Below are 144,179 nucleotides of genomic sequence, written 5' to 3'. Positions count from 1 at the left end.
CAGTCCTTCAGAAAGTATCACTGTCCTCATGCTTCATGTCACCACATCAATATACACCAAGCAGTAGTGGTTGGACACTGAGCAGGCAGATTGCTTTGGACTAATTATTGTTTGTCAGGCAATGGAAGGATATTGGACAAAGATTTTAGTTTGAGATACATTACAAATGTGTTTTCAGAAAACAACAAGATTAAGGAAGAACTGAACTCTAACTGGCATAATTTTATAAATAGCTGGAGGACGTCAATAAAACTAACCCACAAAATCAGTGTCTTATACGTGAACTGATTGAATATTGAACAAGTGATTCCTTCGCCTAAGCCAGTTATGGAAAAAATAAAATAAAGTCCATTCATGAGTATCTCTAGTCTTTTGTCCTGTTGTTTCTATTGCAACTGTGGTAAAATTCCAAAGACATATGTTTATCATTTTAAACATTGATGTGCTTGTAAAACCACTCATGAAGAAATCAAATGGGTAAAGTATCAATTTGGAGAAAGTTGTTATAATTGCCTGCCCTTCTTGGCATCTTCACCCTTTAACTATGACCTTGAAGCACCTCCTCATACAAGATTCAATTGTATTTCTTTGTTCTCACATCTAAGTTTGGCTTGTGGCTTGCTTTTGTCAATAAGATTTAAGCAGGGCACAGCTATGCTGGTTCTGAGGGTAGGTCTCCAGGGATTTTGTGTTAGACCATTTCTCTCCTGCTCCTCAACCTGATCCAGCTTTCTAGTGTAGGCAAACCGAGTGCAAAAAAATTAACCCAGCCAGAGCATCCTAGACTGAGCACTTACATTTCCTCTATTGACTTGAGGGACCAGAGTAGAAGAAGTTATGTAGGTGAAATTTAATCTTCCAAGAGTCACAGGCCACAAAAATGGGCAGATTAGAAAGTGACAAGTTCAAGTACTCCTGTCATAGTGACTGAAGTCTTTCTTTGCAGATTCTGTTCTTAAATGTGGAAGTCAAATCTTCCCTACCTGAGAAAATATTGTTTTAAAAGAAAAGATGTTTGTTATATTTTCAACGTACCTATACAGTGATCCTTGCTCTGAATTTATTCTTCTACCATTTTGACATATTTGGAAAATATATGACTAAAGACATTTTGTAGCATTTTTAAATATGGAGTATAATTTTAGTACACATATTGACACGGTATTCTGTTCTGACTATACATTGGAGACACCTGTTATTTTCATGGATCTGTTATTTACAGTGGAAACATTGATCTCTGATGGTACACTGGAAGTGAATAACACAAGTTGAGCACAAACTCAGACTTGACCAATCACACTATTGCAAAGCTCCAGTTAGTTTAGTTGAAGCCATATAAAACAGATCCTCAGTGGGAATTCCTCCATGCTGAGAGAGAGAGAGAGAGAGAGAGAGAGAGAGAGAGAGAGAGAGAGAGAGAGAGAGAGAGAGAGACAGAGAGACAGAGAGAGAAAGAGAGAGAGAGAGTCCTTTCTCCCACTGGGTTCCTACTCCAGGTAAGCATAGGTCTAAGCCATCTGGGAACCTTTAATATAATGTTTTAAGTCTGTGAATTGAATCCTATTGAAAATTACATATCACTTGACTTTCTAGATGTGTAATCTAAAAATTTCCCATGAATCCTGGATGCAATCTTAACTATGTTTTCATTCACTGCAACAGATATATTGTAGCTTTAAGATATGGGCAAACACTACAACCACTTTTTGGACATTAACTTGTTGGATCAAGCAATAACTCCTTGAAGGTACAAGACTCTGGGTCTACCCAGGGAGAGCACAGCACTCAGGGGCAATGCTTTAAAATGGATGCCCAGGTATGTACAAGCATGGTGTATGCCAGAAAGGACTCAATAAAGGAGAAAAATAAACACCAAGGGGGAAACAGGAAGAAAGCAATCATCTCACTGCATTAAAACACAGACTAATTTAAGACAGGACTTGAGCAGACACCAGGGTTGAATTATGTGTCTTCCCTGAAAACACGGACTTTGAGGAGAGCTAGACAACAAGCAGGACCCTGCCTAGTCTGACAATTCCATGGATGTGGGGACATGAAGAGGAAAGTGTTTCCCCATGAAAGAACACTAGATGTGTTTTGCCTCATCCACTGGCGATGTTTCTCTTACTGGAGGGTGTTGTTCGTGTGGTCAAGCTAGGATGTTCCCTGTCTGCAAGGGGTTGTGCAGGGTTCTGTTCTTGCCTCTTTAACTGGCACTAGAGAACAGGAGCATTAGGAATGCAGGTGCATCCCTTACCAGTCTTCTCACTAAAACACTTCATGAGACAATCTAAAGAAATCATTCTCATTTTCTTATGTCATATTGCTTCCATGCAAAGCCAGAGAGAATCACTGAAGTATCACTTGGCCACAAAATCTGTAGCCCTGTGTCTTTATTCTCTAGTGCTGGCTTCCTTAGGGCGAGAGGAACAATGTTGTGTTCCTAGCTAAGGTCTCTTTCTATGAAATTTTCTGGATAATGAATCTATTTTCCTATCCCAGGAGCTCAAAAAAGCCCAATCCCTCCCACAACAAAGTACTACAGTTTTAAAGTGTTCAAATAGTGATCAATTCCTAAAGGAAACAGCTGCTTATTCACTGTTTTTATGTCAATAAAGAGAACGGAGCCCTTAACAAGAAGAGCCCTACAATCACTTTGTACTTTCAGATTTTAAAAGGACCATTGGGAATATTAAACTTCAAACTATCCTCAGAGGTAGACAGGGAAAAAAGATGCTTTATCCGTGTTATGTGAGTGGAAACTGAAATATAGATGGGGCATACTTACTCACTCTAGTCATGCACCAACTAAGTAACCGAGAGAGGTTTTAACTACATTTTCAGGAGGTGGCTATGTAGCCATTTACTAATAAACCACTGATGACCAGTTATTTAGTTCTCGCAGGATTTATAAAAAAAAAATTACTCAATACCAATAAATTTCTGGTGTGTGTGTGTGTGTGTGTGTGTGTGTATGTGTGTGTGTGTGTGTGTGTGTGTGTGTGTGTGAGAGAGAGAGAGAGAGAGAGAGAGAGAGAGAGAGAGAGAGAGAGAGAGAGAGAGAATTAATGAAAAAAGAAGCTATGAATTTGAAAAAAGGAGCAAGGAAGGTGACATAGGACGTTTTGGAGGGAGGAAAGGGAAGAGGAAATGATGTAATTACTATTCAATCTCAAAAAATAAGAGAAATATAATTTTAAAATCAAAGCAGTGTGAATTAGACAACAGGATCACTGGGGTGTGATGCCCAGTCAGTCTAGATATATCGTAGGTTTCAAGCTCAGCGAGAGACCCTGTCTCAAAAAAGAAGGACAGAGAAGTGACTGGAGATACTTGACCTCTATCCTCCACAAGTATGCGCACACTCATGAACACTCTAACATACAATAATGCACAGCCTTGTACACACAAGCACACACTCATGCTCATATACACTTATGCTCACACACACACTCTCACACACACACTCTCACACACAGACACAAACTCATACACACACACTGGCATATACACATTCTGAAACACACACCCTCACACACCAGGAGGCAATGAATGTGTAACAAATTAGTCAACATGGAGGAGCCAAAATCCTAATGGACACATGTTCACTTCCACTCTGTAGAATTTAGAGAATCCAAACTTTTCAAAAGGCTTCGAGGAAGGGGATGTAGCTCATTTGTTGGAATATTTGTCCAGCATGCAAAAAGCCCTGGTCCAATCCCCAGCACCACATACACCTGGTGTTGTGATGCATGCCTATAATCATATCTCATGGGAGGTGACAGTAAGAGAATCAGAAGTTCAAGACCATCCTCAGCTACAAAGTGAATGTGAGGCCAGCACGGAACACATGATATAGTCTCAGAAAATATATAATGAAATAAAACAAACCGATTTTCTAGTATATGATCTATTTGAATGAGTCTTTGACCTACCACCCAGGCAAAATGTACAGGTGAGAGACAGAACCTAGTGGTAGGAGGAACAAGAGTGAGAAGAGGCAATGTGATAACATCTGAATTCATCAGACGTTCATGAAGAACCCACAAGACGCTAAACTAAGGTTAGGGCTCAAGATAATTACAAATTGAAGGGACTCTGGCCAGATCAGCTGTGGCAGAACTGCTCTGGCAGGCCTTGTCCTTTCCCTGTTCCCTCTGCCTTGCTAAAAACCATTAGAATACATTCCTAAAGTTAGCCACCAAGGTCTATTCCTTTATTTGGCCACTTCCTTCTGAGGCTGACTACCAAGGTCCAGCTGTTAAAGTACTGAAGTCCAGCAATCAAAAGCCCCCTTTGGTTCATCTTATTAACATGCCCAATCAAAATATATCACCACATCCTAGCCCATTCTTAACACAGAACTCCCTTTTATCTCTCCTTAAAAAGTATACTTGTGAGGTCGTTTGCTGCTGTTTTTCTGTCTGAGTCAGAAAGCACCCACTTTAACTTTTCTTCCTGGCTTAAAAAGGATCTCTCTGTGGAAACAGGTGTTTGAGTGTGGTTTGTGCCTAAGGGGGGGGGCGGGGTGGAAAGCCCCGGTGTGTGGGGGTCTCCTTGACAATGGAGAGGTATTAAAGACATGGTGTTTGTAGGAGAACATGCAGGCATGACAGAGCAGTCAGCCTACTTGGCACACTTCTAAATAAGAAGCATGGCACACCACACTCCTGAGTCAGAACACTGAATTCTGAAGTAGCATGAGTAGCAGGCCTGCAGACCGGTCTGCACTCTCCTCATGTCTTTAATGTGCTTCTTCCACTTAGAGACCCTGGTGGTTTGAGTCTTCACTATCCAATCCTAGGTAATGTGCTAACCAATCACAGCCCGTAGGCTTCCACTATGTAAGCAGTTGCCCACGTGCAATAAAGCAGATGCTCTTCCCTGAAACTGTCTCCAGAGTGGCTCATCCCCGTGCCCTTTACTGACCCATTGCCGTCTTGTCGGGGGATCTTCTGGTAACATGACAATTTGGTACCCAAATGTGGGGCACATGAGTACATAGGATAAAGGGACCTGGTTAAAAATAGGAAGGGGGCAGAATGGGTAATCTGCCATTGAGTCAAAGAGCAGCTCAACTGCAGGTGGTAAAAAGAGAAGTATTAAAGTATAAATGTTTGAGTTCAAAAAGTTTTGGTCTGAGTTTCTACAGAAAGAAAAATCCTCAATCCTTGGTATTCTACAGAGGGGATTTTTTTATCTAGAGTTATGGCAGAGAGCTTTGAATAATGCAAAGAGAGAGATAGTTAGGGCTGGACATTCCTTGTCAAAATGTTTCTATTTCATTGTTATGGCTATAATCCAGTGCTTACCTGGGGAATAGTTAGAGCATCATAAGGTTTCCCAGTAGCAGACAGAGATAAGGACAGTGGAAAAGAACAAGGAGGAAATCAAGATGGCACTGATAGAAATTCTTGCAGCATTTGAAAAGAAGATGCATCTGACGAGGAGGAAGTCACTGTAAGGCACCAGAAGGGTGGTCTGGGTGAAGGCCTCTCGGTGTGTTGTACCCATTTCACAAAACCTCCAGAGACCACCAAGGAGTCCATTTCCATGCAAGCACATAAGGGTCCTTTTATTGTTAGGCTTGAACTTGGACCACTGCATGGCAGATGAAGGGAAACACAGCAGTGGCAGCAGGTCCAGGGGTACAGAGTTTTTATAAGGAAAAACTGCAAGCCAGAAATTACATGCTTCGGCATCTTGGAATGGGGTAGAAGGGATATGGGCAAGGTGATTTTTTGAAACTAATGGTCTAGACTTTTGGAGCAATACCATATTTGAAACTATTGCATTGGAGATCACAACTTGCTGAGCAGGATTATCCGGGTTGCTCAGCAGGATTATCTGGATATCGTCAAGGGCCATGAATCGCAGGAGCATACTGCCCTGTATCCTTTTGAGTTATCATGGCACATTTCTGAGGTCTTTTCTGGAACTGAATACAGCAGATGGTCTAAGATAGTGGCCCTTCCCTAAGATGGAGTCTGTATTGCCTTCATAGTTGCTTTCTTCTTTACATTCTTCCTTGAATGCATTGCTTAACAACTGTAGCTAAGAAATTAAAGAAATTCAGCTGCTACTACATTTAGATCCTTTTTCATGGCTTTGTGCTAGTCCTGATGATTGCCGGCCAAATGAGCAACCCAAAGTCTCTGCTTTTCCAATGACTGTAAATTCTACCCGGCAGAGACTTTAGCATGTTATCCACATGACCTTAAAACCATCCAGCACCTGTTGATTGCTTGTCAAAATTAAGGGTGTAGGTCTCCATATGTAAAGCAATTATTAGAATCCATAAGCATGAATTTAAACACACCAGAGCATTATAAACAGCTAGTCTGAGTGTGGACCTTTTGGTTTGAAAAGCACATTAATTATTATGATCAATGTGGATTGCAGGCTAAGAGAAATCAAAACACAAGTGGAGCATTAAATATGGAGATGTTATAGATGATGCATCCATATCATCTGATGAACAGGCTCCTGGACCTCAGTATTTTAGTCAAGTTCATCTGTGTGCCCTAAGAGCTTGGAAGACTACGTTCTTCAGGAAACACAGCAAATTTCGAAGATTTAAGAAATGGACCTACTAAGCCTTTTAATAAATTTTTGTCTGGAGTACAAAGTTCTGAGGAATGGAAAGTACAACACACTGAGGCTGAGATGGCTAGCATACTGTATGCCAACTTGTTTATGATAGGGCCACAGCAGAGATACAGAGGGTACTAAGTCAGATAAAGAATGCCCCTCTGAATGATTGGATCTTGGCATATCAAGAAATAGTGACTCGGACATATACTACCAATGTCTTTGCAGAGGCTCCTGCAGCAGCCCTAAAGTCTGATGGTCCCTATATAAACTATTAAAAAGATAATTATTAAAAAACAAAAAGGGGAGCATCAAAAGACATTCTTCTGCATTCCTTAGTTACTCTTAATTTTTAAAATTTACCTCAAGGCAATATATATTCAAGAGCTCAAAAACATTTCTCTACGGAACATTATGAACCGCCTTTAAACAATTTTGTCTCAAATAGAAAATTCAACTTGTTACTGGAATTCTTTATAATCCCCAAGGTCAAGCTGTAGGTGAGAGAGCACACAAACAACACCAAGAACAAAGTGATAAATACAGAGGGAGGAATATGGGTAAGAACAAGGCTCATCATCAATGTCTTATTAATACTGCATTATTTACTTTAAATTTTTGAAAACAGATGACAAGGGAAACACTACAGCTCACAAACATTGGGCATCTTTGTCAGGGCCCGAGGTTACCTTGGTGACATGGAAAGATGTAATAACAGATAAATGCTAATTACCAGCCCCATTACTTACCACTGGGACAGGGTTCACTTGTGTCTTTCTGGAAAATGGAATGTAGCCCATCTGGATCTGGCACAGGCTCACCATACCCTGGACAGCAAAGACCAGCAATAAAGCAGATGAAATTGAGCAGCCACAAGAGATGGTGGCAAACACCTATCCTGCCCACGTGTTTGCTTGCTGCACTGACTCTAAATAGTGCCAGTGCTGAAAATTATTGGGCATTGGTACCTAACCCTCCCTTGTTATCAGGGATGGAGGCAATAGTACATTGTCCTCAGCTGTTTGCTAAAGACTCCCATCTATTTCTAGATATGAGTCCAATAAGAGAAAATTTGAAAATTTGGAATGACATCATTCCCATAGCCAGATACCCTCCTTGCTTTCATAACCCTTATAATCTAGTTACCTATGCTATTATCTCTTTGGTTGTAATATATTGGTTGGCATGTTCTGCTCTTTGATCAGGAGGCTCTGACCTCAGGAAGTAAAATGATATGGAGGGGAGAACTTCTGAGGAAAATGCAGGCATAACCTGGCAGCCAGAAAACTTGACATACCATGCTCCTGAAGTCAGAACACTGAATTCTGAAGAAGGGTGAGTATCTGTTGATGGCCTGCAAATGAGTCTGCACTCTCCACATCTCCTTTAATGTGATTCTTCTGCAAAGAGACCTTGGTGGTATGAGCACTCACTATTCAATCTGAGGGAATGTGCTAATAAATCAGTCAATAGGCTTCTACTATATTAGTGGTTGCTTCCATGCAATAAAGCAGATGCTGTTCCCTGAAACCATCTCCACAGTGACTTTTCTCCACACCCTTTACCGACCCATAGGCATTGCTGTCCTGGCAGGGGACATCTAGGTAACCACTTCAGGTATTCCTGTTGTCATCAACTCTAAGATGCTGTCCATAACTTTACATTTTTTGGGCCTTTAAATATCTGTCCCATCTCTATCTCTTTCCTTCATTTTACATTATCTTTATTTATCTGTGCTTTGAAAAGTAGGAAAATCTTAACCCAAAATTCCTACCTAAGTCTAAAACTACTCATTGAAAATCTGATATACCTGCATCTCAGCAAATCTAGAGGAGCAAGAGTGTAGGTCAGCCCTTCTTTGAGTGCAGGCATCAGACAAGTCAAGGCAGACACTGCTTCTGAAGACTGAGCTCCATCCTAACTTTCTCCACTTCGTAGTGAGCAGACAGAGAGTCCAAATAACACTTGGATAAATGTCTAAGCCACCCCACTGGCATGCTTCATATAATCTCTCAGAAAATCAGAATATAATTCCTGAACAATGCCTTTGATAGTATTAATGAAATTTCAAGAATTGTGTCCTAACAATGCTTTATGTACAAAGCATTAATTTGCCCTTCACCATTGTATGATTTCATGTAGCCAGACTGCATTGGTTTCTCCAATTCACATTCTAGGCAATAAACATGTTTCTTTATAATCAGCTGTATATTATTTGTTCCTGAAAGAATCCATTTGACTAGAACACATCCACTGATTAAAAAAATAGTTTAACTTGTTTTTAGTGTTACATACCCGCATACTATAGTCATTACTCCAGTTGTCAGCTAAGCTAAGTTCCTACATAAACTTGACATTGTACTTGGTCTTGTGATGTGGTGTTTTTATGTCTATAGGTTTCAAATTTTGTGGTCTCAAGGCTCCTTCATATTCTTAAGAATATCTAAAGTTCTCCACAAGAAATCCTGTAGTTGTTTGGATTTTATCTATCAATGTCATGTCAAAAATAAACATGGAAAATTATAGAAGGATTTATGTATAAATGCATTAAAATGTCAGTAATGTTCCATTACAAGTTAGCTTAAATAATATACTTATGAAATAAAGAAGTGATGATGGAGTTCCTTTTAATTTTTTGTACTCTTGTAATGTCTGGATTTATTGACATCAATTCTGGTCTCATATTTGCTTCCATGAATTCTGTTGCAATAGCACATATTGTGTTGTCCCTGCAAACAATTCATTTGTGCATGTGCACGGATGAGCACACCAGGGTGAACATAGCCTGAGGATTTTGCAAATTTTCTGGAATTTTGCTCCTATCATTCAGAAATCTTACAGGGATTCCAGGCTCCCTAGAACACTTCGAAAACCATTGCTATAGACACTAAACCTAGGAAGATTAGAACTGCTTTTATTTGAAGACATGACAGGATCCATTCTTCAAGAGGCTCTTGGCATACCTGCTCAAATTTATTGGGAGCCATAATAAGGACAGCATCAATAGCACACCCATTTGTACAACTGAAGGACACGAGACAGAAACACTTGCCAGGTTGGATGAAGAAATCTAGAGTTATCTACTTTCAGTACTTGAAATTACTATCATCTGTTACACTTGGCTCCAGCTGCTATACAGCTATATACACTTACCACCTGCCAGTCAGCTCTTCTCCTGCCAGAATGTTGTATTCTTTTGGACAATCTCATCACCCTATCCTCTCTTCTAAAAACCCTTCATTAGAGACCTTATCTCTTGATCATGCTTCCCCCCCCGCCCCCGCTACATCTCCCAAGATCCTTTCTACCTCTTACTTCTTAATAAGACTTACATGACTGTGTGTAACCAGCTCCTACTTCACCTCTCTTGCCATAAATTGTGTTCAGTGATGCTCTTGCCTTGTGTTAGCTCCTGAAGTGCACTGCTTCTCATGCAGGCTTTAAAAATTCTCTCCCTGCACCCCGCGCCGAACATTCTCCCTTCACTTCCCACTGTGAACCTTCAAATGCTCACCACCTTACCATTCTTAAGAAACTGTTGTTCTTGTCATTGCTGCTGCTGTTTTCTGTGCTCCTCCTCTGTAGAAGGAGCACATAGCAAATAGTAATTAAATGCCGTTATATCTTCAGTATTGTCAGAACTTGGAATCAGTATTTAAAACCTATCAGAATTCATTCCCATCTTGACTTATGTTCTTACTGAAGAATTACACATGATACATACAAGAAAAGAAACAAATATGGTGGGGAAGACACACATTCCTGGTGAACAAACCTTTATACTAAGACCTGAAAGTTCAGGCATTTTACGGCAGAAAGGATTTTAGGTGTAGGAAATAACAGTGGCAAAATACTTGAGCATGAAAAAAAACATAGTCAGGATCTGAAAGAAGACTTCAATGTAGTGAATATGAGTGGGTGACATGCAATAAATTTTGCAAGATAAATGCACAATTATGCAGCACACTTAGCTGCCTGCTAGGAATGTTGTGAAAGTCAACTAAGATTATGAGTATAAAAGCATTTTAACAAAGTAGATATCACCTGAAGCAAGCTAAAAGCTGGAAGTTATTAGGACCACAAAGATTTCTTCACTAATAACTCCAAGAAGACAGCAAACAGATTCAAGACAGAAATAACATAATCTTCTGGAGAGGCGGCTTGGTACTAGAGAAGAAAATCATGGCTTTAATAAGCTAGTCAAAGATGGACACAGAAAAAAATAAAACTGGGAGAGGAGTTACAGTGTTCAGGTTAATGTCTCACGAATCTTAGCATTTCTTACCACATGTAACACAGGCATACAAGCACGCTCACACACATGAACTTGAACGTACACACAGGTTTGACTTTTGTCCCTTCTTTCCTTTACCTCGATTCTTTTTCTAATCAGAATGAAGTGCTTCTTTCCAGTCCCCATGCTCTGAGTTCTGGGATCTACGGTACCTTCTTCTGCCAAGCATACTCTTTTTAAAAATGGGCACATTAAATATGCATTTGCCATTGAGTCTCTAAATTGCTTAGGGACTATTTCTTTGCAGAATAAATCATTTTCAATAGTACACTTAATATGAGGTGAGCATCTCTCCTGTTCATCAGAGTAATCTTTTTTCTTCTTTGAGCCTTAAATTGTCCTGGGTACTATTCTGCTCTACTCTTCTGTTGTGTATTTTTGTCAATATAGTGACTTTTTAAGTCAGGATCTCAGGCAACACAGGCTAACCTTGAATTCACCATGTAACTGAGTGTATCCTTAAACTTCTGATCCTCCTGCTTCTACCTCTCCAGTGCTGGGATTACAGGCAGGCACCACAATGCTCAGTTTTATGTGGTATATGCCAGGTTCTCATGCATGCTAGGCAAGCACACTACCAACTGGGCTTTATCACCAGCCCTGTGATTTTTCTTTTGGATGCTATATTTGAGTACGTAACAATCTCTATAGTTTATTTGACTACAATTGAGTAACACATGTATACCCATTACATCCTATTTGTCTTCACCTATAGCTTCATTTATCTCCAGTCATGGACACTAAACCTGTCAGAAAAGACAAAGTGGTGTTATAGTAACAAATAACCCTCAGATATATTGATTTTCTATAGTCATAAATAACCTGAAAACATAATATTTTCACCATGGATAAAATAGTTTTATTTTTCATCTGTGGTGATATATTGTGTATCAAATAAAGCTTGCCTGAAGATCAGAAGACAGAGCCAGCCACTAGATTAAACATAGAGGCCAAGCAGTGATGGCACACACCTTTAATCCTAGCACTCGAGAGCAGAGATCCAGATGAGTTCAAAGCCACCTGGACTACATGAGATTGATTCAGTCTAGGAGAGAAACAGAGCCAGGCAGTGGTGGCACACACCTTTAATCACAGTACTTGGGAGTCACAAGCCTTTAATCCCAGCACTTGAGATCTCATGACTTTGCTACCAGTATTTGGGAAGCACACAAGCCATTAATCCCAGCACCAGGAAGAAAGTGAAATGGCTGAGTAGAGAAAGGCATATAAGGAGTGAGAAGGCAGGAATTAGTCCCTTTCAGCTGAGGACTCAGAGGCTTGCACTCTGAGGATTTGTGGAGACAAGATCTTGCCTTCCACTTGGCCTCAGGATTCGGTAGAGGTGAGAAGTTTCTCCATGGCTTGTTCCTTTGTTTCTCTGATCTCTCTGCATTTACCCCAATATCTGGCTCCAGATTTCTTTTTATTAAGACCATTTTAGATTCAAGCAGCATTCACCTGCATGCCTATTACAGGTTGGTTGCATTCTGCTCCTCTTTTATCTTCATGCTGCAATCCAAGCTGACTAAGCAGCCTTAATCTTTAATATTGCTGTCCTTGTGGTATAATATTGCTGTTCTTGTGGTATAAGGGAAAGTTCATGGTGATCCACAGCCTGGATCATATAGGCTTCTTGAAAATAACACATGTAACTCTCATCCACATTAGTTGATCAAAGTGAATTACCTGCACAGGACTGGCATTAAGTAGGCAGAGAAGTGGCCAAGGTCTGGGCGGATGGGCATGGGGGCAGGGCGTGGAGATTGCAGTAGCACAGACACAGAGAGAAACAATCAATCAATGGGACCTCTTGAAACTGAGAAGCTTTTGTAGAGCAAAGGATACAGTCAACAAGGCAAAACAACAGCCTACAGAATAGGAAAAGATCTTCACCAACCCCACATCTGACAGAGGACTGATATCCAGAATATATAAGGAACTCAAGAAATTAGACATCAAAATCCCCAACAGTCCAATTAAGAAATGGGCTATAGAACTAAACAGAGAATTCTCAACAGAGGAAACTCAAATGGCTGAAAGACATTTAAGGAATTGCTCAACATCCCTAATCATCAGGGAAATGCAAATCAAAACAACTCTGAGATACCACCTTACGCCTGTCAGAATGGCTAAGATCAAAAACACTGAAGACACCTTATGCTGGAGAGGATGTGGAGCTAGGGGAACTCTCCTCCACTGCTGGTGGGAATGCAAGCTTGTACAACCACTTTGGAAATCAATATGGCGCTTTCTTAGAAAATTGGGAATCCATCTCCCCCAAGATCCAGCTATACCACTCTTGGGCATATACCCAAGGAATGCTCAACCACACCACAAGAGCACTTGTTCAGCTTTGTTCATATCAGCATTGTTTGTAATAGCCAGAACATGGAAACAACCGAGAAGTCCTTCAACTGAAGAATGGATAAACAAAATGTGGTACATATACACAATGGAATACTACTCAGCTGAGAAAAACAATGACATCATGAGGTTTGCAGACAAATGGATGGATCCTGAAAAAAAATCATCCTGAGTGAGGTAACCCAGACTCAGAAAGACAAACATGGTATGTACTCACTCATAGGAGGATACTAGATGTGGAACAATGATGACTGGACTGCTACTCACATCACCAGGGAGGCTACCTGGAAAACAGGACCCCAAGAAAGACACAGAGATCGCCCAATGACAGAGAAATGGAACGCAATCTACATGAACAGCCTGGACATGAGTGGGGGTAGTGAAGGGCGAGGGTCAAGGGAAAGAGAGCTTGGGGGAGCGGGAGATCCCAGCTGGATCAACAACAGAGAGGGAGAACAAGGAATAGGAAACCATGGTAAATGAAAACCACATGAGAATAGGAAGAAGCAAAGTGCTAGAGAGGCCCACAGAAATCCACAAAGATACCCCCACAACAGACTGCTGGCAATGGTCGAGATACAGCCCGAACTGACCTACTCTGGTGATGGGATGGCCAAACACCCTAATTGTCATGCTAGAAACTTCATCCAACTACTGAGGGATCTGGATGCAGAGATCCATGGCTAGGCCCCGGGTGGATCTCTGGGAGTCCAATTAGCGAGAATGAGGAGGGTTTATATGAGCGAGAATTGTTGAAACCAAGGTTGGATAAAGCACAGGGACAAATAGCCAAACTAACGGAAACACATGAACTATGAACCAATGGCTGAGGGGTCACCAACAGGCCCTCTGAGTGGGTGAGACAGTTGATTGGCCTGATCTGTTTGGGAGGCATCCAGGCAGTAGGACCAGGTCCTGTGCTCATTGCATGAGTTGGCTGTTTGAGACCTGGGGCCTATGCAGGATCTCTTGGCTTGGCCTGGGAGGAGGGAACTGGACCTACCTGGACTGAGTCTAGCAGGTTGATCTCAGTCCATGGGGAAGGCTTTGCCCTGGAGGAGGTGGGAAAGGGGGGGTTGGCTGGGGGGAAAGTGAGGGGGGCGGGAAGGGGGAGAACAAGGGAATCCGTGGCTGATATGTAGAACTGAATTGTATTGCAAAATAAAAATAAAAAAAAAAAATTTTTAAAAGGAAAGTAGGCAGAGAAGACTCATCTTCTTATAATAAGCAGCAATTAATAAATATGAGAGAGCAGTGAAAGGGTCCAGGACAGGCAGTTTTCACCAAACAGCAGGTGTACCTTCTAGAATGAGAATATGAAAATGAAGAGGAGGAAGAATAGGAGGGGGGCGTTGTCCATAGTGGGGAGCTGGAAAGAATTCTCACTGGTTAGGGCACTTGTTACTCTTTTAGATGATGCCTTCTTCTGACCTCTGTGACACACATGATACATATATCTGCATGCACACAGACATTCATACACATAAAAAAAATTAAAAAAAAGTTTTTAAAGCCATGTGTTTTGGAATCAGTGAGAAGTGAATATAAATGCTAGCTATGCCACACAGTACATCATACTGATAGCTTCTGATTTGGGACATCTGTTCCCAGTGTAGTAATAATAAAGGGATCTCAGAGCACTGCCAAAATCAGAAAATGTATGTCTAATTAGCACCTAACCAAAGAGTTGTCAATCAGTCCAGGGTGGATCTCTTCTGACGCTGGCAGAGCCAGCCAACAGGCTGATGATTTTAGTCAGTAGTTAGGCCAATCACCATGAGTTCAACCACAATTAAACTACTCCACACCTAAAAGTGCATAGGGAAACACTAAGAAGACTTAAAGTGTAGCAACTAATCAAACCTGTGTGCTCTACGGGATATATGCTTCTGGGATGACAGACCCACCTGAAAGATAGGTATTTTCTGCATTGAACAAGTATAGAATAGTTTTTTTTTTCCAGAGACAAGTTATTGATAAGCCAGATTTTAATTTATGGGAGTGTAGTGTAGTCCAGGCTAGTGTGTGTGTGTGTGTGTGTGTGTGTGTGTGTGTGTGTGTGCATGTTACTACAATTAGAGTTAAGTATTACAATATTACTGGGTAAAGAATGTCCTGATATGGCTAAAAAACATCCAACAGGCCAACTATAGTTAATGGAGCCAGTGGAAATAAGTGTTAAAGAACCAGCGTAAGGACAGTGTGTACAAATGGAGGGCACATGCTACCAGTGTAGTATATAATATGCCCAACAACAGGATCAGCAAATATTTGTAATCAACCAATCACTTTCTGCTGCTTGAGCAGTGGATTTAGTGTCTACTCTCCCCAAAGACAAGCTCTTTTCCCTCGAATACCCTCCCCTAACAATGTTGGATCTGGAAAAGCAAGTCACCAAACACAGAAAACTGAAATTCTAAATGAAATCTTAATTCATGATAGCTTGCAAATTTCTGTGACACTAAGCACTGTGAACACTTGTTATAAGCTGAAAATTTGGGGACCTTCAGCAAAGCCTTGCTTTGATAAAGGACACATGCCTTCCACTTCTGCCTTTTCAAGCTCTTGCTCATGATGAATATGATTATGATTATTCCTTGTGAATAAAGCCTAAAAGTCAACAAAAACAACTGGCTCAATCTATTTTATTTTATTTTTTAATTAGCACATATTAATTGCACAAAAGAATAGGTTTCATTATGTTATTTTTTATTGTTTGATGTACATTTATCATATTCACCCCCTTCCTCAATATTCACTGTTCTTACTGACCACTTCCCACACTGGTCCCTTTCCTTTTCCTAAGTGACTCCTTTGTATTTTAATAATCTAGATTTCACATATGAAAGAAAAAATAAAACATGTGATAGTTGACATTCTGACATTCTGAGACTGGCTTGTTTCACTTAACATGATGGTGGCTTTATCTCTCTTATCTATTCTATATAAAGTCCAGTGCAGCCTGATTTTCTTTCTACCATTCTACTGATTTAAGGACATAATAACAACTTACCTGCAATAAGAACATTCTGTAGTCTTATTGCTCTTCCTCTAAAATTTTCTTATAGAGTGTATGTAGGGCTTTCTATCCTGAAAACAGGTCTACCCACAGCTCTTCTTTGGCCTTCTTCTCTAAGTGTAGACCTTGCCCTTGTTTCTGCCTACTCTTCTCCTTTGTGTGACATGTAAGTTGGTAAAAGCACAGATTTTAGAAAGACCTAGTTCATCTGTTGTGGCAGTGTGATAAGACCCCTGAGCAAGACTACCACAGAGCTGATATCCATGCAAAATACACAGGGGTTTATTAACAATAAGCAAGCCCTGGCTTGGTCCACATCCAATACACTGGCTAGCCAGGTGAAAGAGGAAGGCCCTATGATTGGGTGAGAGTGTGTAACCTTTGAATTTACTAATTGGGGGTTACAGTTATCATTTTCGGGGCAGGCCTGGACAAGTCCCAGGCTTTGTCCTTGAGCTGCCACGTGGGCTGGCTGACCTAGCGTGTTCACATTGACCCATGCATGTAGCTCTAAGTTGGGGAAGGGTCCCAGACAGTAAACAAATGGCTGAACCTTGAACAGAGTACATGAAGAAAGGGAGCTACTGAAATGACTATGTCACAGCCTTCCCGGAAAGTGCTTGCCTAAGTCTCAGGAAACTGAAATTGAGGCCTGATCTCTGAGAGAAGACTGAGCATCCTGTTATGGCGTCTGCTTGGTCCTTTCAATCATGTGACCTCAGCTACATACTCTTCTTTGGTCTAATTCCATCTTTAGTAGAATCAGCGTAACTACTTAACTCTGAAACTTGTCCTCAATATTCAATGAAAAAAATCAACATGCTTGTGTTTCAAACATTTAATAAATTTACTTCCCTCTCCTGTCCAAACCTATGTTAATTTCATCAACTGTCAACTTCACACAGCCTATAATCCCTTGAAAAATGAGGCTCAATTAGGTAATTTTCTTTATTAGATTTGTCTGTAAGCATCTCTGCGAGGGATTGTCTTGATTAATACTTGACATGGGACAGCTCAGTCCTCTGTGGGCAGTTTACCATTTTCTAAGCTGATGGTCTGGACTGGATAAGAAAGCTAGCTGAGTGTGAGTCTGAATGAACCTAAAAAGCAAGCCAGTGAGCAGTGGTTTCTCATGGCTCCTGCCCCAAGGTCACTGACCTGAGTTTCTACCTTAATTTCAGTCAGGGCTGGACTGTGACCTGTGTGACCTGGAAGTATAAGCCAAATAAACTCTTTTGTTCTAAAGTTGCATTCTTCAGAGTTTTGTGTTTTTTTTTTTTATCAAAACAACAGAATGAAACTAAGACAGTACTCATCTTGAAAATATTGTACTGACAATTGATGTGGAAGCTAATCAAAATTAGAGTCAATCTTTCCTATAACTGGGTTTCAAAAGAGAACAAGGTTAATTCAGAAAGATCTGTGTTTACTAAAAATCCCTATGAACTGCCCCTAGAGTACATTTTGAAAGAAGATATGTAGATAATGACTCATACAGCATAAAATTTTACATTGTATATCTGAAAATAGAAAAATTCTCACACTGTAATGAGCAACCAAAACTGCTGATTTAAAGCTAAACCACTTTGGATTAGTGATTAGTTCACAGCTTCCTTACATGTATCCTTAAATCTTTTTCACAAAATCCCTCTTTCATAAAATGGGCATAATAATGGTAGCAATCCTAACTGGCATGTTGGGAGAATTCAATTTGCTAACACAATCAGGGTGCCTAAAAATTATAATTAACACTTGCTCATCACTTACTTACTATTGGCCATCGTTATCACTGGAAATAATGTTGCTAGGAAGTGAGCTTTCACATACTGCTGTATCAGCATGCATCACACTCATCCTTCATTGGAGACTGCTGTGTGTTCTATGTTCTTTCCTAATTTTTTCTCTGTCTGGATCTCCCGGATAGAAGACTATTTGCTCCTGCTCTCATAGGGACAGCAAGAGTATTCATGAGATAACATCTATAAGGCACTTCGAGCTCCCTGGAAGCAAGGTGTTTGATAAATAAAAGGTTATTACTATTGCCAGTGATATTTTACATTACTCTAGCCCGTCTCAGCCCAGAGGGATCATGAAGTGGTTTGCAAAACTTGAAGCATAAATAAGAATCGTTCACCAACAACTGAGATGAAGCAGTCACTGCTAAAACAGCCATTGATTCTCCAGTGCCTCTAGCGCTCTACATCCAAGGTTCCATCGGAACATAAAAGGCCCTTGACATTGATTCAAACCAGATTTTGAGATAGAAAGCACTAAAGGCTCCGTGTATGTGCAGATCAGGGGGCAAGTATCTGTTCAGACACTCAAAAATGTACAGAAAATCACCACCAGCAAGGAAAGCCAGCACACTGGACAAGGATGGGGTCTGGCTCCAGATAGAACCCACTTAAGGTTCTGCACCACATCCTTGCAAGCATACATGAGGAAACTATGCAAACAGTGGCTTCAAGCTAGTTCAAACAAAGAGAAAGTACCAGTAAATATTCTAGTGGTTCTCTTAAAAAATTAGACCACAATAAAGCATTATTCCATAGTCTAAAATATATTAACTGTTAATCCAAACGTCCCCACATAGATCATACACTTTTTTTCCCCTGATTTTAACTCTTACTGTTTCTATCAACTCTCCCTGTTAAACGCAAGGAATCTCACTTAGCTATGCTCGTCACCAGATCATGGCCACAATCTGATTTCCTTCCATCTTGATAAGGAAACTCTAGAACTTGATCCCTGCACTGTCAGGGGAAGTTCAGTGGATGTAAACCAACTTCCAGACAAAGTGCCAAATAGCTGCTTTACACTGCCTTCTCACCTAGAAGGAGGATTTGTACTCTGCATTACCTCACCAGAATAGCTCTGCACCAGATAACTCAAAGTTCTCCATGGGTATCAAGTGAGAATAAGACAGATATTTACAACCAACTGCTTCCTATTGGGTCCAATCAAAAGAATAATTTTTAGAAAAATAGTAAAACCATTTTTCTTTTTTCTTGAATTATTCTTGTTACCTGTATATACATATACAATTGTACACATGTAACCTACTGAGTCTATTTAGTGTTGCTTGCATGTGTATACTTTTAGGGGTACCACTTGGTATTGAATTTCAATTAAGAGGCTCATCCCTGAAGATGACTGATTCTCTCCTTCTCTGTGTCTCTCTCTCTCTCTCTCTCTCTCTCTCTCTCTCTCTCTCTCTCTCTCTCTCTCTCTCTCTAGTCATTAACTGCCTGCAGCACCTCATCTAAGGGTGGACCTTGTGAGATTTTCCCCACCCCGATTGGCGTGCCAGCCGATGTGGTCATTGATGAGGTTTTGTTGAGGCAACCATATTGGAGAGATTTTACCTGTGCAACTTCCTTTTGCTACATAGAAGACACAATTTCAAAGAAAATATCCTGGTACTTCCTTGGTCAGTTTTTCCTCTCATTTTGACCAATTGTGTTTTTCTGTAATGGTCTCCATCTACTGCAAAGAGAACCTTCTTTGATGAGAGCCAAGAGCCACACTTATCTGTGGGTATAAGAATAAGTATTTATAATGCAATTAGGAATTACACTGGTTTAGGAAAGTGACTATAGTATGTTCTCCATTAGCATAAGGGTCCCAATTCTGTCTCTTCAAAACTTTCTTCTCATACGAGTCACACAGAAAATTCATTAAAAATATAGAAAATTCATTAAAAATATAGTAAGAGAAGTATCTAGTACTATCTCTATCACTTTTAAAAACAATCTACTAAATCATCTAGGTTGCCACTCAATGACAGAATTTGCCTTGCATGAGAGGGGCCCTGGGTTTGGTCAACAATACTACACAAAAATAAAATAGTAACAACTACTGTCCAAAATACCTATTATGGTAAAATAAACGTTAAAGTTAGAAGTTAAGTTAGAATAAACAATACAATGAGAAGATTAAAAGTAACATTAGTGGGCATAACAATATTTGAGGAAGAAATAACTAGAATATCTGCTTTATATGGTAAGGTATATAATATAAAAATTTTAAATATTCTTTTGTTTTTTTTTTTTGGTTTTTCAAGACAGGGTTTCTCTGTGTAGCTTTGTGCCTTTCCTGGGACTCACTTGGTAGCCCAGGCTGGCCTCGAACTCATAGAGATCCGCCTGGCTCTGCCTCCCGAGTGCTGGGATTAAAGGCGTGCGCCTAAATATTCTTAATAATAGAATAAAACACTGGAGAATACTTATAGTATAATTAAGGTGAAAATTGATGATCTTGGTATGATATAAGATTTATTGACAATAATCTGAAATTTTATCATATGAAATAAAATATGCTTATTAAAATATGAAAGCAAAAATTTTAAATGTAGAAATACTTTTCAATGCATATATAAATGCCAAGGTCATTAGAGATAAATTATTCCTACAATATAAAAATGAATTATAAACCACTAAAAAGAAGGGAAGAATTCAGATAAAATAGAAAATAAAATATAACAAAAAAGTTTTCCCACCTTATTAATTTTGTACATAATGAGATGTCATTGCTTTGAAGGGAAAGAGCATGTGTATCAAGAGTTAATGTGAAATGCAATTGATGTGTTATATTTCAAAGAAATGTTTCACTATCAAATTATGTACAATATATCCTTTGACAGAGATTTACATTCTGATAATATCTTCTGAAAGTAAAACTCAGCAAATATAAAGTAGTTGTTGGAGGAAATTAGATAAAGAATTTGTGATGGATATAGATGATGGAATTTTTTCAACCATAAAGATAAAAGAAGTTATGCTGTTTGCAGGAAAATGGATGCAACTGGACATATTCATGTTAATCAAATTAAGCTAGTCTTAAAAAGACAATCATCATATTTTCTCACATATGATGCCTGTGATAACTAGTTTTTATATGGGTACATGAAATCATATATATATATATATATATATATATATATATATGAAAACAGAACCATACATATAAAATATGTATTGCATATATATGACATAAAAGTAGAAGCAAACAAAGGGAATTAACAGGAACAGGGAGTGCTGAGAAAACAGAGGATAAGAAGCAGAGAGAAAGTATAAGCAATGTAAAATGTATACTTACAAAAATGTCCTTATGCATCTCTTTATTAAGAATGTGGATAAGCAAAATATACACAATGAAGAAAATAATATCATACAAAATCTTAGTACATGTTAAATCATTTATTGCATCAAAGGAAAACTTAAAAAAATTATATTAACAACATTAGAAGTGATGAAGAAATATAAACAAATGAAATGTTTGAAAATTTGAATAAAGCAAATTGAAATCTATTAGGATTATCTTATCTTAAAAACTCTATCAATTCAGTAAACATTTCCATTGAGGGGCTATTGACTATTGATGGCTGCTGGGAGGGAGAGTCAGTTTTGTTTAAGGGTATGTGACCTGGCTGATCAACCATGATCCAATGGATGGCAACGCACCCATGAGTATATGGACAGTGCAAATTAGACTTGGTGGATTACAATAAAAAAAGCACATGAATTTGGGAGTGAGGTAGACTTGAAGAGTGGATATGAGAGAGGTTGGGAGTAAGAGGAGTGAGGAAATATCTTAAAAATACATTGTATGTATATATGGTATACTCAAAGAATTAATATAAATGTACTACTTTAAAAATTTACATGAATGTTTCTGAGTATGTTTCACATATCTGTGCATGCATGTGTGTGTGTGTGTGTGTGTGTGTGTGTGTGTGTGTGAGAGAGAGAGAGAGAGAGAGAGAGAGAGAGAGAGAGAGAGAGAGAATGTTTACATTGATAAAAACTACAGCGGCATTATCACTTTCCATTTTCAGAGTTATTTTTGTTTGAAATATTTATTTGAAGCATGTAAGTTTAAGGAAACATGATGAAAGACATAAAGCAAAATAAAAAACACATATTATCATTTGTGAACATAATATGAAGAGTGAAATAACATGGATATCAGAATTACTTTTGAAGTCTGGAAATTAACATTGAAAGTTTACTCTGAAGATGTTATAAAATTTTGTTGCATTTTTCTAGTTTTTATATCACTTGACTTTTATTTGATAGGCTAATTTAACAATGTAACATATGATAAAGTAATACTGTAAATAACCAAGGAGATACTAGTTTCAATATATACCAGTCAGAACACTGAAAATTCTCGGCATGTCTCCCGTTCCCAGGCACAAGTCTTCTTTTCAAAATTATAACGTCAGCCTCTTACTGTACACCTGCAATGCAAATGAAAATTTTAAGTAGTACCAAATACTTATATAAAGTTTTAAAGTCAGTTGAACTGAACAGAAGGTGCAACCAAGTTATCTAGTCATCCTGATCAATTTGAATCTCACAGTTGTTCAGAGCTGAAGGTTGACTCATTGGTAATTGTGACTGATTTTAATGTAAAATTAACATATTCCGTTGTGAGAGTTAACTGAATTTTCTCACCTTTAGGAAGCATCTCTGCATATGTACTTTCCACCATCTACACATGCCTTTCCTATACGAATGTTAACTTTGTTCAGTTAATTGTCATTGATACTATACAATTTATTCAACTGTTAAATAAGCTCTTGAGATATAATGGAAACAGATCTGAAGTGTCTCTGTCTTCTAAAATGTTGCAACCCAATAGGGAAAACTAAAATTTATAAAAATATGTATTATATGTACTATAAGCCATAGTGAAGATGGTTCAAGGAAATCTGGATAGGCACCGAAAGAGCCTTTATTTACAAGATCCATGCTCACTATCCACCCACAAGGCTTCTCATCTGGGGGATCCCAAGCCCCTTTCCTTCCTTGGAATTAAAACTAGCTATATTGTGAATGTCTATGTTGTTCACTCACACTGACCATATTTTTTTATAACCTACATCCCAGGCTCTCCATTGACAGTGGAAGTGAACTTCTACTGGATTAATTTGACTTTATGCTTCTCCATTTTTCTGTTACTTCAGGCCCTTTTAACTCTCTCTAGCACTACTCTGTCTCTCACTAATACCATTCACTAACTGAAGCCAACATATTAGCTTTAATTTATTTGGGGGAATCTAACTGTATTTGTAGAAGTTTGCATTTACACTAAATATTCCTTTTTAGCTATTCTGTCATAACAGTGAAGTTAATAAAATTGACATCTAATTAAAACTAACAGGCATAGTCATATTGAAACTAAAGCAATAAAAAAAAACAGCCAGCAAAGATTGCATCATAAGATGATATTATGTAGACGCAGATAGGACTTACCAAGATATACTTCAATGCCATCTCACAATGTCATGATACAGTGACAAAGCAGGTTCTACAGGACAGGAAAAGTATCTAGAACTCTCCCAAATTGGTAAAAATATGTGACATTCCTCCATAATATTAAACAAATAAGAATAGACCCAAAAAGCTGGATCTGTTTTCAATAATGAGAAACAAAGGACCTCTGTGAAGGAGACAGCACAAAAGAAGAGGAAGAGAAATAAAAGAATCAAGCAGAGTGTGAGCAGCAAGCTTTGAAGAGTAGGAAAGAAAATGAAGACTTCTGTTTTGAGCCTGCTGAAGGTCCAGTTCTGTCTTGGTCTTAGCATTGAATGGTTGTCTTGACTTGTGTTCAAAGCAAGTGGTCAGATCTGAAAGCAGAGATACATCATAAGAGCAAAGAGAATAAGAAGACCAACCTACATTCAGTAACTGAGGGAAGCAGATACAGAGTCCCACCGCCAAGCACTTGGCCAAGATCCTGGAGTTCAGTTGAAGAGAGGGAGGAAGGATTATAAGAGCAAGAGGGGTCAAAATCATGATGGGAATAAACACAGAAATAGCTGACCCAAGCTAATGAGAGCTCATGGACTCTGGACTGACAGCTGAGGAGCCTTCATGGGACCAAACTAGGCCCTCTGAATAGGAGTGAAAGTTGTGTGGCTTGATGTGTTTGTTAGTCCCCTGGCAATGGGACCAGGACTTATCTTGGGTACACAAACTGGCTTTTTATACCCCATTCCTACAATGCCTTGCTCAGCCTTGATGCAGGAGGGAGGGCCTAGGTCTGGCCCCAACATGGTATAAGCCTGTGTTGACTACTCAAGGGAGGCCTTACTCTCTATGAGGAGGAGATGGGGTGGGATGGGGGTAGGTGGGGGGAGCAGGAGAAGAGGAGGGAGGAGGAACAGGGGTTGGTCTGTAAAAGGAAAGAAAATATTTTTTTAATAAAAAATTATATATATTAAAAAGGCCACTTCTTCCCTCACTATCCATTGAAGCATGCTTCTACGTCCATCACCTTGCAAAGAAACTATCAGAAGCTATGAGAATCTGGATATTCTACAAGACATAATCTATTCATCAGAAGAATGGGTGAGTTAAATTGTTTCTTAATGTCAATGGACTTAATTCACCTATAAAAAGACACAGGCTAACAGAATGGATATGAAAGCAGGACCCATATTTCTGCTACATACAAGAAACACACCTCAATTTCAAAGATAGATACTATCTCTGAATAAAAGGCTGGGAAAAGTCTTTCCAATCAAATGTTCTTAAGAAGAAAGCTGGTGTAGCCATCCTAATATCCAGCAAAATAGACTGCAAACTAAAATCAATCAAAAGAGATCAAGAAGAACATCACAGGAAAGATCCACCAAGATGAAGTTTCAATTCTGAATATTTATGCCCCAAACACAAGGGCACCCACATCTGTAAAAGGAACATTACTAAAGCTTAGATCACATATAAAACCCCACGCATTAATAGTGGGAGACTTCAACACCCCACTCTTACCACTGGACAGATCTCCCAAATTGAAACTTAACAGAGAAATAAGGGGCTTAACTGATGTTATGACTAAAATGGACTTAATCGATATCTACAGAACATTCCATCCTAACAAAAAAGAATATACCTTCTTCTCAGCACCCCATAGAACCTTCTCTAAAATCGACCACATACTCAGCCACAAAACAAATCTCAACAGATACAAAAAAAATGGAATAACCTCCTGTGTTCTAGGTTTAAAGTTAGATTTCAACAACAACAAAAATTACAGAAAGCCTACAATCTCATGGAAACGGAATAATGCTCAGACTGAAAGGTGAACTTCAAACCTAAGTTATATGTCCTTGTACATCAAGCACAAGCTCACCAACAACACTGGTGAGGGAGTATCACTTCACAGTTATACAAGCATGCTGGAAGAAATCACTCTTCTGGTCTCATTTAACCTTTACCTAAATCTAGTGAGACTAAAGATGTAAATAGCCATATTCTGAGTTCAGAGAACGATGGCTTCTAGACATGCAGTGATGACACACCACAGGTTCAGGCCATGGGCAAAACAAAAATGCAGTCTGTGCTCCAAAATATCATCTTCACCTTCCCATCCCTCCCATGTTTAAAGGCTGTAGACTATGAAGCTACAGTGCATACCTACTCTCTAGTTATAGGACCTTTGGAAATTTGCTGATATCTTTTGTGATTCACTTTGTTCTTGTGTAAAGTAACTAGTATAAATAAATTTTCTCCCAGGGTTTCAGTAACAATGAAAAGAGATAATGTTTGCAAAATACTTTTAGTGTGTTTTTAATGGATCTTTATTGGTACTCAATACCTTGCTTGAAGAAAATAATTTAACAGGTTTATGTACTTCACAGTGAACATCGAAGAAGATGATAGTCATTTTCATTTATATCTGACAGTTTCTATTTCTGCATGAGATATCCCACATTAGTGACTGATTTTATTATGGTCACAGATGTGAATAGTGGAATTTTGGAGAGGGTACATACACAAAGAAATTCTTATCTTTTTTGTACATTGTTTACAGCTTCAGTTGGGAAGATCCAAAACCTAATACTGCCACTTTCTTAAACCAGTATCATTTCTAACTGCATTCTGAATAATTATTCTTATATCCATAAGTGTGACTTATAAATTTCTAAAAAGTCTTTTAATAAAAACCTCGAACCAGATATTGGAGTGAATGCTGAAAGATCAGAGACAAAGGAACAAGCCACTGCCACATTTTACCTCTAGGACTCCTCAGCCTGAAAAGATCTCTAGTTCCTGTCTCCTCATGCCTTATATACCTTTATCCACCCAGCCATATCACTTCCTATCTCAACCTCTCTAGTGCTGGGATTAAAGGCATGTGTGCTTTCTAAGCAAAGGCATGAGATCTCACGTGCTGGGATTAAAGGTGTGTGCCACCACTGCCTGGCTCTGTTTCTCTCCTAGACGGAATCAATTTCATGAAATCCAGGGTGGCTTTGAACTCAACAAAGATCCAGAAGGATTTCTGCCTCTCGAGTGCTAGAATTAAAGGTGTGTGCCACCTCTGCTTGGCCTCTATATTTAATCTAGTGGCTTGTTCTGTCCTTTGATCTTCAGGCAGATTTTATTAGGGTACACATTATATCACCACAGCACCTCTCAGCTCTTATGAAATAAGATTCTTTATCCAGAAGAGACTATTACAGAAACCCACCATTAATCAAACTACAGAGAACAACTGCCTGTGGGATGCCCAGACCCAGTTGATATATCTACAGCACAAGCCCTGTGCCTCAGGTTCAGGGAACAACAAAAGAAAAGATATAAAGACTGAAAGAGCCAGAGGACCAGGGCATTTGCTTTGAGATTGTGATTTCTATATAAGATAGGGTAGCTGTATCCATTAAATCTTATCAAAATGGTTGCTTAAAGACCTGAACAATGACAACACTAGTTGACAGTCTAAGGTGTATAGGGGGAAATCTCGCAAGGCCTCACCCCTAGATGAAGAGCTACAGGGAATTCATAACGCGCAGCAGAAGGAGATAAGTCTTCCCTATGGATGAGCCCACTAATTGTTTTCCAAGAGGTACCTTAAAACCATACACATATAAGCAACACTAAGTGAACTCAATAAGTTGTATTTATATATATTTATATTTATGCATATATGCAACATTAGTAATTAAAGAGCTAAAGGAGACATGGCAATGAAGAGGACATCAGGGTGACATAATTACTAGCTTTGAAGAAGCCAAGGACTTTTAGAAACTTCTAGAGACCAGTTAAGACAAGAGAACTGAATTTCCATTGGAACGCTGATAGAACAGACAGCTATGTGTACTCCTTGATTTTTAACATGGGAAGACCCATGTAGAAATCCTGATGACTAGAGCTATAAGGTAATAAATTTGTGTTGTTTTAAGCTGTCTAGTATCTGACTGGAAGCTCTCTCTTTAGTTTTATGCACTTGTGATTCTTCTCACTGTGGTGACCAACCACTTGACAATATGTAGTTTATAGGAGGAAGAATTTATTCTGCCTTATAGTTCAAGGCCATCATTCCATCATGGCAGTTAAACCATGGCAGCCTGTGGAGAAAGCATTAGGAGTAGAAGTGGGGAGTCTGGCTTACCATAGTGCATCCAGTCAGGAAGTAGTGAGAGTGGAATGCTGGTATTCACCCCGTTTCCCCCTTGTTATTTAGTCTAGAACTTCTGTCTGGGGGATGGCGCCATCTCCATCTCAGATGGGACTTCCCACTTCAGTTAACAGAATTATTCTAGTTTAACTTTCTACTGATATGATGAACATGATGACCATGCATAACCTGGGGGAAAACGGCTTATTATTTTCTCTTACACATTACAGGTAAAGGTCCATCTCTGAGGGAAGTCGGAAGAAACTCAAGACAGAAACCTGGAGCAAGATCCATGGGAGCAGGTTATTTATTCTCTCTCTCTCTCTCTCTCTCTTTCTCTCTCTCTCTCTCTCTCTCTCTCTCTCTCTCTCTCTCTCTCTCTCTCTGTGTGTGTGTGTGTGTGTGTGTGTGTGTGTGTGTGTCTCCTTGTCTATCTCTCTGTCTGTCTATCTCTATCTCTCTCCCTCCCTCTCTGACTGGCTCAGGCTCATCTAGATTCCTCACAGACATGCTTAGAGGCTTCTCTCCTAGGTGACTGCAGAGTGTGTCCACCCTTTGTCAACTTGACACCCCAAAATTTCACTTTTCAGTCATAACCACTCCTTGTCACCATAGGTTCATGACAATACAATAATGAAATATGTATCTGGTTCAAATTTAAATCTCTCTATAGTAACAGTTTCAACACTGTTCAGAAGTATAAGTATAGGGTCTCCTCTGAGCCTCAGAGAACTCAAAACTGTGAGCCACTATCCAATCAAAAGCAAGGTACAGACTTCCACCATTAAGAGAAAATGTTATTGCTAGTCATGAAATTCCAGTAATAAATACAATTTTCTATATTCCAAAATACCATCCAAATAACACCTACATCTATAGATTTTTATGCTTCTTCAGAAAAATATGCTGAAGATGTTGATAGCCTAAACCCAAAAAGTAAATATGTTCTTCCTTTTAGCTTAAATTAACAACAAAAAACATTTTCCACTTCTATACCCTCCAAAAAAAGACAGGAAACGAAAATTAGATTAAAATGTACCTTTCTTGAATGAGGATGGATTGAAGTTTTTAATTTAGCCCAATTCAAGCAAATTTCTACCTATTGCTGCTAATTATACCATTTTCTTCTTTAATGGCAAGTGCAGATCAAGAAAGCAAGAATTAGTAGCTCAAAGTTGCTTTAAAAAAAGAAAAAGAAAAGGAATGCATTTTCTTGATTCAAAAATGAAAAAGGCTTTCACCAGCAGGTCTGTAGATTTTTTGAAAATCCTAATTAGACTGAATTAAATGACTGAAATGCTACTAATTACTTTTTAATTTTGAGAGAGATGTTTACCAAGCGCAGGATAATGTGTAATACAGCACTTCAAGTGATTACTAATGTTGCCGCTTTGTCTGACTTAATCTCAATTAGTATAAATCACATTGTCATTGCTGTTAATTGGCATTTCTTTCAAGCAAAATGGTAATTTCTCTCCATAATCTTACAATCGCTGTTTGTTTTCTTCAAAGTGTCCCATTTGAATGGCCTAATAAAGAGCACATTTATAGCCTCTGTGTGTTTCCACAATTTGAAGCAAAAGTATTTGTTGGTATCCTATTTGGAGGGTGGTATAATGGTAATTCCTATTTACTGTTTTAATAAAATTTATGTTTTAACTTTTAACTGTGTTGTCAGCTGAACTTGAATTCACTGGTAGCTGTAATTCTGTGGAGGAGGTGCTTCCGGTTTGAAAGCTAGGCAAAGCTTTCATTTACAGGATCTAAGCAACAGAGTTTATTTTTCACTTCTGGGGAGAAATTCATCATTAGAAAGAGATCAAACATCCTTTGAATACAAAATAATTTCTGGTTTGTTCTGGTTTATTTCAGTTAGCCACTTTCCACTGTGCCTCTCCACACGGGAAAGTAAGATTTTGTCTTGAGGCAATCGGCCCCTCAGCCCGAGGCTACTACTTCTCTCTCTGTGATGAAATGCTGCAGGAAAACTTTCCTCCTTTGGTATTTTTTTATTAATTTATTCAGCTCTATCATAACCATAAGGAATTTTGAAAATCCTGAAGATCCAAGAGCTCAAAAAAAAAAAAAAAGATTCTCATAATATATTGTTATTTTTCTGGAAGATTTAGCCTCCTCACTTTTCCTTTACAAAAACCAACTTTGGGGGTTGAACTTTGACATTTTTAAGTTTTTATCCCACAGGATTTAAGATGTTTTCTTAAATTTTGGATGCTTGTTTTGTTTACTTATTGCCATAAAAGAAAGACAAGCTACTGAAAGGCCTGAACTTTCCCCATTTTACTACTGGGCCAGAGTTTCAGTTTCCTAGAAGGACAACAACCAACCCCACACATCCCCCCAAGGCAGTGATCAAAAAGGACAATTCCTGTAATCTCCCTAAAACATACCCTGCCTTGCCCAAGTGTGCCCCCAAATGGTAAAACTATAACCACAGCCAGTTAAAACTGTACTAATGTAGCTACAGCCTGCTTAACCAATTGTGTTTGAAATGACCTGTTTCTGAAATTCCAGTAGCTGAGCTTAAAAGGGGCCCATGTGCTCCTTTCAGGGTCGCCATTTTGTACAAATGGGGACACCACATGCTTTTTGTCTTTGCATACTATTTGAGTCTGGAGTCTTCCTTCAGCCATTCTTGGACCCTGACGCTACCTCACAGCTTTTAGTTTACAGTACAAATTTTTCTGACTTGTGAGTAAGGAACTTAGGAACAGCCTAGTGTAGGAATGGCTGGATGCCAGGAGGCACCAGTACAAAGACTATAAGGACAAGGACTTTATTAGGCACACCCTGGCTTCTTGTTGGGAGTCAGCTTGTCTTGTCCCTCAGAGTCTGTGTGTTTTCTTCAGGCTTCTTGGAGTCTGACCTCAGTAAATGTGAGGAGCAGAGGAAGCCTTGAGAGAATGTGTAGAGAACTGGTGAAGTCCTTAGTGAATGTGCATTGCTGACATGGATAAGGGACATGCTAAGGACCTGAGGCCTCAGACCCATGGGAATAGCAAAGCTATCCCCATACAGACCAAACACAAGGGAATGTCAAAGCCTTCCTCTGGACTGAGTGCAAATGTTAGTGTGTGCAAAAACTAGCAACCGTGGCCACCCTTGCCAGCAGGCACCATCCTGAAACTGCTCACCTACAAACACCTCTTACTGAGACTAGCTACCTCCCCACCCTGTGAGGAGTTATTATGTGCTGTACAGGTTCTGAGTTTTTGTATACTTGGTGCCACTAAGTCAGAGTGTACACATTCCATTGGATCCCAGCTTTTCTGACTCTTGTCTGTCTTCATGTCCTTGCAACCCAATCATGTTCCCAGGATGAAGCTGTGTAGGATGTAGCAGGTGAAGAAAAACTTCTCAGATGGAAGCTCTAAAAGCAGGTGTTCTATATGACTGAAACTCACAGGTTTGCTAGACCTGACCTCAAAGGCTCCATGATGTCCTCTTTAGACACTGTGTTGGGCAAGGTGGTTGATTAGGCAAACAAAGCCTTACAGACAAGTGCCAAGGGGATGGTAACTCAGCTTCAAAGGGAAAATGAAGCATAAATTTGCATCCATGTTTAATCTGCCACTGTGCTTAGGGCTTATACACCATCTAAAGATAACATGAAGTGACTTCAAATGCAAATAGATATTTAAGGAAAATTTAAAAATATTCTTCCTTAGTACTCTTGCTATTTTTACCAAGGGAAGCTAGAATTTATAATTGGGATTACTTTAAATATATTTTTACTTATTCTTAGAGAATTTTATATATGTATGCAATGTATTGATTATATGTCTCACTCACTCTACTCTTAGAGCTCTTAGAAAATGATCCCCAAATACAAATCTTCTCTCCAACTTCATGCCCTCTTTTGCTGATGCATTGAGTCCATTTAGTACTGGCCCTCTGTGGATGGCTGTAGGGGCATCCATTGGAGTATGGTGAATCTACCAAGTTCCACACTCTTAAAGAAAACTGTCTTTCCCTTCACCAGAAGCTATCAACTATCATAGCATCTCAGCTAGAAGGTGGACTTCATGAGTGTCTCCCAGTCTGCGTCCATGTAGAATTTTGATGGACTTAATCTCATTCAGGTCCTATGCATGCAACCACAGCCCCTGTGAGCTCCTAAGTACAATAGCTCTGACACATCTAGAAGACAATTTCACAACTATCCTCCCAAGCCCGACTTTTTTACTGAGTAAAAATATCATTTGGAGTAGGTAAGTTATGTTTATGAGTTACAGCATTCTATCAATTGGGACTTTTTGCATTTCTCATTCTTCTATTAATAACAAACATATTTCTTTAAAATTTTACCATTTTCTTTCCACACTTGGTATTCTAGGAGCAGCTAGTCAAAAAATCTGTTCACTTTCTTTGATAATAATGATGAAGTGAGTAAACTATATCAATGAAATCTTCTACTTGATCTAGGACAAAAAAAAATCTTTTGATCTTACAAAGAGTAACTTGAAGATGAGAACTATTTTGGTACCTATACTTCCTGCCTTCCCTGTAGCTTTTGTCCTTAAGTTTTCCCAGGGACTTTTATTCTAAACTGCCTCAAACATAACTGTTTAGAGCTTTACCTTTGATCCTATAAATTGCCTTTTTAATCTTTCAATTTTTTGTTGTTGCTTAACATAGCCAACAATGTGCCTCTGTTGTTTTGTTGGATATTTTTAAAGCAAAGTAATAAATATATGAATTAGTATGGAGTTATCTACAAACATTAGAACTCATGTTCAATAAATACAAGCTCATAGTAGTTAGGAAACATTAAAGTACTAATACACTTTCAAAACACATTGAGCAAAATCTGATAGAAACTAAATCATAAAAAGAATTCGTGGTCACATTTGGAAATGCATACCTCTCAGCAATTGATATAAAAAGAAAAAAGAGTAAGTCAGTATATAGATTATCATAATTTATATCTAACTAACATACATGTTCTTTTCTATATTTCTTTTGATTTTTGCTTTCATTTTTTTTTAAATTTTCATTTGTTTTCTTCCTTTCTTGTTTCCTTCCTTCCTTTCTTTCTTTCATTTTATTTAGAACTAAGAATTGAATGCAGGACCTCATACATTTTAAGCAATTGCTCTATTACAAAGTTAGATACCCATCTCCTCAAAGTAATTTTCTATATATATATTGGTAAATATTTTGCTAAATTTCTAAAGTGAATTTGGTGAGCTAAGTAGAATTTTATTAGTGGGAGCTGAGTCTATTTAGAATTTAAGTATTGTACCAATGGTCTGAATGCTCCCATTGGAAATTAATGCTCAATGCATCAATGGTGGATGATTGTGCCTAAGAGGAAGTGTTTAGATAGTAAGTGTGGTGCTTTAGTGAATGGATCCATGCCAATATTCAAAGTGCTTGGTGAGGTGACTTTGTGTTCATGCCCCTCCAACTTTCCTTGTGGGAGGACATGGGGATAAGGCCCTGGCCATATGCTGGTGATTTTATCTTGAACTCAATCTTCAAACCTAAGAAAATGAATTTCTATTCCCTATAAATTACCCAGTGTACAGTATTCTAACATAGCAGTGTAGAACACAGTGTGACTCTTCTTAAGCTATTCCTGGTCACATGTTTTTTTTTTTTTTTTTTCTCACCACAGAAACTGTCCCAGCTCATGACCTGAAATATCTAAAATATCTAAATAAGAAACATGTGTTCTTAAATGCTGATTTACTCAAAATCTCACAAAGTTACCAATTTAAAAATTAATGAGGCATTTACTATTAAATAATTGGCATTTCTTGCTAGTTCTAAATAGCATATGATTCTTTCAATTATGTTGAAGGTGATTCTTTTGAACCTTATATTTGAAGATAGGTATTTGGAGGTTCAGATCATTCACTGATCTCATAATGCTCTCCTGGGTTAGACTTCAGCTATATAATATTTCTATAGTGATACAAGTTTTGACATACTCATTCATGAAAGGGCAAGAAAAATGGAGCTGGGGTCAGAGATTGGTCCTTCAGCAGTAAGACTTTCCCTGTCTTTTGAAATTCTCTTTTAAATGCCATGAAACTGACTTTTCATCACAGTTCTCCAGATTCTGTATGAAAGAAAAGGCCCTTCCGACAGCACCATAGCATCTGGATTCTGTCAAACAACGGAGTTTCTCTTGCAGACATTAACTGGCTGGGACTTTGCAATGTCTCATCTTTCAGGCTGAATCAAGAAGTGGGCTGTAACAGGAGTTGAGCCCCATAAAACCAGTGATATTCAGTCTTAATGCAGTCCTTCTTTCCAGGGTGCGCTTTCGCTGAAGACTGATCACAGGTTTTATTGTGTGGGCTTGTAAAATGCAAAATGATTAAAGACACATCTATTTTTAATCACATCTCTGTGGTTGCTTCAGTCAACAACAGCAGAGTCCTGGCAGTTTCCCATACGCTTATATAAAAGGTCAACTTTAGCCATGAGCACTGAAAAACATCTTAAAGGGCAAGTTTGCTGCATTGTAATGAGTTTGGGTAGCACCTTCAGGCTCCTGATGGGCTGAGGGACAACCTCTCTTTCAGAAAGTTCTCAATCTTTTACCCAGCACGAGCCTCCCTAAACAGAGCTATTTCCACATCATGAGGGAGGATGAAAAGAAAATGTTCTCACAGGAATTTTAGCTTGGGGTTGTTCTCTTTAAGTCTCTTCCATCTTCTTGTGCCCCTTTGCCCATTTCCTTGACATTCATGGGCACTGCTTGATTTTGACTTCCACGTTGATTCACTCTCGCTGCTGGCTGCCATGGTCTCTGGTTTTCCATTCTGACACCTGATTCGTCTCATTTCTTCTCTGTCACATCACAAGCTTCCCAGTTGCATATATTATTTTGAAATTTTAATGTGACAGAAGAATGAGCTCAACAAAAGCGTGGTGGGTGGAGAGAGATTGAAGTAAAATTGTGATATAGGTGCTCGGCATAGCTTCTGCCATCACTTCAGACAGCTGGATAACTCTCACTGAGCAAGTCTTCTTATCCCACATGGCTTCCAGTAACCGAAGAATACACAATACACACACACACACACACACACACACACACACACACACACACACAATCTTGATCTGCATATGTATGCCTGTGTGTGTATGTGTGCATAAACAGTATGCCAAGACAGAGTTATTTAGATGTAAGAGAATTCATTTTTGCATCTGAAAAGAACCCCTCAGCCCCACCTTTTCTAGGAGACAGGCAATCTGCAGGTGCCTGTAGTGAGCATGGGCTATAGTATGACAAGAGCATAGGCAGAATTTTTTAGACACAAACCATCTGAGGTATTTAGAAATGAAGTCACATAAAGCTGCAACATTAGTAGTAAATATAAAACACAACATGGCACCAAAAAAAAAAAAAGAAATTAGGAGTAAAAATTAAATGTGAGATGCAGGTATAAGAGGAGTGGAGAAGACCATATTTCTGAGTTCAAATTCGGGCAAATATATTAACTGTAATACTCTAAGTAGTTCTTCCAGTGACTATAAGAGATTCAGAATATATCGATTCTAGAGGGTTGGTATTTTAAGAGAGTCAGCACCCATCACTTTCTTGACAGATACTCAAAGACAGACAGGCAACTGTGAAAATATTGTGCAGAGTGAAACATTGGAAGCTACTGGCCAGGAGGGCTGCAGGCAAGCGTGGTTAGGGGTGCATGGTGAACCTTCTCTGATTAGTCCTAAGTAAGAAATCGGCCAAAATTACTGGTCGTAATTCTATTTTTATGCACGGTTTTGACATAATCCATTGACACATTCAGTCTCCCACTCCTGTGGTTTTCATTTCTCAGAGTGGCTTCAGCGTTTCCAAAAGAACATGGATTTAGTGGGTACCAATGAAAACAATTGCTGAACAACATTTGTTTTCGAATTTATTATTTTTTAATCCCACAGAAAGATAATAATGTGCAGAGTGTTAGTTTTGCAGAGAGAGAGAGAGAGAGAGAGAGAGAGAGAGAGAGAGAGAGAGAGAGAGAGGGAGATGGTGTCTAAATCCCAGGAGCTCCTCTCACAGCAGAAGGAGGTCCCAAGTTATACACTTGAAGAAATCCTCAAATTTGTGAAATATAGTAACAAAAAGGGGAGATAGTAAAGCAGCAGTGGTGAGTGTGGAAACGCAAGCCCATGCATGATTCCTTCTGCAAAGTGGGGTAGGGGAAGGAGCCCTGGAGTGGGAGGGAGAACATTATACTGAAAATGGCTCAATTTATACCTGAGAGACAAACAGGACAGACCGTCAAAGGGAGGACAGGATGACAGATCCTACCTTTCTAAAGAATTGCCAGCCAATATGTTGTCAGAAGGCCTTAAACAAAAACAAAAAGGTGAGAAGCCCAGGACCAAAGATCCAGTATCTTGCTACTCCATGTGTCCTGTAACACAAATGCAGATATATTGCTCTGAAGGAAAAACACACTAAGAAAATCAGGGAAGGGGCTGCAAAATATGCTAAGCTTTTGGCCGAGAGAATGAAAGCAGCCAAAGAAAAAATATCCAGGAACACATTGCCCAGAGATGTAGGCTGTGCCCACTGAGATGGTCTACTTCTGAGTCCAATCAAAAACTTGAAAGTCTTTAAGAGTAACAATTAAATTATCAGACCTTGAAAAAGTTGAGAATGACAAAGATGGGGAGTCGGAGAGAGAGAGAACACTCTCACGAGACTGACAGTAGAGAACAGCTAGAGAAGGACTGTGAGAGTGGGTCCCCGGAGCAAGGCCCAAGAGAAAGATCAGACTGTGGAAGTCTTGGGGGGATAGCAGGAAGCTTTCCATCCTGTAACTGAGTTCAACATACTGTATATAAAAGAGAGCACAGAAGAGCTAGGTGTCATAAACCAAGAACTGTCAAGTCACAGAATAGACTGTTTCAAAACTCTCTGTCCTGACAGACATGTAGGGAAGCACTGACTGATCTCTTCAAGCTGTGATGCCTGCCCTTCTAAGAGTGACTGTGGGTGAAATATCTTTTTAATGATTTCTCCATGTGGAGAAAGAAGAAAGAAAAATTAAGGAAGAATAGGAGAAGGTGAAGGAGGAGAAGAGAGAGGAACAGGAGGAGGAAGAAAAGAGTTGAAGAAGGAGGATGAAGAAAAGGAGAAGGGAGAGAAGAAGGACAAGAGTGAGGAGAAAGAACAGGGGGATGAAGAGGAAAAGAAGAAAAGAAAGAGGAGAAGGAAGAGGAGAGGCAAGAGAAAAGAAAAAAGAAAGCTTTCTTCCAAGATGACCTAAGATGTCTTCTAGTTTTGCTGAGCATCCTGAAGTCATGACATGTCTACTGAAAGGCCATAGTGTGGTATCTGAAGGCAGCTGGGTGCGTATTGACTCCCAACATAATTCTTAAGAGCACTTAAAACACTGCAAATGAAAGAGCATCCCATAATGGCCTGCACTGCTCTTCACCTTTATAAAAGCTGCCAGGTATTTCTGTGTTCCATCCTTTCTGTGTGTAACTGAGGCATTTCCACAGTTGAGTGATGAAACATACTGTGAGTGGGATGCAAAGCAACATCATATGGAATGGAACCTGACGTTTTCCACCTTCACCTTTCTGACCTTATGGGCTAAATAATTGTTGTATTATTGTAAAGTGTAAAGAGCATGTTTTAAATGTTTAACAGCATTCTGACTGCCGCTGACTACACGGCATCAGTACTTTCCTATAGTAGTAACAACCAAAAATACAACCAGGCACTCCAATTTTCCCTTTAGTGCAAACTGCCTCCTGCTGAGGGCCACTGAAAAGCAGTCTACTCTACTAGCAGAATCATCTGGAGAACTTGAAAGTACTGACTCCTGTGGTTCCCAGGAGTGAACTGAGTCAACTGGAGCAGGGAGCTCTATGAAGTTCATATTTCCTCAAAGATCTGACAACCAATCAGTTTGGAAATTGCTTTTGACTCAGTAAAGAAGCAACTCAAAGGAGCCTTATCTCCATCTTCAAATACACAAAAAAGACTCAACTTTATTCTCATACCTCAAAGGAGCTGCAAGCAAATTACAAGCCAAGACAAATAAAAATAATTTAAACAGAACAAGACATATGTAGTCACTGAACATATTTAAAGAAAAGTTGGATGGTCCTTTGTTGGGAAGTTATAATCATAAATCATGAATCTAGAAGGATGACCCATGACTGTTAAGGCATATTAATATAATATGACTAGATATAATAATACACACAGAGAATAGAATATGATAGTAGATTATTTGCCTCACATGTAATGAACATAAAATGAACTAATATCACTTATATCTAAAATAGTTTACTAATCCTGGGTAAATGTAGAACTAGCAGTGAGATTTTAGAAAATGCAAATGTTTAGCTTATATGACATTGAAAATCACTATGTTCCATGCCAGACCCTTCTCTATAAGCATACCTGTTTCATGTTGATAGATGAGAGTCATGTACATAAGACTTTGCACCATTTGTTCCAGACCCTATTGCAGCTAAGTAGTCAGACCAGAACCCACTTCTCTATTTTTACCTGCAAAACTCACTATGACCAGCAAAGAGAAAGGAGGATAAGCAGATTATTTGCACCACATGGGGAAATGTTAAAAGGTCCTCTGTCTTTTTGCCACTTAATCTCATGAAAGTCAAAAGGCAATGTTAAAAATAATAAAATAAGTGAGGTGGACATTGAGGTGGGCTAACATATAGCCGTGATTCTGAGCCTAGATTGTAGCTGAGTTGGTCAGCCCACCAGCTGTCCCTCATCTTTGCCACCTTGGCGACCTCATCCAATGCATCAGGCAGCAAGGAGCAGGTATGAGGGGCTTGGGGCGGGGCTGGTTCTCCTGCTCTCATGCCCTGGGTTCCAGCTCATCCACACTCATACCTCCAGTGCCAGCTCTACTGTTTTGTCCAGGCAAGGAGCAAGGCCCGCTCCCTGGATTGCTGCAGTTGGTGGGGGGGGGGCAGGGCCAGTTCATCCTTTCTTATACCCCTGAACCACCTTATCTATGAACTGCTGGAGTATGTGAAGGGGTAGGACCTACAGATCCAAAGCTACAGGATCTCCATGACAAAGGACAACTGGATGTCCAAGAGGAGTCCCAGCGAGGGTCGAGTATTGACAGGGTAGCAGAAGCCAGAAGCTTCAAACTGAACCTATGTCTCATTGCAATTAACCCTTGGAAGTAAAGATGTATGGATTAAAGGGTAATCTGTGGGACTCACTGGGCCACACTGCAGCTTCCATGCCAAGACATTTTTGTTTGTTTGTTTGCTTGTTTGGTTGGTTTTAGTTTTACTTTTAAATTTTGTTTTGTTTTGGGGAGAAGTTACAAGAGCAGAGAGCAGAAGCGAGGGGGTGGAGAGATGAATAGGATCCAGATGCATGATGTGAAATACACAAAGAATCAATAAAAAGTTAAAAAAATAAAACATATGAAATGATAATAAAACAGACATGCAATTAACATTATATTGACTGAACAAGTTATATTTAGAAATATATATATGTGTGTGTGTGTGTGTGTGTGTGTGTGTGTGTGCATAAATATCAACTAGTGGAAAAAAGAGGCCATAAATTTGAAGGACATAGGGGAAGGGAATATTGGAAGGTCTAGATGAAAGAAAGATAAGGGAGAATTTAAATTTTATTATACTCTCAAAAATTAAAAAGAAGATAAGAATAATTTTTATTTTGTGCCTTACTTCCCCTGAGAAGAGGGTTTCAAGAGAGAAAGGGCATCATCTGGCAACCATTCAGCTCCAGCAATGAGAACTATGTCCCCAGCACGATACCCACAAATTGTTTCTACCATTGACAGTCATTGTCTGCCTTTATGGATGTAAGCCTGACTTCTTAGCCTTATATATTGTCCCTAAACATGACCACGATCAAACTGAGGAATCAGTTAATATTTATACTTATGTGAAAAAGTGCTGATTTATCCTAATATACCTAAGTTATCTCATGATGGAGAAGAATCCAGTCCCTTCTTGCCACTTTACAGTGCTTGAGGAATAGAAGATAAGTGGGGAAAGTGAAGACCAACTAGATGAATTCCTATGAATGAGAAATAAAGAAGGTTAAAACATAAAAGTCAGGAATAACAAGACTAAGTGAAGTTCATTGCGGGTAGTATTAAATGATAGAGATTCTTTCAAAAATGCTACAAAATTGCAATTAATACTTTCAGACTGAAGAAACAGAATCAAAGTTCAACACTTGTCCAGGGCTGTAGAGCTTGTGCACAAGGATACAAATCAAATCTTTCTAATCATGGGTATGTGCTCCCAAGTTAGGGTGTAACCATTTCCCGTCCACTCTCCATTTGAATAGATCTCTCTTCTCCACAGAGCAGTAAATATTATCTATGTGGAGATGTCAGTCAGGCCTCCCTGGGTTCCTTCCATTTCCCCTTCCACCCACTCCTTTTCATTTTGTTACTGCTGTTAATCATTAAAAACTAATTTGGATGCCCCAGTGACTCATAGAACCTTCTAATGAACATAATAAAAGTGAGAAAGCCATTCACATTGCAGGCTGCTCTCAGACCCTCCACTCTGGTTGATTTGGGCAAATGTGTTTAGTTAGTTGGAATCAGCTTTGAAGGTCTTCAGCCTGATAATAGCTGAGCAGATGATAAACCCTCTAAGATCCTGAGTCTGTTTCCCACAAAAGGAAGGCAACTGCAATACTCTAACAAGGATCCAAGGTATTCCAAATTGCTGCTGAAGGATCCAGGCACACACAGTGATCTCTCAAAATGTGAGAGGGGCTCTCCAGTCTAAGAACTGGCCCCTATGAGCACAACTGGCCTCCTGTGGGTGGATGTTCAGGGCAGTTGGGAAATTAGGCGTGTAGTGATTTTCTGTCACTCCTGGAAAACTTACACAGCTACACCTCTGCTGTTCTTACACTTCGGCTGTTCGTGCTTGGAGGCTTCTCTTTGATGTTTCAGATGCTTCTTTGTAAGATTGCTATCAGCAATGGGTCAAGCCTGGTGTATTAAGGATTACTATCAGCAATGGATCAAGCCAGGCTGATCAGCCAGTGTCTATCTCTGTGACAAATACCCGAGACCAATTCAAAGGAAGTAAGCATTTATTTGGGCTCATGGTTTTTGACTTTCTGTCCATGGTCAGCTGCCACTGCGTTTCTGGGCTACAGTGAGGCAGAATGCCATGGTGTTAGGCATATGTGAGAGATGCTCACTTCCTGGTAGTCAGCCAGAGGAAGACAGAAGGCCTGTGACAGTGAATCACCTTTCTTCCTCTTCTGTTCCATTCAGGTGCCCAGCCCATGGGATGTTATCATCTACATTTAGGTTGTGTCCTCTCCTCACCAAGTTTAGTTGCTTGGAAACACTCTTGCAGACACACCCAGAGGCCATCTTTACTAACCTTTTAGGTGTCATTTAGCCCAATCCTTTTGGTAGCATTAAGTAAAATTTACTTAAAGCCACACTAAATATAATTCCTCCATCCTTTTCAGACATCATTCCATAAGGCCTCATGCTCCACCAGCTTGTATTGTCATCGCCTTTCACTGCCTAGAACTCTTCACCTTTGGGAATTACTGAGTTCTACTGTTCATCTTCTGTTTTCCCCAACTCCCACATTTTCAGATTCCAGTCTTTGAGTATAGCACCATCTTTCAAGGCTATGTTTTGATCTTGACCCCGGGTCTCTCTCCACATTAGCAACTCAGACTGTGTTCATCATGGTTTTCTCATCTTTACACAACTGTACCTGCCCACTTCTCACCTCCAGGTATTAATTAAATGATAGTAAGGTATAATACAAACTAGTAAATGAACATTGCAGGCAGAGAAACAAACACTGGAAGAGACTCAGACTTCTGGGAATTGAGTACCATAGCAGATTCAAATTTAAAAATAACCCACAGTTTGTCCAGCACATTCTGTTGGGCAATGTCAGCATAGATACTTTACAATGCATTTTTGCAATGTATTAAAACCTCACTGAAGAGCAAGAGCAAGAGCCAAGCAATGACTATATTATGCAAACCACTTTCACTTGTAATATTTTGCTCAATGTCTTGTTTAATCCATTCAAAATAGTGGTAGGTAGGGACTGTTAAACCTATTTTATTGATTATGTAGGTAAGGACCAAACAAATTAAATGACCGTGTCCTCAAAATAAGGCAGTAAAAGAATCCCATTTGGAGGTTAAGTTTGCTTGACTTTGAATAACATGCATGTTCAAAGCATCCCCTACCTTTCTGCCTTAATTTTTCCCTTTAGACACAGTCTGAATGATGCTAATGATACTGGCAATATCTATTTAATTCTGCCATGATGGGCATAGAATCAAAAGTGTACGGGAGTGAGTCATAGATTTTAGCTTTCTGGGTATAAACTCCAAGAACCTGGTTTCTCTAGCAATGTGAATTTGGCCAGTTGGCCTCATTGCACTGCACCTTGGTTTCACATGCAATCAAGGAGTACTAAGTGTGCAAATCTCATGCCACTGTTGTATGCATCCAGCTAGAGAACTTATAGGAATATCATGACTTGCTAAGCAGAACTGATCATATGTTAGAGAGTGTCATGTCATTAACATGAAGAAGTAAGACTTTTTTAAACTCTGTATTGTGTATTCATTGTGTTTACAGTTTTGAAACACTTTCAATTTTTAAGAATTCATATGTCAAATGTGCACTTTTAAGCTAATCTGACTTATTGCATCTTTGGTTTTCATGGGGCTCATTTTAAAGCAGATAGCCTCTTAATGTTCACTGGACCTTGAAGAGCAAACCCTCTGCCATTTAGTTCATGGTTTCTCAAGATTGGCAAAGTTGCTTCTTGTCTCACTTATTTTTTCTGTTGTTGTGATAAAAATTCTGTCAAAAGCAATGTAAGGGTTAAATGGTTCATTTTATCTCCCAGTTGATTGTATAGTCTGTTGTTATAGGGAAGTCATGGCATCAGGGAGAGCTATACACATCATATCCATATTAGAAAACAGAACAAATAAATGCTCATCTCACTTTTCCTTATACAGTCCAGGAGTCCCTTCCCATGGAGTAATGCTTCCCTTAATCTAGATGAATGTTCCCAGGTCAATCATATATGAGACCTACCTTCCAGGATATTTTAGATTCCATCAAGGTGACAATTCACTTTAACCCTCCCAGGTTACTATGTACAATGAGGATAGTTTTGGTGGATTCTACCTTACCTACAGTGAAACATTTCACATTTTCTGTGCTGTGTGAATATTTTTATCTGATTTTTTAAGAGTCTTCTTTTGTTGAACCATTCTTTGACACTTATTATAACACAGTAAAATGCATTTGACCATTTTTTGATATGTGACTCCATGTAATCATTATATATCATTCATTACCACTTATCTTTAGAATAAATTTCATTGTACAAAATCAGAAACTTTATGAACATTAAACAATAGCTTCACATATCCTCTACCACTAGACTTTAGAAACCACTATTCTATTGTCAATATCTTGGATTTAAGTATTTCAACAATCTCATGGAAGTGGAATCATAAGATATGTGTCTTTTTGTGGTTGTAAACTGACTTTTATAACTATATATAATATTTATCAGTATCAGGATTTCCTTTATTTTGAATGTTAAATATTCTATTCTATATATTTTGTATACTTTTGTATATAATATGTATGTGTAATTGTGTGTATTACAATTCTGTAATATATATACAATCTTTTTTATCTGTCTTTAGAGAGGTAGATGGCATCCACCTTTTAGCTATTTTAAATAATACTGCAATAAACTTAGATGCTCAAATAGCTCTTCAAACACACAGATTTTCATTTTTTTTTTGGGTACAAATTCAGAAGCGTAGTTGCTGACTCATATGGTAATCATATTTTAAGTCTTAAAAAAATAACCACATTGTTTCCCACAGCAGCTGCATGCTTCATTTTACATTCCAACTTACAGTACAAAAGGGTCCCAATTTCTCCATGTTCTTGATGTTTGCTCTTTTCTGTTGGTTGGTTTTCATTTGTGTTTGCTTTGTGTGAGGTGGTATTTCATTGTGGTTCTGATTTGCATTTCCTCATGTTTAATCATGTTGAGGAATTTTTCCTATGTTTATTAACCACTTGCTTATCTTCTCTGAATTCAAGTCCTCTACTCAGGTTTGAATTGGGTTCTTTGTGAGTGTTGTTGAGTTTGAGGAGCTCTCTATATAGTCTGTAAGTAAATTTCTTGGTAATTTTGAATATTTTCTTTGTTCTTGGGTTTTTCATGCTGTCACAGTTGCTAGTGGCTTTTGATGCACAAAAGCTTTTGCATGAAGTTCAGTTTGTGCACTCTTTCCTTTGACTGTCCGTACCTTCAGTGTCAAATTGTGACAAACTCTTTTTGATTGTCATCTCTTTTCCTGACCACAATTAAGAGATTGCATGACTCTCTGTAGAAACTCTGAACTTTGGACTTTTAAACATTGTTGAGACTGTGATAGACTATGGGGACTTTTGAAGTTGCACTAAATTCGTTTTGCATTATGATATTGTTGAGAGCTTATAGGGGTCAGAGAGTGGAATGTGGTAGTTTGAATATAATTGGTCCCCATAATCTCATAGGGAGTGGCACTATCAGGAAGTATGGCTTTGTTGGATTGGGTATGGCCTTGTTGGAGGAAGTATGTCACTGTGAGGGTGGGCTTTGAGGTTTCCTAGGCTCAGGATACCACCCAGTGCAGGCAACTTCATTATGTCCCTGTCATGATGATAATGGACTGAATCTCTGGAACTGTAAGCAATGCCCCCCACCCCATGAAATGTTTTCTTTATAAAAGTTGCTATGGTTATGGTGTCTCTTCACGGTAGTGGAAAGCCTAGAACGTGTGGTTTCAGGCTGCACTGTGTTACCGCTTGTGCCACTGCTCTCTCTGCTCTCATAGGGTAGAGAAAGGCAACAAACTAATGAAAAGCAGTGGACTCATGCAAACAGACACACACAGTCTCTGAGAAGAGACCCTTAAAGACTAGAGCAGTGAGAGACTGGAGTCATGGCATGTTAGACATGTCCTTAGGGAAGGCCTCTTTGACTTTCCTACAAAGGCTTGGGGCATAAAAGAATAAATTCCTGAGACTTTAGAAAGTCAAGAATTTGATTTGTTTTTCCAAGGCAATGAGCTGCATCTAGAGAGGCTCTCTTTTATTTATTTATTTATTTATTTATTTATTTATTTATTTATTTATCTATCTATCTATCTATCTATTTATTTATTTTACATTCCAGTCCCAGTTTTTCCCCCAACCCCTCTGTTCCCACCCTCCAATCCACTCTTCCTCCATTTCTGTTTAGGAAAGGACAGGTCTCCCATGAATATCAACCAAACATGACACATCAAGTTGCAGTAAGACAAAGCACCTCCCCATATATTAAGGATGGTTATGCAATGAAATATGACTCAGCTGATAAAACCAAGGACATAAGGATTGAAGGCAAATGGATGGAACTAGAATAAAATCATCCTGAGTGAGGTAACCCAGACCAAGAAAGACAAACATGGTAAGTTGTTGGGTCAGTCTCTGTTCAGATGGTATCACTAAAAGACAGGGAACAGTGAAGTAACAACACCTCCTACAAACTGTTTGAGCAGACCTGAGTCTCTAGAACACCAGATGACTCATAATTGGGTCCCAGCTAACTAGAGACCCTCTAATTTGGTGCCAAAGCCCAGAGCATTGCCTGCTTCCTGACCTTTGTCTACAGACATACTACTTAGACATACTGCTGTAGCTGAAGTTTTCCTATGTCCCACCTGGCTCATGGTCAGGACAAATCTCTCTGACGCACCAGTCCTGCAGCCATAGCCGCTTGGAACCAAGTAAACACCCAGAGGCTCATATTAATTAATACTGCTCAGCCATTAGCTCAGGACTACCACTGACTAGCTCTTACATTTAAATTAACTCATAATTCTTATTTATGTTTAGTCATGTTTCTCAGTTCTGCCTTCACATCTTGCTTCCTCTGTGTCTGTCTGGCGACTCCTGCCTCAGCCTTCCTCTTCCCAGAATTCTCCTCTCTGCTTATCCCGCCTATACTATACTTCCTGCCTGGCTACTGACGAAACAGCATTTTATTTATTAACCAATAAGAACAACACATTCACAGCATACAGAGTAATATCCAGAGCATATTATATCCCCAATACACCCTCACATAACACTGTTTGTGTGTAATTCGGGTTGATTCGACAGCAACTTGGTGTGACCTTAGCTGATTGGGTAATGTACAGATATATGTCAGTGAACATACACATTAAACCAGATTTACTCCTCAATACTGGTCCCCTGAATCTGTTTCTTGGGAAACTCATCATCTTGACTCTTTCTCCCTCACTTATCCCCCACAGAGCAACTGGTGAGATGTAGCAAAAAAAACAAAACAAAACAAAACAAAACAAAACAAAAAAAAAAAAAAACACCAGTATGTACTCACTCGTATTAGCTGTAAAATAAAGGATAGCCATACTACAGTCCAAAGGCCCAGAGAGACTAGGTAACAAGGAGTGTTCAAGTGAGAACACTGGGTTCTCCCTAGGAAAGGGAAATAGGAAAGATTTCATGAGTGGATTGTGGGTGAGTAGGTGGGTGGGAATAGGAACATGAGGAATCGGGTTAGGGGGACCAAAGGTGGAGAGTACTGAAAGAGACTACTGGAAAGAGGGGAGCATTTCAGGGTCAGGTAAAAACATGGCACAGGGGAATCTCCCAGGAATCTACAAAAATGACCTCATCTAGGAATCCTAGCAATAGCAGAAATGTAGGTTGAACATTGGCCATCTACTATGATCAGACAAGACTTCAAGTAGAGGGAGTGGGACACCAACCCAGCCACATAACCTTCATCCTACAGTCTGTCCTGCCTATGGGATATGCTGGGGTAAGTGCAGCCTAGAAGTCTAGCCTAAAACCCATGTCAGGAGAGTAAGCCCATCCCTGACACCCACAATGTTCCCTGGGTCTTCAAAGTGGGAAATATAATTGTCCCATGTAGGGCAGAGAATGTACTGATCCCTTACTCTTAGCACTTTGATCAGTCTGCTCTGACATTTGTCACTGCTAAAAGAGGCTTCTCTGACTAAGGACAAAAGTTGCATCTGTCAATGTGTACAAATATAAATACTAATAAGAAAGTCAGCTTATACATCCATTTAGCAACATCTATGGTAGATCCTCCATAGGGCCCATGACTTCGATAGACACAGGATTTTGGCCAGGTTTATAACATCAGGCGTGTATTTTCTCCCATACTGCAGGTATCAGATCCAACGAGGAAACAGTTGATTGTCTTGGAACAGTCATGTTCCTTTCATACTGATGACACAAATACACAGGTTCAATGCTGGGTTAGATCACTGATGACTATTGTGTTTGTGTACATTTGTATGTAAAGTCTCTGCTTCTCCCCTTTCTTACAAAGCTACTAAGATTCAACTCCAGAAGGCTGCACTCTGGTGCCATATTTTAAAGCACTGTTGTTGAATGAAGTTTCTGATTCCTTATTAAAAGAGTTAGTTTTATTTATATGTATGTGTCTGTGTGAGTATATGTCACTGTGTTTGGTACCCTTGGATGCCAGAAGAGGGTGTCAGATTCCCCAGATCTGGAGTTATAGGTAGTTATGAGATGCACATGGGTTCTAGGAACTGAATTCTGGTCTTCAGGATTAGCAGCAAGTGTTCTAAACCACTGAGCAATCTCTTCAGCCCCATGATCTGGCTAGTCTTTACACAGAGAAGGAATTTTGGACCATATCTGATAGAACTATGTAAGACACAGAAATTGGTATGGTCATTTAAAAAAATAAGTAATGCAACCACTTACCTTTCCCCAGTTAAAGTGCTTTCTATAATTATCCAGCTTTATACAACTAAAGTGATATAAAATTTGCAAATTGTAACAATGTCCCGAAATACCCAACATGTGCTAGTAAATTTTCAGTGTCATCTCCCCTGTACACAGAAAGCTTGGGTTGCCCTTGATAGGGAGCATGGCTCTGAAATTTGCTTAAACATAGAGATGTAGAATTGACTGTGTGTCAGTTCTAATCTTGGGTTTCATGAAGACATGACTTTTTTTTTTAATTTTTATTTTGCAATACAATTCAGTTCTACATATCAGCCACAGATTCCCTTGTTCTCCCCCTCCCCCCCCCACCTTCCCCCCAGCCCGCCCCCCATTCCAATCTCCTCGAGCTTAGGTGAGTGGGAGATCCCAGCTGGATCAACAACAGAGAGGGAGAACAAGGAATAGGAGACCATGGTAAATGAAGACCACATGAGAATAGGAAGAAACAAAGTGCTAGAGAGGCCCACAGAAATCCACAAAGATACCCCCACAACAGACTGCTGGCAATGGTCGAGAGACTGTCCGAACTGACCTACTCTGGTGATGGGAAGGCCAAACACCCTAATTGTCGTGCTAGAAACCTCATCCAACTACTGAGGGATCTGGATGCAGAGATCCATGACTAGGCCCCAGGTGGATCTCTGGGAGTCCAATTAACGAGAATGAGGAGGGTTTATATGAGCGAGAATTGTTGAGACCAAGGTCGGATAAAGCACAGAGACAAATAGCCAAACAAACGGAAACACATGAAATATGAACCAATGGCTGAGGGGTCACCAACTGGATCAGGCCCTCTGAGTGGGTGAGACAGTTGATTGGCCTGATCTGTTTGGGAGGCATCCAGGCAGTGGCACCGGGTCCTGTGCTCACTGCATGAGTCGGCTGTTTGAAACCTGGGGCCTATGCAGGGTCCCTTGGCTCGGCCTGGGAGGAGGGGACTGGACCTACCTGGACTGAGTCCACCAGGTTGATCTCAGTCTGTGGGGAAGACATGACTTTTTCTATTCATTCTCCTACATTTCTGCCATCACCGTGACAGTACCCCTGAGCTGGCCTGTGGGGAAGTGAGAGATACATGGAGAGGCTAGTAACATCAATAGGGATCAACTAATACTCATAGCCCAATGCATCTATTCAATCCAAGACAAACACATGCACTTATAAATACATACATGTGGACACCAGCTTACCTTTAACTGTACATAATTGAGGACATGTAGTTTGCCATTGTACCTCAAAAGCTTACTGATAAGTATATTCTTTCAAATGGTCCCTAAAAGCAGAAAGTTTTGCATAGCAAAAAGTTTCCTTCAACCTACATAAAATTCTATGATCTTCTTGGTTTTCCCCCTACAGACACAAACACATCATTAGCCAATCCTGTCATATTTCTGGCTCCTTTACTATTTACAATATATTTTATTTTATTTTCTTCCAACTGGCTTATGCCCAATCAGTTATTACTTTCTTCACATCTTTAGAAATTCATCCCTACCTATTATACCACAGGAACACATTTGAATAGAACACAACAGGCATAACAACTAGAATATGAAGTGCTTTCCCAACACAGTCAGAAGCTTGCTATAATCAAACTCCTTGAATTATGACAATACTCACTTCAGGAAAATCCTTTGTGTTTGCACGTGTTTCCTGCTATATACCTAGATGGTCAGCTGAGCACCACACTCCACTAATGAAGAAAAAGTAGGAATACTTTTATATTTAAGAGTCATTTATCCTCTTCAAAATTATTTCAAAGGGTAGTATATAACTCTGATCCTACCCATAAATAGCAGAAATGTCCTGATACTAGTTAAATACAAATGAAGATTCTTGGAAGAAGACTAGAGAGCTGGTCAGCTTAATTCCTAGCAAAGTGGGAGCTGGGGAGCTGTGGTCCCTGAACTTTGTCTCACTGCTATAGCTGGTATTAATTCTAGGCTCAATCTCATTCACCATGAAGTCATATCATAGGGTGATCTATGAGTTATTTTTATGTTGCTGTAATAAAAATGCCTGAAGAAACACCAAAGAAGGAGGATTTATTTTGGTTGATAGTTCTAGAAGGCTCAACCCATGTCCATTTGGCCTCAAGTGCTTAAGCAAAGCCCTCATGGTAAAATCATGTGGTAGAGGACACCAGTTTCCATCACAGAAGACAGGAAGTAGGGGGAAGTTGAATATAGTAACCCCTAGCACTTTTTTTTTATTTTATGTTTTTAACTTCCCATCCACAATTTTCCCTCTCTCCTGTCCTCCCAGTCACTCCCCACTCCACCCCATGCACTACTCTTCCATTTCTCTCCAGAAAAGGGCTGACCTCCCAGGGATATCAACTAAACATGCATATAAGTTGCAGTAAGGCTAGGCACCCCCCTCACATTAAGGCTGGACAAGACAACTCAGGAGGAAGAAAGGGGTCCCAAAAGCAGGCTACAGAGTTAGAAACAGGTCCTGCTCCCACTGTTAGGAGTCACACAAGAAGAGCAAGCTACACAACTGTAGCATATACACAGATTGCCTAGGTCAGTCCCATGCAAGCTCTCTGGTTGTTAATTCAGTCTCTGTGCTCCTATGACCCCACGTTAGTTGATTCTGTGGGTTTTCTCGTGGTGTTGTTTATACCTCTGACTCCTACAATACTCTCCCTCTTCTGCAGAATTCTCTGAGCTCCACCTAATACTTGGCTGCGGGTCTCTGCATCTGTTTCCATCAATTGCTAGATGAAACCTCTCTGATGCCAACTGGGCTAGGCACCAAGTATAGCAGAATATGGTTAGAGATCAATGATTTATTTATTTATTTATTTATTTATTTATTTATTTATTTATTTATTTATTCATTCCTTCTTTTTTTCTTTTCTTTTTTTTTTTGCCAGTCATATTTGGTTCTATCCTAGGTCTCTGGGCTATCCAGCCTCGGGGTACTGGCCTTCCAGGCAGTGTCATGGTTGGTTGTCTCTCATGGTATAGGTATCAATGACCAGAAATTGGTTGTCCACCCCAACAATTTCTGTGTCACCTTTACCCCAGCACATCTTGTAGGCAGGACAAAATGTCTGTCAAAAGTTTTGTGACTAGGTAGGTGTCCCATTCTCTCCACTGGAAATCTTGCCTGGTTACAGGAGATGGTCAGTTCAATCTCCAAATACCCCAGTTGTAAGAGTCTCAGCTAGGGTCACCCTCATAGATTCCTGGGAGTTTCCATTACACTAGGTTTCTAGCTCATCTGAGATGCCCCCCAATTTCAGTTGTCTCTCCCAGTACTTTCTTCCCTCATCCTCCACTAATCAGATCCCTCCTGTTCCCATCCTCACCTCTCCACCCCACCACCCATCCACATACAATGTCTATTCTCAGAAAACTGGGAATCAATCTACATCAAGACCAAGTTATACTACTTCTGGGCATATACCCAAGGGATGATCCATCATACCATGAAGACAGTTGCTCAACAGTGTTCATAGCAGCTTTATTCATAATAGCCAGAAACTGGAAACAACCTAGATGTCCCTCAATCAAAGAATGGATAAAGAAAATGTGGTACATTATACAAGAGTATTTCTCAACTGTTAAAAAATAAAGTCATGATATTTGCAGACAAATAAATGGAACTAGAAAAAAAAATCATCCTGAGTGAGGTAACCAATATTCAGAAAGACAAACATGGTATGTACTCACATGTAAGTGGATAGTAGGAGTACAGACCCAGAGTAGGTAAGTAGCAAGGAGGACTCAAGGGGGATGCCTGAATCCCCTTGGAAAGGGAAAACAAAATAGACGCTAGCAATCTTTTCCTTTATTGTTTATTCCTTCTGGGTTCCCAGATTATAAGTGGTGTCAGTCCTATTCAAGGCGAGTCTCCTCCCCTCTGTTAATTATCTAGAAATGTTCTCACAGGCATATGATTTATTCTCAGAAATTCACAACCCAGTCAAGTCAACAGTAAAGGCTAGCCATCACAAGTGGTAACATATCATTGTCCAAACAAGATCCATGCTCTTATTGTCACATTCCTGGACCTCAAATGTCACCGTTTGCTATAATTTGTCATTAACACCCCACAACTTGGAAACATCTTAGGTTTAGTCATACTAGAACAGCAGTTATTCCATCTTTAAGAGACTGAGAAATGACAAATAGGAACAGTACAGATAGGTTTTCACAAAACAGGAAAAGTAAATATAAAATTGTCAAAAGAGATATTATTGTAGTTATCTAAGGTGTGAAGCAGTAGAAACTCATTCAGTATGTGTATTTTTAGTATACTAGGTATTTTCTAAATCACTTAGAATTCTTATGAAAATGACAAAATTTGGAATTTTATACTACAGTCAGCTTACATTGAGAAAATAAATGTATCATGCCACACAGTAACATTTATTATGAACAAAAGCAGAATGAAATAAGAAAAACTGTGGATTTTGAGAAGTGAAGGACATCCATTTTTAAAAGGACGTGTGAGATATGAGACCAAGGACGTCTTGAAGTGGGGTAAGAAGTGTGTTGAGCAAATTGAGCAAAACTTTTCTAGACTAAGAGAGAAAAAAGATCCAGGCCCCAAACAATTTGTATAGGTTATATGAAAAGCATAAAGACAAATGTGCCTGAAGTAATGAAGCAAGAACCAATGAATATAGGACATGAAGGAAAACAGTGATAAGCCAGATCATGAGTGATCTCACAAACCATGTAGGGAGCTTCGTTCCTGACTTATAGAGAGCTAAAGAGGAGCATTGGCAAGCATGAGCCTAGGCAGCAGCAATTAAATTCATCTGCTTGTCAAGGGAAACTCACACATTTATATGAAAACTCAAAACTACTCAAAATCTATCAACATCACCACATGCACAAAGTCCATTATTCAACAGAAAATAACAAAACAAGCAATTAACCAGCAAAACACAATTGTTCTGGTTTTATTTCAATTTCTGTGATAAAATATCCTGACAAAAAGCCATTTAGGCAAGAAAAGGTTTACTCAGCTTACAATTGCAGTTTACAATCCATCATTGTGGGATAGTATCATGGCAGCAACCTGAGACAGTCAACCACTGTGCATTCCCAGTCAAGATCACAGAGAAATTAATGCAAGTATTCTCACCAGCTCAGTTACTTGTGCTGAGCTTAATTTCTCCACTCTTCAGCAGTTCCTTCCTAGGGAATATGAACATCATTGGAACATCATTAACACAATCCACTCAGATCTGCCCACGGGCCCACAAGCCAACCCAAAGTAAACAATCTGTCATTGAGACTCTCTTCACAGATGGTTCCAAGTTGTGTGAAGTTGACACTTAAAGCTAAGTGTCACAGTAGCCAATAAGCAAAACGTTAGCCAATAGAAAACTGTCATCAAAGAACATAAACTATGGAAGCAGAAAACAAGGCTTGTAAAACAGCTAATGAGTTCTGGAATTTTTAATGAAGTTGATGGTGGTAGTGGCAGTCCTGTAAATGCTCAAGTCAAGATCCTCAGTAAGAAGAATCATGAGTTCAGGGCCAGTCTAGGCTACATAAGGCAACTCTTTCTCAGAAGAGCAAAATAAAATAAAATAAACAAAGAACAAACAAGCAAACAACATAAAAATATGCATTTTAGGAAATATAGAACCCAAGCTCAGAAAGAACCAGAATTAACATTCCAAGCAAAACAGTGTTGTCTCACTTAATTTTTGTTGTTGTGATAAAACACCATGATTATGCGACAGAATTTCTTTTGGCTACGGTAGCAGAGCAAATGCCCACAAAGACAGAGGAGGCATGGCAGCAGGCCAGGCTGCTGGAGCAAAGAGCTGAGACATCACATCACTACTGCACACATAGGAGATGAAGTAAAGCGTTAAACTCTCAGTGTCCACCCACCAGTGATGCCCTTCCTCCAGCACACTCCACTTCCTAAAGTTCCTACAATCTTTCCCAAATAGAAGCACACTTTTGAGCTAGTGTTCAGATGTTTAAGTCTACAGACATCATTTCTCACTCAAGCTATCACAACCATGTTATCTGAAACTGAAAGTTAACTGTATGGGCTTGGTAATAGATTCAGTTCTGTGAAAGACAAGCTTAGCAACCCAACAAGCAATAGAAATGTATTCAAACTAGAGGGTGTTACAAAGATCTCCAAAAATGGGGATGAGTCTCAGTGAACTGGGGGACATTGTGAAAATGTCTGAACTATATGACCTATGAGAAGTTGACAGAAAAAGCAAGAAGGATTAAAAATGTATGAAATTAGAGTACAGAAACTTAAAATCCTTGATATGACTTATACAGCTGCAGGAAACCCTGCAAACCCAAATCTGGTTAAACACTAACAACAAAACAACACAAAGTATAGTAATAAATTTCTCCATATATTTAGAAACTCTTTGGAGCCTTGATTCATGCCAAAATATCCCTATGTACTGTATGATTAAATTATCATAAATGAAGACTTACAGCATAATATTAGCTAGAAGTGGGACTTGTAAGTATATATTTGCATATATATGATAGCATATCATATACACAGTATATTATATATATGTGTGTGTGTACATATATATGTGTGTGTTTTCATATATCTCCCCACATAATATATGTATAAAAACTTAATAGACAAATTAGAAAAATATTACTGAGTAACCAAAACCAAGAACATATTACAATAGATAATGAATGTTTTCCTCTTATTATCTTAAGGAGTTCAGGAAAGTACAGTCCACAAACACATACACATTCTCTATTCGTCATAGTCATACCACTGAGAACTACATACTGTAGATGAATTTCTAAATGATCTTATTAAATAAAAAAAACACAGAGCCAATATAGGTGTGTAAGCCTTAGAGAGATCAGGGAAATTCGGAAAGCAACCACCCAGTCTTACTTCACCAACTCTGCAGCTTCCAAATGCCGCGGCTTCCTGTTTACCCACGCCTATATGCCTTGCTGTTCTGCCATCCAATTTGCTCTCTCTGTTCAGCTAAATTATTTCCTCTTCCTACCCAGCTCTGTCACTTCCTGTCTGTCTGTACAGACCTCCAGACCTCCCTGGTTAACTAGTTTTGGAATTTAAGGCATGTGCCACCACACCTGACTCCATTTCCAGTGTGACCTTGAACACACAGAGATCCTGCCTCCCAAGTGACAGGATTAAAAGCATGTGCTACCACTGCCTGACTTCTTTATTTACTTATAATGGCTGTTTCTATTCCTCTGATCTCCAGGCAAGCTTTATTTATTAAGGCACAAATAAAATATGACCACATTTAAGGACAAATAAAATATCATCACAACTTACTGTTTCATTTTTGTTCAACTTGAAGACATAAAGGAAAAAGAGGCGTAAGCTATGGAGAGACACTGACAGTAGACTTCCCATTGGGATCTATGTAAGTCAGAAGGCAAAGTACGTGTGGAGAAGAGAAAGGAAAAAACACGGAGATCATAATTCTATATCTTGTGAAAGGATAATTTATCTATCAGACGTAAACGTAAAGTGTGACTTTTAGTGAACGAATCTGAGACAATTCATTGTTTAGAGGTTTAGTGTGTAGTAAATGAATAATACAGTGGTTTGAATGCTAAAATCTTTCCTCTCTGGAAGAAAAGGCTGGATCCAGACCAACTCCTGCAAGGAAACCTGTAAATCCAGGGAGTATCCCTCTAGAGCCTGAGCCATTCAGGGAACATTTGTGTGAGCTATGTAAATTATGGTGGGGGCTATTTCTAAAAGAGATACACTGTGGACAGTATCATTTTGACCTTGGGAGAACCTAAGATCTTGGGTGCATCATTTTTAGTGGCTTGCTCCTACTAAAATCTAAAGACCAAACTCACTTCCCTGGGTAAAAATAGTCTGAAATATTGGCACAATTCCTGGGGAAATTAGTGATGTCCATGTGTTTCTCCAGAGAGAAACTTGTTACTGGACCTTCCTACATCCCAGGCTATGTGCTGTCCATTTTTGCTGATATATATTTTCATTTCAATAAACTGTAACTGTGTGCATAAAAGCTTCTGAGGCATGGGAGTCCTTTCATTGAAGCGGTATACCTAAGGATGGACTCAAATCTCTGACATATTTATGCTTATAAATCCATGTATGTGTGTGTCTACATGTGTACTCACATATGCATGCATTCTTCAACATATTGGTAAGGGTGTAAAGAAAGAAATTAAGAAGACATAGATCTACATACACACCACATGTTTCCATGGATTCCAAGTTTGAAAAGAGGTAACACTAAACTTTGATGATAGAAGTGAGATTGTAATCTCACTCAGGAAAGTAGAAATTATGAAGACAGCTGATCATTTTCAACGTGGTACTTTGACTCTTACTTAAATACACGTATTCATTGCATAAAACTTATTAAACCATAGAGATGTACATTATGGCAGCTATATGAGAAGTAGATAATTTATAAAGGATAATAAGGGAGATAGATAATGGATAGATAGAAGATAGAGACAGACAAACAGACGGACAGATGGTAAATTGGTAACTATTTACATAAAATATGTGAAAAAGACCTGGGTATGTGCCTTAGTGGTATAACATTTGCATAGGTTATTAAAGGCCCTGGATTTGATCTAGCCCTGAAAAATGAAGAATTCAGTATCTTACACGTGTAACAGGTAGGTAGCCATCTGTAAAGAAAGTTTACCTCAGGAAAACACTGATAGTAGTTTTGCTGATAAATTTTCTAATTCTGGAATAAAACGTGTTATAGCAAGATCACAAATTTTGTAAACTAAAAGGAACTTAACCTAATCTTTATTCGTCATCTTTCATTATGCTCTAAAAACATACCTCATTCTTTTCTCTTAAGAGTTTCCCCTCTGAGCCAGGTGGTGGCAGCACATGCCTTTAACCCCTGCACTCGGGAGGCAGGAAGAGTTCTGTGAGTTCAAGGCTGGCCTGGTCTACAGAGTGAGTTCCAGGAAAGAGGCAAAGCTACACAGAGAAATCCTGTCTCGAAACACCCCGCCCCCCCAAAAAAAGGTTTCCCCTCTGTAAAATGGGAGGAAAGGTCTTTGTATTTTAATACAATGGTGAAAGCAGAGAAATCATATGAACAGAGAATTCAAATATTAATAAATACTTTGTGCAATTGTCATTAATACTGATCTTATGATGGTGGGAAAACAGGAAAAGGAGGAAGTTACTGAGAGGATTTCAATTTATATAAAATAGGAATTAAGAGGCTGGGGACAGAGCTCAGCTGGTAGCGTTTGCTTACCGTGTATAAAGTATGCACAAGAGGGCATAGTCCTTTATGCCTGTTATCCCAGCACTCAGGGGATGGATGCAGGGTGATCAGAAGTTCAATATCTTCTGCCATATATCCATTCAGAAGGCAGCCCAGGATACATGAGACCCTGAAAAGAAAGGAAAAGGAAATAAGGGAGAGAGAAAAAAGACAAAGAGTAAAGGAAGGAGCAAAGAAGAGGAGGGGAGAGAACTCATGATAAAGAAGAAAAAGAAAGAGTGGGGAAAGAAAACAGGGAGAAATGGAGAAGAGCTAGAGGGAGAGAGGGTGAGGAGAAAAGTAAAGAGAAAAAAAACAAGTGACTTCAGAGTACTGGAGCAGCCATTATCTAACTTCTTCCTTTCAAAGTATCTTTTAATTTTTTTATTGATTTTCACCTAGTTGGAAACAGAATACTTGCACAGGTAATAAAAGCAGTACATAATTAGTGTAAGGTATGAAAACTGAGGAAAATGATGCTCACGAAATGAGCTTTTTAAAGGACTTTTGACACTTAAACCATCATCTTGTTCAGTGCCATCCAAGCTATTTCCATCTGGTACCAGCGAAAGTAGGGTGCCCTTTGGAGTTTTCACCCTCATTAATAAAAGAATTTAAGAATTGACTCAAAAGGAAGCTCAAGCACAATTTTATTAGAGTTTAAAAGAAAAACACTACGGCAAGGGAATTGTAACTCTCAGCAGCTGTCTGAAGGAGGAGGATGGAGAAGAAGAGGAAGAGAACCATGCTGCTTGAGTTAAGTGGGCATGTGAAGCTCAGCTACATGGCAGCCATGCTGCCATGTACGGATATAATGAAGTCCAGTGTGTTAGGCAAAGCACATCTAGAAAAGGGAAAGGAAAGGAAAAGTTGTTCTTTCCTGTGTAGTCCAGAAAAGCCAAAGGGACCTGGGAAGCTGCACATCTATAGCTCTGTAAGTGACTGCACTAGGGACAGAAAGGGAAAGTACGTTATCTCATTAAAGGGACCGTTTGTAGCTGAAGGTTTCCTGTGTCCCACCTGGCCCACAGTCGGGATAAATCTCTCAACCACAATCCCACAGCCTTTTATAAAATAATCACACAGAGGCTTATATTAATTAAAACTGCTCAGCCATTAGCTCAGGCTTACTACTGACTAGCTTTCACACTTACACTCAGCCAATTTCTGTTAATCTGTATGTTGCCATATGTACTGTTCCTTTACCTGTATATCATTATATGCTGCTCACTGGATGGCAGCCTGGTGTCTCATGACTCAGCCTTCCTCTTCCCAGAATTCTCCTTGTCTGCTTATCCCTCCTATACTTCCTGCCTGGCTACTGGCCAATCAGCGTTTTATTAAGCCAGTGTACAAAAGCATTATTCCACAGCAACAATTATTCTGCCCAACTCTTTAGTATGACTTAAGATGGATCCACCTTTCTGAAGAGTGGTCCTTTGGCCAGGTGATTGCTGACCCAACTTGATTAACTCCTAACGGAGAGATAATGGCATATCTCTACTCAGAGATAAATTTCATTCATTTGGTGAGTGTTATGATATATTGCACAGGGGACCCTAAGGGTATCCTGTGTGTGCAGGGAAACATGCTGGCATACTGGGCAGATGCAGGGGTGGGCTCAGAGGTGACCCACACCATGCTGGCATGGCAGCAGGGGTGGTGGCAGACATTCATTTACTACCCAGATGCTGCCTCTGTGCAGAAATGGTTTATTATTATAATAGAGAGACAAAGAGAAGATAAAAAAGAGGAAGAGAAGAGATAGAAAGAGAGGAGAAGAGGGGCGTCAAGGGGTGCATACCTTGTGGGAGGAAAAGTAGAAGAAAGAGAGGAAGGGAAGAGACCTTTCCCCAAAATGAGGCATTTACATCAGGATGCATGGTGGTGCCAAGGGGTGGTTCAGAATACTGAAATTGGTTTCCAAGGGGAAGGTCAGAATACTAACAGTGAGGAGGTAACAGCCTTCCTCTAAGGGTCTTCAACACTACTGTAACACATCACTGCCAGCTCCAGCTGGGACTGGCAAAATCTCACAATATGATAACCACCATTCACCTAAGACAAAAAGGCAGGAGCTGAGGTACCTAGAGACCCTCCCAAAATAAACACGTTACTTCTAGAATATGACAAGTCCAACCCTTGAGAAATCAATGTAAATGGTTAAATTTGTTCATTTGTAAATATCATATATTATCCCTCACACCCTCAGGGATTCAATTTTTTAATTGGCAAATTGTGGAATATAATACCTGCTTTTAAATGACAGTTATAATTGAAACTTGGTGCCCTATGGCTTCCATAAATAAATTTCACATGCTATGTTGTGTATAGCTTGAGGTTTATGACTTCTTATCTTAATTCTGACCAGATCCTAAGAATATGATAACAAGCATAGGCAAAATATTAAATGAAAATAAAATTTAATTTGATAGTCTTGTAGCATAGCAAGTACTGATATTTATTCCAGAATGATCTTGGGAAACTGCTGCATCCTACTGTGAGATAATGAGCTACCATTTCTAGCATTTCAATCATTTAATTTCTCAGTTGCAAGACACTTCAGAAATCATTCTTCTCATGATTCATCTCCTCAAAACACAGGAAGCAGTCCTCAGAGGAGGAATATAACTTGCCTGAGCCCACAAAGCTTGTCAGAACCAAACTAGGGTTCTCTGAGGCTACAACTAGGTTCCTTGACTCAGGCTAGATACTTTTGAAAGAATTCCAACAAAAAAAATGGAAATGCTGAGGGCTAGGAAGATAACTCAATGTGTGAAGAGTTTGCTGTGCTAGTGACTACCTGAGTTTGAATGCCTAGAACTCATAGAAAGCTAGATATGGCAGACTCTGCCTATAATTTCAGCACAGTACAGGAGGTGAAGGGAAGAAAGGAGAGCTCCTGGAAGCTCACAGGTCAGTCAGCCTGACAGTCACAGCAGTGACAAGAGATTCCAACACCCTGCTCTATGCTGGGCTTTTGTCTGTTTTGAGTTGTTCCATCCCTATCTGAGTAGCTATTGATAACTGATAACTTTCTAGAGAGAAAGAGAGTCAATTTTTTCTAAGTATACCATCTTCCTGGTAGATCATGCTTCAGACTCTAGGGTCAAGTGGATGGCCACACACCTAAATATGGGTGGTACTAATTAGATCCAATGTGTTTTTCAAAATAATTCAATGAGGGCACGAAGTAAAATAGGTTGGGAATGGTGAGTGGGTCTGGGAGAAATTGGGGGAGGAGCAGATATAGTCAAAATACAATATATAAAATTCTCAAAAAATTAATGAGAGAGATCTCCCAACAAGGACCTATAGCCAACACTCTGATTTACACACACACACACACACACACACACACACACACACACACGTACACACACACACGTGCACACACACTCACTGCCAAGCACACAAAACTACATTCTCACACAGGGACATGTACACATGTCCTCACACAAACACACATGCACTCAAACATTTTAGTGACAATCCCAAGATTGTATCAAGCAGATAAAATCTGGAGTTATTACTCAGTTTTAAACCTTTAGCTATTTTGTTAGAAAATGATTATAAAAGCACTTATTTCAAAGGAATATACTACATTTGAATACATTAATGAGTCTAAATAAATAGAAACTATACCCAGAATACTTGGAAGAGTCCAATGACAGAGAATTACTAGAATATTCATTAACAACTTCATATCCAAAATTAAATTTGGAGCTGCAATGATGCCACTGGCCACTATGATTGAGTCAGGAGAAAGGACAGCCATGTGTTTTTTTCTTATTTATAATAATAATGCAGAAAAAGGTCACTTCAAACTAAGTTATTAATTTCAGTTCTCCTGTAATATTGCTTACACCATGTTTCTGAATCTGTTTTGTGTTGTTAACATGAGTTCGTACATAGGTCAAAGAAATTAGGAATGTCCATTGAGGATTCTCAAAGACTTTGCCTACACTGCAATGCCAGGCATTCTGCTTAATCATTTAATGTATTATCTGAATAAGTCGTTGCTAACATTCAGAGAAATGTGTTTACTTCCCACACACATGTATTAGCATTATATAGCAGAACATATACCAGGACAGGGGAGTGCTGCAGAGTGAAAAGAAAAAAAAAAATTCTATTCTTCGATATAAAATTTGGGCTTGACCCATCTCTATCTTCAACTGGCTGCATGCATGCATAACTTACTCTGTTTGAATCTCATTTTTCTCATGACTAGGATGGAGATAATGCCTACTTTAAAAAATTGTAAATAGCAACAGAAAAGACTCACAACTATCTCTTAATTCTGTTCCTTTTTATTCATTTCCGAAAATGAAAATCAAATCATTCAAAGATCAAAGAAAAGAAAATGAGTCTTAAAATGGTCACTGGCTAATGATGAAAGTTTTTTTCTTAAATCTACCTAATCTAAAACCATTTCATTTTTTTTTATTTCCTGAGAATTTCATAGAGTAAATTTGTATTACATTCTGTCTTGTCCCCCTAACTTTTCCAAGATCCTCCTGCACTCCCTACCCACTCAACATCATGTTCTTTCTCTCTTAAAGACAAACAATAATAACAAAAAGTCACTAAAAACATTAAGCATGATTTCTGGTGGCCAATTGCTAGTGAGCATAGGGCCTTCCCTGGAGTGTTGATATACTTATGACACTACATTGAAAGGAATTTATTTTCCCTCTTTCAGCAGCTGTCATTTATGAATAGCTTCTTTGTTAGGGGTGGACTTTGGACCCACTTCCCTTCCTTTGTTTATGCTTGATCTTGTTCAGAACTATACCTACTGTCAAAGACTTGGTGAGTTTATACATGTATCTTCTTTGTTGTTTCTGGAAAACAAAACTTTTCACTACCTATAGCTATTATAGTCTTTCTACCACCTCTAAGCCTTGAGGGACTATATAACAAAGACATTACATTCAGGGTGTATCACTGCACATTTTTCAGTTGTGGGTCTTTGTGTTAATTACCATGTATTGCAAGTAGAAGCTTCTCTGACAAGGGTTAAGTAATGCAATGACTTATGGATATAGCAATATGTAGATAGGAGTCAAGTTATTGCTTTGATCATTTAGCAGATAATTGTCATAGATATTCCTCCTAGGCCCATGATTTATCTGGCATCTGGTTCGTGGCCTCATTAACAACATCAGGTATGTGTTCCATCTCATGGAGTTGACTTTAAATACAATTTTTTTAACATGATTGGTTATTCCCCTGACATCTGTGTAACTTTATGTGCATATTTTGAAATCACAGTATTATTATAATTTACAGAATTCATAACTGGATGAGATTGATTACTTTCTGCCCCCCAGTAGTTTGCATAGCACCTTCTAGCATTATGAATGCCAGTAGTGGTGAAGTTCTCAGTTGAGTAGCAGTGACATTTTTCCATGTTCTATGTCATAAGTATGTGGTGTCTTTGGCAATATCGTTCAAGTTGTAAAGAGTAACCAATAACATTGGTAATAGCCTGGAGTATTCACAGTGGTTTACTTTCAGCTAAATAGTAGGCTACAAAATCAACACACAAAAATTAGTAGCCATCCTACATACAAATGGCAAACATACTGAGAAAGAAATTAGGAAAACAATACTTTCACAGGAGCCTCAAAAATGTTTAGAGTAATTCTAAACAAACATGTGAAAGACTTGTGTTATAAAATTTTTAAGGCATTGAAGAAAGTAGTTAAAGAAGATATCACTGTTCATGGTTGTAGATTTGTAGGATTAATATTGTGAAAATGACCATCCTACTAAAGATCTATAGATTCAATGCAATTCTCATTAATATCCCAACACAATTCTTCAAAGAAATTGAAAAAGAAATCTTAAACTTCAAATGGAAGCACACACACAAAAAAAAAGACAAATAAAAAATAGAATCACGGAAACAGTCCTGAATTACAAAAGAAATGTTGGAGAGAACATAATCTGAGATTTCAAATTATATTACAAAGCTACAGTAATCGAAAACAAAATGGCATTGGCATAAAAACAGACATGTTGATTGGTGGGATCAAATTAAAGATTTAGACATAACTTCACACTCCTGTAGACACCTGATTTTTCATTTAAAAAAAGCCAAAAATGGACAATAAAGAAAAGACAGCTTCTTCAACAAATGGTGTTCATCTAACTGGATATCAGCATGCAGAAGAATGAAAATTGATCAATATCTAACACCCTATATAAGACTCAAAGCCGAGTGGATTAAGAACCTCAACATAAGATGTGATATTTCAAATCTGGTAGGATAGAAAGTGAAGAATAGGCTTGAACTGTGTGGCACAGGAAATGTCTATTTGAACAGGATCTCAACAACACAGGAATTAAGTCCAATAGTTAATAAATGGGACCTCATGAAGCAGAAAAGCTTCTGTACAGAAAATGGCACCATCATTTGAACAAAGAGGCAGTTTACAGAATGGGAAAATTTTATCAACTGTACATCTAACTGAGGATTTTACCTAGAATATACAAAGAACTAAAACAGCCTGAATATCATCAAAGTAAGCCAATTTTTAAAATGGGGTGCTGTACTAAACAAAGTTTTCAGAAGATAAAACATAAACAGCTGAAAAACATCTTTGAATTGAAACCACTTTGAGATTTCATCTAGCCCCAGACAGAATGGCCAAGATTAGTAATAAAAAAAAATGACATCTGATTCTGGTGAAGACATGGAGTAAGACAAACACCTTTGCTGGTGAAAGTACCAATGTGTACGACTGCTATGGAAATCAGTGTGGAGCTTCCTCAGAAAGCTTAAAATAAATCTCTCATAAGATCCATCTAAACCAGTTGTGAACATATACTCAAAAGAGTCTGCATCTTATTGCAAAGACCCTTGTCATGTATGTTCAGTGATGTTCTGTTTGCAGTAGCCAGAAATTTGAAGAGGCCTAGATATCCCTTGGCTGATGAAAGGATAATAAAAATGTGGTACATTAACACAATGGAATACTATTTAGCTGTTAAAAAAATTAAATTTGCAGTTAAAACAATGGAGCTAGAAATAATCACCGTGAAAGAGGTAAGCTAAACCTAGAAAGATAAACAGTGCACATTTTCTCTTATATGTGGGCATTACCTTTTAAGCTTTAGATATGTGTGTTTCATTTAGAATAACCACAGAAGTTAGGTAGCTAGTAAGGGATCAGGGGAAGGAGGGGTTCTTCCAAGGAACAGGATATAGAATGGAGTGTTATAAAGGGTTGAAAGAGAAATCAGAACAAGAGGATTAAATGAAGTGGAAGATAGAAGTACATGGTAGGGGAGGAAATATGGGGAAGGAAAACTGAAACAACAGGCCTTATGAAAAGCTATATGAAAACTTACTGAAGACATTTGCTAAAATGTATACACATATGAAATAAATTAAAACAGAATCACCATACAATGGGAGAAACATTTCACCCACTAGAGACCATAACCTACCAAATAAAATTCTCAGGGTTGAGTTACATCTTTTCATTTATTATTATTTGTTTTTGAGAGAGGAAAATAACCCTGGCAAGTTTTATGAGACATAGAAAATGCTAAGGCAAAGTGCTCATTGCTGTCAGGGACAAGCATGATATGAACAAACCTGAGAAATTCTGCAGCCATGATAGCAATGTTTATGCGGAGGGTTTCCAGTTTTCCAAACATGTGTTATTCTTGGTCATCAACAAGAAATATCTTCACCTGCAACACTGTTCTTTCCCATTGTTATAAATAATGTGTTTTTGGGGATGGGTCGAACATTTTATTTTAATTAAAAGCTGTGAATGGGAACACAGCACTATGCATTATTTCAGTGGATATATACATTGCCTGGTGGTCAATTCAGGATACTCTACTGATCCATAATATTGAACATGCATCATTTATTGTCATGAGAGCATTCAAAGCATCTCTCCTAGCTCATTTGTTTTATGTGATGTGACATTATTTTTGTTTTTTGGTTTTTTTTTTTTTTTGGTTTTTCGAGACAGGGTTTCTCTGTGTAGCTTTGCGCCTTTCCTGGAACTCACTTGGTAGTCCAGGCTGGCCTCGAACTCACAGAGATCCGCCTGGCTCTGCCTCCCGAGTGCTGGGATTAAAGGCCTGCGCCACCACCGCCCGGCTGTGATGTGACATTGTTAACTCTATATCCATGCTTAGGTGTCACAGTCCACTAAAATGGGTTTCTTCTGTGTCTTCATTCTGGATAAGTAAGTACAGACCTCCTCTCTTATCCTATCCAGTCTCTGGTAACCACCGTTTTCTTCTCTACTTCTAAGGGGTCATCCTTTTGCAGCTTCCTTGTGTATTACTTTTTTCCATTGCTCTGCCCAAACACCTGAAGATAAGTGTTCATTTTAGTTCATGGTTTCAGCAGTTTCCATGGATACCAATCTTCAATACATTTTAAGTCTTTGGTGAAACAGAAATATGAAGTTACGGCCCCTAGTGACCTGCCTCTATCAAGTATGTCCCACATCAATAGTGTCTATCACCTCCCAGCAATGCCACCACAAACTCATCCACAAATTCATTCACTGACTAGGTCAGGGTAATCTTGTTGCCGTGTGTTCTCAATGATCACATCCACCCTCTAGGAACCAAACCTTTAACAACTGAGACTTCTATGGGAATTCCTAAACCGCAAAATCAAATATGGGAAAAATGATAAGTGTTTAATTTTTGAATTTTTTTAAGGAATTTCTATATTCTTTCCCACAGCAACTGTATGTGTTTACAGTCTCATTAGCAATGCCTAAGAGCCCTCATTTCTTCAAATGCTCACAAGCATTTTGTGTCATTTGTTTCCAGACACGGGTGTTATTAATTTTCACTTGAATTCTATGTAAATATGGCCCTGGATTTTGAATTCAGAAAAAGGAAAATAAATAGGGTAACATAATTAACTAGTTTAAACACTCAGCCTGGCTCTTAAGTAACTTCTATGCCATAGGCCATACTCACTGTCCCACATTTCTTATTTATTTATTTATTTATTTATTTATTTATTTATTTATTTAATGTGTGTGTGTGTGTGTGTGTGTGTGTGTGTGTGTAAATTATTGACTTACAGTTTTTTAAGCTTATCAAAAACCCTCCTATCCATGTACCTTTCACTGCTTGGGGTATGGTATTTTCCAAAATCATTGTGACATCAATGCAATAGTTTAATTTTTGTCCCTATTGCTATCTCATCAAACAGACACTGGTACCCAATTACTTACGCTACCCTCAATCTGTCTTTTTTTTCTACAGAATTTATTTACACCTGAATTTAAACCATAGAATCATTTTTTTTTCACCCATTTGATGACTGTCCCTTACCAGCATATAAAATCTTCAGGGTTGGAGGCTTGTCTTTTGTCTATTTTGCCAACACTGAGATTAAAACTCATTACAAGTATTAAATACTCAAAATGAACTCATCATGTGAGTGAATTTGCCATATATTTGGTGTCTCTCTAACATGCTGTAATTTCTATTTGGGTTTGCTTTTGGAATAACTGTAAACCCCTTTCTTTTCAATGCAAGGAAAGCATAGTTGTTATTCTTTCAATGTCCAAAAACTAGTCAATAGTAAAATCCAGGGTTTCTGAGTTCAGATCTCTCCCTTTTGTTCAACTTGTCTCTACATTGTGGTGAGAAGCCATGTTTTCTCTTTGGAAGGCGCACTTTCTTTCCTATTTTATGTATCCTTCCTAGGAACACTGAAAAAATTACTTATTACTAGACAAATGAATGAATATATTAAACATATCACACTTTCAATAATGAAGTCAACTAGATAATTTCAATTCTCATGTCTGCTGCTTCAACTGTAAGAACAATGTAGCCTTTTCTTCAACATAAATTATGCCAGAATTACCCTGCTTATCTCCTTCACTTCCTTAGTAAAGAAGTATTGCTGCCTTGAAAATTTGCAGTGCTTTATAAGCAGAGAGAAATTTAGAATGTAATACGTTCAATTAGTCATAAGTATAACCAGTAAAACATAATTTGTCTATGATTCTCCGAAGTCCTGAAGACATGCTGGGAAAAGGACTCTGGTAGAAAATATTTCAACTCTCAACAAATGATTCCATTCAGTCATGGCTGTCAAATCATCACAATCATTTTTAACATGAGTTGCCTATCTCTTTCAATTTCAGGTTAAAATATTGCCGTAAAATGTAATGCATTGGCCCCCTCACAATACTTGTGTTCTTATTATCATATAAATATATCATAACAATAACAGATGTATTTCAAGTTTTCATAGGTTTCTGTTTTTTATGAAGTACAGCACTACTATCAATAACAGCTATGTTTGACTAGTGATCTTGTTGTTTCAAATTACGCATTTATCATGCCCTTTCAGTAAGTTGTGTCTTAGAAGGAAAACAACAAGCAATGTAAATTGGGTTCAAAAACCTTTGATCTGCATTCTTTGGAGTACTTCATGATAACTCAGATGATTACAAAACTCATTACTCCACTTCCACCACTGTGAGTAGAATGTGCCTCTCCCACTCATTCAACCAGAATTGGGACACGAACTTGTTCTAATCAATGGAATCTTAGTGGACAAAAATTTAGGCAGAAGCTTGAAATGTATTTTCCCTGTTGGAATTTTCTTTGGAAATTCCAATGATGCACCTTGCTACTCCAGCCTGGGCTTAGGAATGCCACAGATAGAGGAAACCTCATTTCTGTCACCAGCTCAAAGCAGTTCTTTCTTGGCTGACCAGAGAAATATGACAGTGAAATTCAAAAACCATTTTTAATGCCAATGAGATATTGTGATTATTTCTAAATAGCAAAATTTACCACATGCCCTGCCTCCTGTTGAAAGTAAAAGGAATTCATATGATGTTCATTATTATATCCATAGCAGGGGAAAAGAAATTCAATGAAAAGTTAAGTAATTATTAGTTTAGTTCTGTTTTAGTGACTTAGAAATACTACAGTCTTTGGCAAACAACCCTGTAATTTTTTATTCATCCTGGAGGCAATATAGTCTCAGCAAATCATAGTGGTATTAAATGAGATAACCTCTGTAGATCAACTACTAAATATTACTCAGAATATAGTAGAATCCAAGGTCAGATTATCTGGGTCCACATCTAAGATCTCACATCATCTTTCTGGGAGCAGAGAGATTTAAAATATTAAAATTTAGTGCTTTTTAAACACATATTGCCTATATTCCTTCCCATATATATTTGAGTATATGTAGTTATATATGTACATGACTAAACCTAAAACACATACGTATACTAAAGTGACTCCTCCCACTTCTAGGGGTTGGACTTCTATAAACCTAAGGCCTATCAAAATCAAAGCCCTGAAATACTTACACTACATGATTAACCTATGTCTAAAAGACTGGTCAATCAGAACCCTTCCCAAATTTATTCTCAAGCTGGAAATGTTGAACATGCAATAAAACGCTCACAACTAACTGGCTATCACCAATAAAATATTGAAGCCAACACAACAGAGGGAATCAGACCAAGAGGGATGATTAATTTTTTTTATCATATTGTCTAAACATCTGAATCTGTCTTTGGACTATAAACAACGCTACTAACAGTCATTTCAGTATTTTGAGCCAATGCACTCTTACTTGCTTGGGCCAGTTGAAGATAGATGTTATTAGTTGCAAAAAAAAAAAAAAAAAAAAAAACCCTCCAAACAACAACAGTGAATGAAAACAAAAGTCAACCATGACTTTGGAAATTATAACTAATTTCTGTGAGTCAAGGTTCCCTAACATATGTAATAAAGCAAAAATAGAATTACATCATCTATTAAATGAGGTTGTGTCTCGCCTACAATATGCAGCCAATGAAAAGTACCCACTGTCACCATCACCACATCATCACATCTTTAATACAACTAATTGACCACTGAATACATTTGTCCTCTGACCTCTGTCTATTAGTTGTAGACAAAAGAAGAGTTGCATTGCACTCTTCTGTGGAACAGAAGAAGGTAAAGGAAATGATGAAAGAAGTCAAAAGGAGAGTGGTCACTGATCTCAAACCAAGATCCTCTAAGAAAGTAGAAGAGAGACATCTAATGTGTTCGAAGGAATTGATTCTATCCGGCTGACATTTTCTGTTGCCTTCTGATTGTCCTCAACAGATTTAAAGAGCAGTCAGTCCTTGTTGCTGCCTCACTTCACACTTATTCACTCTTCATTTTCACGAGACATAATTAAGTTACTTGACTAAACAGGAGGAAGGATACTAGGAAGAAAGGAACTTAATGAGACATTTGTTATACTAGATTTTTTTCTGCTCATATTTTTAATTCCCCTACAACTGATTTTAAAAAAACCAACCTGACAATTAAAAATAAAAATAAAATCACCAATTATGATATTATGCTAGCTGTAAAGATAAATTAACATTAAAATCATCAGAGATTCCAAAGACATCAGAACAATAACTGTATGAGAAAGGCATCAGTGACCCACAACATCCATTCTAATGGCCTTTTTTGTCTATCTCTCTTTACTTCTGTATTTGGACTCTGCTAACCTAACTTCAAAATGTCTGTGACACAGCACCTGGATAGTTAAATGTCCTTCTCCTATCATGTTCATAATAAAATTAATGTAAAGTATTCATGCTGCAAGTCAAAAATACAGTGATGAAAAATCACAGACCTCTTGATAAGAAGTCACAAATAGTTGAGTAAACTTAAATACACAGGTGGATTTTTTTTTCTTTTTCCAAGACAGGGTTTCACTGTGTAGCTTTGCACCTTTCCTGGAACTCATTTGGTAGCCCAGGCTGGCCTCGAACTCATAGATATCTGCCTGGCTCTGCCTCCCGAGTGCTGGGATTAAAGGCATGCTCCACCACCGCCCAGCTGGATTTTTTTTTTTTTGCAGCTGGATTTTTTTAATTACTCTGCCCTCTGCAAAAAACGGTCCGCTCAATCCTGAATCGTGTTCCTCCTCCTGACGTCCCTATGCCTGTAGGCAAGATCTTTTCCTCCTTACCCAAGAACAAACCTTAATTCAAAAGTGGATTCAAAGATTCTTTCATTTAACTTTGAACCCCCTGCAAATTATTGCTCACTGCTACCATAAATACGTTCTTGGTGGGATCAATTTTGAACTTCAGATATTTCTTTCTTATATCACTGAACTAATTCAATATTCATCTATGATAATTCTATCTCCAAACATCTTGAAACTTGCAAAAATTAGCATGACAGAAAAACTCTGGCAATATCTTCTTCCAAGTCCTCTTTTAATGAGATTAAAAATGTAATGAGCATTGAGGGTTATGATGCTGATGGTCACTCCCATAATGAGCAAGAATCTCACAGGAGACCAGCCTAAATCAGGTCGCTTTCAGCATAAAACATAACTCATTTTTCTAATAAAATGTAAATGTGAGGTAGTAAAGTAGTCACAGAAGAACTCTCATTAGGGTAGGAATATCAGCAAAGACAAAATAATTCAATACAGTCCCTGTAGGTTGTATAGGGAGATAACTCTACAATGTCTATATTCCAGAGGAATATGAAAAGAATATATTCAATTACCCTTTTTATAAGGTGAAGACTAGACTGAATAAAAAATTCTCTGATACACATAGCCTAATGTTGTATAGAGGTCCAAAGATATGCATGTATTACTCTTTCGTGTTAAAATTTCAAAAGATAATGACATAGAATGAGATTCCTACCCAAGAGGGTTTTTTAGGCTAAATTTTAGTTATTATTTTTTTCTTTTTCTTTATTAAGAAATTTTTATTCATTTTACATACCAATTACAGATTCCCCCTCCCTGCCCTCCTCCCTGATCTACCCCCATCTCTTCCTCCAAAAAGGTAAGGCCTCCCATGGGGAGTCAGCAGAGCCTGGTACATTCAGTTGAGGCAGGTCCAAGCCCCTCCCCCTGAATCAAGGCTGTGCAAAATGTCCCACCATAGGTAATGGGCTCCAAAAAGCCAGCTCATGCACCAGGGACAGATCCTGATCCTACTGACAGGAGACCCCTAAGTAGACCAAGTTATACAGCTGTCTTTCTTATGCAGAGGGCCTAGTCCAGTTCCATGGAGGCTCCACACCTGTTGGTCTAAAGTACATGAGTTCCCACTAGCTTTGTTTGGTTGTCTCTGTAGCTTTCCCCATCATGATCTTGATGCCCCTTGTTCATAGAATCTTTCTTCTCTCTCTTTAACTAGACTCCTGGAGCTCTGCCTGGTGCTTGGCTGAGGATCTCTGCGTCTGCTTCTATCAGTTGCTGGATGAGGGCTCTATGATGACAGTTAGGATATTCACCGATCTGATTATGGGGGTAAGCCAGTTCAGACACCCTATCCCCTATTGCTAGTTGTCTAACCTGTGGTCATCCTTATAGATTCCTGGGAACTTCCCTAGCACTAGGTTTCTCCCTATCTCCATGATGTCTCCCTCTATCAAGATATCTCTTTCATTGCTTTCCCACCCTTTCTCTGTTCCATCTGGACCATCCCATTCCCTTATGTTCTCATGCCCCATCCTCTACCCTCTATTGGCTCCCCAACACCCAGTTTACTCAGGAGCTCTCATATATTTCCAAATATAATATTTTTATAATTTTTTTGAGAATTTCATATATGCATTCAATGTATTTAATGACACTTGTTCCACACTCTCCCTCCTAATTATTCTCAAATCTACTCTCCCACTCTTACCCTCTCCTAACACATATCCTTTTATTTTTAAATAGCCTATGGAATCTAATTTGTATTGTCCATATAATCATATATCTGGAGAAATTCACTGGAGCATGGGAAACTTACCATGGGCCTCACCCACAGTGAAATCTGACTCAATAGCAGAAACCGTCAGCTGCAAATATCTCTTCAGCTAGGGGTGGGAGCTCATGACGCCCTCCCCCTCTATCTTTTTTCATGTTACAATGTTGACTGGCTTGATTTTATGTAGGTTTTATACAAGTGACCACAGTTGTAAGTTTATGAGTAAAGCAGTCCTGTCATGTCTATATTATAATGTTTCACCTTAGTCTTTTCTAACCTGTTTGTTAAAATCTTTCCACTTCCTTTTCAGCAACATTCCCTAAGAACTTAGGAGAGTGGGTAGAATGTAGATGTCACATTTGTGGCTGAGCATTCCCCAGATACTTATTTTCTGTATTTGACCAGTTGTGATTCTGCATTACCTGACTGCTATCCACTGCACAAAGGAACTTCTCTGATGAGGACTGAGAGGTATATCAATCTATACAGATATAGAGTTATGAATATAAAGTACAGTTTTATACTATATTAAGCAAAATAGTAAACATAGTTTTTATCCATGGGGCCTCTGAGTTCTTGATCAAAATTCCAGTTTCTGGTACATATTTCCTCCTTCAGAGAGGATCTTGAATCCAATGACAAATCAATTGGTTATACCTCATAACATTCATGACACTGTTGCCAGCATGGACATGTTTTTACCACATTTGTTTGTAGTGAACATTATAGGTTCACAGCTGGAAGATGTTGATCTTTTCCCCTAAACAGCCTGCAGAATACCTTCCAGTAGAGAAGAAGACACCTACTCATTTCTAACTGGTATTTTCTATGTCCTGTGACCAAACTGTGTGGTATCTTCAGCAGTAGAATCTTACCAGTAAGGTCTTGTGGAAGACCAATAGACATAACAACATCTTGTATTATTTGGAGGATCTCTGAAGCATCCCTGATAACAGTTTAAGAGGAGCTATCCCACACTTGACATAGGTCTTTTTATTTGTCAACCCATGGCTTCTGTGAGGAGCATATACCCTTCCCATGAGTTTTAAGAGGGATGAATAATAACACAAAAACTTTTTTTTGTTTGTTTTTGTTTTTTGAGACAGGGTTTCTCTGCGTAACTTTGTGCCTTTCTTGGATCTTGCTCTGTAGACCAGGCTAGCCTCGAACTCACAGAGATCTGCCTGCCTCTGCCTCCAGAGTGCTGGGATTAAAGGCATGTGCCACCACCGCCCAGCTAACAAAAAAATCTTTACTAGGTAATGTTCTCAAAGAAATGCAGCCCAGCATTAATTATCAACCTACCAGTCAATAGTTCCTCCTATGACAAGATACCAAAGACGGTTAGAAGAAAAGCTTTTCACCTGCCAATCAATCACCAGCTAGTAGAATTTTATAAAATTTAAATACAAAAAATGTATGTCAAGATGATCCTGAAGACAGAAGGAAAAAGATAAATAAAAGTGGAACATCCTATATGGCCACAAATTCAGAAGAGATCATCTACAATAAAATTTTTCTTGGAGAAAATGTCACTACTTATTTCTGTATGTGTTTCAGTAAGGATATAAAGATGCATGTATTTTTCCTGAACCTATAAAGTTTTGCTGCTATTTCTATGTTGGGAAAATACACAATAAGAATTTACCTCACAAAAACAATTATCTCACGACATTCAGAATGGCTCTCTTTAATCACTTCCCTTTGGTTTTGTCAAGAAACAATCAATGGGGAATCAGAAGAGTTGTGAAATCCTTGAGTTTGGTTTACATTTTAGAAGAGGTGTTCTAAGTCACAAAGCACTACCTTCAGCCTATCTTGTTGCAAGGGATATCTCAACAGTAGATAAGGACCTCACAAGTAACCATAGAAAACATAAGGTTTTGATGTGTACCTTCAGTCAAGTGTTAAATCATGAGCTTTATTGATGGCTGCTGTGAACTGTCACTTATGGAATGCTCCAGGAGGTCAAAGGAAATCAAGCTTATCTTGATCAATCCAGCTATTTTTTTTTTATTACTTTTAATGGGATGGAACTGATTGTGTCACAGTGCTGTGGGACAGTACTTAATGTTAGCAATTGTATCTAAGGTGTGTTTTGATAGTTTAAAAAAAAGAAATGAATTGTCATTAATTAATTTCTCCATGCTTTTATTCAGAAATATACAAAAATGCATCCACAAACAAATCCATTTTAATCCACCCATACATAGTTTTGTCTGCCTTTGTTGTTACACTTGTGATTTCAGTGTTCTGTGTAGGAGCCCCAAGTTGGCAAATGTTGGTTTGGTTTTGGTTGTTCTTACTTGTTTATTGCTTGTTTTATTAGCACAGAAAACAATGGTTTTCACTGTGACATTTTTCACAGATATATACCATTGATCTTTGCTTTCCTCACATTTATCCCCCATTAGCCTATGTTTATGGTCACATACATAGTACATATATGTTTAAATCTAGGTTTCACATATGAGAGAAAACATGGAATTTGTCTTCCTGAGTCTGGCTTATTTCATTTAGCATGATGATTTGCTTCTATTTTCCTGCAAATATTTAAGTTTATTCTTCTTTATGGATAAACAAAACTATATATATAGCTTTATTTATCCACATATATATTATATATATATGTATGTATGTATGTATGTGTGTGTATATATATATATATATATATATATATATATATATATATCACTTCTTCACCCATATACCTTTTAATGGTGTATGCTGGTATGTTCAGTCTTCAGGACTGAAGCCATCTCTTAAGTATTGTGGGTAAAATTTTTGGTGACCTCAAAAGAGTTACTATTTATGTCCCTCCAAGATAGGTCATAATTAATAAATACTATGGCTACATTTACTTACACACTGATATTGATTATTTCTTTATTTTACTTTTATGCCCTCACTGAGTTAAATGTATTTGGAACTTAATATATTATCTCTCCAAATCTGTACTATGAGTGCCTCATTTCATCTTCCTGCTAGGTTTTAAATCGTAATTAGAATACTTAGAAATTCTTGAATTAGCAGCTGACTTTTTAACCAACCCACAAAGAAGGATATTATTATTTGACAAATGTATTAAAGTTAAGATAAATACTCCAATTCCTTATCATCATGAGTTAAACTGACTCATAACTTAAAATATAGTATGAATATAGGCTGCAAAATGGGTGGTTCTTCATGTATTGTACTGAATTATTCTCAGAAGTACATGGCATCATCTGTGCAGTTTATACTATGAATAGCATAAGTTTGAGACATTTTTCATAATAAACAACCCTATACATAAATATGTGTCAAAACGGCAACTTGATTCCAGCTACACAATGTACTGTGTTCACAGAACTGAAATTTCTACAAAGAAGTTTCCATTCAAGAAACATACCATAGCATTTGTTAAAAGTAAGTCAGAGCTGGGAAACTCCTGCAGAAGAAGCTCCTAAATCACAATAGATAATAGGAAACAAACAGGTATATTCAAAGATGGCTTATGTATTAGGCTTTAAACTTCCTATTAGGAAAACAAACAACAAACAAAAAACAAAATCAGCTAATCATAACATCTGTAAGTTACTGACAAATGGACAAAACCCAGCCTTTGTGGACTTGTTCCCTCTGGATACTTCACTGAGATTTACTTGGCCACATTTTTCCTTCGTCATTGCCTACCTTGTATGTATATGTTTAACTACAGCTTAAATTTTCAATTCTGCACTTACCAAAGGTAGATGTGCGTCTATTGTTCTAGTTTATTGGTTAATGCAAATTCAGATAAAATGTTAGTGCAAAACAATTGAATTTTAAAAATACTCTAAATTCTTAGCTCTTTGGTGTCTGGAATAAAATTTCTGCAACCAAACCTGAGAAATGAGTGAGCATCATCATGTTTTGGAAATTATTATTTACATTTGTTCTAAAACAATGTTTGGATAAGGTGGAAGGACCATGAGATACTAAGGACATGCAAGTCACTTGTGAGAAGAGCTTCAGGCGGGAATAGGATGGGGTAGAAAGTGTCTTCTTACTAAGCACTTCCTTAATTTTCCACATTGTGTGTGTGTGTGTGTGTGTGTGTGTGTGTGTGTGTGTGTGTGTGTGTGAAAGAGAGAGACAGAGAGCAGGAAGAAAGTGTCAGATCCCCTTAGACCAGAACTATAGGCAATTGTGAACCACATCCCATTTTCAGGTCTTTGTTTTTAAATTTATGAAATGAAATAATGTGAGCAATACTAGAATGGGATTATCTAGTGATAGGAAAGTAATTGACCCTTTCAGCCTGTCAATCTTTCCTGGGCAAGGCAGATACATATATAAGCAAAATAGAACATGTGCTCAAATGCATCACAATCAAATGAAGATTTTAGTTGAATATTTCTCTTATTCCATGACCACAACTCTGTCCTTTGCTCCAGTGAAAGAAATCAATTAGTCATTTCATAACAATCACTTGGCACAATGCCTAACTAATGGAGCTCATATATGTAGTCTAATAAAGACGTGGTTAACAATTATAGCAGATATGGTGAACTTTTACTGAGACCTCACTATAATGCTTAATACTTAATAAGTTTTAATATGTATCACTGGGGCTCTTACTCAAGGATATTCCCTTGAATCTGGGCTCCATATTCACATTCTAGTGGCAGCTACAACATATTCAAATTACAAACCTTCTGCCTTTTGTAAATGCTTAACATAATACTTCCAACACAAGAGCAAAAGTAACAGGTGGGGCTAGAATATTTCTGACTGGCAAAAAAAAAAATACAGGACCCTTGGTGAATACTTATACCTGTCTTTGGTAAAAACATACCAAATGTGGGACATGTAATGAGATTTTCATAGGAGAATTCCAGACACTCAAATAAGTTAAACTACAAATTTAGGATTTAATTTATTTATAATTGTTATTTTGTGTGTATGAGTGTTGGCAACTCATGTCACAATGAGCATGTGAAGGGCTGAGGACTTTTAGAAGTTGATTTTCTCCTTCCATTAAGGGATATAGGGATTAAACCCAGGTCATCAGGCTAGCAAGGCAAACACCTTTATCCACTGCACCATCACAGCAGCCCTAACTTACTTTTTAAGTCTGAGAATCCTAGTATGGAGAAAAATATCTGTCTGAATCACAACTGTCACTGTCTTATGTACTTCTTGAGGTAAGCCACACAGAGATAAGTATGATGATACACTATGAAGAGGGCATTGCTGGGAGCTGGCTAACCATGGACGTCTATTCGCTAGGCTACCTCCCCTGGAAAAGAGTACACTTTCATCACTGCTTTACAGACACATTCGGGAACAGCAAAGCAAACCTAGGGAATATTTCAGGCTTTCAAAAATGGTAATGTCTGTCATACACACAGTTTAGAAGTGAATTTGAGGTTCTACTGTAGTGGAGGGAATAAATTGTTTTCATGGTTCCAAAGTGTCGCCTGGCAGTCTGCAGCAATCACTGGATGATTTTGAGGTGTTCTGTGATGTTGAAGCTTTCAGTGTAGTATCAGGAGATAGAAGGGATGTGCAAAGAAAATAAATAAGGAAAAAGGTATTAAATAACGAAGACAACCTGATCTAAGTCCTGACTGTGGCAGCTACAAGTCGGCTAAGTACAGGCTTCAGCATGTGTACCAACTCTGCAGGTAAAAAACAAGCTCTCTCCAGGAAAGTCTGGTGTTCATTCTGTTTTCATTTTCTTGATTCAGTATGAGGAATATTTACCTTCCCCAAACACATTAAACAAATATAGTATGGAAGGTAATATTTCAACACAGTGACTTCAAGCTAAGACATATTTGCCAATTCACTTGACACTGAAGTTTCCATTTAGAGACTCTCATAAAGAATGAATTGAATAGAGTTGCATTTGGAATGAACTTCAATTATTTGGCTTTACATACAGATGCTGAGAGAGATGACAAGACAGCACTACCTAAGAGAGCAGTTGGTTCCACCTATGTGCTATTCATCTGTGTTTTAGGATTGCTAGATCAACAAGACCAGAGATTAATAGAAAATTAACCAACAATTTCTCACTCTAATAATGTAATTTATGTTTTGACAAACTAATCAAAATGCAAAATTTGCTTCTCAGCCCACTGTCTAAGATCAAGTGCAGATAATAAAAAAGAAAACAACTAGTTGTAAAGGAAATAAAATTTGAGTGGTTCTATATCTGCTCTTGGGGGAAAATATGAAGGAGGCTTTCATTCCAATATGAAAGAAATTTCTATGTGAGGAATATATGTTGTGTAGTTTAGGGTCAAAATCACCATAAGCCCCCTTGAAGATAATGGATTGAATAATGACTTTCCAAAGAGTACCACTTTGCACCCTTATTAATTTGATCTTTCAGTTAATATTCAACCTTTGTTATGATAAATTTCACATACAACCCAAGCTAATTTACTTGATAAGCATTGCCTATGTCTTATGTAACGTCTTTTTGTTATTCAATTGATGTGTTTTTCTATCTTTGAAAACTATTTTCCTTAGATTAGAATGCAAAGCATCATAATTTCCCCATTAAAACTAATAGAACCATATTTATGTATTTATATTTAATAGCTCTTCAGTTAGAGGAAGGGTTATCAGGGATGGATGAGGATCATTAGAAGAATGGCCTTTCCGAAGGCCTCCTTCATTTCAACATCACTGTGGCCCCGTGGGTGCATATTATCTCTATTTCTGTTTTTATTATCCTCCTCATCACTGGTGTTATCATCATCATTGTAATTACTTCCATTTTAATCATAATTCTCAGATTAGGAAACTGAAGCAGAAAGTAGTTTGGGGACTTGCCCAAGACTGCATAGCAAATCACTAACAGCCAGGATTGTGTCAAATCTACCTGACTCAAGGGCCAGTGCCAACAGTATTAGATCAAATGATCAAACACACAATTACACGTTGGAAGAGTTGAACATGGTGGTATGTGCCATTAATCCCAGCACTGAGGAGTCTGATGTAGGATAGCTGTGACTTACAGAATAGGCTGGGCTATATAGCAACGGCTTATCTCAAAGGATAAAAAAAAAAATAGTTACATGACACAATTTGTACTTTGATAATTCACTTATAAAACATTGACATTACACAACATTTAGGGCCAGAAATATTGCTCAACAGGTTCTTGTCAAGGAAACTAGTGACCTGAGCTTAATCTCCAGGACTCATAAGCTGGAAGGAAAGAACAAACATCTACAAGTTGTCTTTGAACTCCAAACATGAGTCATGGCACTCTCACACCCATGTATACACACACATGCTTACACATAACATAAATAGATACATGGATTTTTAAAAATATGTAATATAATGCAAAGTGAAACTGATTATAAGGGAAATAAAACTTCAGGTGACCCAGGATATATTCTATGAGGTACTAAAGAATAACCCAACCAGGAAAAATGCAAAATCCCAAACAAGTTCAATCAAATCACTTCTTCTTCTGTGTATTTTATATACTTAAGTTTTTATATGAGACTATATTTGATAAAAGTTTGCATAGAGCCAGGTATGGTGGTATACACCTTTAATCTCAGCACTCAGGAGGCAGGGGCAGATACATCTCTGTTGGATCAACATAATGAGTTCCAGACCAGCTAGGACTACATTGTGAGGCCCTATCACAAATTAAAACTTAATTGTATTATATTTTACAAATCTGCAATATAGGATGTATTACAAATACATAATACAGAAACTATGATGACATTTTTTAATGTAATGTGGGAATCAACTCTGAAAGTCTCACCTCTTTGACTCTGTGTAGCTTATAAAATAATGTTTATCCTTGGTGTCCAGACACTGATAGCTAACAACCACTTTTGAGATACTTCAGTCCAAACCGCATGTTTTCTGAGTATTTAAAGTATTTAGGACCTCCTCTTGGTTTTCTCATTCATTATGTCAGTCATTTAATTGCATCACTTTATATTGGTAACAAGCATTTGAGAACCTAATACAAACCACAAATCTTCACTCTCAAGGAAAAGCTTACATCTCCATACATAGTCTATGTAGAATCATACATGACCATATGCAGGCACAAGTGCACATCTTGTGGCATGCTGTTTAAGTCCTCAGATACATCAGCAGGAGTAGGTTGTGCTTTGTGTATAGAATGGTAAACTAACACTGGAGGATAACTCTGATTTGCACCTGCATCCAATGGTGAAAAAACAGCTCTTCATAAATGAGTTCAAGTTGCTCATCTAACAACCTTCAGTGATTTAACTGACCATCTTTTATTGAAAAATCAAGTGTTCTCAAAAATGTCTTATTCTTTCTGCAAATGTTGAACAGGTATAATTTTAGACCCCCGTCTATACAAACCAGAGTGCTGTTCTCAGAATGCATAGGTAGGAATACAAAGGAGGATTATTTAATCAGCATCTTGTTACTGTCTTTCCCCCTCCATCCTACTGTATGTGTATTACATGTACATACAAGGACAAGTGTTTGAGCAGGTTCGCTTGACTACACTGGCATGTAGAGACCAATGAATAGTCCTCTATCACTCTCTACATTATTTTTTTAAGACATATCCTCTCACTGAACCTAGGGTTCACCATTTTGGCTAAACTGACCAAACAGTGAGCCTTTGGAATCCTCCTGTCTCTGCCCCTCAGCACAGGGGTTACAGGCAGGGCTTATATCATGTGGATGCTGGGGGATAAAACTCAGATCCTAATGCTTGTGCTTGCGACAAGAACTTGACCCATTGAGCTACCTTTCCATCCCATTTCCTATTTTGTGAGAGGTGAGCCAGGTGGAAGCCAGTGTCTTACTTATTCATAGTTTGGTAAGAATGTGGCAATTCACTGATCAATTCACCAATGAGAAAAAACACATTATGGAAAAAAAAACTTCAAAAAATATCAAACAGTAATGCAGCTTTGTGAGACCGGCTTAAAACATTAAAAAAAGAGAAAGCCTCCTTCATGGAAGGAAAATGATAAATACTGAAAAGTCACATACAAACCCTGTGCTCTTATTATGACATCTAAATTCAAAGCATCATCTCTCTTTTGCTTGCTGCTGTTATTTGCATTTTTCTTTGAAGCTTATCATTACTCTTACCTTTTCTGGATGTATTCCCCACACAACCCTTAAAAAAGCAAGCTACTGCTTTAATTTTTCTGGCACTATAATTGTTTGCTACTTTCCTATGTTCAGTAAGTTTCCTCCAACTGTTTAAGTTGTGTACTACTTCTCCTTAAAACCCATTAGATCCCCTTTCCATGTCACCAAGCTCAGTACCAGGTCACCTTCTATGTAGGTCTATACACATTGTCATCCTGGTTTTCTCCTTTGGCTTTCCCAGCATTAACATATTGTGTGTTTTCCTTAGTTCATCTTTTCAAAGAAAAACTATAGAAGTCATGTAAATTGTCAGGACAACTGGAGCATCTCTTCTTGTGCAGTTCCTTTATAAGTGATACATTTTTATTTCAAGTTATTCACATCTTTGTATTAAGATATTTTCATAGCATTATTTAGAACAAGATTTCTCTACCATGGGGTCAAAAGCCCTTTGTGTGTCAAACAATCCTTTCAGAGGAGTTGCCTAAAATGATCAGAAAACACAGATATTTACATTACAGTTCATAACAGTAAAACAATTACTGTTATAAAGTAGCAACAAAAATAATTTTAGGGTTGGAGTCACCACAACATAAGGAACTGTATTAAGTTACAGTATTAGGAAGGTTGATAACACTGGTTTAGAACAAGACATTATATTACTGTCACACCAAGTTGAGATCTTAATGAGAAGTAAGCTTCTTTAGTCATCCCAAACACCAAACATCTTCCCCATTAAGTTGACTAACTCAATGTTTCAAGAGTAGGTTTGGGGAGAATCTCTGTGTGTAAGTTTTAATCTTTAAGAGGAACATGTGAAGAACAGATCAAGCTTCCTTCTGTTTCCATGAAGCATGCATAGAAAGTAAAAGTTCTTCAGAGGAAAGAGCAGTTATGACATGGGGTAGATGCTAAATAGTGAAGAAGAAAAGATCAAAAGTCTTTCATAAAGACCATAGCATCATGCTTATTTCACTTTATTCTCAACCAACCGTTGATAATAGGCTTAAGTGTGTGGGACATGAGGAACTAAGAAGGAATTTGTTCAAAGCTATAGAGACATCATTTGGTTCATCAAATTCTTTCAAAATTTTCCCAAACTTCACAAGGTAAGTTATATTTCTTTAATTGAATATATGTCAAAGTTATTATTCAGTTTTTAATTTCTTGGAAGGGGACAAAAGCTATCCTTCTGATATTCTAAAGTATAGGATCTGTAGCATTCCCTTAATCAACTGCATCTATTCTTTAAATGATCTTTGGAGTATAAAGATAGATTAATCTAATCCATAGGCAAAAGTAGAGAATTCTTTTTACCTTGATGCAATGCAAGTAATGTCTTGTTATTTTTAATTCAAAGAATTTATGTGATGAGAGGTTAACACATGTAAAGTGGCTTGATACCTGCCTTAGGGTTTCTTTTTTTCTTTTTTTCTTTTTTCTTTTGGTTTTTTGAGACAAGGTTTCTCTGTGTAGTTTGGTGCCTTTCCTGGATCTCATTCTATGGACCATGCTGGCCTTGAACTCACAGAGATCCACCTGGCTCTGCCTCTCCAGTACTGGGATTAAAGGCATGCACCACCACTGCCCAGCTTTTAGTTAGGGTTTCTATTGCTGTGAAGAGACACCATGACAATGCCAACTCTTATAAAGGAAAACATTTAATGGAAGCTGGCTTACAGTTTCAGAGGTTTAGTCCATTATGATCATGGCAGTTTGCAGGCAGACATGGTGCTGGAGAAGGAACTGAAAGTTCTATTATCTTGATCCACAGGCAACAAAAGGATACTGAGCCACACTAGGCCTCAAAGTCTGCCCCCACAGTGACACACTTCCTCCTACAAGGACCCACCTACTCCAAGAAGGCCACACCTCCTAATAGTGTCACTCCCTAAGGGCCAAGCTTTCAAACACATGAGTCTATGGGGGCATTCCTAATCAAAGCATCACATTCCACTCCCTGGTTCCCACAGGCTTGCAGGCATACATAATGCTGAAATGCATTCTGTCCAACTTCAAAAATCTCCATAGTCTATAACAGTCTCAACCCTGTTTAAAAGCTCAAAGCCCAATTTCTCGCCTGAGATTCATGGTAATCTCTAACTGTAATCCCCTATAAAAACAAAAATTAAAAAGCAGATCACAGACTGCCAACATACAATGACACGGGATATATATTACCATTCCAAAACATAGGGAAGGGAGCATAGTAAGGAAATACTGCACCAATCAGGACCAAAAACCAGCTAAATAAACTCCAAACTCTGCATCTCTATGTATGATATCAAAACACTCTTCAGATTTCCAACTTCATTCAGCTTTGTTGACTGCAACATACTTCTTTCTCTTGAGCTGTTTCCACTCCCTGTTATCAGCTTTCATTGGCAGGTATCCCATGACTCTGTCATCTCCAACATCTTAGGGTTTTCAAGGAAATCTAGGCTTTACCTTCACAGCTTCATACAATGATCTCTCTGGCCATCCATTCAGGGACACCCCTACCATATGACTGGACTCAGTAGCTTTTCTAGTCACAGACGGAGATTTTATAACCCCTTTCTTCTATCCTTGACTCTAAAGTCAGAACCATGTGGCCAAAGCCTCCAACTTCACTGCTTGCTGGGGCTGGAACATGGCCCCTTTGTTCAATTACATCTCCATCAGCTTTCTCTCCACAACATACTAAAATTCTCCTCTGAAACCTCTTGAGCCAGGCCTCTACAGTTCAAATCATCCTCAGCCCACTGTCTTCCATGTTCCTACTAGGATGGCCTATTTAGCCCCAAAGAAAGTGTTCAAATGCTTTTCTAATCCACAGTAACCAAGTCCACATTTCCCCAAACAAAAGCATGATCAGACATATTACAGCAATATCCTGTACCAATTTTTGTCTTAGTTAGAGTTTCTATTGTTGTGAAGAGATACCACAACAATGCCAACTCTTATAAAAGAAAACATTTAATAGAGGCTGGCTTACAGTTTCAGAAGTTTAGTCCATTATTGTCATGGCAAGAAGCATGGCAATATTCAGGCAGATATGGTGCTAAAGAAGGAACTGAGAGATCCACAGGCAGCAGAAAATAATTGAGCCATACTAGACCTCAAAGCCTGTAGCAACAATGACACACTTCTTTCAAAAAGGCCACACCTATTCCAACAAGGCTACACCTCCTAATAGCACCACTCCCTAAAGACCAAGCATTAAAACACATGAATCTATGGAGGCCATTCTTATTCAAACCACCACAATACCCTAAGCTCACTAGGGTCTAGAAAAACAGCAAAAAAAGAGAGAGCATGTTTGGAAAAGCCAACTGCTACGAGTCTCAGAAGTGAAATGATAACAGAGTCACCTGACATAGCAAAAAAGAAAGGGTTATCAACAGCTAAAAAAATATGAATTCTATGATGTTCCTTCAGTGAATTTTCAAATGAAGAGTAAAATTTTACTTATTAAGCCTAATTCATATAAAATTTAGGATCCATTTGGGCTAGAGATGATAATCCTGAATCTTACTTAAAAGTCTAAACTTAAAAATTGTTTGTTTGTTTTTATATTTTATTTTATTTTTTAAATGCCTGTTTGTTTTCTAATGAAAGAGTGATAAAATTGGTTTGGATTTGGGTGGGTGGGAAGTAGGGAAGATCTTGTAAGAGGAAAAATCATTACCAGAACATATTGCATGAAAAAATATATTTTCAATTTAAAAAGTTACACATAATTTATCAAATTATCTTAATTTATTGTAAAAGAGAGAAAGGAGATATGATGCCTACACCTTTATAGCTAAGGTATGCAGTTCACAGAGCATTTCCAAGACTATAATAGATCAGTAGTAATGAAGCAATGGGAGATAGAGAACATCATTATATTTCATAATCACACTTACCTACAAATCTTTCCTTGGAGGAATAACACATTATGCCACAGCCATACTAATAGTAGGTTCCAGCATCTCTATGCTGGAGATGCTGATATAACTAGATGGGTATCCCTGTCAGAGGCATACCCAGAACACTCTCAACAAAACATCCTCTCCTCCAGTTTGTTGAGACTCTAACTCAATGTGTAATTTTTGTTTTGCACTGCTGGACCCAAATGGACTTAGCATTTTAGGTACTTCCTTAAAAGAGTTTGGCACACGTTTGCCAGCCCTTGGGAAGACTATCTTTTATTGTCATCTTTAGAATTAGATCTTCAACTCATTACTTCATTTGTCTGAGAGCTTGAGCAAATTAATTATATTCACAGGCTTATCTTCTTTTGACAATGGGAACTATTAAGATATACATTATAAGACTGCTCGGGGATTTTATAATATAGTATATAAACATCTTAGCTACAGAAACTTTCTGGAGTTGAAGAAAGAATCCACACTAGGAACCATTGCTATGCCTTGGTGTATGGTTTACTTAATTTATGTAGCTTCATGATGAAATCTCCAAAAATCCTAATTCCCAGGTAAATTTATTATCCCTGATAAATTCAAGAAATTTATGCAAAGCAGATAAGGTTCGGCTGACATGTATGTCCATGTCTAGAATCTCTCCAGCATTCTAATGATTATATACCATATTTACTCAATCTATCCAAACATTGTAAGTGGAATTATGGTGAACTGTGGTGGAATTATGGTCCTCTGTTGCTTATCATATTATAATTGGACAAGCAAGATGAACTATATAACAACAAATGTCATGAAAGTTATGGAATATTACAATTGGAAAGAGCATAAAGTAATATTTTGTATTTGTTTTGTTTTGTTTTGTTGTTTGTTTCTTTGTGTAGTTTTGGCACCTTTTCCTGGAACTTACTCTGTAGACCAGGCTATCCTCAAACTCACAAGTGATCCACCTGCTTCTGCCTCCCGAGTGCTGGGATTAAAGGCATGCACCACTACTGCCCAGCTTGTAGTGTTATTTTTAATGTATGAGAGAATTGAAACCTAAGCTCCTGTTTCTTCAACTTTATAAAGTAGACACAAGACCTAAATCAGAAATCCCAGTTTTATGTAACTTTATACTGCCACAGTTTTTAAACTCTCCCACCCTCAACATCAGGTTCCTTCAATATGCAATATACCATGAAATTAGATATCAGTCAACTTAAGATGGAATTTTTGGAAATGAAAAAAAAAAAAAACCCATGCAAAATGAACGCATTAAGTAATAGGACTTGACCTGTTCTCAGGTGAATTTAATCTTTTCTCCAGGGCCGAGTTGCTTTCCTCCCTCAGTTAGCTTGCCTTTTAAACTAATTTTGTAGCATGTGAGGTGACTATTTTCATTTTCCAATTTGTAAGTCCTTTTCCATTTTCCAGATCATTACCATTTAAGATGTTCTGATCATCCTTCTTGAGAGTTTTTGTGGTAATTAAAGGAAGTCCTCTAAAGGGTCCTTGACCTTAGGCAGTCCCTGTGCCATGCTCAGACCATCACTAGGCTCAAGAGCCTGATCATATCCCACCACCACTGCAGTGCCTTAGAGGACATACTTCCATTTACTCATCCACAGTCATTAAATCCTCACATTGTGCCAAGCACCATGGCCATCACTGGGTCAGTGCACTGTCTACAGAAGGAAATAACAACTACAACATGTTCTAATAAAACCTGTGATAAAAACAAAACATTTACCAGGTTCTGTGTGAGCGCAATGTGACAGGGTCAGACAAGGAATTCTTAAGTAATCCTAAGTATTTTCCATGTTTCTATTCTTGTTCACTGAGATTCACTTTCTTCTAGCAGCTATGTTTATTTTTTTAATGATGATGATGATGCCTCTGTGTGTGTGTGTGTGTGTGTGTGTGTGTGTGTGTGCGCGTGCGCGTGCACGCACTCCTGAAACACATGCATACAACAGCACATATGTAAAGGTCAGAAAACAATTACTAGGAGTTTGTTTCTCTCCTTCAACTGTGGATTCCAGGAATAAAACTCAGGTCATCAGGTGGACAGGCCAAGCACTTCTACCTGTGTCACTAGCCTCCAGGATGGTTTTGTATAGAAGTTAAACCCTTCATTGGTTTTGCACTAAATTTAGAAAAAAAAACGTATATTTAATGTACCCTACCTATGATCCAGCACTTGAATTCCACTCCTCACCTCTTATTTTCCTTTCATTATTTCTCTATACAAGGCATCTTGTATAGATGGACTTAGCTGGATTTTGCATTATTATGCGAATTTACCTCTGGATGTATTCATGAGGCTGTTTTGAGACTTAATTGAGCAGGGAAGATCTACCTGTGTGTGTGTGACACCACCATTTCATGGACAGGGGTCCCCAGATAAATAGAAGGGGGAAGCTTATTGAGACCATCATTCATCTTTCTCTGCTTCCTGACTGCAGGCACCGTGAGGCCAGCTGGATACACTCCTGACACCATTTCTTCTACACCATGATGAACTGTACTGTTGAACTGTGAGTCAAAATAAACCCTTATTTCATTGCTTCTTTTGTTGGGTATTTTGTCCCGACAATGAGAAAAGTAACTGATACACACTATTTATTCTATTTCTAAAACACAAATATCTTCTTTTCTACCATAAAGACCTACATAAGAACCAAGCTGTTCTCATAGTGACTGGGAAGCAGGCTCAGACAGGAAGAGACCAAAGAAAAGACACATTCTTCGAAGACACCTATCCAGTGACCTACTTCCTCCACCAGGGTCTCACCTCCTAATGGCCACTGTACTATAAATACAAGGATGGAGTCTTCCTTTGCTGGGGTTAACATCCTCTGGTATAGCCCTTTTTAGTAGCTGCCATCAGAAGTCCAAGGATTGAAGATATGAGCCCTCAGGATGATTTTCATAATCTAAACATGAGGCTATGTTGCTATAGTGATAAAATGCTTATTTTTAATGATAGTGTAGATTATCAGAAATATTATGTTATAAAGACTTGACATACCTAGTCAAGTCAACATTATCCCCTAGTGTACTTTTTATGTGAAAACTTAATAGCAATTTATTTTTTCATTCATTCTTCCTTCACACAATACATCCTGACCATAGCCTCCCTGCCTCCTCTCCTCCCAGTCCCTTCACACACCTTCCCTCTTCCCCAAATCCACACTGTTCCTCTATTTCTCTCCAGAAAAGATCAAGCCTCCCAGTGATATCAACTAAACACAACATAACAAGACTAGACATAGACCCTCAGATCGAGGCTGGACAAGGTAGCCCAGCAGGAGGAGAAATTTTCCAAGAGCAGGTGAAAGAGTCAGAGACATCCCCACTCCCAATGTTACAAGTCCAACAAAAATCCCAAGCTAAAGAACCGCAGTATGTATGCAGAGTGCTTAGTGCAGACCCATGTAAGCGCCATGTTTACAGCTTCAGTCTCTTTGAGCCCCTATGAACCCTTCTTAGTTGATTTTGTGGGCCCTGTTCCCCTGGTTTGGCTGTGGGTCTCTGTATCTGCTCCCATCAGCTACTGGCGGAAACCTCTCTGACAATGATTGAGGTAGGCATCAATCTATGAGTGCAGCAGAATATCATTACAAATCATTTCATTGACATTTTGTTTTTTTTGTCAGTTATGTTTGGTTCTACCCTAGGTCTCTGAGCTGTCCAACCTCCAGAACTGGAAACAACCTAGATGTTTCTCAACTGAAGAATGAATAAAAAAAAAAATGTGGTGTATTTACCCAAAGGACTATTGCTCAGCTGTTAGAAAAAAATACCATCATAAAATTCACAGGCAAATTGGTGGAACTAGAAAAAAAAAATCACCCTGAGCAAGGTAACCTAGATCCAAAAAGACAAATGTGATATGTACTCACTTATAAGTGAATATTAGCTGTTAAGTAAAGGATAGTCACACTACAATCTACAGACCCAGAGAAGTGAGATAAAGAGAAGTGTAGGGGGGAATGCATGGCTCTCCCTGGGAAGGGAAAATTGAATAGACTTTGTGGGTGTACTGGAGGCAGGTGGGGATGGGAACAGGAGGGATCAGGTGGAGAAGGGAAGGAGAGAGTGTGGAGAGATGACTGGAAATGGTCGGCATTTAGGGGGCAATGTGGAAATTTATTACAGTGGGAACTTCCTGGAACCTGTGAGGTTGACCCAGTGAAGACTCCTAGTAATGGAGGATATAGAGCCTTAACCAGCCATCTTCTGTAACCATGCTAGGCTCCTAGTGGTAAGACTTGAACACCAACCCAGCTACAAAACCTAAACCCTACAATGTGTGTATCCTGCCTGCAAGATGCTCTCTGAAACAGTGGCTCAGAGCTTGTGGGCGTGGCCAACAAAGGACTCCTGGACCTTGAGGCCCATGCCAGACATTCCCCCATCCTACTTTTAAGAAGTCTTTGGAGAGTATGTGTAGACATTAATACTCTATAAATTAGTACTTTTCAAAAGGCAATGAAAGCAAGAAATATATATCAAGGCAGAAAAAAAATGATTGGACATACAGAGGCAATGAAATTCACTTGTTATCATTAAGTATGTTTAAAAAATATTTTAACTTCTCTCCAGATCCATTGAATTTTCCCATCTTCAACAGCATACGAAAATACAAGTACTTATCTTCTTTACCTTAATTTGTATTCAACTACACAATATATTGTTTGTATTAGAACATCAATTTCTAAACACTTACATATCTGAAGATGGATGCTATTGAATGCATTATGTTTGTATTTTGAGAAATGGCAACTACTAAGTAACCTCTATTTTAAAAAGTTCTTTTCTTTTCTTTTCATCAAAATTGCATGTGTGAACTCAAAATGAGCACTTCTGATCCAGGGTCCTCTTCTTGCTACTGCTTTTAAACACAAAGGCTCAAAGTTATTTTTTTAAAGGAATGTACATAAGCCAAATAATTATGAGTATGCATGCATGTAACAAAGTAACAAAATACCACATACACACATAGAAAAGTTAACACTCTACCTAACAGACAGAACAATGGTTATTCTATGACACACAGAATTCTTCCAGTTTTACCATGATGAAAGTTGAACTGATAGGCAGATTACAAAAGAAAAGTATGTGAATTTGTAATTCACAGTAGAAAAAAAAATTTAACTGACAATAAATAGTTAAGAAGCTAGTCAATTAGTATAGTAGTTACTGTAGTATAATAAGGCAATAGTAAAATGTTATTCTACGTGTGAAAAGCAGTACACACTTAAGGACATGGAGGAATATTGATGGTAAGAAAATGAATTTTTGCAATGTTTTGTAAGGCATTTGATGATGTCTGTTAAAATCTAAAATACATGTAACATTTGATATGGGGGTGTATTTAGGATTTTATCTGGATGAAATAAAAATATACATTGCAGATTATAAATGAAAGATATTGGGTAGTTACATGCAAAGTTGAAATAGTGGTGGAAGAGTGAATACATGAATAGTTTCCTGCTGTGATGTATTATGCAGCAACTTGAAACAATGCTCTAGAGTCATGATTGCTGACTAGATGGGATATCCGCCTGCTACATGATAATAAGAAAATCAAGTTTCAATCTCATATGTAAACTAGCATTTCATTTTATGGAACAGTTCTCATGTGTCATTATGCATTTACCCACCTCTCCATGATCAAGGGAAAATCAGATAAGGATACATTGTATATTTTTGAATTTATACCTTTATATTGCATCATGGATTGCAATAAATACAGGTTTATTGTTGATGTTGCTATCATTTTACATTGGGGAAAAGAAATCTAATATCCTAAAATACATGTAAAAAGATGGGCCTGGGAGATGTTTCAGGGAATACAAAGCTTGCTGCAAAATCCTGGGAATCTGACTTTGGATCCCCAATACCCATGTAAATCAGGTACGGATGGCTATACTTGGAACTCCAGTGCTGCAAGGTAGAGATAGGTGAATCTTGAGGGTAGCTCAGCCAGACAGCCTAGGTTAAATGGTGAACTTCAGGTTAAGTGATAGATCTAGTGCAAATACACTGTGTGTGTGTGTGTGTGTGTGTGTGTGTGTGTGTGTGTGTGTGTGTGTGTTATTAAAGCAACTGAAGAAAATGTCCTGATGTCTACCTTTGGCCTACACACACTCCCACTTGGGAAGTGCACTCAAATAAATACATGAATGCACTACTCACGCACATAAAAATGTTTCTATTGAATTTTTTAACAGGAAAAAGGGCTAGACCTGGTGGTGCAGGTCTGCAATCTCAACTACTTTATAGGCTGAGGCAAGAAAATCACAAGTTTGTGGCTTGCTTGGGCTTCAGAATTGTTTGAGACCATAGTGGCCACTTAAGGAAACCCTGTCTCAAAACAAGTTAAAATAGTAGCTTGGGGTACAGTTCAGTGGCAGAGCACTTCCCCAACATGTGTGGGGCTCTGGGTTCAAATAACAGTGCTGTAAAAAGGAAAAAGGAAACCTTTCGAGGAACTCCCCCTTCGTATTTTGAGGACTTGAAAAGCCTGAACATATTATTCAGGAATTACTAGATGAGATATTCATGTGTCCCTTTTGCTTCCTAAAATACAGCTTGACATAATTACCATCTCAATATTAGTCTTTCAAAGTACTTCCTGTGGATGCTATTTCCCCACAGGAGATCCATTTTTTTTAGCAGCCCTCCTGCACAGTGTGGTCCTCTTCCTCTAAGTTGTCTTTGGTCCTTCTCTGCACACACAACCTGCAAGGCTGCAGATCTCAAGAGGAAGGAGCACTGACTCATCTGAGCAGCACCTGCATCTGTAGGAGAAGCAAGCTTCTATCTACTTGGCTTTCCCATGAGCAGCGATCTTTGTCCAGTATCACCCAATCCCACTTGTCACAGGGGTAGGTAGCAGATCCCAGCTAAGACAATAAACTCTTTCCTCTAGATGTATGTATAGTATGGTGAACAAAGCAAATATTGGATTAGTGTCTTTCAGTGGGAGGGGGAAAAAAGCTATACATCATATTTTGTAAATTTTGTAATCTTCCAAAAACTAGGTTTCTTATCGTGGGAATAACGCATAACTGCAGAGAAAGCAAATGAATGAGACCTCCCCCCAAAAAAGCAAAACTAAAACAGCATCATGATCCGAACGGTATTTGAGTCCCCGAGGCTAAGCCAATGCTACACAACCCAGGAACCACACAGCCTTTTTGTGCTTGGTGGTGAACATGACGTGAATTACTGTCACTTATAATTAAGAAAGTCCTAACAAACACAGGTCACATGCTAATTCCCTTTGTAATGTTGGTCTTCTGTGACCTATAACAGAGTTGGGCACAGCAGAAATACTGTACAAAGCATGTTACCCTGCAGGATCAGTGAGAAGAGGAATCCAGGATCCAGGGGTCCTGATGTCATCACAGAGAAGAGCTCAGAAGTGAGCAGAAAATGTTCTAGGTTAAAATAAAAAGATGAAACATTTCTGTAAATAAGTAGATTCAATGGACAGAAGCAAATTAAGCCAAATAGATATTTCATATTAAAACAAAATTTTTTGGTCTTTTTACTGGTTTGAGGTTTGGAATAATTTTCATTGTTTAGGAGGGTTGGTTACAAGTTGTTGTTGTTAATGGTTAGGAAAAGGGCTAAACAAAGGAGATTAGATTTAAGGTTCTTTTTTGAAGAAAAAAATGATTTATAGAAATTATAGAATAGAGGGTAGATTATTGAATCTACTCTGAAAAGAAAAGAGGGGCTATAGATATGATATAGATAAAAAGATAGACTATTGAATCTACTTTTAAAAGACAATTACTAGTTTAAATACTTTATATGGGATTGGATTTTTATATATTTTATATATTTATATATATATATAATTGTATATAAATTATATATTGAGATTGATATTGTTAGAAAATGCTGTATATTTCTAATCTTGTTCAGGATATTGTACTTATACAATTCATTTTACAATGTAACACAATTTGCTAATCCTTAAATGTTATTATTACCAACTATTAGGATATAAAGAAATGAAAGTTAATAGTTAGACATTACAATTGAACTTGTAGTCATATTAGGTATGTTTTCAAAGCTAAGCAGAGATATATATGAGATAGATAGGTCATTTTCAAACCCTTCAGAGATCTACAGAATATGGTATTTAAAATATTTTAATAACTTAGATTTTTTTTTCTCTTTTTATGACTATGAGACATGTCGGCTCCTGGCAGTACCAATCTTCTTTAGAGAAGATATGGGCATTGAAGAAACTGCACATGGAGTTAACTTTCATTATGGCAAAAGTTAGCCACTGGGCAACAAAGCACCCTCAAATCTACTGCTGACAGTATGCTATCCAAAATTAACAGACAGGACACAAAACAAAGGACTACCAATCCTTGCCAAAACAAGTATGGTTGTGGTTTTGGCAACACGTGTCCTCTGAGACAGAACAATATGGCACCATTGCTGAAGTGGCCTTTGAAATCTGGAAAAGGTACAGTACCCCTTTCTTTGAAGGCAGCTGAACAGGCAATGGACCAATGGCTTCTGGTGTGCAGTGGAACAGTAGCTGAAACAGTTACTCTTGAAAGTGTAACTAGGCTAACAGAGTCTAACCTCTCAATGGTAGACTGGCATTTAATAAAGAAATGAAGCCACCCACAAGTCAAGAAGATTGTACAGCCAAATTCCAAAAATACCAACAATTTCCAGAATTTAAAGTCCTGAATCATGACAGGACACTGGTAGAATTCAGGTTTATCTGGTACATGGAATACTCGCAATGAATGTGAGGTCGAACAGTAGGTCTTGTGTACATCCTACTTCACAAATGAGTCTGTCAGATACCTTAAGCCTGTAGGCCGAAGATGATGCCTCAATGTGCAGTGGAACCTGGGGTGACTGTCCAGGCAGCTGGCTGTTCCTGTCAACTCACATTTTTTTGGAAGTCGCTTGTTTGCGCTTCCTGTTTTACTAGGTAATATTATTTCCTTCTTGGGTCTCTGAGGGAGTTGAAGATTAGATAGTTATAGTTAGTTAAAGATTAGATAGTTATAGATTTCCTTGTTAAGAATTTCAGAAAAAAAACTCACTAAAGAGGTGTAAATTGTATAAATTTGAAAGACATTATAAGACAGTTTTCTGTTGGAATACAAATTAGGATAGAAAGTAAATCAGGTACACTTTGGACTTATCAAAATAGGATAGATAATGGAATATTTTCTCTGAGTTGTCAAGTGCAAATGGGCTGGACATTGTTGATGTATTTATTGCTTGTACATATTGTGTATAGTTATTGTACTTATTGTATATATTTTTTCTTATATTAGTTATAATGTTTTTATTCTTTTTTATTTTTTTTAGAAAAAAAGGGAAAATGTGGTGATATTTTATTTGTGCTGAAATGTGGTATTTTATTTCAAGTTTGTCTGGAGATCAGAGGACACAGCCATCCATAAACAGAAATCAGGCAGTGGTGGCACACACCTTTAATCTGATCACATGGCAGGTAGAGTCTCTGTGTGTTCAAGGACACAGCCAATCGTGATGACCCTGCCTTTAATCCCAGTACCAACTATAGAGACCTGGAGGTCTGTATAGACAGGCAGTGATAAGGAAGTGAGGTGGCTGGGTTAAGAGCCAATGAGAAAGCAGAACAGCAAGGCAATAAAGGCGCAGGTTAGACAGGAAGAGAGTCTCTTGGCAAAATATGGCGATGTGGTGAGCTAAGTTTAGTTGGTGGCTATTGCTCTGATATCTATGGCTTGTACCCCTGTATTTGATTCTGTGTTTCTTATTTAATAAAACTGTTTAGAAATTTGTCTACAGACCAATCCAGTATCTAAGGCTAAGCAGTTCTAGGAACTATGTCCTCAGAGACGGTTCTTCAGGGATTTTTTACAGGGCTGTTGGTGAACAAAAGGTAAGGAAGAAGGGTCTTAAACATGCAGAAATCGATTGTAAGCACTCAGACTTATATTTTGGACATTGAACATAGGATTAACAATATTTTATTTATGTTTTCAAAAGATATTTGTACTTAAATATGAACACGTAATAGAAAACACTGTGAAGATACAATGAATCTGATTGCGAAGGCAGAGTAGTAATGACTTGGAATGTACAGGAAAAACAGGAGCTAAGGAAGGGAGGACGCAGCTGTCCTGTCCATAGAATCACTGGCCTGGTTTGCTACAGTTCATTGTCTCGAGGTGAGTTCTCTATGTAAATTTTCTTACATCTTCAAATATATCTACGGGAGTGCTAGAGATATGACTCAACAGTTAAGAGCACTGGCTGTTCTTCAAGGGGGCTAGAGCTCCATTTTCAGCATTCATGTGGTGGCTCACAATCATCTCTAACTCTAGTCCCAAGGGTTGTGACACCCTCTTCTGGCCTCTGTGATACACAGACACATACGCTGGCAAAACACTCATACAAAAAAATTATAATTTTTATTAAAGATTAAAAAGAAAATGTATTCATAAAATGTGGAAAGAAAAATATGATAAACATAAAATGAATTATTTTATATTAGAGCTTTATGGCATATGATGAGAAGCCTGTGGTTAATTTTACTGGGGACCTCCTTTAGCAATAAGTTTTTCTGTTTGTGTGTTTGTTTTGACTTTTTTTTTTTTTTTTTTGCTACATCAAGATTCCCAACCATCTTAAAAGATAAGGGTCTGTTTGGTCACATTTAACTTGGAGACCAGTGAGCTTTTAAAGCAGTTTAAACCAATATTTCACCAAATATAGGAAAGGGTTAGCCAATCTTCCTTTGCCTCTTCCTCTCCACCACGATAACGGTTGATATACTTGATTGCAACCCACATCCTCGGATTCCTTGTTCCTGCCCACTCTTTCTTACTCTTCGATATTCAGAGTGTGTAATCTTAATTCATCTGTCTCTTAGTTCACCGATTCCTTCAGAAGAAGCCAGCTGCTAGAAATCAGCTTAAATCTGTTGTTGAAACTCTCTAGTGATCTTTATTTCTCTCCACTTATACTTTTTACCCTAACAATTCCACTCACTCCTTTTTCACAGTTTTTAATCCCTTTAATGATGCTCTCCTGTTAGGCATTTCTTATATTTCCCTTTATACCTTTAGGTACAGTTTCTTCGTTCTTTGAACATACTTAGAACAACTGATTTGCAGTCACTGTGCTACACCAACTACTTAGTTTTCCTCAGTGTCTATTCCTACCTAATACCTCTACCCATCCCCACATGCTGGTGTATAAGCAATACTTTGTTGCTTTGTCTTATGGGCTTAAAAATGAATAGTTTAAATAATAGACTGTAGTAACTATTCTGGACATTAGACCTCCTCACACAAATAGAGTATTTTTGTTGTTACTGAAAGGACCAGGCAGATGCCATAACAGGCTGCTCAGTATTCTCTCAAAGATCAGGCCTCAATTTCACTTTCCTGAGACTTGAGCAAGCAGTTTCTGGGAGGGCCATGAACAAAACACATAGTCCTTGCAGTAGCTCTCTTTCTGCATGTACTCTTACTGCTCAAGATTCAGTCAGTTGTTTGCTGTCTAAGATCCCTCACCAAATTAGAACTATGTGCATGAGTCAAGGACAGAGCCTTGGCCACTAAGCATCCCCCACAGTCAGTACCTGCTAGGCCAGCCAGCTTCCATGGCAGCTCAAGGACAAAGCATGGAACTTGTTCAGGCCTGCCCAAAAATGGTAACTGTAACCCCCAACTAACTCTAGCCATTTAAAAATTACTAACATAATTGCCACTTGCCTAAATCAATCCTGAGTCTGTTCCTACGTAGTCTATAGACCTCAAGCCCACTTTGCTTTAAAAACTCTGCCTCATTGCTATTGGGGGTCTCTCCTCTGCTGCTGTGTCAGACAAATGGAAAGTCCCGAGTTAACTCATAGTAAAAAGATTCTGTTTTTGCATTCTCTCTCTCTCTCTCTCTCTCTCTCTCTCTCTCTCTCTCTCTCTCTCTCTCTCTCTCTGTGTGTGTGTGTGTGTGTTTGTGTGTTTGTGTGTGTGTACATAGGTGTGTGGCATATGTTAATGTGTTCATGTGGGTATGTGTACTGTGCATTTGACAGGGGTATGTATACAGTTGTTTGTGGAGACCAGAGGTTGGCATTGAGTGTCTTTCTCAGTCTCTCTCCACCTTATTGTCTCCCACCACACCTGGAGGTCACAGATTCAGCTAGACCAGCTGGCCTGTGAGACTGAATGATCGATCTCCTTATCTTTGTCTCCCTAGCACTGAAATTACAGGTGCCCATGGCTGTGCCTGGCTTTTTACATGGGTGTTAGGGAATGTGATCTCAGGTCCTCATGTATGCACAGCTAGCACTTTGCCAACTGTGCCATCTCCCAAGCCCCTGTTTAGTCTTTTCATTGCTGTTCCTTTTTATTTATGAAAATTATGTATTTCTATTATATTGACCATTGATGAAATCTTGGTTAGCTCCATCATTATTTAATGATTATACAGGCATATTCCTAAATATCCGAACCACTAAATCTCCTTTATTAGACTGTGAGGTTGTGTAGGCACATACTCAATATTGTGAATACTTAAAAATATTGACCCTCAAGGTCACACATAGATGAAAAACTACAGCCTTCTCAAGGTCTTTCCCAAATCCAGAAGTTTCACATCTTCTGGAAAGAGTGTGTATAGCCCTGCATATCCACAAAACTTTGAAATTTTCATCTCAAAGAATCAGTTAGAGTTTTCCAGTGGTTCTATAAGCATCTCATTTCCTAGATGTTCTTCTAGCTCTTTCTCCAGCCTCTTGATTGCCTCAATTGGCCACCAGCTACAATGTTAAGAATCAATGATCTCTATGAGCCTAAGACAAGACCTGTAAAAGAGATCAATGGAGGGAGTGGGCAAACATGTCAGTTAGTGGCAACTTCTGAAGCACAGGGTTTTCTGAGCAGCACTGAATCCTTTCTTTCCCTACCCCAACCCCTCTAGGCTTTTGGTTTTACCACTGTTATGGTGACAAGTCTGAACTCTTCAGAACTACTAGAAACCTGGTACAGGGTAAGCCCCCAAACACTGCAAACTACCCTGCTCATCTGTTTTCTTTCATAAGGGTCTTACTGTATAGCCCTGGCTGGCCTGGAACTTGCTATATAGACTAGGCAGGCTGGCCTCAGTCTCACAGAGGCCACCTGCCTCTCCTTCTGAATACTGGGATGAAAGAAGTGTGCACCACATCTGGCTCTTCAGGCATTTTTAAAAACAAACCACCTTCTAACTTTTGTAAGCCTTTGATTAATTTCCAGAGTTCTGAAAGGTTGCTGGTTCTGCTTGTTCAAAGGAGTAGGGTTTTGGAGGCCATTGTTTTATCATTCTGGAAATTCTTCTGCCAAATGATACCTTCTAAAGCACCAGTCTAAGCATTTTTAAATCGTGCAATACTCCCTTGTCAATTTTCAGATAAAGTCCCAAAGTGAGCTACAAAGTCCTGTAACACCTAGTCCTTACTTACCTCTTAGCCTCTACCATTAGCATTCTCCCACAAGCCTCTTGTCAATATCTACAAGAAGCCACCATCCTGATGGCCTTTTGCAAAGACATTTTTCCTCTGCCTACAACTGTCTCCCTCTCTGCATTCCACTCCCACCAGGCGAATTCATATCAACTCTCAGATCTCCCAGTAAATGCCAATTCCTATTGAACTTTTCTAACTTACGGGCAAGATTTGGTTTCCACATCAAGTGTTCTCCCCACAACCTGTGTTCTTTATAACACTTACCATGACTGTAACAAAACGTAATTTGTTCAAGTATTTTGTTGAATGTTATGAGTTCTGATGGCTGAGATTTAATCTGGCTCAGGGGGAAATATTCAATAGATGTTTTTTGGAGTGAATGAATGAATGAAAGAAAAAATGCATTGTGCAAATGGCTAGCTACCAAAGCTGCTCTGCTTGGAAGAGGGGTGATAAAGAGGGAACAGGAAATATGCACCCCCAAAGCTCTACACAGATGTTACTGCTTTGACCAGCATGGCTTTACCAAACGTTCAATTTTAGAAATTAAAGATGATTGTGCAATTGCTAAAAAATACTACTTGCCTAATAAAAGTTCTTGATTTTATCTGTAAGTGTGCCCACTCCAGGGGAGCCAGGGAATTTTGGAAAAGTAGTGTTATTCAAGTCTGAATTTGTGAGAAGAAAAAAAAAAATCAGAGCAAACAAAACAAAAACCATACTTTTAAATACCCGTGCCCAAGCAACAGATCCAAAAATTCGGTGCTAAATTGCCATGGGCGCAGCTGTCTACACACCCTACTATCAGTCTGTTGGTCAGCCAGAGTAGGCGAGGCGGAATCTTGTCTCTCGCTTTGTGCTTGTTGACCTTCTAATCAGAGTGCTGGAGCCCTGAGAGCAGATAAAAGCGATAAGATTTGGGAAAGGGCTAATCAATGAGGGCCTCAGGAAAAATCGAAGGGTAAACGGTGACTTGGGTGTGTCTCTCCATCAGAAAAACTGAAGGAGAGGGTACTCCTCACATCTGCTATGGCAGGAAAAGCCTGTCTCTGGGGAAGAAACAACCTGTTTTCTGCTAATAAACTCCAGGGTCGCTTTGTGGCTGCCTTGATTAATTGGTGAAGATGAAATAACCAGTGCTCGGGGATACATGAGACAGCAAAGGATTGTAAGTGACAGTTTGCTGTTAAAATTCATCAGCTCAGGCAAAGCGCCTTGATTAATGAAGTCACTGGGCTTGCCTCCACCCTGAGCAGGGGGGCCCGCGGTGGAAGGAAAGGGAAAACAAATTTGCAAGGATGCTCTCACTAAAGAGGTTCGGCACCCGAATTACATTTAATCTCTCCACTGTTGCATTCCAAGTACCTTCTCCCTCTCAATTGTTCCCCGGTGCTGCTATTAATCACAGACCCCTGTAAAGCAAAGGCACATAGGGAGGAGGGAAGCGCAACAGGGCTTGCCTTCCCAGCTTGTAGCGGGCGAGAATGATGGGGAAGCAGGGGACCCAGAAGGAGAACTGCTGGGTTATGACCAACCAGAGGACCTTAAAGCTGGATTCTCAGAGTTCAGGCCCAGCAGGCCACAGCTGGACGCCCCAGCTCCCACCATTGCCTCAGGGAGGAAGTTCTTGATGCAACATCGCCATCTACAGCTCACGGTGAGAACTGCTCCAAGGGAGTCTGAATTGGAGAAACTGTCCAGATCACACCGTGTGCTCAGAGTGCTGCAGTCAACTCCTTAGGGAGGAAGGTGGGACATCGTTTCCCACAACACAGGACAATCGTCACTGGTGTTTGGACGGATATATATCTGGGTATTATTTCCCAACCATCTCCATGCTTTATGAAGTGCAGAATGAAGAGGATCCTGGTATCTGTATAGACAAATGTCTTAAATGCCCAAGGTGTACCACGTCTCTACAGTGCCCCTCGGGTTTACAAATACCATCTTGTCGAATGCACACGAAGCTTGTAATGCATAGTAATAGTAATAGTTCCTCAATGCTATAGATGAGAATAACTTAGAAAATAATTCAAGAACATACACCTTTCCCAATATCCCCCAACGACAAATGAACCTCACACCTTTGTCTTGATGAAAATAACTTCGCCTTCCCAGCCTCCATGAACCCTACCATTCCTCTCTGAAGGTGATGGAGCCAATTTATCAGCTAAGAAGACCATCAGCTTTCTGAGTGTGGGCTGTATGAAGAGGTCAATTGACCCTTCTGAGGCTCCTTTCTTTTCTTTTCTTTTCTTTTTTTTTTCTGTACCAATACACTGAAAAAGTTTGGATGCCAGTATGTGGTTTTTGTGATGCTTGAATGGAAGTCGAAAACTAACAACCTTAAGACATTCAAGTCTGGACCACTCTACTGAATATGTAACACCAGGCGCTGACAATATATGGGCTCCTCATTCCTGTGACTCAGCTCTCTCATTTGTGACAATAATCAACAGGTTAGAGTGTTTACATGCAGTAGAGGAGAAAGCTTGGGCTTTGAGTTCCTCCAATAAAATCCACCTTATGCCCTGGAAGTTTACAGAATGCTGCCCCTCACAGGTGCAGGCCAGCAGCACCTAGCCCGCTTCCTCCCATGGGCTGCACATCGAAGGGGCGACAGTTCGGGGGGGGGGGGGATTAAAGCAGGTTCTAGGAATCTTAAATGGGAGGGTCTTTTTTTAAAATCTCTTTATTAAAGCTACCTTGGAATAGGATATGCTTGACAGCATTTCCCCAGACAGAGTGTTAAATATAGCATTCAAACCAGAAAATTACTCATTGATTTACCCTGTGAAAAGATAAATGTCTATTCAACTCCGTTCTATCCCAGTGCAGACCTTATTGTTTCCAGGAAGTGATCTGAGTTTATGTCCCTAATGAAGCAGTTCAGCATGTAAATGTTTCAAGCACATGGCACAGGACAGGAACAGATCTTGCCAGCCAAATGCAGCACCCAGAAGGCCACCTATGGCTTCCCAAAGCAGAGTGTATGACCAAGTAGACAAGTACCAGTACCCCAGACAACAAGAGCATAGCAGCCAATAAGAGAAAATACACACACACACACACACACACACACACACACAAAAAAAAAAAAAAAAAAAAAAAAAAAAAGAATTCTGAGCCAAAGAGGGCACAGGAGCTGATAATTCACTGCCCCAGGAGCCTCTGGGTCCATTATAGTTTCAGCTTTGGCTTAAAGATGGTTTTCATAACAGCAGGTGACTGCCATCTGTAAGACACTATCAGACCACATATGCCTAATAATGCACTCTCATTTTGATCCGGTGTTTTACAGTTCACACAGGGGCACTGCATGCCCAGTCTCATTTGATTCTCTTAACAACCCTATTAAGCAGGTGGTACAGGTACCCACTGTACCAGCTGCATCTTGTTCTTTAGAGAGATGTTGTCATAGACCACTGTATCTGTCCACTCACTCTGCAAGCATGTATGGATGGGCCACTCTGCATGAAGTCCTGAGAGGAGATAGATAAAAGGGAGTGAGAAGGAAGGAGAGGAGGAAGGGGAGACAGCCGGGGTGGCTCAAATGAGATCAATACACATACCTATGATTTTAGAGAATTCCTAGGGGGTGGTTGGCAGACCTCTCCAGACCAGGACTAACAGAAATTAGAGGGAGAAATTCACAGTCCTTAACAGAAATGCACAGTGACGCTGATTCTGAGGAGCTTTCTGAATTAAAAGAGAAATGCTTTCAGTCTGACCCCCAGGGAAAAGTGGGGCTGAGGAAAAGTGCCTCCTGGATATATGCTAAGCCCTGTTTTGGTTCCCAATATGATATAAAACCAAGCACTGTGGTATGCACCTTCTAATCCCAGTGCTCAGGAGGTGAAAGCCACAAGATCAGAAGTTCTCTTATCCCAGGTTGGCCTCAAAACCTGTGTGTGGCTGAGGAGGACTTAAACTTCTGATCTGCCTGTCCCAAAGGGAAAAAAGAAAGGGAAAAAAATCACTCTGTCATAGCTAGGAAATGATATGTGCTTTTGAATTATAAATCAGTTGATAATTTTTTAAACATGTTATTTTGGTACTTTTTTATTTAAAATATTTTAAGTATGTGCACTCATGTACTGAAAGGACACAAAGTGATCATTCAGGTTAATCAGGTAACCAGTATTTTTATCTCCTTAATCATGTGTCATTTCATGGTGAGGGGGAATTTTGAACTCTTCTCTTCAGCTTCTTGGCATGCCTCCAAATTAATACAGCTATCAACTCAACACAGCCCAGAGTTATCCAATTGGGATATTGCAATTGTCTTGATTGCTAATTTCTGTAAGAGGAACCAGCACCTGTGGCCAGTATAATCCCTCAGAAGGTGGTACTGGGCATGCACTAAAGGGAGCAAGCCAACCAACCATATTCCTCCATGGTTTGTACTTCAAGCCCATACCTTGAGTTCCTGTTTGATCTTTTTCCTTGATGATGGTGTGTAGCCTATAAGATACACTAAATCCCTTTCCCACCAAGTTGCTTTTGGTCATGTTGTTTAACAAAGCAACCAAAGGAAAGTTGATTCTTTTTATGAGGCTGGCATCATGACCTTGATGTTGGACAACAGGTCATTTCGTTCATGTGGCACGGATGTGGTGTTTGCATGGCTTGCTCATGGCAATCCATCAGGGATGAACATTTGCTAGGACACTGTTTTCTGTTGAATACCAATTTTGGAATGTAATCCAGTGCTTCTCAGTTTCATATCTGTACAAAACACTTTGGAATCTTGCTAAAGTAAGATTTGGGCTCACAATGCCCAGAGCTGAGATCCAGTGTTCATAAGGAGATTTCTGATAACAAGACATTGGTCCTTACACCTCATTTTGAGTGGCAGGATCCAGAGTGACTCTCTTGTTTATTCTCAAGAACAAGTGTGAAATCAGATAACACAAATACTAATAACAGTGATTCTAGTAAGCAGAAAATAGAGGAAAAATAAAACATTAGGAGAAAATACTTTTGATGTTTAAGGACAGCTTGGAATTTTGATCTAGTGCAATAAGATCCAGCTCACTGGTGCTCAACTCTGTAGTTCTCAGCTCTCCAGGAATCCTAGAATGTATCAGCAGAGATTCTTGAGTTATTGAAATATTCTAAAACTAACAACTGAAAATTAAGTATATACACATAGCCAGGCCTCATTTGTCCACGAAAATGTAGATTCATTAGTAAAATTTACTATGGTTTTGTGTCTATTTATTCCTCCCATTGCTAGCTTAGCTCTTATTAACTCTGCTTCATTTTAAGATATATATGTATGTGACTAATAAAAACAAGAAAATGTATTAAGTATTCATAAATGCAGTTCAAGCACTAGAGACTAAAAAGAAAGTACTTGGTAGTAAAATAAATTGTTGGCAAGTAATTCAAATTTCTTATTTTATGGTATTGTTTTATTATTTAGTTTTATCTCTAGCACTTTTGTTTGTCTGTTTATGTGGTACATTGTTTTGCATTCTCTTAGGTCTGTAAATATTATCTAAGAAAAAGTTTAAGAGTAAGCTAAAAGAACCAGGAGCAAATCCCTAGTATGCTGGCCTCAAGATAATGGCAATTGTACTTTATAAACAACCTATCATGTGTCAAAAACTAACATTAATTATCATATTACTTCATCAAAATTGTTTCACAGGTAATTTTACTTTAAAAATTAGGCTGAAGATATGACTCAGCATCTATGAGCTCTTACTGATCTCATGGGGAACCCAGGTTTGGATCCCTACACCCATATAGTAACTCACAAACATTTGTAACTTCAGTTCCAGAGACACCCATGCCTCTTATTTCCCAGAGTTCCAGCATGCATATGATATGCATACATACACTCAGGCACACACATATACATGATAAATAAGATAATATTTGTATGTGTCTTATGTATATGTGCTTATGTTAATGTACACATGTATGTATGTGTGTTCGGAGGCTGATGTCAAGCGTATTCATCTGTCATTTTCCACCTACAAGTTTGAGAGAGGGTATCTCACCAACTCAATAAGACTTCCTGTCCAGCAAGCCTGGGGACCTACCAGTCTCTGCTTCCCCAATGCTCAGATTACAAGGGTACCCTGTCATGCTTGGCTTTTTGTAAGGATGCTGATGATATAAAACCAGGTCCTAATGCTTATGTGGCAAGGATTTTACCCTAAAATGGATATTTTATGGGCAAAATATTTCAGCCTTAGAAACATGCAGTAACTTGTCCAAAAACCCACAGCAAGTAAAAGGATTGTCTAGTAATAAAGCCTAAGTCTCTGCCCCAAATCATAATATCCTACTTAAAATCCAAGATGCCACAATCTAAAGATGCTGTTAGATTTTAGCCTCTTCCTATTGTATGTCTTAACATGGAAGGGAAATTACTGGTTTACTTACTTATTTATTTGAACCACAGCTCTTTGCAAGTGTTCATGAGGCTGAGAGAAATACAAGTGGACCCCAGTGTTCTCAGCAGCTACCAGCACACTGGTATTTCTCCTAAAGACCTTGACTTCTCCCTCTAGCAGACACACAAATGAAAAGACACTCATCCCACAAAAGCCCTGGTGAGAATGCAAACTGAATTCTCTGCGTTTGCCCTAAGGGTGCCATAGAACAAACACAAGTTTAGAGTGAAATAAGTCTAGATCTAAACCTGATCCCCACATAAGTGTCTACTGACCGCTAACAGTTCATGGATTTTGCTGAACCATTTTATTATCTGATCAAAGAGGGATAATACAGGTTTTTTCACTGGACAGGTATGAGAACTAAATCACTCTTTGTAGGCAGAGCCCATGGTACATGGGAAGCAATGAACAAATACATCAGTAGCCTTGTTCAGACCAGCTGGTTTCTACCTCGCATTTGGCTTGTATCTGCAAAATCAGGTTTCCAATAGAATATTCCCTTGGACCCTAGACAATCTACAGTACAAAACCTAAACATTTGGTTACCTGACCCTAGTTCAGGCATACTCAGAACTGTTAAGTCTGATAACTATAGATGAGTTGTAAAATAAATGACGATGACAAAATAAAATAAATGATAATGATAAAACAAAAACTGTGCAGTACAAGTCCACAACTATAGCCAGAGTAGACTTGCTGTGACCAACCAGAAGGAAATGACCATTCCTCGGTGTTAAAAGTCAATCTGCAAAACCTCCTTGCCTCTACATTCTCATTGCTCCTACTGGAAAGGAAATTTTACAAGATACAAATAAACATATAAATTAAATTTCCTCTGCCAGTGGATAATTCATACTAAGAAAGCATGAAAATGGAGTGAGCCTAGTATCAAGCTGGTCAGACCGGGACATCTTGGAGAGTGGTAAAGGATAGGCAGTGAAAAGCAGAGATGTGCTCTATCTTTAATAATAGAGAACAATGGTTTTGTTTGGGAATTATGAAATAGAAAAGGAAAGAACACTTAGGAGGGGAAAAAAGTCCATGGCTTTAATTTTTCATATCTCCCAGTGCTCCGTGAAGCACATGATGCTGCTGATTCTTCCATTCTCTTCGATTCTCCTTGCATAGCCAGCCCCAGACCTCCTGTATTCACAAAGACTGACAAATACTGATTTTTAGTATCACCAGTGAGAGATTTTTTTTATTCTGCTCCCAAAGACCACATGTGTGGATTGAGTCCTGCAAGTTGACTGAGTCTGTCCCAGCTGGGTCTTTCCTCCTGCTGGAAAGGCAAGCCCGCAGAGGCAGCCTGGCCTTCCGAAAATCAGCTGCCATCATGCAGCCTTTGCTTTGGGGGAAACCTGCAGAGTTCTGGTGGCATCTATTATTTGCAATGACAGAAAAAGAACTAGAGTTGGCATGAATAATGGCATCTGAGTTTGAAGAGGACGAACCACAGGGAAATTCTAGCAAACCACAGGGAAATTCTAGCTCTTTTCTCAAGATTGGGAAACGCTGGCAAATCTTCCACTATGCGACTTAGCTCCCTACCTGAGCCTTATGGCAGTAGTACATCCTTGCACTTGAAATATTGGTCAAACAAATTCTTGGTTCTCAACTACCAATGATCCCTCTCATTTCACAGGTGGAAAGATGGAATTGTCAAAATGCCATCCCTTAACCGTGATTTCTCATTATGCTTCTAATGCCTGTGGACTTTCTAAGCTCTTTTGTGTTGTGGTGAGTTCCTTGAGTGAAGATTTCTATACATTTATTTATCTTTGGGATCTTCAATGTGTAATACTGAGCATGTATTAATACTGTTGATTGAGCACTAAGTATATGAAAGAATAAATAAAGGAACAAGAAAGGAAGGAAGCCATTTCCTGCCTGGTCTGTCATTACAAGGCTAGTGTAAACTTATTAGGTTACACTGTTTAATGAGTTCACACTTCATGCTAGCAACAAGCTAAGCGCATTGTATACAATTTTCTTTTTTCATCTTCACACTACCACTGTGAGATAGCAAGAATGATTAGTCTCCTATCAGCAGGAAAGAAAAATAATTAGAGGCTCAGCAAATAGAAAAACTTGCACAAGGCTACACAGCCAGAAAGTCACAGAAAGATTGACACCACCTCCTTGTGGTGCTCAATAGCTGAGTGAATGCTTGGGATGCTCAGATTGTGTGTTTTGGGTTCCTCTCTCAGCATCCTGATGTTATTCATTCATTCACTCATTTATCCAATGGCATTTGCATCTATCCAATAAGTATTTATTTAGAATATACTTTTAAACTCAGCTCTATGTTAAGCTCCAGAAAATACAAAAAATAAAAATAAAAAAATGAATGGCATTCCTTTTTCTCATAGAGCTTAGAGTTTAATAAGAAAGATAATAACATTGAGCACTGCATATAAGTTTAGCCCCTCCAGAACTATGAAATGTAATAAAAATTAAGCAAGAAAATGATCACCATCACAACCTTTTCCAAAGCAATCCTTTTGTCTCTTTCTGTCTTCCTAATAACTTAGCCCTACCTCTCCACCTCCACAATATCAAGAAGCAGTCCATCTCTCTTGCTTAAAACTGCATTTTGCTCCTGGTATTTGCAACTCAAAACCCTTTAGTACATTCTCACTGTAAAGTTAAAACTCTTAGTTTTTATTATTATTATTATCATGTTATAATTGTTCCATTCCTTTAGCTCAAGGTTTCTCTTCTGCTTGTTCTATGACTTCTGGTTGCAGGCACACACCACTTTGTAAATTGATCTTCTCCCCTCTGCCTCTGCTTCAGCAACTTCCACCAAGTATTAGCCTTCTTCCTTTCCATTTAGTCTGTTCAGTCCATTCTAATCATTTTTTTCTGAACTCTTCTAAACCATTTTTGCTTTGTGTAAGTATCACATTTCTTGCATTTCTTTGTCAAAGAGCATTAAGTTATTCTAAATGGAAAGAAATTGCTTACACATCAGACTTGTCTGTGAGCATCTCAGTACCATAGTAGCTGCTCATTCATCTTTCTGCCCTCAATGTCCACCACAGTGACATATAGTGTGAACCCCGAATTTCTGCTAAAACGAATGGACTTGTCAGATGGGGTAATATTTACTAGTTCAAACATCCTTTCTCCCATTTCGTCTGTAAGCTTTGTGAGGATCAAGACTATAATCTTTGTGTGATTTACTTTTACTTTACCATGGTTCCCAGTGTGGTCATTGGATATAGTAAAGACCCAAAAAATGATTGTTAATAAGTAGAAAAACATGATTTCATAGTAGAAGTGATATCTCTTCTCTATTAATTACTGCAATCTCTTAATCTGAAGTGGATAGAAATGCACCAACCTCAGTGTGTGGTTCTTCTCTCTCTTTCTGGCCCTTCTTGTACTTTCCACATGGAAGTCACACAAGTCGACAACTCATAAATTTATAACTTTCTCCCCACTGATGGGTACAAGAGAATACTCCCACCATCAAACACTGGTCAGAGTTTTCACTAGGAAAGTTTGGGCTAAGGTTGATTAACTAAAGATGTGAGATAAAGAATTCATGGTAGACAGCCATGCTGATGATGCCTCTGTGTAGGGCTGTCCCTCAGGTGCAGGGGCACTCTGGTATGTTCTATAGTTTAGCTGTGCTATATCAGAACAAACTCCCAATTCATCCTTTTTTGTTTTTGTTTCTTTTTCTCAAGATAGATTTTTGTCATTTGCTTCCAAAGGAGTCTTAATGGTTGCAGAGACTATTCTGATAACAGAAACAAGTGGTTAAAGAACCCAAAGAAAATGAAAAGGGATGAACAGCATTAAATTTCACAGCAGGACTATAGACATGTATTTATGTCCACACTATGTAGAATTAAACAGTAGGAAAACAGAAGCCAGTTGCTCAGAGGTTATCTGACCAAATAAGATACTGCTTAATCAATCCGTAAGGAATTCCTGGAGGAGAAGGGAATAAAACTTAATCATGTGATATGACAGCATCTAAATGAATAATAAGGGGTGGCCCTACAGGATTTATGGTAGACAGAAGATGGTGGAAGATAACAGAAGCTTAGATCCGAACCCACTGTGTCTCCATGAAATACCTTCCTCCCGTCTGCCCTCCCTCCCTTTCTTCCTTCATTTCTTCCTTCCTTTTTCTCTCCAGCCTCCATTTCTTCCTAATTTCAATTCTCATTCTCTCTCTCTCTCTCTCACTCTCTCTCTCTCTCTCTCTCTCTCTCTCTCTCTCTCTCTCACACACATACACACACACACACACACACACATGCTCGAGCACACATATGCACACACACACACACACACACACACATGCTCGAGCACACATATGCACACACACACACACACACACACACACCCTACACAAAAGCAAACACACACATTCTCAAATTCACTGAATGCCTATATATAGCATCTATCATATATGTATGTATGTATGTATGCATGCATGTATGTGTACATATATTCTATCATGTCCAAGGCCTACTACTTAATGCTAAAATTATGGAGAATAAAGACTTTTACTTCATTCAAGGGCCATCTGATAGCAAAGGTTTGGAGAACAAAGAGGCACAACAAATTCGTAGATGGCATCATCAAAAAGGCAGTAATTGAGAAGATTAAAAACATGGTAGCATTTACCAGCAGTCAAGGAGAGTCCTTCCGGTAGGAAGGAGCATTCCAAGGGGAGGAAAGCACAGGTTGCAGAGTCATGGTGACCTAATACTGTACGATATAGCGAAAGGGGGCACTGATTCTCCCCAGCATACGTTTTACTGGGTAAGTACACATGTAAGCTAGCTGTGACAGTAAGTCTTCTGATATAAACGGGCTGTGTTAGATGTTTGTCACCATGTCAAAATACCTGAGCAAAGCCAATTAAAGGAAGAAGCATTCATTTTGGTTCATGGTTCCAGAGACTTCATCCTGTCACACTGAGGAGAGTATTATAGAGTCCGGCAGCTTACATCACAGCACCCAGAAAGAGGAGAATGCACTCAGCAGCTGACTTTCTCTCTTTTTTTTCCCCCATTGTTATTGTTGTTGTGCATTTTCCATTTTGTTTGCTTGGTTTTAGATATTTGGTTTCTTGAGACAGAATCTTACTCTGTAGCTTAGGCTGGACACAAACTCATAGCAATCCTTCTGCCTCAGCCTCACAAATAATACTATTATAATGAAATCATGACATATAGCTTGGCCTCTTCTTTTTTTTTTTTCGTATTTATTCCATTCTTCCCTCAACCCAAATTCAGAGCAGGCAGGCCTTTCCCATTTAGTTAATTACCTGGAAATGCCCTCACAGACACACCCAGAGGTAATTCTTAATGCAATCCAACTGACAGTCAATATTAACTATTACATAGACATAGAACACTGTGTAAAAACATCAAGGAAATCCAACTCCAGCTCCTGAGGGGGTTGAGATTCTGAAGACATCCATCCATCGGAGAGATTTAAGGAAGGAGAGAGTAACAAAGGAGTTTTTATGCAAAATGAGCGGGGCATGGGCAGGCACTGGAAAACCACACAGAGAAAAGGGATGTAATTCTCTTCCCAGCACTATACCATCTTTCTAGCACAGCTCTACTCTACAGAAGAGAGACCAGAAACAGAGGTGAGAATACCTGAGTTAAAGGAGAGAAATGAGCAATGTAGGCAGGCCTTCCTAGTTTCATTTGTGTTTCTGTGATAAAATACCCTAACAAAAAATAACTTGGGAATAAATGGTTTACTTCAACTCACAGTTCCAGATTATAGCCCATCACGCGGAAGGTCTAGAGAGCAGAAACTTGAAAGAGCTGGTCAGATCCAGTCAAGAACAGAAAAAAATTAACACATGCATGCTCACTTGCTTGCTTGCTTGAGCTCAGCTGGACGTCTCAGGTCTTATATGGTTTAGGACCCTTGCCTAGAGAGTGGTGGCTCGTGAAGTGGTCTCAAAGGCAAAGGGTAACAGTGAAGAGCACAGCAAAATGGACAGTGCCAAGCGTGTCTAGATGTGCTTTGCTTTCCAGTCCAATTAATTATCATGCAGAAATTGAGCAGAGGCTCTAAAGGCAAAAGTGGTTTCAAAGATTTGATTTACCTCATATCCACTGTGAAACAAGAGTCAATTAAATTCCACCCACTGACTGTTTTTGAAAACAAAAGTTTACTGGAAAACCACCACATCTACCACTTACATATAGTGTAAGGGCAGAGCTGAACAGTTGCAACAAAGACCTTACATAGTCTGTAAAGTCAGGAACTCCTTATTATCTGCTATTTTGCAGAAAATAGTGCATATGTCATTTTCCCATCTGTTAAACACAAGCATTAATGACTAACACAAAACTATAGTTTAAGAGTTAAATAACCTTATATATTAAGGCATTGGGGTGATTTTCCCACAGGAGATACTCAGGATGAAGAGCTTCCTTTCTCTGTTTATTTTGTAGGGGTGTAAAGGGGTATGGAGTACAGGGGTTCAGTGATATTTGCATGATTTACACAACAGTGTAAGTCTCTTTAAGGGTCACCTGTCTTGGGTGCACATCCAACAAAGATGATTTGCTTAGCTCCCTGATCACAGGAACAGAACAATTTGCAAACATTCTTAACTGTCTCCTGTACTACTGCGGAAATTGGAGGTAGTAAGCGTTGAGTTTCTTTCAAATTTTGATCATTGTTATAACATAAACTGGCCCATTCTGATATTTTGTATATATATATATATATATATATATATATATATTTGTTTTTCAAGACAGGGTTTCTCTGTGTAGCTTTGTGCCTTTCCTGGAACTTACTTGGTAGTCCAGGCTGGCCTCGAACTCACAGAGATCCACCTGGCTCTGCCTCCCGAGTGCTGGGATTAAAGGCGTGCGCCACCACCGCCCGGCCTGATATTGTATATTTTATTTAATTACCAAAGAAGTTAACTGAAGTTTCATCCTTTCCAAGACACTTTTTAAAACTTACCCTAAACAGCTCATCTCATTCTGAAAGGCACCATCAGCATTCATCCACAGAAAATCATGTAACTTCTCTAATTTGAAGAAGGTTTAGTATTCTTATTGTTACAAGCAATTATGTTAGTAAATGTTAGTAAACTAAAGAGGTGTGTCTCTAAATTAAGTAATATGCTAGCATTATAAAGTCCTATCTTCTCTATAAGCTATTTCAGATAACTGTGATTATTCAGAATTTTCTGATTCAAAAAAATACATATATAATCTGAAAGACAAACAAGTTTCCCCAGGTATACAAAGAAAAAGAAAGAAAGAAAGAAAGAAAGAAAGAAAGAAAGAAAGAAAGAAAGCCTACAGGTTTTCTGTTATGATGATACTAAGATCTAGTTTTCTCATGTGAGTCTGTGTACTTTGTAAGAAAGGTGATGGAGTCAGGAAATAGCAGAGGACCAGTGTAATAGTAAGTTTCCCTGCTTCCACCCAGCTCCTGTGGCCCATGGTCTCACAACTGCTCAGACCCAAATGAACACACAGAGGCTCACATTAATTATGAACTGTATGGCCTAATGGCTCAGACTTTTCACTAACTAGCTCTTACATCTTAAATTAACCCATTTCTATAAATCTATACTTTGCCACATGGCTCGTGGCTTACCGGTACCTTTACATCTTGCTTTTTCTGGCGCCAGCTAGTGGCATCCCCTGTGCTCTCTTTTCTTCTCTCTTATCTCTTCAGTTAGAATGTCCTGCCTAACCTTATTCTGCCACACCATTGGCCAAACAGCTTTATTTATCAACCAATCAGAGCAACACATTTTCACAACATACAGAATGAAATCACCCATCAGACCAGCTTTTTCACTAAACCAAAGCAGCCTTTTTAGAGATTCTGAACATTTGGCAAGAGGAGAGAAGCAATAAATTATACAAATGTACTGTGAATAACAACTTTAATATTTAAAAATTCTTCCTAAAGGAAATTCACATCTCTCCAGGTCTCAATGGGCAGACTAATGGGAAAGCTTTGGATCTGATTTTGATAGTTCTGTGCTCTAGTCCCCAATACCCACTTCCCATCTACAGATTTTTCTATTTGCACATGTGAACCATGGATGGTCTTTCAGGTCACTATGTGTGAATCTTCATAATATTACAAGACAGAAAATCTTGGTCACTGGAAACTGATGCTGAAATATGCTGTATTGAACAATGAACACAGCCTCTGAGGCTTGGAAATACACACACACACACACACACACACACACACACACACACACACACGTGCATGCATAATTTTTTTAGTGTTTGTTTAAAAAATCAAACTTAAAAGCAGTTGGGGACAAAAATAAGCCTTATTAAAAAAAACAGAATTAAGTCAAGAAAAAAGAGGAACAAACAAGATATTTGCATAAGGCTTTGACATTGATAGGAAATAAATTATACATAAAATGCAGTAAAGATGAAAGAGTAATGACAGATAAAAGCAAATAAATGCTTACAGAAGGTATGTTGTTAGTATGCTGCATACATACATACACACATGCATACATACACAATCTATCTCCCCATATCTTTCTGTCTCCTTCTAGCCTCTCTCTTTTTTGCCACTCCTGCCCCCTACCTCTCTGAGCAAGTAGCTTGGAAAACAGTGCAGACAATTCTAGATTACTTCCAAGCGCCCACATAAAGCTGAGGGTAGCATGGGTGTCACCAACCAAGCAACTACACTGCACCACACATGGGACCCAGCTGGTATCTGTGAGAGAATGGGAACTGCACCAGTTCACTCCCCTCACCGTTGTGGAGATGCACTGCTCTTCCCATTTGACAGAAGCCAACAGTTGCTCCAAAATGAACTCTTCACCTGAAGCTACACTGGTAGTGGTTACAGATGTTAAATCCATATGCAAAGCATGAGCTTTTCCCTCTAATCCTTCACAATTATAAAGCAATCTCGCTTCGTATTGTTCTATTCTCATTTTCAACAAGTATTAGTCACAGAAATTAGTTCCAGATATTAGAGGCAGATATTAATTTCCATGTATTTATAAAAGCAAAAGCTAATCCTTAGTAAAATTAAGCAACTTGTCTATATTCTCACAGCATATGCAAAGGGGGTAAGAATTCAAATATGCTTACCAGTAAATCAGTTCTACATGAAGAAGTTCTTGATTCTTAACATGAGCCTTTCATACCCCATGAGTCCATGAATAGGTGTCAGGGTCCCAGGACTCTTCTTCAGTTCAGAGCTGTAACATTTACCAGGAATTTGGGGAGCTGATTTATTAGTTCAGTAGAGCAATTTCATTTTCTGTTATTGGCTGCATGGAAAACTAGATCCCTGAATGTGAGAGGGCTGCAGGATAGGCCCAGGAAAAGTTGGGTATATGAGTAGTGTTGGGGGGACCTCCAAAGAGAACAGTGAAACACAGATATGTACTTCTAAGAGGAAAACAAAGGGTTGGAGGAAGAGGGTTTGGGGGGCAGGTGCTGTCAATCCTCAGGGCCTCCAAAACAAGTTACAGCTTCCGGCTGATCCCTCTAACAGGACTGAAGTATTAATTTTGCTCGTTTGCCCTTTACCCTACATACATACCCTGAAGTGAAAGAAACAAAATGAACTTTCATATCCATGCCCCACTCATGCATTAATTAAAACCCAGTGCATGGGTGGAAAGCAAAGAAGGACTGTGAACTCACAGGCCCTTCAGCTTGCATAGGCCCGCAGGCAAAGCAGCACAAATAAGCACAGAGCATCTAAGGACACAGAACAGGGACGGAGTGGGAAGCCGGAAATGCGTGTTGGGGGACAGTTTGTACAACAGAAGACCTTAGGGGATCTGGGTGCAATCATTTAGTTATTATTGCTTTGTATTAGAACTGAAGTGGCAAGTTCCTTCAAGCGCTTCATTTTCAGAAACACTGCAGAAAACTCACACATTGTCTGTGAGTCGAAACTCACACATTGTGAGTCCAAGATAGAATTCACCATAAGATCAGGACCAGCAGACATCTTTCAGTTCACAGGGAGCTATACATGCCAGATCATGGGCAGCAACGGAAGCTCTAAGCTGAGAGTTTTATGAGGCCACCTACATCAGTTTCAGGCGTTGTTCTCAGCCTAGGGAACACATCCAGCTTCTGTGATTTATGGCAGATGAGAAGCTTTGAAGCAATGTTGCAAACGGAGACCCGGAGACGAGGCTCTTTTATCACAGTAATAAATTCATGCTCCCAGATTCATTTAAGCCTGTGTTTTTAATTCTCCACCCCTTACCTAATACAATTAAGGCCTGAATTAATTACAAAAGGTGTAAACAAAGAGATGTATTGCTTCACAGAGATGCAAGATCTAGCTCACCGCCCTACATTAATACTACTTAACAAATAGATCTCCAGCTCAAGCATAAAAAATTAATCTCCCGTAATTTTCTCATTCCAGCTGGTCTCCTTCAATAATTCTTACAAAAAAAACCTGTCTATTTACTTCTGTTTTACCATTTTTCTCTGGATATATCATATCTTAAAGGCATGAGAGTATATGATTGCATAACAAGTTAGCCAGTGGACACATGGAGAGATTTTTGTTTTTCTTTTTTTTTCTGAAATGAAAATGGAGAACCTCAATACACCCTAATGAAAATGCACTCATCCTTGACTTAAGGGAACACAAGTTCCATAGCCTTTATTTTTGCAGCTTTAGTCATGATAATAGAATGTCTCAAATGTGGGAAGCTTAGATTTATTGCAGATATAATAGTTCTGAAAAACACATAAAACCAAAAGGCATATTGTAAAGTTGGAAAGTTTAAGTGCCATCAGAAGAGGTAAGTTGCCAAATTTCTCCCATGGCACAGAAATCCTGTTTGAAATAAGCATCCATCAAGTCTTGAGTTTTGGGTCTGAACTTGACTATCTGGGTTCTTTCTCACAGGTTACTCCAAGTCTGTAAATCCTTCTTTCCTAGACATAATGAGGAAGATGATGTTATTCATTGTATAATATCATTGTATTATGTGAAGTTACTTAGGAAAAGTGTTCTGGGAAGCACTGACCAAAATAAAAAAAAAAAAAGAAAAATCTCTCCCAACAACTGTGAGTCATTCTTTAAAGCCTCATTTACCTTCTAATCCAGGGTCAATTCTCAGCCTTGAAGTTTTTGAGAAATCTTTTAAGATTCTATAACATTCCAGCCTACCCAGATGGATGGAACTAGAAAATATCATCCTGAGTGAGATAACCCAGACTCAGAAGGATAAACAAGATATGTACTCACTCATAAGTGGATACTATATGTAAAACAAAGGATAACCAGACTACAACCCACAGCTTCAGAGAAGCTAGCTAACAAGAAGGACCCTAAGAAGAATGCATGAATTGCCCTGGGAAGGGGGAAATAGATGAGATCTCATAAGTATACTGGGGATGAGGGGTGGGCAACACCTCATGGAGGGTAGGAGGGTAGGGGATGAGAACATAAGGGAATGGGATAGTCAAGCTAGAACAGTGATGGAGTGGGAGAGCAATGAAAAGATACCATGATAGAGGGAGATATCATGGGGATAGGGAGAAACTGGGTGCTAGGGAAATTCCCAGGAATCCCCAAGGATGACCACAGCTTAGACTACTAGCAGTGGTGGAGAGGGTGCCTGAACTGGCTTACCCCAATAATTAGATTGGTGAATACCCTAACTGTCATCATAAAGCCTTTCTCCAGTGACTGTTGGAAGCAGATGCAGAGATCCACGGCCAAGCACCAGGCCAAGCTCCAGGGGTCCAGTCAAGGAGAAAGAAGAGAGATTCTATGAGCAAGGGCATAAAGATCATGATGGGAAACCTGCAGGGACAGCCAAACTAGTAGAAACTCATGAAATTTAGATCAATGACTATGGAGCCTGCATGAGACTGGACTAAGGGACTAAGCCTTCTTCATAGCAAGACAGTTGTGTAGCTTGATCTGCTTGGGGGTCCCCTGGCAGTAGGAGCAGAACCCACCCTTGGTGCATGAGCAGGCTTTTTGGAGCCCACTGACTATGATGGGACACCTTGCACAGCCTTTAGGTGGGGAGTGGGGCCTTGGACCTGCCTCTGCTGGATGTACCTCCCCATGGGAGGCCTTGTCTTCTTGTGGAAGGGAGTAGGGGTGGATTGGGTGGGTGTGGGGAGGCTGGAGAGGTGAGAGGAGGGAAGGGGGATCTTTGGTATGTAAAATGAATAAAAAAAATTCTTAATAAAGAAAACATTCCACAGGAGTAGAGAAACTGGGTGACTCTTTTTTCTTTCTATTTATTCTTTGAGAATTTCATACACATATATAATATATTATGATCATATCCACCCCTGTACTTTTCTCCCTCCAATTTCCCCGTGAATACCTCTCCCAACCTCCTGCTCTCTTTATTCATTTTATATTCTCTTGCATCCAAACAGTACTGTAAGCAAATGGGTGTGAGGCTAGCCACTGAAACATGCACAACCCACTAGTGGTCTCACTTCTAAAGAAAAAGAACAATCCCTGACCCAGTTGCCATCAACTGCCAACATCTTCTCCGATAGAGATAGGACCTCTTTTGCTCCTAACTCTAAATGGTGTATTTATTTTTTTATAAATCACTCCCTCCCTGTCAAGGCTCATGAAATATCACAGAAGAGAAGGCAGAGAGTATGTAAGAGCAATTGGTTGAAGAGGATTGTTGTGAAATGCCACCTTCTGGGCTATTGCATTCATGAACCCAGAGCATCTATGGCTACCTGAACAACACCTACACAAGATCAAGTCAGTTAAAATTCCAGCAGAATTCCTAAAAGTGACTATGCAGAAGGGACCCATGAGGGTAGTAGAGTATCAATGGAAAAGTAATTGTGGGGAAACTGGTTACAGATAGATTACCCAGTGGTAATGAGTGTTAGTTTTCTATTATTGCATAATAGACTACCATAAAGTTTGGAGCAGTGTCAAACAAAACAATGTATTGCCTCACACAAATCAGCATCACATGTTATACATTTTAAGTCTGGGAGTAGCTGAGGTTCATATCCTCAAGGATGTCTCCAGATACATTGGAGGGCTGTATTACCCAGAGACTCCACTGCAGTGGATTTTACTTCTACAGTGATTCATGATCTTTGCAATGTTTCTTTCCTTGTAGATATGAGAGAGGCCCTGAATTCGTTTTATCTTTGGATAGAGGTGGCCATCAGGGTTGGGTATTACCTATAATTGTTAGAAGCCGTCATCAGTTCACCATGTGGGTTTATCCAAAATGCCCACTTACTTCATCAGACATCTAGCTGCAGTGTGCTGAGATGAGATTTTTATCAATATAACATAAGCATGGGAGAAGTTTTAAAGTTGACTGTGATGGTTAATACTGTCAATTTTATAGGATCTAAAAGCACCACAGAGCCAAACCTCCAATCATGTCTGAAAGGGAGTTTCTAGACTCAGTACATTTCTGTGTGAAGATGCAGCCTAAATGTGGCTTTTATCATTCCATAGGCTGGAGTCCAGGATGGAATAAAGAGACAATGAGCTGAGCACCAGGTTTTGCATGCCTGTCCTTCCTGTCTGTGGATGTGCAGCCAGCTGCTTCAATACTTCTGTAGCCTGAGCTGAAATGAATCTTCTCTTCCTCATGTTATTTTGTCATGTATTTTTGTCACAGAAATAAAGAAAGTAAATAATACAGAGACCTTTGTCATAATACATTGCTTACAAAAGTCACAGATCCCACCTGTACCCAAGGAGACGAGTTCATTCAGGAGTATGTGTATTGAAGACTAACTCCAGTTTGTGACATTTGACTACTGATAAGCACGACATCTTTGAAAACTGATAAAAAGCATCTGTTCACCCTCATGTGACACAGGCATGATAATCAAACTAAGAACGGTCCTGGTCATGCATGGCCACCTTACCCCAACTCTGCTTCCTATACATTACCAAGGATCAAGCCAATATTTTCCTGGATCTAAACCCATTTCAAACACTTAGAGAACTACTCTTCTTTTTTCCCAGAAGGCCTCATTGTTCAAATGATAATGCTTCCTATGCATTCTTGATATCTTTTTGATCATCAACCTCAACACTTCAACATTCAACAAAATTTTGAGTGGCTGGCTCTTTCTTTCTGTGTGGTAGTTATAACTGTGTGGCTCCATGAAAAATCAGTATGGTAGAGTGCCTTAAGTCAAGCCATGAAGAAATAGTGGTAACGTGAACAAGGGCTACTCTAAATGTCTTTAAGTTCACCTAAATTCAATAAAAGTATATTCAAACATTTAAATTGAACTCTCTAACTGCTTGAGTGGTTAATTCACCGATTATGTTTATTCACTGATGCTTTCATCTTGCCTTTCATTCTGGAAGGGTGTGTTGAGTAAGTCCCATTAGATACTAGGAATATTGTAGTCCAACTGGTCTCCAAAGCGAGTTCCAGGAAAGGCGCAAAGCTACACAGAGAAACCCTGTCTCGAAAAAATCCAAATAACAAAAAAAAAAAAAAAAAAAAAAAAAAACATGCCTATCTTCCAGTAACTCCCAATTGAGTTGAAAATAGAGACAAGCTGAGAGTTACAATAGGCAGCATTCAGAGAGAAGTGAGCAAGGAACAGACACATCTTAAGTGTACTTGCCAGAATTGATGACTGAGGGAGTAAGACAAACAACATCTATAAACAGGAATATGGAGGAGCAACTGCAAATCTGGAAGTGGTCTGTGATAGTGGAAAGACTGTGAGAATTCCAACATCAGAGAAGCAGCTGGGATATTCAGGGAACTGAAAGTGTTGTGATAATTTATTATGATGACAGAATATGCCAATCATTTTAGTCTTTGCTGGGGCCCTCTAACTAACGCAGGAAGCAGAGCTATGATTTCAGAGAGCTGTGGGTTGATTTCTTTGGTGGGGGAGGGGAGTGTCAGTGTTTTAATGAAGGAAATGTAGACCTATAAATCCTGAATTAGAAACTTCTGTAGTGAGGAGTGGCAACACACACTTGTAGGGACTACTTGATAACATAAAGGATGAGTTTGGCTCCCTAATCTTCTCTTGTGCCACCCAGTGCGACTGTGACTTGGGGTAAGTCAGCACGGGACCTTTATACATGGACAGCCCTCCCCCTTGTCCTCTCTCTCTCAGGCTCAAGGTTTAACTTCGACACTTAAGAGTCATGTCATTTCAGGTTTCTTTTAGCACTGGTATCATTATTTGCAGAGAGGCAACAACAGTGCTTATAAACTTATTACTTATGAGAATATCAGATTTCTTTGATTATATGAATTCTCCCCATGTTCCATACCCCAAAGCTGTCATTAAACCCACTTCATGGTTGGAAAGAAGCCACAAGTCTCCTCAGAGACAGATGTGACTTCATCCTTGGGTGTGAGCAGATCTAGGATGCCAGTCCTGATTCATTCTGTGTCAGTATCCAAGAAACATAGTGACTTGTGTTTATATTTATGCTGGCATGTGGAGTTTTAGGAAGAGTGATTGAGATATGAAAAAAAAGACAAGAAAAAGAACTTTTGAAAATCCAATGTAACTGCAGGAATTTGTCTCTTCAGATTGACTTATAAATAACTTTCTAAGGCCTCTTCCTCATAATATCACTAAGGAACAAGACCATGACTAAAACACCCACATAGTGTATATATGGTGGGGAGGAGAATAAGAGAAAGAATACAGCCACAAAGCATACAAATTACACTCTTAATTAATTTAAACTAATATATATATATATATATATTCTTTAACTATTTATAAAGATCTCTTTCTTAAAATATCATTCAAGTCTTTATTTTATGAAATCATCAAAAGTACAATTTATCCTAGTTAAAAACAAATATAGAAACAGGAGACAGAGCCTAGAAATTTTCACAAAACTGCATTTCTATGGGAACTTGGTTTGGCCAGCACACATCCTCTAAGATAAGCTGAGAGTGGAAGGCTAGCTCAGCAAGGCTCACATGGTCAGAACTAATCGATGCACCACTCTGATATTTTACTCAGGACTCCAAACACGCAGCAGCAAAACCCTTCCATGCTAGGATTCAATCACATGGGAATGCAAGAGCGATGTACACAGATCCAACCTTTCTGTACCTTCTTCCACTAACAGGAGCTTAGTCAACAGCACAGTCATCGCTTTTGGTACTTCATTTTCTGACTCTTGAGGGTAAGGCAGTCATAGAGTTAAAGGAGGTTGCAGTTATGAATTCTGTTCTTCCATTTAACTGCATCAATTTTCAGCTTAGAAAAAAAATAGCAATATTATTCCCTCTGTTATATTTACCTTTATTCCATATGTTCCTTTTTATTGCTTAAAATGTTAAAATGGCGTATCTTATACCCATTTTCAAAACAAGCTTGCATGTCAGTGATGAATCTGGCATTAAGAACCCACAGAACTGGGCCCATTTTGCCATTTAATGAAAGACTAAAACAGAAATGCCTCAAAGATGACCCAGTAGGCACTAAAGATCCAGTAAAATTCACTGAAAAGGTAAGGACTGTCGACAGGGTTCTTTTATAATAATGTAATTGTAAAATCAATCTAATTGTCTAAAAGCAGGGTATCAATTAAACAGAGTATGTTGTAATCTTAAAATGAAGCTCCACATAGCCACTGCAATCAAATAATAAAAGTATTTTATGTCTTGGGAATGATCCTGCATTATAAAGTTGCAGTATACAGTGTGCAGAAACATGATTCTGCTCCAGTAAGATAATAAATAATGAAATAATAAATAATAAATGATCCCCAGGCAAGCTTTATTGGGGTACATAATATATCACCACACATGAACATACCCAGAATGTCCTCTTCACTCCCATGTATGTGGAGGGGGCTTATATGTTTACTTCAGAGTTTACTGAAACTCAGTTTCACACGGAAGCCTCTGCAGAGCATCTTCACTAAAATTTCAAGTCCTTCTCAGAACTTTTCATCCCCAACCGTTTGTTGACTTTTCCCTCTATATTTTTGGAAACTTTGTACCATACTAAGTATATCTGCCAAGGTCCCGGACGGAAACAGATGATCAACAGAGTACAGTGTTTGAAAAGAATTTCATAGAAGGAGCATTCATAAAGGTGTGGGCGAGCCAACCACAACAGCAATGATTTGCATAGCTTCCAAGATGAGCAACATGGGGAAATCAATATTACCTTGGGGAACAGGAGAGTAAGGAAAAAGGGCAGACCTTGGAGATACTGGATTCCAGACTTGGGTTGTAGCCTAAGAAATCCTAAGCACAAGAAGAATCAATTCTCTGGTCTCTCTTCCCTTCCACTCTCAGTGCTTCCTGTTCTCTGACTCCAACCAGAGGTCAGAGGCCAAGGAGCTCAACCTTAGAGTTCCTTCTCCCAGAGTGCAAGGCAGCACAGAAAATTCACAAATGGGTGGTGCCCCAAACCAGCAGTTTATTTTTATTCACTTACTGGCTCACTGACACTAAGATAAGGTCTCCAATAAGATAAAGCAATTTTGTTACTAACGCATTACCAGTACCTGGAAAAATGACTATGTGCAGTAGATGCTCCACAAATATTTGATAAATGAATGAATAGCAAATGACAGTTATAAAATATTTGTACTAGGGATATGAGTTTATGATAATTTTAAATCCTTTATATGAGTTTCTAGATTTTCCAAGTTTTATCAAAAAATGTTTGTTGACATTCAGAAATATATGTGTTCATATGTAGCGTGCACACACACACACACACACACACACACACACACACACACACACGCTCACTGAGAAATCAAAAGAAAGAGTCCAGTTCCTTTCTTGGAATTTATTAAGTAGGTAATAAAGCTTGTACTGATTTCTTCCCCAGCTCTGGTTTGTGTGGATATAGTCATGTCTAGAAAGCTCTGATCAATATTTCCCTTACAGACTGTACAAATGCCCCAGACCAATTGCCTATATATTATTTATGCTGTCAAGATAATATTTAGGCAATACATAATTAAACAACAGTTTACTCCAGAGACAGGGGAGAACATTGATCATGAAAGAATCTAGCCTTATTTTGACAAAAGGAAGGAAAGATGTCCTTTAGGGTTTGACAACTAATTTTTAATAAAACCAGACAAGAAGCTTGTCAGTTCCTTTTCCTGCTAGGGCCCCTCACCCTTTAGCAATTCATACCCCAACGGAATATTGTTGCCTACAACTTTATCTAGTTACTTCTAAATTATAGTTAGCTCTATCATGTGCCAATTTGATCATTAGTCCCTAAGCACAAAGATGGCAGTGGCTTTTAGGAAGTATTTCCCAAGGCAGAAGTTATTCTGTCAGCAGCCAAAAGCATGATTGGATGATATGAAATTGTGTTTTATTACTTAACTCAAAACATATATAGTAAAATCTTGTTAAAATGCCCTGGTGTACCTCAGTTTTACCTGCCCCAGATACCAGGTGCTCCATCATACAGTTCTCATTATAGCATCAAAAGCCCACAGCAGAGGTGTTATCTTATACATCCACAGCAGCCTCAGGATAGGGGCTGCCAGCATTTTAAATGGAAAGTAATAGATACTGATTTGCACACCCAGGTGTAAATGCTATACTTTCCTTTTGCCACCTTTCAGCCTGCAAAAATAAATGAACTTCTATTTCTGTTCTCTGTTGCTCCTTTCCTCATTCCAGATGTTGTTCCCTGTTTCTGCAATATGGTAATTGTGCATCTGAAAACTGAACACTTTTGGATTTTGTAAAAAATAACAGCAGATTGTAAGAAGGTGTCATGTTAGACAGGAGGGATAAAATAAAGTGAAATGCAGCTCCTAAAGATCAGCAAATTAATGCATGGTCTACATTATTTTTTAATCAGTGTTGTATATTTGTTTGACCATGTGTTACATATTTATAAACTAATGTTATTCATATGTACATTATATGTCTTTCTTCTATAAGAAAGTTCAGAAAGACTGTGTTCTACTGCAACAGCAGACTTCAGCCAGGTCAATGACAATGAAATATTCATCAAAACATGGTATGAACAGAGGAGATGAGATGCAATAGCTATTTTCACCCAGTGTTGCTTCAGACAAAGTCAGTTTACTGAGAGTCACTGGTTAATGTATTAGCTATGTCCCAACGTACTATGGAACTCTGGTCAGGACTTTGCTGGCTCACCAAGTATTGAAGGAGGAGTGGAGAGCTAGTGCTGGTGCTTTTGGTGGAGTGGTGAATGGTAATCAGACATGGTACTATGATGACCAATGTGACACATATTCATTAGGGATATGTCTTTGTGTTGTGTCACCAATGGGGACTTCATGGAAGAGAGAAGATGTAGCTTGAGAAGGAAACAGCAGTGATGAGAATCTGAAAGCTGACTTTGTAAGTTTGGGCTGAATAAGAAAAAAACATTTCTTTGGTAAATACGTATCTCCACCGGGTGGTGGTGGCGCACGCCTTTAATCCCAGCACTCGGGAGGCAGAGGCCGGGGGATCTCTGTGAGTTTGAGGTCAGCCTGGGCTACCAAGTGAGTTCCAGGAAAGGCGCAAAGCTACACAGAGAAACCCTGTCTCGAAACACCCCCCCCCCAAAAAAAATTACCTCCATGATCTAGTATCACAAAATTATTAATAACCATGTTGGCTATATTTGAGTTGGGCATTCATTTGATTCCCTTATAGGAAATTAGCAAAACTTTACAGAAAGATCAAGATAGCTAGAAAATGTCTGGGAATGTAGTTCAGTGGTAGAGCATTTGCTTAGCTCATACCTAGATGGGACACCTATATCATAAATCTTTACTCAAGGCTCATGGATCACTATGAAAGAGGGGAAAGAATGATTATAAGAGCCAGGAGTAGGGGAAGATGTAAAACTATGTTTTCTGGACATGTCAGGGCTACTTCAAACATGAACGCAAAGCTGCTGTGACTGCCTTCCAATGACATACACAAGACCAAACCCACTAAAATCCCAGCACTTAAGAAGTTCCACACCTATCTGAGATGCTACTAACAATAATACTGTTGGGAGGGAGGGAGACAATTTTCTTCAAGGATGAAGCCCCTGAGAAGGTACCCACATACAGATGATGGCCCTATGCCTATACACATACTGGCAATAGTAAGCTTTTTAAAAATAGCACATGAAGTTAGGAAGGAAAAATGGTAGGGTATAGGGGAGGGGTTGTAGGTAAGTAGTGAGGAGTGGACTTGACAAAACACATTTTATTCATGTATGAAATTCTCAAACAATCAAAAAGGTATTTTTAAAATCTAGGAAATAAAACAGAAGAAGCATGTATTTTAAATGAAAAACATTAAATATATCATGGTATTTACTACAATAGTGAATGATGCCCTTAACCAAATGAAAAAGCTGATTATGGATCATGGTGTTGCTAACCCATGTCTTTTGATTGACAACTGTAGTATCTACTTTGGACCAGGGAATCTGATATGCCCTGGAGACTTAGCATAGAAAATAAAGTCTGTTATATTTGTAGTTCTTAGAGTGTCATAGGGAACACAAGAAACCAATATCATAGTGGAGTTTAGCTTGGGATCCTGAGGACCCATGGAATTAACAGGTGATCAAAATTTTGGGCAAAAAAAGGACTTCTAAGAAGTAACTTTTACCATGTATTTTGAGAGCTGATAGAAGATAGCAACTTCAAACAAAGCAAGATAAAAACAGAAGGCAGAAGATACACAACAGAAAGTCATGTTCACAATGTAATATACTATGGAGATCAAGGCCAAAGTTAGAGCTGTGTCCAAGTCATCAATATATTCCTAATGGGTCAGACTATAGGAAAATTTCCTAACCTCACTAAACCTGGTGGCACATATGTAGGGCCCTGGTCTCCTCCCATATTGAGTAAAGCCGTTGCCTGCTTGCTGACCTTGACCAGATGTCCTCCCTATGCTAATTCCCTGCCGGTATCCACCCTCCTGAATGCTTTAGGGAAGTTCCTTGTTTGTGTATCCTGCATATTGGGCGTTAACAGCTTAGATGCAAGAATGTAGAACATTCAGTAGCAAACTTCTGCCCTCCGGGGATCCGCCATTGTGCTGTAAGCCTGTATTTAAGGTTTCCTCCCTCTTTCAATAAACGGCATTTGGCATTTGGCATTCAGCTGAGGCAAATGACCCGCTGTCTCTTGTCCCTTATTTTTTAATCCACAGCCCCTCGCTCGGACATGGTGAATGGGTGACAGTAACGCGGGCGTTACTGTTACACACATAGGAGATCATTGGAGTTCAACACTATTAGTAATATGAGGACTCATTGATTCATGACTCTTAGTTAATCCCTTAACAAATAATTTCCCCTGAGCCTGATCTTTTTAGAGAGAAACTAACAACATATTCATGAAAACAATGCTCACTATAGACTATCACAAAGAGAGAGGATCTGAGGATGAGGATGATGAAGTCATATTTGTCTATTGACCCCAGTTCCAAAAGTAGCCTCTGGGCCAGAAGTACTTATTTAAATGCTGAGGATCCAGTAATCTTCCCCCATTCACCTTTCTGTCAGAATTTTAACCACAGTGCCATGGCTCAGCCATCACTAGCCAGACCAACATTGGATCCATCGTGATGCACTGATTTTAAATGCCTCCAAACTACACAGAAAAGCAAGCAAGGGAAAAGCACTGTTTTGCTATTTTTTTTCCAGGTGCTGTAGTGAGAATTGATGATCGAAAGATAATAAGGCTATTATTGACTCGGAGTATAAGGGAGTTTGATTTATTTCAGAGCATGGCAGAAAAAAATAATAATAATGCAGGTGTGTCCTTTGCCATAAATAATGCAGATTTACTTTGAAAATTTCATAACTTCAGTGATGCCAGAACAGACTGACTCAAGTGTATCAGGTAAAGCACTGTGGTGCAATCAATTGCTCACAGAATTGACATTTTCTAACGTCTGTTTTAAGAGTTTGAAATTTAGAGCCGCTATTTTTCATGGTTGGTACTGACATCTTCACCAACTCACAGTGAAGCTGGTGCCTTTACTTATTTAATCCCAAATCACAGCTGCGTCTCCAGCATTTCTGAGGACAGACTGAAGAGCTATGTGCAACAACCTCTTTCTCACTATCTCTTAAGGATGAACAAGTACTCTCCCTGTTGTAGAATGGCTGACCTTATAATCCGAGTTAAAAATATTTTTCATAATTTATTTTTATGAGTGCTGCTAAATCAGCACATTGCTTATTTGAAAAAAAACTTGGGTCTGTCAGTGTATGTAAAAATAGCTTGAGATCTAGTTGATTCATAATTAGAAAATAAGTGAAACTACTGCTTTATTAGTATGCTTTGAGGTCAAGTGCATGGAAATACTAAAGTTAAGTGCACTAGAATTTCTGAAAGGCATTTAACAAACATGTTTTATGATTTTGAGACTAAAATGTGAGCATTTATAGTTTCATGTATTAAGGACTATCTTAACTGAATCATCAGAGAAAAGGTCACCAGTATCAAACTGGATGAAGTTCAACTCTGACACAAAGGTTATCATTGAACTCATCATCATCATCATCATCATCACCATCATCATCATCACCATAGAATATAATTCAGGACTATGCTAAAAAATAAATTGTCAAATGTGTTCCCAATCTTAGCTTTCAGTTAAATAAAGAGTAATTTTTAAGACCTAATAGATGTAATTTATATATATACAAGGCAATTCTGAAATGTTGTACTTAATGATTAGGTCAATAAACATTTTGTTAGATAAAAAAAACAGTAGATCTTTCTTCCCACCAAAGGACTCATTCATACTTATCATTGCAGGAAATCTCCAGGAATACATAAGGATGAAACCAGGTAGGACTCCTAGCAATAATGGAGAGAGTGCCTGAACTTACCTTCCCCTATAATCAGATTAGTGACTACTCTAATTGTCATCATAGAATCTACATCCAGTAACTGATGGAAGCAGATGCAGTGTTCCACAACCAAGCACTGGACTGAGCTCCTAGACTTCAGTTGAAGAAGTGATGAGGGAATCACAGGAGCAAGTGAGGTCAAGATCATGATGGGAAAAACCAGAGAGACAGCTGACTCAAGCTGGTGGGAGCTCATAGACTCATAGGGAACATGCATGGGACCAAACTCGGCCCTCTGAATGTGGGTGACAGTTATGTGGCTAGATCTATTTGGGGAGCTCCTGGCAGTGGGACCAGGACTTATCCAGGGTGCATGAAATGGCTTTTGGAACACATTCCCTAGGGTTTGGATACCTTGCTCAGCATTGACACAGGAAAGAGGGGCTTGGACCTGCCTCAACAGTATGCCAGACTTTGTTGAGCCCCCAAGGGAGGCATTACCCCAGCTGAGGAATGGAAGGGAGGTGGGATGGGGGAGACTGGGGGGGAGGAGAAAGGGAGGGAGGGGGAACTGGGATTGGTATGTAAAATTTTTTTTAAAAAAAGCTTTCTTAAAAAATAAAGTAAGAAATTTAAAATTAGCATGCCAATCCAATGGGATCTATTATGGGATTCTCAAAGATCACAGATATTATGCTTTGTCCTTATCCTTCTCCATTTCCTTCCTCAAATTTGGCTCATTATTTTTTTCTCCCTTCCCTTAAGATGTTTTGCTCTCCTTCCATGGTCCATTTTCTACTTTAACAACCCTGCCCCCCACATATTTCCATATGAATATATTTAAGTTCAGACTACATGTGTGAGGGAAACATTCACCATGTCTTTCTGAATGGCTTATTTTGTTCAATATGATGATTTCCATCCAATTTCATCCATTTTCTTGCAGCACCAAAAGTTCTATTTTGTATGTGTATCATATTTTAATCATTTCATCTACTGATGAATATCTAGATTGTTCTATTTGTTAGATATTGTGATATGGCTGCATTTCAGTGATATGTTGACTTACTCATTTGGGTATATATTCAAGAATGGAATAATATTCAGTCATATGGTATTTCTGTTTTCAGTGTTTTGAGAAACTTCCATACTGATTTTCACAGTGACTACACAGGTTTATATTCTCCCCGCCAAGCAGTGAATAAGGGGGTCCTCTTTCTCCAAATCCTCAGACATATTTTTTTGTCATTGGTTTTCTTGATCACAGCCACTCCGACCAGGGTGAAATGGAATCCTAAAGTAATTTTAGTTTGCATTTCCCTGATGGTGAAAGATGTGGAAAACTTTTACAAATGTTTATTTGTTATTTGTATCTCTATGAATTTAATTTTCCCCTTGATTTCTTCAGTAGCCCACTGGTCATCTAGATGTTTGGCAAGTGGTGGCTCTAGATATTAATTTTTATCTCATAAATATATGAAGAGAGACATAAAATTATTTCTGTCACTTTATAGTACATTAAGACTTTCTTTGTGTCCCTATTTTGGACACTTTCCTTTATTTTAACTAGGCTCCCATAATCTGCTGAGAAGAATCTGAATTTACTTTCTGTTGGATTTGTTTAATCTGCTTGAACAGTGGTATAATTCTGTTTTGAAGTTTCTTGCTTTGTTTTTTTTTTTTTTTTAGCCTAGATGGCTTTTGTAAAGGTCTGAGTGGAATATTGAAGCCATTTACTAATATTGAATCATTTCATTGATAACACCTACTGGTTCTCCGTCTCTGGCTAGAACCCTGACTCATGCTCTTACATATTCAGCTGATGAGTTCAGTCTTACATACAGTCAGTCTGACAAAGAAAATATTTCATGTGAGGAAAATATAAAGTTTACTGAAAATGTGGATGTGATATTCATCAAAGAGTAACCATGTTGCAATTTATCACTACCTTCTCTGTGCTCATCTTCTTAATACTTTGTACCTCTTTAGATAAATTATTTGAAAATACACACAGACATGCACATTCACAACTAAAATTACCTCTGATTATTACTTAACAGCTTCATCCTTTTCAATGATTTTGGCAAACTATTACAACATGGGATAAAAGAGATAAATAAGGTTTAAAACAGTTTCAGAATTCAAAATTGTCAAAAAGGACTTCTGCATATATTTTGGTGAGAAGGATCATAGAAATGGGTTGTCTTTCTTGCTAATGGCAATGTTAAACTTTGTCACATATATACATTAGATAAGAGACCTGTATATTTGGGTTTGTTAGAGAAAAAGAAAGGATAAAATGAATGTGTATTAATAGGGGATTTATTAGAGAGGTTTACATGATATGGTCTGGGTAGTCCATCAATGATGACCTCCAAACAGGAGAAGATGAGAGCCTGGTACCTGCTTAGTCCATGAGGCTAGATGCCTCAGCAGTCCCAACCTGCTACTGAAGGCCTGGAAGATTTCTGGAGAGCTATTTGTCTTCAGTCTTCATTGGAAGGCTAAACAGTCTGCATGCCCATGTTAGTGGATGCTGGCAATAGCAATGGAGTAGCAGAAGCAAAAAAAAAAAAAAAAAAAAAAAAAAAAAAAAAAAAAAAAAAAAAAAAAAAAAGAAAGAAAGAAAGAAAGTAAAGAAATGGTGTATGAATTATTGAACAGGGTAGATGAACTCACCATGGCAACATGATGAAAATATATGCACCATAAGCAAAATACTTTTTCCTCAGGCTTCCTTATATCTGGACCTCTACTAAATGGCTCCTATCATATTCAAGGTGGGTCTTCCCAATGTAGTAAACATATTCAAGGAAATCCCTCAACAGGTATGCCTGGAGGTCTCTCTTAGCTGTATCTAGATTCAGTCATGTTGATAACCAGAGTCAACTATCACTATGTACTAAGACAAACCTACCCTGTCTATGTCTTAACATCAAGGCTTTAGCATCCAAAGGCTAGCTGAAAGGGGAAAATATCTTAAAACCATTATTTTTGCAAGGTGCTAGGTTCTTCTCTTGAGATTCTTGTCTTTCATTTGTTCATCTCCCCTCAGGGAAGGGGTGATAGTTCTCTTCTGGTACTATGCCAGTGAGTGCTCAACACTAGTGTTCTCCAATTCTCCTGCATTCTAAACTCCAGCATTTCTTGATTTCACCTCATTGCTGTCTAAAATTATGTTCCAGGGCTTGTCTACATCTTTTACTCTCCCTGTTGCTTTGCTTTTAGCTCATGGAATACTGATATTCCCAACATGCCATCCTTCTTTCTTTAGTGCTCTGAAGATCAGTGGCTTACATCCCTTCACACAAAATTATAGTTGTAATCACCACCTCAAAGCACATTGGAATCAAATAGAGCCATGAGGTTGCAGGCAGAGCCCTGGATGGACAAACCACAGTCCCCAGTAAATTCAGTGAAAATCACCAACTGTGTGAGTAACACAGGTAAATGAGGCATTTCAATGGATAATTCAAAATCCGATGGAGCCCCTTAAATAAAAATGTATTGTTTGAGACAAACAGATCATTTTTAAATGGACCCATATGCAAGAAAGAATCAGAATAAGGAATCCATCACTGTTGAATCATTCACATGTTCTCTATTTAATAAGAGTTTGCTCTATGACACCATAAATCCACTAACAGTATTTTGGTTATTTACTGTGATTAAATCATAGTAATTTATTCCACTTTTATACCTACATTTCCTCCCTCAAGATCCTAAAACACTTTACTACCATCCATAAAACATTTTCACTCTAAACAACCAATATTGATTTAACTACATCCTGTTTTTTTCAGATTTATTTTCTTATTTTGTGTGAAGTTCCAACCTCTGTACTATTTATAAAAATATGAAGTAGTTCACTTCTCAAACCATGTTCAAAGATGTGTCTTCCACATCCTGTTTCGTGACTGCCTGTTCTGGGGAAATTGCATTTGACAGCAGTGCTAATTGTGAATTTACTCAGTTGGTCCTCACAGGCAGTTTTAAAGAGGGAAGAGATAAGATGAAGGTATTACATTAAAAGTAAAACTACATTAAAAATGCAAAATTCCTGGCCCCTGAGCTAGTATTTCAGGCAACTGTGCTAACCAGCCAGAATACCTGATAAGACAACTTTTCTCATCACACATTCCTTTTACCTTGAAGCAGTGGAAGATATGAAGCTAAGGGAAGAATCAACAATAAAGTAGAAGAAACTACTGGGTAAAGTTAACAAATTTCCTGAGCAATTTCTTTTTCCCAATTATTTAAGGGTAATATTTTGTGTAGGATCTTTATGAGTCACTTTAATGTAAATAGCAATAGATTTTACATTAAGGTATTACTAGCATTACATTCTAAGATTGTGTGTTGTGTTATTTAGCAATTTAGCGAGTGTGCTAAAGTGAACTTGTGATGTGAATTTATAAGGTGAATTGCCATAATCATTAAAAAAATCAGGCTTTGAAACACACATTCAAGCATCATTAAGATCACCTTTCCAGTTTCTCTCTCTCACTCGAAATTAAAAATACATCTCCATACTCATCTTTGGTGCTAGGTACTGCGGCGAGAAAATTTGAGAAGTATCATATTAAAGGTGCTGACCCTGAGAAAAGGTGTCTCAGTGACCCGGGGAGAGTGAGGTTGTGTAGAAGCAACCAAGAGAGTTCACCACATAGGAGATCCTAGAGAGATCTATAGTTAACAAGAAAGTCTGGAAACATAGCCAGGTTTTTTAAGCGGCCTTGAGGATGAGGTTAAGTAGATATGCTACAAAGAATCTTGAATTCATGAACTCCATAACCATGGCCAAGACAATTGCTACCAAGGTGCCTCTCTAGATATTTAACACAGAAAGCTCAGATTTTAATGGATGCACCTTTGAAAGAATTTTCTGATGGGCCTTAATAAATACAGAGTTAGCCATCTATTCCTGTGGGTTTGACAGCCATATATTGAACCAAATGCAGATCAAATATTAAGGGGAAAATGAATATATAGAGAAATATTGATGTTTTTCATGCCATGATTCTCTAAAAATGATATATTTATGTGTACCAATTTTACATTGTAGTAGGCATTACAATTAATATGATAATTTTAAATATGTGTGAAGATACATAGGTTATATGAAGAACTGTATCATTTTATTTACAAATAATCTGTGTACTTAAGAGTGTCTGGGAAGTAGTCCTTTGTGGATACTGAGGACCAGCCGTGCTTTACTGCAAGTTTCTAGATAAGACAGGTCTTTAAGGAAGGATACCCTAGAGGAAACTCGAAGGGGCGTGGAAAATTGGCTCAAATGGCCGAGCCTATTGTGTGCCAGAGATAATCTCACATGTAATTAGCCCATTTTCCCCTCCTGGTCATGAAAAATGTTTATGGCAGAGACATGGTTTTCTTTTCAGGGTAACACATTTAAGCCATCCATGCTACTTCGAAGTCAGGTTAACAACTGAACTGTCACTCTTATATCTTTTGGAAGAGGGAAAAATCAGTTTTTGTCCAGTAGAGTGACACTGGGTATATCAACCAGTCCAGGACAGGCCTCATGTCAGCAGTAGTTGACCAGTATGTTATGGATGCCACAGTCTTATTTTTGCTGTTGTTTTTTTGTGTGTGTGTGTGCATGTGCGTGTGCGTGTGTATGTGTGTATGTGTGTGTGTGTGTGTCTGTCTGTCTGTCTGTGTCTGTGTGTGCTCTTATTGGTTATGGTTTGGTGGTTTGCTTATTTTTATTTTCTTCTTAGCTGTGGTTTTATTTTGTTTTCTTATTTGGGGGATGTTTTGTTATTGTATTGGGTTTTTCTTTGTTTGCTGAGAAAGAACTTAAAGCTGGGTGAGTAGGGAGGGGAAAAGAATCTGAAAGGACTTGGGGAAGGAGAAGAGTATAATCAACAAATTTTTAAATCAAATTTAAAAATAGTTTAAATAATACAAAATAACAAATAATAGAAAACAGTCTTATTTGGCCAGTAGCTTATCAACTATCAGAGGCTAGCCACTGACTTCTGAGCTTTGAAACATTTTTTTTTTCAACTATTTCACTAATTCTTCCACTTACTGAAAAAAAGTAATTGAGTCACAGATATTTCCTTAAGAGAAAATGCTCTGTTTCACAAAAGACAATTTTATTTGTTTTTTTTTTATTTTTATTTTGCAATACAATTCAGTTCTACATATCAGCCACAGATTCCCTTGTTCTCCCCCCTCCCGCCCCCCTCACCTTCCCCCCAGCCTGCCCCCCATTCCAATCTCCTCCAGGGCAATGCCTTCCCTACAGACTGAGATCAACCTGGTGGACTCAGTCCAGGTAGGTCCAGTCCCCTCCTCCCATGCCGAGCCAAGGGACCCTGCATAGGCCCCAGGTTTCAAACAGCCAACTCATGCAATGAGCACAGGACCCGGTCCCACTGCCTGGATGCCTCCCAAACAGATCAGGCCAATCAACTGTCTCACCCACTCAGAGGGCCTGATCCAGTTGGTGACCCCTCAGCCATTGGTTCATATTTCATGTGTTTCCATTCGTTTGGCTATTTGTCTCTGTGCTTTATCCGACCTTAGTCTCAACAATTCTCGCTCATATAAACCCTCCTCATTCTCGTTAATTGGACTCCCAGAGATCCACCTGGGGCCTAGTCATGGATCTCTGCATCCAGATCCCTCAGTAGTTGGATGAGGTTTCTAGCACGACAATTAGGGTGTTTGGCCATCCCATCACCAGAGTAGGTCAGTTCGGACTGTCTCTCGACCATTGCCAGCAGTCTGTTGTGGGGGTATCTTTGTGGATTTCTGTGGGCCTCTCTAGCACTTTGTTTCTTCCTATTCTCATGTGGTCTTCATTTACCATGGTCTCCTATTCCTTGTTCTCCCTCTCTGTTGTTGATCCAGCTGGGATCTCCCACTCACCCAAGCTCTCTTTCCCTCGACCCTCGCCCTTCACTACCCCCACTCATGTCCAGGCTGTTCATGTAGATCTCATTCCATTTCTCTGTCCTTGGGCGATCCCTGTGTCTTTCTTGGGGTCCTGTTTTCCAGGTAGCCTGCCTGGTGATGTGAGTAGCAGTCCAGTCATCCTTGTTCCACATCTAGTATCCTGTTATGAGTGAGTACATACCATGTTTGTCTTTCTGAGTCTGGGATACCTCACTCAGGATGATTTTTTCTAGATCCATCCATTTGTCTGCAAACCTCATGATGTCATTGTTTTTCTCTGCTGAGTAGTATTCCATTGTGTATATGTACCACATTTTGTTTATCCATTCTTCAGTTGAAGGGCATCTAGGTTGTTTCCATGTTCTGGCTATTACAAACAACGCTGATATGAACATAGCTGAACAAGTGCTCTTGTGGTGTGGTTGAGCATTCCTTGGGTATATGCCCAAGAGTGGTATAGCTGGATCTTGGGGGAGATGGATTCCCAATTTTCTAAGAAATCGCCATATTGATTTCCAAAGTGGTTGTACAAGCTTGCATTCCCACCAGCAGTGGAGGAGAGTTCCCCTAGCTCCACATCCTCTCCAGCATAAGGTGTCTTCAGTGTTTTTGATCTTAGCCATTCTGACAGGCGTAAGGTGGTATCTCAGAGTTGTTTTGATTTGCATTTCCCTGATGATTAGGGATGTTGAGCAATTCCTTAAATGTCTTTCAGCCATTTGAGTTTCCTCTGTTGAGAATTCTCTGTTTAGTTCTATAGCCCATTTCTTAATTGGACTGTTGGGCATTTTGATGTCTAATTTCTTGAGTTCCTTATATATTCTGGATATCAGTCCTCTGTCAGATGTGGGATTGGTGAAGATCTTTTCCCATTCTGTAGGCTGTCGCTTTTAAATTTACATCTGTAGATCTATTATATGCCTTTATATATTTTTTCTTCAAAATCAATGCAGTTGTGTGTGAAACAAGTGAGACCATTTAGCATTGTCACTAGAGTTAGGTAAATGACATTATTGTGCCACTTAAATTCTGTAGGATGAATTAATACCTTTAAACTATTTATAAAGAATGACTTTTAAATACTATTGGCTAAGATTAAATCCCTACATTGTAAATCAAATCATAAGATTTAAGAACACTTTTAGATGGTTACATCACAACTTTGTTTTGTTTATTGGATTTATATTTGATATACATACTAATTAAAATGTCTTAGTCCAAATGGGACAATTATTAGAGCTGATTTGAAATTATTTACATATCTCAGATCTCTGTCTTCCATCCATAATTTATGTTCAGAAGCCAAACCGGAGCCCACATGGGTGACCATAATTTACAGTTCATAGTATGTAAAATTCTTCTCTTTTTATGCAACACAAACCTACCTTATACTAGAACTCTGTTTATGTTTTTGCTATAGTCATTTTATCACATTGAATCATAGATATTGATATGGATACGTATTTATTGGTTGTTAGCTTCACTCTAATGTTTAAGTAATGTTCAAGTGAGATAAATCAGATACTAAACTAATAATTCTATCTTTAGTAAACAAAATAAAACTCTGAATTGAACTCCTCACTATTTCAACACTAAGACTTCCTAAAATTTTATGTAAAAGTTATCTGAATTTCTCAGCTTTTAAACCAAGAAACAGTGCACATATATAAACCATCACTCTTTATTCTGAGTGTGTATAATTCACTCATATATACATGTTTGTGCACACACATACACACACAGATAGTCTTCTTCATTGTAATACAATTGCTTAGTGGCCCTATATTCACAGATATCACTAACTTACTTTATGACTTAGAAGCAACAAAATAAGTTCAGTGCATATAGTATCATATAGTGTGATTTTACTTATATGAAAGTGTCCAGAATAAATACATTGATCTAGACAGGCTACAGAATTATATTTGTCTGAAGCTTAAAGGGAAAATGAAAAAGAAATGATGATATGCAAAAGATTTGACTCTACTATCATTAAATTATTCCAGAATTAGAATGCAGTGGTGGCTATATGATTCTTTAAACACACTAACAACAAATAAGTGGGTAAATGTTATGATAATGTAAATTATATTTCAGCGGTGTTGTTTAGAAGGGAAAGATAATTTACTACATATTAATGGTGCATCATTAAAAGACTATTACAAGCAAAAATAGCAATCAGACATAAGAAATTAAATAAATAAGAAAATCCAACCTAAGATTTTACCAAAATTATCAGTTAAAATCTGAGTCTGAGGTCCAGTGCACACTTTGTCTAATTTGAATTGGTTCTGCTATTTCAAGTCTTTAGTTAAGGTTACTTGAGAAGAAAATCTAAAATCACAAAAGGAAATCAATACAGTAGTTGGCCAAGGCCAGGTTCAATAGCACTGCCTACATTTGAGTGCAGTGAGGGAAAACAGCATTCATTAGTCATATAATAACTACAAGGCCTCCCGTTTATCTCAAAAATTCCTCCAAGGAACACAACCATTTCCCACCTATTATTTCCTATTGATTTTGTCCACCTGCCAAAAGGCAGTACAGGAAGATCTAAAGAAGTTAGGACCAGAGATCAAGCAGTAGGGAGCCTCACTCCCTCCCCATATGAGAGTACATGGTGCTAACTGGTTTTCAAAATTAGCTCACTTCTCAGGCTTAACTGCCAGGTAAGATCCAGAATTCAATTTATTGCCTGATACCTGTGTTCAAGCAATCTGCAGGACAGATTTTTAGGTTGAGATAAGAGATTACAATATTTTCATATAAGATTTTTATCATCATTCTCATTTATTATTATTTGCATGCATACTAATATCATTATTGTCCTAGACCACTGTTTTTCCACTGTGAATGATTATGCTGTTTATCATATTTCCATCATTGAAGATCCCAGGGGTCCTCTAGACAGCAAGAACTGGTTTCTTTTAATATTTGGAGACACTTAACATGCATGGTATTTGTTGATTCCTAAGCTCTGTTTAAGTGCTTTACATATTTTATCTCACATACAATGTTTGGAACAATCCCATGGGGAAGATTCATTCATTATCATCTACATTCACAATTAAGAAGCTGGAAAATAAAGAAGGTTGGGAAACTGTGCAAGGTCGTCCAGCTACAGAATGATGGAGGGAGCATGAACTGAGGTAGTATGGTGTTTTAAGTACTTACTGATAACTACCTACAGATAACCAAACTACAACCAAACACCTTACTGATAACCAAACTACAGAATCTTGATCATAGCAAGGCCTTAGTCTTTGATCACACATGTATTTACTTTGTGTTCACTAATGCTACAGTATGCCTGGCACTGGTCTAGGCACTGGGAATAGAATTCAAGCTGCTCCATTAGGAGAGGAATGTTTCTTCAAATGCAAACATGTTGACCTACATTTGCATTGTTCACAGATGCTCTTTATATACAAAGTGAAGTTGGAGAAGTGTTTCTGGTGATTATCATTTCTAAGTCATATTTATTTTTATTCCACAAATCTCAAGTGCCATCAACTTAGATTGCTTCATGCATAACATTCAACAAGTACTTCAATAAAAACTACAGAATCTTGATCATAGCCAGGCCTTAATCTTTGATCACACATGTATTTACTTTGTGTTCACTAATGCTACAGTATTCCTGGCACTGGTCTAGGCACTGGGAATAGAATATGAACAGGACATACATGGTCCCTGCTCTCCTATTGTTTTATTCTGACAGTTTCTAAGCCTCATACTTTATGGACATTTGGGTCACATAACCTCTATTGTAGGAACTGATCAATCCAATGCAGGATAGTTAGCATCCCTTCCATAATAAAACTAAAAATCACTCTTATCATTGCTAAATGTTACCTGAGGAGGTGAAACCACCCATAGAATCACTGTCCTAGTGTGAAGCAGATTAAAAATAAATGAAGCAATAAACCAACAAATGAGAAAAAGTATCAGATGATGAAGAGTGGTCAGCAAAGTAGAAAAAGATAATTATATTTGATGAAATATAGTAACTGTGGCTACTGTAGGTTGGGCAGCCAGAGAGGATTTGAGAAGAGCTTTTGTTTGCCTGATCCCTGAATATCAAGTATGAAAGTTATGGGAAACAGATTTCTAAGCATGAGTTGAATACAGCACAAAGATCTTGAGAAAATTGTAGTTTCAATTTGTGCCAAGGTCAGAAAAAAGGGCCACATGTGCAGAACAGAAAGAAACACATTCCATCAGTCCCTTTTCTCATAGTACTACTACTTTCCTGGAATCTCTACCTTCATTCCCTAAATACCTCCCAAAAGATTCAACTCCCATCTCTCTCACCACTTGCCAAAGGTAGTGCACACCTGTCTCTCTCTCTTCCTCTGTCTCCATCTCTCTCTCTCTCTCTCTCTCTCTCTCTCTCTCTCTCTCTCTCTCTCTCTCTTCTCCTTCTCTTCATTCCCTCTCCCCTCCCCCCAAAATAAACTTGCCACGTAGAAAACAAAACATTCAATTCCTAATACTGTTGCTTTGAGAATAGAGTTCAGAATCTATTGCACAAAGCATAGTATTGATTTTGAAAGCAAACATCAAGTCCCTTACTATTTCCTGAGGAAGAGGTCCTGGCATTCTTATGATTTTGTTTTGTTTTGTTGATGTTGTTTTGTTTTGTTTCCCAAGTGTTCACAGTCCCTTTTGCATCAGAACTCTATATGTAGCACTCAGGCACTACTTGTAATAAGGCTGAGTTCTTAGTGTTCTTAGCACCAAAATAAGACTATGCTAGGGAAAACATCTCATTTTTGGAATAGCCCATTCTCTATTCCTTTACCCCCACTCTCTTGGGAACAATTCACTTGTCCCTGCAATAAAACATAAACTTTTATCCCATTTCTTAAAAGCTAGTATTTTCTCACTGAGCATCATGTGATCAGTACATAAGTGAATGTGAGAGTCATGTGGTTCAAACTGGATGACATCTACAAATACTTATAACTGGAACATGACTGGACAATAGAAAATAAAGGCTCTGTTATTATTATTATTGTCATTATCATAATTTTGCTTTTATAGATATTTATGAAAAGAAAACAAACAGTAAACTATAAGCTGAGTTTCTAGAAGAAAGTCATAGGGGGAGAGTATTGTGTTCTCTTTCCTGGTAGGTTGGCTACTGGACAATCAATAGCACAACTCAGTATATGCTTAGCATATTTTAGGAATAAACTAGTATAGATTAACTGTTATATTTAAGTTTATTTTATTAATGCAAATCAACTGAGAACAAATGATTTCCTTCAAATTATAGCTTAGTAACCATTATTTGATTTGATCTAGCCACGCAGTATTGAGATACATACTTACAATCTTTAAATTATTTCTTTCATTTTTTGAGATAATAATATAATTGCATCATTCCCTCTTCCCTTTCCTTCCACTATAACCTCCTATATATCCCTCCTTGAGTCAGAGACCATTGCAGAAAATCATTACCAATCAAAGTACGTAGACATGAAACCCAGTCCCAAAGGATATATACAAGAACTCCTCACCAAAAATTATAGCATCATTGCAGAAGAGAGAGCAGAAAGACAGTAACATCCAGAAGATCATGGAGTGTGCTGTGATATTGTGTCTTCTAGGAATGTCAGAATCTACATCCATTAAATATCACTAAATGATTGCCTAGAAATGAGTTGAACAAGGACAAAAGTAGACATGCTAACATGGACGGGGAAAGCCAAGGGAGTATCAACCCTACGCAAAGAACCACAGACAAATAAGGAATGCTGAGAGTGGGAGAAATAGTCTTCTCCAGAGAAGAGTGTGCCAGTTGGTACATACTATTTTAATTAGAGTTGATAATTTTAGAATGGTAAGAAAATCCATACAAAGGAAAAATGTAATGTTAAAATTATTGAAAATCTTATGGAGTAGATATGAATGATAATGTTTTCATACATCAAAATACAGATATATTTCTAAACTATAATTCGAATCTTTTTGTGTGGATATAAATATAATGAATTTACCATCTAACCTTTCAGAATATTACTGTTTGAATTTATATTTTTCTACAACTGTTCTGCATACACAGACACAGATAAACGTAATGCTTTCAACATGGACTGTTCTAGAATTCTTAGTAACTCTGTGTGAATAGAGAGTTCCTTAGGCCTCAGGAACATTGCAATAGAGACTATTTTCTCCTTCTAATTATCCAATAACTTTTCCCAGTTCTCAACCAATAAACTTGAGATGGGAAATGAGTCCAATATCCAGAAAGAGAATACATCATCCAGCTTGGGGAACAAATGGAAACTCCCATTATTATGATTGGTTGAGGTACGATGGTCCTGAGACTCCTTTTAGTTCAGACAGAGTGTATCTCAGGAGGAGTGCAGGAGCGCCCCCCCCCCACACACACACACTTTTTATTGGATCTCTGGCATCACTGAAGCCTGCAAAGGAAATAACTGAGGGGGCAGTTTTGCCTAGAGTGCTGGAAAGTTTTGAGCCCCCATGTCTGCATCTATGTAAATCTGAACTCTGGCCTTCTCAATTATAGATGCAAATGAATTCCCATTCCTCCTTTACCTGATTTGAGGAGCTTTTAATCACACAGTTGAAGTGGTGTTAATTATAACACCTACAAATAAGAGCAGCCAAACTTGAGTTTTAAGCCCCAAATCTCTCTGCTCGAAAAGAAATTCATTTTTAGTATATTACACCAATAGGTATAAAAAGAAAGCACAGTAAGATGTGAGCCAGGCAGGAACTCATGGCCCATCAGAGCAAATCACAACTGCTGTGGAATGTTCTGTATGGCAAATGTGTTGCTAATTAGTCAATAAATAAAACACTGATTGGCCATTGGCTAGGCAGGAAGTGTAGGCGGGACAAGGAGGAGAATAAAGCTGGGAAGTGGAAGGCTGAGTCAGAGAGACACTGCCAGCCGCCACGATGACAAACAGCATATGAAGATGCCAGTAAGCCACGAGCCACGTGGCAAGGTATAGATTTATAGAAATGGATTAATTTAAGCTATAAGAACAGTTAGCAAGAAGCCTGCCACGGCCATACAGTTTGAAAGCAATATGAGTCTCTGTGTTTACTTGGTCGGGTCTGAGAGGCTGTGGGACTGGCAGGTGAGAGAGATTTGTCCTTACTGTGGGCCAGGAAGGAAAACTCTAGCTACACATGACACCTGTCTCCTGTTGGAAAAGCTTTCTTTCCATACACTTTAACACCGTCTGCCTTCAGGGTCTTTAAATGCCATGCCTGATAATGCCTCAAGTTCTATAAGCAAATCACAACTATAAAATTTTCATAAACATCATTCAGCAAAGAAAATCTTACAACTGGATTATAAAAGTTCCCTCACTAGGTAGTTGGATTTGAGAGAGAGATTTGTAGTTCAATATTCCAAAAAGTTATTTCCCCATCTGTTCTCATCAAGCTTAACATACTTTACACATAAAACAACAGAGCTTCATTAATGCGTGTCATGTCCTGGCAAAGCACAAACTACCCCAGCACATGAAAATGGTATTTCCCAGGTAGAGCACAATAATTTCTCACCATTATTGGTCCCGGTTAATTTGGAAAAGACTTTCTCAAATATGCAACAAACTTTATATCAAATAAAGGCATTAACAGAGCTTCATGGGAATCTAGAGAAAAAAAAGATTAAGATAGTCTCACATACTCAAGAGCCATACAGAACAAATGGACGTGTTTTTTTTTTTTTTTTTTTGTATTTACCATTTTAAGGAAACAACTTATATCTATTTTAAAACCTTGTTATGTCCTGTAATCTCCCTAGCCTTTCACACTCATAACAATTTATCTGCACCTCTCTTATGGAATTTATCATTTGCTGCTTTTATTATCTTTATATGTGGACAAGTCTTATCTTTTCTGTAAGAGCTTGTGCTCCTTGAGGGAAGGGATTTTGTTTGTCCCTGTATCACAGGCATGCCATTGCACAGTGGATTTTAGTATTGGGTGCTCCATACCTATTAGAGCAGGAAAAATGTTTAAGTTCGTTTTTTACAAGTAGGGTAAACCTGCATGGAAACAGAAAGATTTCTCACCTGCAAAAAGAGATTGGATTAGACTAAGGTTGAAACAGTTGATAAATTCTGAGCTCAAACTTCAGAAATTTGTTCTTCATGTAAATTAAATACTCATTCCTACAGATTAACTCACTTCTTACTTAAACTAGCTGCAAAATACTTCCTGGAAATTAATAACAGAAGTAAAATTAGAGTTAAGTTCTATTAAGAGATGGAAATTTTCTCTATTTTTTTTCCATATCTTAATATTGTATGCACCCACTGACTTCATGGGATTTTGTTATTTTCCTTTTATTCTTCTTCCTCAGTTGGGATAAAAGACAAAGACATTATGGTAAGATTAGAAGGTTTTCAAATAAAAGTGTCTATAATGTTAGCATCTTTTAAGATGGAAACTAAAAAAGAAGTTTTGTGTGTGTGTGTGTGTGTGTGTGTGTGTGTGTGTGTGTGTGTGTGTGTTAGGGAAATTGTAACCAAAAAAAGAAAAGGAGTAGGGGTAACAGAAAAGAATCAATCAGTCCTGGAAAAGCTTCTAGGGTAAGATAAAAAGACATCATGCTGAAAAAAAAAATATTTCTATTAGGTCTTTGATCTAATCATAAGTACATGAAACATTAAAATATTAATGATGGAAGAATAGCCAAAGTGTATATTTTTCCTGTGTTTCTAAAATGTGTAAATGCTTCAATTTTTTAATCTTCAAAGTCTATATTTTTTGACTTGAAACTGTGATATGGCACTATTTATTTGTTATTTTAGATTTTCCCACTTTGAAAGAAATTATTCAGTGCATAGTTAATGGAATTATTAAAATAAAGTAGAAAACAAGAACCTAATAGTGGTAATAGACAATTCATAAGAGTATGATAGAATTACATGTTCCTCTGGTAAAATATAAACAAGAGGTAAACCATATTTATAATTATCCACCTAGAATCTTTAATTCTACAAATGGCATCTAGGTACATTTGTATTAAAAAATATCTATATTAAATCATTGTAACTAAAGCAAAGAACAAGGAAGTTATTTCTTCCACTATTCTGTGTAGTTACTACCTCCATTCACAATTCAGTTATACAAATAAATATTTGGGTTTTTTGTTGCTGCTGCTGCTGTTGCTTTCTATAGAAGCATATCTTTCAAGCTTCATCCACTCTTGAATTCTCACCTTATTTGATGTTTCACATCTCTTCTCTCTAGGGAAGCATCCAAGTTGTAGATTGGACTTGTCAAGGTAGGGACTCTTCTCTTTGGTGCCACTTTATTGCAGATTATTTCGTCTTTGGCCTTGTACCTGGATCAGGAAAGATAAGGAAATGAGAAGGCAAAAATTGCTAAGTAAAAGAAAATATTCTCAGTAATTAAGAGCAGACCTAAAAATGGTCTTCCAAGAAGGAGACAGTGTCTGTGCTTTTTATATGTTGCAGAACAAAAAAAAAAGAGTAGTTTTGATTGGCTGAGAGAGGGCCTACTGATCTTGATAGGATGCTGAACTAAGTCTTGGGTTTTTACCCTTTCTTCCTTTTCAAACTCACAATGAATGGAAGTGGGCAAGTCTTGTTGCCTAAAATAACTTGTGTTCTAGGGATTTTATTACTAGAGGCTTGCAGTCAGGACCCCCTAGTCTGAATATTAATCATCAGGTGAACCTGTCAGGATGCTGCCACAGGATGGTCATACAGGATGCTGTCACACAGCATCCCCACTGGACACCCCAAACTTTGGTCTCTGTCACATACAGGGAACATTCCCGTGACTAGCTGTATCCCCATGTCTCTGTCTCATTTGAAGAGTCTATCTCCTCTCTCTATCCATTTCTCCATATAAACATCTAATAGTAAGTCTTTAATCCTGTTAAGGTTTTTGTTCATCAGACTGAACAGGTAGCCCTAGTGACACTCACATTCTTCCACATGACCCTCTTACAGGCTGTCTTTGCTTCCTGAGTACAATACTTGTCACTGGAGGAATCTTTCAGCTTCTGGGTATTCC

The sequence above is a fragment of the Peromyscus eremicus genome, chromosome 4 (genome assembly GCF_949786415.1).
Source record: "Peromyscus eremicus chromosome 4, PerEre_H2_v1, whole genome shotgun sequence".
NCBI lineage: Eukaryota > Metazoa > Chordata > Mammalia > Rodentia > Cricetidae > Peromyscus > Peromyscus eremicus.
Note: the sequence above shows the minus strand (reverse complement) of the source record.